The sequence below is a fragment of the Euleptes europaea genome, chromosome 18, assembly GCF_029931775.1.
Source record: "Euleptes europaea isolate rEulEur1 chromosome 18, rEulEur1.hap1, whole genome shotgun sequence".
Lineage (NCBI taxonomy): Eukaryota > Metazoa > Chordata > Lepidosauria > Squamata > Sphaerodactylidae > Euleptes > Euleptes europaea.
Window position 1 is genome coordinate 23,163,727 of NC_079329.1, and position 144,179 is coordinate 23,307,905.

The following is a 144,179-nucleotide window of genomic DNA, read 5'->3' on the forward strand; positions in this document are numbered from 1 at the left end:
GAGGATGGCAGAGGTGGGGCCCCCACTACATGAGGGGAGGAGGGCTGGTGGCAGCTGCCTTCTGTGCAGGGGGAAGTCAGGAGAATGGCGCCTTTTGATTTTGCATTAAAAGTGAGTGATTCGACTGGGGCGATCGCCGAATCGATAGCTCAGTTGCAGGGTTCTCGTTTGCTCGATTGTACCGTTGACCAAGAAGAACTGCAATTCAGTCCAATAAATACTGAATGTGCACCAACTGATGAATGCAGGTAACTGAACAGGCACGAAAACAGCAATTGCAATTGATTTCAAATGATGTACAGACTGCCTGATGATGATCCTGGGGAAGATTTAATCTGAGCAAATAAGTAAGTTACGACTGTGCACCAAAAGCAGTTACCGGGGCCAGCTGCCAGGCTGAATGCCACCTACCGAACAGATGCTAAAACACTTCATGTGCTGCTTATTTCCAACTGTGAACAATTCGCCCTGTCCGATCCTATGGGTACTCGACTCAAGGAAACTGTCCTTGCAATTAAGGCTGTACATATCGGGGTTTACTGACCTGAAAATAAACCCCAAAAGGCCTTTTTGGCGTCTTTTGGGTGTAATTTCGGCTGAGTAATAAAACTGGGAATCCAGCCTAAACTGGATAGCCGATCGCCGAAAATGCTTTCCTATGGAGGATGGGGGTGACCATTTCAGGGACCCATAAAATTGGTCCCCCTTTCCCAAACTTTACCAAACTTTGGGGTTCATGCAAGGAGAGTCCTTTGCAGCTATGCTGAAAATTTGGTAACTCTACCTCGAAAAACACACCCCTGAGCTCCTAAAAAAAAATTCCATATATACTATAATGGACTCGAACTTGGGGGGTGGGGGGAACCCAGAAATAAAGTCAAAATATCAATTTACTGGTATGGGTATTCAGCTTATTTTGGGTTTTCTCCAAAATAATTGGACTCAATAAACCCAGAATCCCCCCCACAGCCCTGCTTGCGAGCAAGCTGTCATGATTTTAGGAAGTATTCCGTGTGGAAATTGAATTGCTGGTGAAAGCCAAGACAGATTGTGAAGATCTGAAAGAGAAGCACTCCAAATGGGGTGAGTGGGCAACAGTGTGCCAACTTAAGTTCATGGTGGGTAAGTGTAGGGTGATGCACACTGGAACAAAAAAAACAGCAACCCTCACTTGAAAGGTATGACGACGGGGTCTGATCTGGCTTAAAGGTAAAGGTCTCCTGTGCAAGCACGGGGTCATTCCTGACCCATGGAGTGAAATCACATCCCGACATTTCCAAGGCAGACTTTGTTTGCGGTGTGGTTTGCCAGTGCCTTCCCCAGTCATCTTCCCTTTACCCCCAGCAAGCTGGGTACTCATTTCACCAACCTTGGAAGGATGGAAGGCTGAGTCAACCTTGAGCCAGCTACCTGAAACCGACTTCCGTTGGGATCAAACTCAGGTCGTGAGCAGAGCTTTTCACTGCAGTACTGCAGCTTAACACTCTGCGCCATGGGACTCATTCTGAACTGGCTTATACTGATATTAAAATAGATCTAGGAATTATAGTGGCAAGGTCAATGAAAATGTCAACTCAGCGTGCACCAACAGTGGAAAAAGGCAAAGTGCATCCTAGAAATTATTAGGAAAGGGATTGTAAATAAAATGGGAAATATGTAACGGCCTTGTAGAGATGAGGAAGAAGAAGAGTTGGTGTTTATATGCCGACTTTCTCTACCACTTAAGGCAGAATCAAACCTGCTTACAATCACCTTCCCTTCCCTTCCCCACAACAGACACCCTGTGAGGTAGGTGAGGCTAAGAGAGTGTGACATGCCCATGGTCACCCAGCTGGCTTCATGTGTAGAAGTGGAGAAACAAATCCAGTTCACCAGATTAGCCTCCGCCGCTCATGTAGAGGGAGCAGTGGGGAATCAAACCCTGTTCTCCAGATCAGAGTCCACCACTCCAAATCACCACTCTTAACCACTACACCATGCTGCCTCTCAAAAGGAATTTTGCAGAGCTGCAAAAAGCACAGAAGAGAGCAACCAAGATGATTAAGGGGCAGGAGCACCTTTTCAGTGTAAAAAAAGTAATGGCTAAGGCAGAAAGTGATAGAGGTTTATAGAATTATGCATGGGGTGAGAAGTGGATAGGAAGAGCTTTTTCTCGTTCTCCCATATTACTAGTGGAATTCACTGCCAGTGGACTCAAAGATGGCCATGAACATAGATGGCTTTAAAAGGGGATTAGACAGATTCATGGAGGAGAGGTCAATGGAAGACCAATGAAGAGGGCAAAGAGGCTGAGGCCTCCCCTGATGCTGCCTCCTAGCACTAGGGTTACCAGCAGAATACTGTTTCACACAGTTGGCCACTGTGTGAAGCAGCATGCTGCTGGACTAGAAGGACCATTGGTCTGATCCAGCAGGCCATACTTATGTTCTTATAGCAGTTTTTATGTTCTTATGTTTACGGTTGCCAGCTCTGGGTTGGGAAATATCTGGAGATTTTTGGGGCTGGAGCCTGAGGAGGGCAGGGTTTGGGGAGGGAGAGACTTCAATGCCATAGAGTCCAATCGCCAAAGCTCCCATTTTCTCCATGTGAATTGATCTCTATCGGCTGGAGATCAGTTGTAATAGCAGGAGATCTCCAGTTAGTACCTGGAGGTTGGCAAGCCTATTTATGCTGTCCATTTGTACTTAATCAATTGTACTTAATGGAGTTCTTTAACTATATTTCATAGGAAGCTAATAGGCATGAAGTACCTATTTCTCAATCTGTGTATCTAATTTGTACTTCTTGGTGGAAACATATCATTCCAATGTACTGATTTGGCTGGTCAGGCTTCACATTTTATGCTTCAGTGTCTGTACTTGAAAGCAGCAGACAGCAGCTTAAAAAAATGTGGAAATTATGTATATCTATGTGTGGCTTAATGCCAAGTATGAATCAAGACATTTGAAGTAGATATAAATATGGATTTCATGGGCAGTTAAGATTTCCAAAATGATCCAACGGGGGTAAAGCCTGTCAAGGTTTTCATATAAGCAGCTGCACTTCATACCATATTGCACTGAGGAGATATGTTTTCAGTGCACATTAAAAAGCATGCTTAATCAACTTTGCATCAGCCTTTAGGAAACAGCAAAAGGCATGAACAACAACTGGGACTCTGTTGTTCGTTTGTTTTTTACTTTCTTGCTCCAACCTCAGTTATTATACCCCCTGTAATGAATCCATTGGCCTGGCCTGTGTTTGCTACCTAATTATTAAGGTTGCCAGGTTCCTCTTCGCCCCTGGTGGGAGGGTTTTGGGGCTGGAGCCTGAGGAGGGAAGGGTTTGGGGAGAAGGGGGACTTCAATGCCATAGAGTCCAATGGCCAAAGCGGCCATTTTTTCCAGGTGAACTGATGTCTATTGGCTGGAGACCAGTTGTAATAGCAGGAAATCTCCAGCTACTACGTGGAGTTTGGCAACCTTACTTGCTGGGGTGCTGTGCAAACACAACTCTGGAAAAGGGCCACATACCCAGCCCTTAGCAAGGTCCTTCCTGTTGACCCTTTTATAGGCTGGGATAATTAGTTGGGATAACTAATTATAGCCAACTTAGAAGGCTTTAAGAGGGGAGTGGGCATGTTCATGGAGGAGAGGGATATTCATGGTTGCTAGTAAAAAAGGATACTAGTCATGATGAATACCTATTCTCTCCAGGATCAGAGGAGCATGCCTATTATATTAGGTGCTGTGGAACACAGGTAGGACAATGCTGCTGCAGTCATCTTGTTTGTGGGCTTCCTAGAGGCACCAGTAAGGAAGGGAAAGGCTCTGGACAAACTAAGAGTAAAACTTGAGCTTGCATGAAGAATCCATGTGCATCTTCTGAGGAAGAAATCTTCAAAACAGGAACAACCAACCGGTAACCTGTAAATAAAAGAAAATACCTTTACACATGGACATGCCTGGAAAAAGTAACAGTAGATATGAACACTTACCTTGAGAAGTAACAGTGATATGGTTCATGGACTTCACTTGTTACATATGGAGACTGTACCCTCTGACCTTGAGATTTTGTATGATGACTGGTCTATTATGTGTGGTATTTGTATTGCATATCTGTGGGAGATTTTGTGTGTATAACATTGAGTTGGTTCATATTTAGCATTACAGTTGAAGTAAGAACACACAGCATACGACTATCATCATTAAATGTGCAACCTTGATATGAAAACCTGGTAAAGATTATAATAGATTGTTTTTGTTATAATACTAGCCCTGGAGGTTGGCAACCATGGAATTTCAGTCTAGAGAAGCCCTTGAGATTGGCAAACACTCTTTGCTCCAGGCCATTCCTGGAGGGTGGCAACAGAGAATTTATCTCCAGGCCAGTCCTGGAGGTTGGGAACTGAGGTTTTTTCCTCCTTAGGTTAGTCCAGGAGGGTAGTAACAACAAAACTTGCAACTTAGATTTTGCAATTTGATTTACACTATAATAGGTTGTTTTTGCTAGAACACTGTCATTTTAACAACCTAGGTTCTTCTTTTTGAGGTGAATACCTGGAGGTTGGCAATCCCAACCCTACTCATTAACTCTTCCTCATGAGAGGAAAGCAGAAAGCTTTTGTTGGAGACGAGTCACAACTTTTACTAAGAATCTGGAAAAACCAGTTGAGCCTTCACCTAACCCAGGAGTCCCCCAATCTTGGGCCCTGTGGGCACTTCTGGAATTTGGAAAAGTTTAAGTGGGTGGCATCACAAAATGGCTGTCATAGGAGGTAGTATTGCAGCAGCAAGTGGCTCAGAAGAATACAGGAGACATCACCTTTCATTTGGAACATCCATTTGGAAATAGCTGCCACCATCACAGGAGGGCCACTTGGCTTGACCTTCTCAACATTATGTGATCGTTCACCAGATTAGAGTCTGCCACTCATGTGGAAGAGTTGGGAATCAAACCCAGTTCTCAAGATGAAAAGGAGGAGAAGGAGAAGAAGAGTCTTTTTTTTATGCCAGTTTTCTCTCCCACTTAAGGAAGAATTAAACTGGCTTACAATCACCTTCCGTTCCCCTCCCCGCAACAGACACCTGGTGAGGTAGATGTTGCTTAGAGAGCTCTGAGAGAACTGTGACTAGCCCAAGGTCACCCACCTGACTTCTTGTGTAAGAGTGGGGAAACCAACCCGGTTCTCCAGATTAGAGTCCACCACTCTTAACCATTACACCATGCTGGCTCTCAGGGTAGAAATAACTTGCATGCCTGTAAAAACAGGTACCCTGACCAACGGGGCACCAGATTGTTTAAAAACTGTAATTTCCTTTTAAGTTGCAGATCACAAGATGGGAACTCTCATCTCAGAAGAGGCATTTCTCCTCTCACAAAGCAAAGAATGCCTCTCTTAAGACTGCCTGCATAATATAAAAGCAAAGGTGTGTTAATCTTCCCTTCAAAATTTTTTAACTGGCATGTCAACAGAGTTTATTAATTCATCAGCCAGGTTCTAAAAGTTTTGAAGCGGGAACCACCTCTAAACTATTTTTAGTCCTAGGAAACGCCTGACTATTTTCCCTCTCGCCAATATAAAAATCACGAATCTCAGATTCAATTTAACCCTGAACCAACTGATCTTTGCTTTTTCATGGTTGGTATTTAGAAATATGTAGCCTTACTGAGCAACAGGCTATGTTTTACGAACATGTTACACATTACTCAGAGGTAGGGTTGCCAGCTCTAGGTTGAGAAATACCTGGAAATGTTGGGGGTGGAGCCTGAGGAGGGCGGGGTTTCAGGAGGGGAGGGACTTCAGTGCCATAAGAGTTCACCTTCTAAAGCACCATTTTCTCCAGGTGAACTGATCTCTGTCGCCTGGAGATCCGTTGTAATAGCGGATGATCGCCAGCCACCACCTGGAGGTTGGCAACCCTACTCAGAGGGAAAGCCATCGAACTTCCCAGAGCCTTCCCCCTCAACTGTTCTCCCTCCTTCCTCCTGAAGTCCTCCTGACACACAACCGCGGAGCGAAGGCGTAGCTCGACCAGGTTAAAGCATCTCCTTTTCATACACAGTGGCCATTTCTGCATGGGGGCTTATTTTTAAGCTTTGAGAATCTGGATGGGGAAAATGTGCATCTAGAGAGTGGCAAATCCAAGGCAAAACCTCCCAAGCATAAATGGCCAGAAACTGCAAGCTTTGGGTTCAAATTCAGGGGCGAAGCCTGAGTCTCGGCTTGCTAGCCGGTCCTGAACTCCAATCCGTTGCCTTTCGGGAACCGGCTTCAGGAGAACCACGATTGTCGCGCAGGTGAGCGGATGCGCTGGCGGGCCCCACCTGCCGGGAAGCGTTGCCCTTTTAAGGCCCCCCAGAGGCTGAGCCGAGAAGTGAGACTAGCCTCTTCCAAGCAAGCCGAGCCTGGCTCCAGACCCCGCGAATATCGGCGGCCAGGACTCCAGATCTCCGCCTTCCCCGGCTTCACAGGCCAGTCTCCATCACCTCCGCGCCGAAGCAGGTGAGTGGTTTGTTGCACCTGCTTCCCTGTGACATGTTTATTCAATTTTGGGGAGGTGGGGGCAATGCAGCTCCGCTCCCTTCCTCCTCCTTTTGCAAACGGGCTTGCAAGTTTCCATGGCGGTAAGATTCTCTGCTCTGATACTCTCGCCTCCTCCCTCCCTTCCTTAGGCTGCCTATTTCAAAGTCTTGGTCAATTTCAACCCTGGCGTGGTCAATATCCCAGGTCATTTTTGCACGGGAGGTTTTGCCTTGGATTTGCCGCTGTCTAGGTGCACATTTTCCCCATCCAAATTATCAAAACTCTGCATGGGGGCTTGTTTTGGGTCATTTATGCCTAGGAGGTTTAGCCTTGGATTTGCCCCTCTCTAGATGTACATTTTTTTCCCATCTGAATTCTCAAAACTCGGCACGGGGGCTTATTTTTTTAGTTTTGAGAATATGGATGGGGAAAATGTGCATCGGGAGAGGGGCAAATCCAAGGCAAAACCTCCCATGCATAAATGGCCTTTTTGAGTTCTGAGAATTCGGATGGGGAAAATGTGCATCTTGGCAGTGGCAAATCCAAGGCGTAACCTCCCATGCATAAATGGGACTTTGACGCCTTCCCTTTCTGCCCAAAGGAAACAGTCCCTGAGCTTGAAGATCTTCCCTTCAGGCAAAGCGCAGCTGTTTGGCTCCCCTCTCTCTGCTGAGCCAGATGGGTCCCTTTAATTCGTTTCTATTCCATTTCGCTGGGAATGGAAACCGTCTCCCATTTTCCCTTCGTTGTTACTACTTCCCTCCTCCTGGAGAGCGTAGCGGGGGCACGCGTGTAGACGCGGTTATCTTCCCACCCCTGGCTGTAAACTCTAAAGGTGTTGCTGATAGCTGTTGAGAGCATTTCATGCCCCACCTCTCAGCCCAGGGCAGGTAAGCATCAAAAACCTGAGCACATCATGGGGCTCGGGGAGAGAGCGGAAAAATATCACTCAAGGTGTCAAAATGTGTTCCAGGTTTTGATTCCTACTTAGCCATCCTCGACCAAAAATACTCTTGTGGAGTTTGCAAGGTGTGTGTGCGTGTATATAGGCACTATAAGAGGTTCAGAAGTCTCTGAATATTTTAAATGATGCTTCCCTTTGCAAGCAATCCTTCCTTAATCCAGGGCAAAATGGATGGTTCTTGCCTCAGGTCACCAAAGTCCTATAGCTCTCCATTTTATTCCACAGCTCCTCAGTAGACAATCCGCACGCCTCCTGCTATGAATAACATGATGTTATTCTGTTGTTCTCAAATCTGAGGAGTGTGGGGGGTGGAATAGCAATTTTCCATGCCTTTGAGGCACTCGTTTAGAAAAAAAATCCATGCAATTCTTAACTAGCGATATTAAATGCCATTGTAAAAGTCAATCACTCTCTCTCTCTCTCTTTCTCTCTCTGCATGTGTGCAGGGCTAAAAGGTCCAATTTGCAAACATTTGTTTTTTCAGCTGCCATATCTGAAATCTGGGGCGTGTTGTGTTTTTTTAATGAGACTGTAATGTTTTTAATATAAACCGCAGCCCTCTGTCGTGCTGAATTTAATCTGAACAGAGTCTCGTTTTTTGAAACTGAGGCTTAGCCTCGGACCAAAGTGAGGCAGAAAATAGAATTACCCCCCTTGCATTCCTTGCTGCGTTCTGCATGACCCATGGACACCCCTCCCTTAAAGGGGGCTGGATTTTTTTAAAGGCCACAGTACAAGTACTTGACTTTATTCTAATCGCTGAAGTTCCTCTGACATCCTCAAAATCCATTCTTGAATAGGCACTGTGCCTTGGCCTCTGTTTGTCTGATCAACACAGATACACTTTCATATGCTGTACTTTGAGAAAGTTGATCATAGCAACATCAAGGCTTGCCAGTTCCAAAATATTTATTATTATTCCTGGGTCCTGCTCTGATGATGAGAGGCCACAGCTCAGTGGTAGAATATCTGCTTGGCATGCAGAAGGTCCCAGGTTCAACCCCTGCCCTCTCCATTTAGAAGCATTTGGCAGTCCATGATGTGAAAGACCTCCACCTGAGACCCTGGAGAGCTGCTGCCAGTCAGACAAGACTGACCTTTATAGATTAAGCATCTGATTTACCAACAAAGCTTTTTAAAAAAATGTATATGTTTTTTGAGCATGTCCAGAATGGCTTTTGCTTGCTTCTGAGCAACCTTGGCTGAAATCCCAGAAGACATGAATCTTAGGGTTTCTTCTTTAGATGTGTGCTTATGAAGAACAGTTTGTATAGCATGCAATCTGCCTTGCCATGTGCTACTGTATCATGCTGTTGAAATAAATTTGGAGCAGGAGGGAAATCTGACTGTACTTGCAGATGGAAATTTGTATTCCAAATTCCATTTGTTCCCAAATAGAGGTGTTGGTTGAATTGAAGGCTTTGGGGGAAGCGGGGGAATATGTATTCAGTAAGCTGATGCTTAGCTATTGCCTGAAAATTCCTGAGGAAGATTTATGATTTAAAGAACCACACATGAACACACACATTCCTTTCAAAATGTCAAAAGCAGAATTTGGAAGCGCATGAAATTTCATTCCAGTTGTGTTGGGGCTTATCCTCAGAATGGAGTGGTGTGATGCATTTCTGTAATTCTAAAAAAAACAAAACAATCATGGGAAATACACTTGCCCAAATGCAAAGCTAGATCTCCCCCCCTCCCCCACGGATATGCGATCAAAAAACCCAAGGGGGTCATCTTACATACAGATACAAGTTAAAATCTCTAGGTATGGAGTAGGGGTCAATGGGGGTGGGGGGGAGGTGGTTGTGAATTTCCTGCATTGTGCAGGGGGTTGGGCTAGATGACCCTGGTGGTCCCTTCCATGAGTCTATGAAAGTTATGGCCACATTTTTTGTGTGCAATGGTAAACAAACAGGGTTGCCAACTGCCAGGTAGTAGCAGGAGATCTCTTGCTAATTCAACTGATCTCCAGCCGATAGAGATCAGATCATCTGGAGAAAAATGGCCGCTTTGGCAATTGAACTCTACGGCATTGAAGTCCCTCCCCTCCCCAAACCCGGCTCTCCTTAGGCTCCGCCCCAAAAATCTCCCACCAGTGGCAAAGAGGGACCTGGCAACCCTATAAACAAAGTCTACCTAGTAAACGACGTGATGTGACATCACCCCATGGGTCAGTAATGACCTGGTGCTTGCACAGGGGGAGGGGCTTTACCTTTACCTATAACTTTTTTAGGGGGGTTGCCTTACAGCCAGGGTTGTCCTCCTTTTGAGTAAATGCAGTCAGGAGCTCTGGACATTGCTGTAGAGAGCCAGAAGCACTGAGCTTGGGAATGGCTGGCTGTGGCAGAGTGTTACATAATGAGAAACATTGTGGTGGGGTCTCGGGCTGGCAGCAAAGAACAGCTTAGCAGCCTGCTCTATCCATGGCTGGGCCTTCCCTTGTCAGATAAACTGCTGACTGCAGGATGCAGCAATCACAGCGGCAATTGGGCATGGAAGAGGTGAGCCCCCGGGGCTGCTGGGCGAAGGAAAGGAGGTCGGGTGTTGTCTGCTCGTGTGTGCGTATCTGCTCCAGAAACAAGGATGCTGTTTGGGGATGCGATGGATGCTTTCCTAAAGGCAATCGTAATGCGCACACACTCGGGTGAACGTGCCTGCTCCAGCTCTCCTAGCAGCCTCCCTCTCCCCTAAATGCAGCTAAGAGGCTCATTCAACAGTTCTGTCCAGATGTGCATAGCACGAACAGCTGGCCTGGTTCCTCTCTTAACAGGACTTCTGCCCACTGTCTGCCGGTTTGAAGTCCTCTGCTTAACCACGGGGTCGGCACACACCGGGGTCACAAAGCTTTGGGACAAAATCCAAAGCTGCCAAGCAGGTGGGGATGGTGTGCCCTGCCCCCGAATTCAGATTGCAATTGGTGCTATTGGTAGGGTTGCCAACCTGCAGGTGGTAGCTGGAGAGCTCCCACTATTACAACTGATCTCTAGCCGATAGAGTTTGCCATTGCACACGCACACACAAAAATGGACATAACTTTCAGAGTCATAAAGTTGGGTGGGACCACCAGGGTCATCTAGTCCAACACCCTGCACAATGCAAGAAATTCAGAACTACCTCCCCTCCCACCTCCAGTGCCCAGAGATTTTAACTTGTATGAGTATGTAAGATGACCCCCAGTGACCTCTACTCTGTGCCCAGAGATTTTAACTTGTATGTGTGTGAGAGAGAGAGGTTGGGGGGGGGGGAATCTAGCTTTGCATTTGAGCAAATACTGTATGATAGAGATCAGTTCACCAGGAGAAAATGGCTGCTTTGGAAATTGGACTCTATGGCATTGAAGTCCCTCCCTTCTGCAAACCCCACCCTCCTCAGGCTCTGCCCCCAAAATCTCCAGGTACGTCCCAAACCAGAGCAGGCAACGCTAGCTTGCCCATCCATGGTCTGAGAGCAGCGAGGGAGCCAGGTTTGCCAACGGTACTGCTGTATTCACTAGGGTTGCCAACCTCCAGGTGGTGCCTGGAGATCTCCTGATATTTACAACTGATCTCCAGAAAATTCTCCTGTTCCCCTGGAGAAAATGGCTGGTTTGGAGGATTTATGGCATTGTACCCTGAGGTCCCTCCCCAAACCTTGCGCTCCCCAGGCTCCATGCCCAAAGTCTCCAGGTATTTCCTATCCCAGAGCTGGCAACCCTAGTATTCAGCATGGTGAAATGCTAAATGTGCTGTGATTGCTAGGGTGGCCAACCTCCAGGTACTAGCTGGAGATCTCCTGCTATTACAATTGCTCTCCAGCCAATAGAGATCAGTTCATCTGGAGAAAATGGCCACTTTGGCAATTGGACTCTATGGCGTTGAAGTCCCTCCCCTCCCCAAACCATGCCCTCCTCAGGCTCCACCCCAAAAACCTCCCACCGGTGGCGAAGAGGGACCTGGCAACCCTAAGGATTGCTCCAAAGTGAGTGGGAGGGGCAGCGAAAATGGCAGATGGGGTGCAAAGGAAGTAGTTGCAAAGCAACACTCAGCAGTCAACAAAAATGTAGAGTTGCTATTGAATTATTATTGGGGCGGCTCCGGGCCCCACCTGGAGGTTGGCAACCCTACATGGTGAGAACTATAGCCAGCTGTCCCATGGGCGGCATGGGGAGCTCACCAAGACACATGGGCCCTCTGGGAATTTCCCCATTAACTTTAGTGACCAGTGTGTGTGTTAAGTGCCGTCAAGCCACTTCCGACTCATGGCGACCCTATGAATCAATGTCCTCCAAAACATCCTATCTTTGACAGGCTTCCTTTACTGAGTCCATCCATCTATTGTTGGGTCTTCCTCTTTTCCTGCTGCCCTCCACATTTCCTAGCATGATTGTCCTTTCCAGTGACTCTTGTCTTCTCATAATGTGACCAAAGTACGACAGCCTCCGTTTAGTTATTTGAGCTTCTAGGGTATTTCCCATCCCAGAGCTGGCAACCAATGTCCAGTACACTCTGGGTCTGTCAAACTTCATATCGTTTGACAGACCCAGAGGAAGACATTTAAAATAGTGTAATTTGTATGTAAGCCTTTTAAAAACACCCCCAAAAGTAAGTAATATGGGAGTCTTTGAGCATATGCAATATGCCCTCAAGTAACTTCAGCACACTGTAGATTAGTACTCTGAGTAGGTTTACATGATTCTCTTTTCTGTTTAGAAAGTGAACAGGGAACTGGGATGTGTTCCTTGGTTGTGCATGTTACACAGGTTTATCAATCCTCAGGTTGGTCCCAAAGTTTTCCCAGAATCACAACTGATCTCCACAATACAGAGATCACTTTCCCTGGAACAAATGGCAGTTTCGGAAAGGCAAACGGAGTCCCCTCCCCAGGGGCCACCCTCAGATCTCCAGGAATTTCCCAAACTGGCACTGCAAACCCTATAGTCGGGCAGCAACAGAAATAGGGTTGCCAGGCAGGGTAGGGTTGCCAACTTCCAGGTAGTAGTAAGAGATGTCCCACTATTACAACTGATCTCCAGCCAATAGAGATCAGTTCACCTGGAAAAAATGGCTGCTTTGGCCATTGGACTCTATGGCATTGGAGTCCCTCCTCTCCCCAAACCCCACCCTCCTCAGGCTCTGCCACAACCTCCCCCCAGTGGCGAAGAGGGACCTGGCAACCCTAACTCTATGGCACTGAAATCCCTCCCCAAACCCCGGCCTCCTCAGGCTCCGCTCCAAAAGTTTCCCAACCTGGAGCTGGCAACCCTAAGGCAAAAGGAGTTACAAGTAGTAGGAACCCTTGCCTGGGACATGCTAATGTCATTTCCATGCACACAGCATGTTGGGATGCTGCCGGTGTCCCCCCCCCCCATTTGCTGCCATTTCCCCCCAGATGACCCACTGAGTGACAGCAATAGGGTTGCCAGCTCCGGGTTGGGAAATACCTGGAGATTTGGGGGCGGAGCCTGAGGAGGGCAGGTTTGGAGAAGGGAGGGACTTCAATGCCATAGAGTTCAATGGCCAAAGCGGCTATTTTCTCCAGGGGAACTGATCTCTATCGGCTAAAGATCAGTTGTAATAGCTGGAGATCTTCAGCAATCACCTGGAGGTTGGCAACCCTAGGCAGCAAGGAAGCACCCACTGACAAGCCATTTGGGGCCGTTGCTAGCTATGTGTTCTGCTGTGTGCTGGCCAGCATGGTGTAGTGGTTAAGAGCAGTGGTTTGGAGCGGTGGAGTCTGATCTGGCGAACCGGGTTTGATTCCCACTCCTCCACATGAGCTGTGGAGGCTAATCTGGATTTGTTTCCCCACTCCTACACACGAAGCCAACTGGGTGACCTTGGGCAAGATACAGCTCTGTTAGAGCTCTCAGCCTCACCTACCTCACAGGGTGTCTGTTGTGGGGAGGGGACGGGAAGGCGATTGTAAGCCGGTTTGAGTCTCCCTTAAGTGGTAGAGAAAGTCAGCATATAAAAACCAACTCTTCTTCTATCCCTAATGAATGCACATTTCTCATGGAAGAAAACCTTCCGAAACCTTCCTTCAGCAACCCCTCTCTGCTCTCCATCCCACCGAACCAGACAACCCTCGATACAGTCTTTATCAATGAAGAAGGCGTGCCAAAATGTCCTGCTAGAGGCCTTCTCTATCTCCAGTGTATTATCGATCCTTCCTTTATTGATGGAGCTGTTGCTTGGGGCATGTCTGTTGGTTCTGTGACGGATTATTTCCTTCCGCTGTCAGCAGACCTAGTTGAGGTTTCCCTCATGAGCTTTGGTGAGGGCTGGATTAATAATAGAGCGTATGAAGGGCAACCAATCGGGGCACTTGCCTTGGCTTGTACTTTTATTGCAAGGGCCCCCTGATTTTTAGGAAGTAAGACTTAGAAATGTATGTCTGCTTTGTATTTGCCATGTTTTCAAGGGCTCTGACAATATATAGGGTTGCCAGCCTCCAGGTACTAGCTGGAGATCTGCTATTACAGCTGATCTCCAGCCGATAGAGATCAGTTCACCTGGAGAAAATGGCCGCTTTGGCAATTGGACTCTATGGCATTGAAGTTCCTCTCCTCCCCAACCCCCTCCCCCTCCTCAGGCTCTGCCCCAGAAACCTCCTGCCGGTGGTGAAGAGGGACCTGGCAAACCTACAAATATGATACTTATAAGGCCTGGACTTAGGGTTGCCAATCCGGTGCTGGCAACTGTGGGGAGATGGTGGGGGTCAGGGACATGTAAATCACCATTGTTTAGGGTTGCCACCTCTGGGGTGGGAGATGCCTGGAGATTTTTTGGGGGTGGAGCCTGAGGAGGGCGGGGTTTGGGGAGGGGAGGGACTTCAATGCCATAGACTCCAATTGCCAAAGTGGCCATTTTCTCGAGGGGAGCTGATCTCTATCAGCTGGGGATCAGTTGTAATAGCGGGACATCTTCAGCTAGAGTTGGTTTTTATATGCCTCCCCTCCCCAAACCCCACCCTCCTTAGGCTCCACCCCCAAATCCCCAGTTATTTCCCAACCCAGAGGTGGCTACCCTCACCTTGAATCCGGGTCTCATCTATCCATGTTTGTCTGTCTGTCATATACCTTGCTGCAGGTAATTTACAATAGACTATAATGCAAGATCAAGCTCCTTCCTTGGAAATGTGTGTAAAATTACCCCTCCCCCCTTCGTGTTTGCCAGCACCAATCTTTTTTAGAAATTGAAATTTTGACTTTAAGCATTTCACCAACCTAGCTCTGTATTGCCAAACAAGCAGGGCTGCCTGGCACTTGAAAAACAATCATCCTTCCCTTAAGCTATTTTTTGTGCTTGAATGTGATGTCTTCAGCTTTGGTTTCAGAAAGAAAGAGAGAAAGAAAGAGGGGGGGGGACTGTAACAAAAAGCCAATCCTGCATAGAAAGAATGCTCAGATTAGTTCTAGCACAAAGAGAAACTAAGGCGGATGGCCCCAATGATAAGAGATGGAACAAGAGGCCACAGTGAAAAGAGAGACTCAGCAACTGAGCCTTGAGTGAGGGTTTCTACCCTGGCAGTGCTGATGCCAGGTTTAAGGGGCACAGTCCACCAATCCCAGTTGTGATGGCAGGCTCCTTCTCACACGTGAATGTTGTTTGATTTCCTCTACACTCGATTACCCTGGCAGAAGGGGAAAGGGACCTTTGGCAAGAAGCATCTCCAACATCCTTCTTGCTGCTTGTTCAATTATTGACTTCTTAAAAAAAATTGCATTTGACATTGATGATGCACGATTTGGGTGTGAGATTTATCTCTGCCATATAAAATGGTGCGTTTGCACACTAGGATTGGTACGTTTGTATTTATTTGCGTCATATGTAAGGAAATGGCTTTTCTCCAAGGTTATAGAGGCTTGTAAAAATGTTATGAACCATTTAAATGTATAAGCATCACACAACTGAAGTGTACATTTGTCTTAGATGGACCAATACTGAATAGTGTTAAAGTAGGTGGTAGCCTTGGAATGTTCATACTAGTCCTTAAATTTTACCAGTTTGTTTCAGCTGATGAGTGGACAGTTGAATAGAAGTCATGTGATAGGCACCCCTCCCACCCCCAAAAAACACTGGGTAATGCTACTACCGGCTTCCTGTTTTTAAATGCCCCAATATCTACCTGAAACACTGTGGAAGGTCAAAAATCCACAGTGCCATTAGCACCACATGTATATATTAATTAGTGTTGCCAGCTCCAGGGCTGGGAAATACCTGGAGATTTTGCGGGTGGAGCTGAGGAGGGCAGGGTTTGGGGAGGGACTTCAGTGGGGTATAACGCCATAGAGTCCACCTTCCAAAGCAGCTATTTTCTCCAGGTGAACTGGAGATCAATTATAATAGTGGGAGATCTCCAGCTGCCACCTGGAGGTTGGCAACCCTAATATTAATGGAGAGTACAGTTTGGGAAATGTGACATTTAACCCACAGCAGAAAAACCTTTACCTGATCCTGGAGTCTTTAACTTACTCTGTGTTCAAGACCTGTTTGGAACAGAGTCCACTTTGTCAGATGCTAAAATAGGGAGGGAGCCCCATGGCGGAGAGTAGTGGGCTGCAGTACTGCAGTCAAAGTTCTGTTTACAACCTGAGTTCGATCCCGACGGAAGTCGGTTTCAGGTAGCCGGCTCCAGGTTGACTCAGCCTTCCATCCTTCTGAGCTTGGTAAAATGAGTACCCAGCTTGCTGGAGGTAAAGTGTAGACAACTGGGGAAGGCAATGGCAGACCACCCCATGAACATAGTCTGCCTAGTAAACATCAGGATGTGATGTAACCCCATGGGGCAGTTTGCACAGGGGACTACCTTTACCTAAAATAGGGCAGCATCCATCATGTTGGGGGCAGATGCTTGAAAACAAACGGATACAAAAGGCTTTACGGGGCGAATCAAGAGGAGCCTTCAGACCCAGTGAACAATTCATAGTCTGCTCATTATGAGAACGAGCCTCCTAAACCCTTGAATGTATGTTATCCCTCTTCTGCATGGTTCAGAAATTGACTTTTTCCAGGCTTCCAGCCCCTGCAGTTTGTCACGACGTCCAAATCTGATGAAATGACAAACTCTATAGTTTGCTGTCTTGCCTACAAACCAGGATTCCAAATCAGGATGAAAATCCTGGTCTTTAGGGACTTCAGTGGGGTACAAGCCGGAGAGAACAAACCGGAGTTTTAATCTGTTGGGACATCACAACAAACTGCAGTTGTTTGGGTACGCAGAAAAAAAATCGTATCCGAACTTTGCATAAACCAGACACCAAGGACTGGTTCTAGAAACAAGCCGTTGTTTGTTCTTTTAGAGACATTGGGTTCCTTTCTCCCTACAGAAGCAATGGGAAGAGATTGTGATGTCACTTTAAGAGTCTTTCTCCCCTCCTGCATTTTCCTTTTAAAATTCACGCGGTTGCCTTTTTGTGCTTGCTGTTGTTCAGTTTGATTCATTGTGAGATAAGGGAGGCCAGAGTCTATGACAGCTTGTGCTGTTAACCGAATATTAGTTGGTCTTTAAGGTCCTACAAATACCCAGGCTTTTCTTTTTAAAGAAACAACCACAGGCTAATATTGACACAAACTGCACGTAGGAGAGAAATGCCTAAGCATCACAAAGGGTTTCTGGTGCAAGGGAAATTTCTTTGGACCATCTTTCCTGGGTGGGCTGTTCAATTTCTCCTCTATTCTCAGCATCATCAAGAACTGGAAGCACCGAAGACTGGTCATTTCCAAAGCCAAACGAACATTCCCCACCCATTGAGATGCCTGTTGCTGCGACCAACTCCGAGACAGGTAACCGACAGCTTCTATCTCTACATTCCAGTCCATTTTAGGAGGGGGGGTCCCCAAAAAGAAGCATACATCTGACACACAATAGTTTTTTAAAAAAACCTTCTCCACTCCTTAAGTGCTGAAAAGGGGGTATTCCTGAAATCTGTTCTAAAATTAGGTAGGGGGCAAAGAAAGTGGCCCAAGAGAGCTTTTTCTCCCTCTTTCATAATACTCTGGGGCAACCAATGAAGTGGATGGGCAGGAGATTCTAGGCAGGCAAAAGTCGCACCGTGCAACTTGTGGAACTCCCTGCCACAAGGATGTAGTGATCATGAACAGAGATGGCTTTAAAAGCAAATCAGACAATTTCATTAAGGATAAATTTATAAACGCCTATTTTACAGTGATGGAACTTCATGAACAGAGGCATGGTACCTCTGGTCATAAATTGGTACAGAGGCCTTCCAGGGTAGGGATGCCAACCTTCACATGGGACCTGTGAATTACAGTTCTGAAAAAGCAGATCCTGAATAATGCTGAATTTTTTGGCATTATTTGGCCTCTTTGGCCCTGCCGTCATCTCCAGACTACAGAGATCCGTTCCCTTGGAGAAAAGGGATGCTTTGGAGGGTGGAGTCTATGGTGTTGTACCCCCCTGAGGTCCCTGTCCTCCTCAGGCTCCACCCTCAAATCTCCAGGAGTCCCCCAACCCGGAGCTGGCAACACTGCCCTCCCTCCCCCCGGTGGATAGGGGGGACCTGGCATCCCTATTCCAGAGGCATGTGGTTGGTTGCTGTGTAAAAGAGGTTACTAGACTAAATGGACCATTGGTCTGATCCACCGGGGCTGTTTCTTATGTTCTCAACTTTTCACTGTTTTGCAATGATTCTGCCAAAAAACCCATACATACTCAAATGTTTCCAGGAAACAAACCCATGTTCCACAAAACACATGCATTTGCTGTCTGTTCCTGTAAGCCGCTAATTTGTGTAATCACTGTTTTCCGAGACAGTAGATAGTAATAAAATGATTCTAGATTCCAAACTGCCTGATTGTACCTTCTAAAAACCATGCAGGGAAACTTCTTCCTGCCCACAGCAGGTGGAAATTAATTCCTGCTGCCCTGCGAGGAAGCAAAACAAACCAGACAACTTGCAGACAAAGGTCCATGGAAATCCCCAGCAGTAGTGAAGTGAAGCTGGGCAGGCGCCACTTCCTTTATGTTGTTGTTTCACAGTTCATTGCAATAAAGTGGCTGCGTAACCCTGCCTACAGGTAATATTCTAGAGTCAGAGAAAAATATTTTTCTGGTCTCTTTCAAGGGCCTAACTGGAATGTGGTTCAATGGTACAGCATCTGCTTTGCATGCAGAAGGTCCCAGGTTCAATCCCCAGCATCTCCAGTTATAAGGTTCAGAGTAGGCGTTGTGAAAAATCTCTGCCCGAGACCATGGAGAGCCGCTGCCAGTCAGAGACGATTCTGACTGTAAGAACATAAGAAGAGCTCTGCTGGATCAGACCAGTGGTCCATTTAGTCCAGCTTGTCTCACACAGTGGCCTAAGCAGTTATTGTGGCGGGTCAATGACATGGCATAGAGGTCAAAGCCTTCCCCTGATGTTGCCTCCTGGCATCGGTATTCAGAGGTTTACTGCCGCTGAATGTAGAGATGCCTTTTACTTACCATGGCTAGTAGCCTAATCATCTTGGTTGTCCACTTCTGCAGTGTCCTTTTTGAGATAACAGTGACCAGCATTGCACACAATATTCTAAATGAGGCTGCACCATAGATCTATACAAGGGCATTATAATATTGGGTGTTTTCTTTTCAATCCATTTCCTAGTCATCCCCAACATAGAGTTTGTTGACTGGGTCAACATTTTCATTGAGCTATCTACTGTGACCCCAAGATCTCTTTCCCTCTACTGTGACATTTTCTCATAGATACAACAGGCTGTCAGTTTAAACTCATATAACCAGCTGTAGGTGGAAGTCTCTTGTGGGAACATGTAAAACTTCACCTTGGAATAGTTGGGATTGTTTCCCCAGAAACATATCTGCATACAACCAGCTGTCAATTAATTAAGAATGGGTCAAAGAAACACAAGGTACCAGAGGTTAAACAGCTGTTATCCCTTTTTGACAACTTAGAGCAAATATAATTAAAATCTTTTCCCCTTAATCTCAGTCTTGGCAAGTTCAAACTCCATTAGCATAACTTAAAAGTTAAATTTACCAAAAATGAACTTCATTGGCCCCATTGTTGCCCACTCACCCTATTTATGAGATCTTCCTGGAGTTCTTCATAGTCAGCCTAGATTTTCACCATCCAGAATAATTTTGTGTCATCTGTAAACTTGGCTACTACACTGCTCACCCCTAGGTTCAGATCTTTTCTGAACAAATTAAATGGACCTTGATAGACCAAGGGTTTGACTGACTGTTGCTGAAAAAGATGTAAGTGGGGGGCATAACAGCATTTTGTGGGGTGCAGAATAGCAGCCATTCTGGGAGTGGGGTCCAGATAAGGGATAGTAGCATGTAAGGAAGGTAACCCCCCCTTTTTAAAACCCTGTTTTCATGAGTTCGGTCCCTCACCCGCTTTCAGCTGCTGTTTCCCTTGCAGGCAAAACACACAGGTAACATGTGGGGTGTGAATGTTTCATCCATGGAGCCACTAGCATCTTGGGGTAGGGTTGCCAGGCCCCCTCTGGGGGTGGGGTATCCCCTCCATTGGGCCCCTTCTCCCGCTGTCATTCAGCTGGCCAGAGGGGGGTGTCTTACCAACACCAAATTGAGGGCTTGGCCTCGGCTCAATTGGCGCGTTGACGTCACTTCCGGAAGTGACGTCATCATGGCCCCAACAATGTGGGAGACCCTCTGGTATTTGGGCAAAATCTCGATGGTAGAAGCTGTTTTTACCATAGCGTTTTGCCCAAATACCAGAGCATCTCCAACATCATTTTCAATGGGACGATGTCACTTCTGGAAGCTATGTCAATGCTCCAACGATGCCGAGGCCTCCATTTACGACTGGTAAGACGCCACCATCCCATCCCTTCCCCATTAGTTGCCAAGGAGTACCTGGCGACCCTATCCTGGGGTGATAGTAATTGAAGGATGTCTGAAAAGGCTTGTGTATGAAATCCTATGTATATTTGCTTCCTAGACATTCCCTGGAGTTTCATTTGGCAGCTTTAGTTATGGGGGGGAAAAACACTTCTAACATTTTTAGATTTCCCCCTCTTCAATGTATATGCTCTGACTAGCTTTATTAATGGGTCTCGCCTAAGTGCCTTTTTCTTCATTAAATTCCAAAATACCACTGGGGGGAGGAGCAGCGGGGGTCTCTTTACTGCTCCAAGCTGCAGAACATTGATTTTCCAACTGATTATGGGAGACCTGGGGGCTTGCTTGCAAATCTGTTGGGGGCTCTTCACTGAGAAGAACTCATAAGCTGTTACCAATATCTCGAGGTTTGCTCGCCACTGCTCTGGTTCCCTTGTACTGTTTAGCTATACATGTGTACTGCAGAGCACACTTTCAATTCATGTTGGTTTGATTCAGGCACAACATGAACCCACAGTTTAATTAAGCTCACCATGTTAATGGTGTAGCCAGACTGGTAAAGTAGTGGCTAGAGCATCCCACTCTAAACCCAGAAGTAACAGTAAACTCAGAATCGTGAGTAAACTCAGTATTGTGCCAGGAGCGCGCATGGGCGGAGGGATCACTCTCCCCTTCCTGCTTTCGCCTGCTGACCATCAGCTGGTCAGCAGGCAGCTCGGTTGATTGGCAGGCAATTGTTTAGGCAAGGGATGGTGGTGGATAGCTCTAGGAGTTGCTGCAAGCACTCTAGTAAAACTCTGTGGTTTCTGGCAACTCCTAGAGCTGCCTGCTGTCACTTGCAGATTCCCCCCAGAAATGACAGATTTGGACAATGGGAGCTCAGATTGTAAGCTTTAGTCCAGCATCTTGAGAAACCAACAAAGAGACACACTCCATTTAGCGTCTTGTTGAATGGCTTAATATTTGTTAATAATATGAGAGCCAGTATGGTGTAGTAGTTAAGAGCGGTAGTTAGGAGTGGTGGACTCTAATCTGGAGAACCGGGTTTGATTCTCTACTCGTCCACCTGAGCGGCGGATTCTCATCTGGTGAACCGGGTTGGTTTCCCCACTCGTACACATGAAGCCATGAAGGGTGACCTTTGGCTAGTCACAGCTCTCTTAGAGCTCTCTCAGCCCCACCTACCTCACAGGGTGTCTGTTTTGGGAGCGGAAGGGAAGGTGATTGTAAACCGGTTTGATTCTTCCTTAAGTGGTAGAGAAAGTCAGCAAATAAAAAACAACTCTTCTTCTTAATTCTCCAGGAAACCAGGGGAACTTTGCGGTCTTTCTCATGCCCAATCCCTTAATATTAATAATCTGTCGACAAATGTGCAATGTTGTTGCCTTGCTGGTATTTTTTTTTTACTCAATTATCCCTCAACGTTCCGCCCTGTCCTCTGAAATCTTGCTAAATTCCTGATCGCAGCTACGCCCTGTAGCAATTAATTCTGCTGACGCCTCGCACATAAATTGCGAGTAGATGTGGTAGCTGAGAAGCTAAGTCACAGAACTGATTCATAATTGTTTGATTTATATCTTCCCTGTGGGTTCTTGTCACGCTGCTCCTGTAATTTGTGTATCAAGCGTCTGGCCGATGCACTGGTTTCTTTCCAGAGGAACGTTGTTGCTCCATTACCCAAGTGACACGGGAGGAAGCAACAGGAAAGCAGTTCTGAGGCTGATGGGGGGGGGGGGATGAATTAGAAGGCAAGTTCTGCCAGGAAGCTGCTGGGGGACTAGAACCTGAATTGATTAATGGTTACTTTCAAGTTTGAAATATGTAAGTACAGGGGCTGTGGCTCAGGGGTAGAGCTATCTGCTTGGCATGCAAAAGTTCCCAGATCCAATCCCCGGCAAATCTCCAGTTAAAAGGATCAAGTAGTCGGTGATGTGAAAGACCTCCACCTGCGGAGCAGCTGCCAGTCAGAGCAGACGATTCTGACCTTGATAGACCAAGGGTCTGACTCGGCAGAAGGCAGCTTCCTGTGTTCATTAGCTGAGAGACAAGGTCGCTACGCTTCGGTGTTGGAGCGTCACTTTTGCACGCAGGAGGATCCAGGCTCAATCCCTGGCATCTTCCATTAAAGAGTTCGAACTGGTTCTTGTGAAAGACTTCCACTTGAGACTCCCCAGAGAGCCACTGCCAGCGAGGGGGGGGGGGGAATACTGAATTTAACACACCCGTGCTTTGATGTACATAGGGTTGCCAAGTTCCTTTTCGCCACCGGCGGGAGGTTTTTCGGGCAGAGCCTGAGGAGGCAGGGTTTGGGGAGGGATTTCAATGCCATAGAGTCCAATTGCCAAAGCGGACATTTTCAGCAGGGGAACTGATCTCTATCGGTTTGGATCAGTTGTAATAGCAGGAGATCTCCTGCCACCACCTGGAGGTTGGCAACCCTAGCTGTACAGGGCAGCTTCTTTTTTTTCTGGATGAACATATTACATTGGAAATTGCTGGCTTGTTGAAAAGATGGGTTCAAAGTAGGGTTTACCACCCAGTGGGGTTCTGCAACAGATTATAATGTTGCTGCAAGGAATTTATTTATTTTTTAATTAAAAAAGCTCTAATTCTGTTTTATCCATAGAGAATTGTAAGGTGTTACAAAACTGGAGTCTCTAAAAGAACTCTGATGTTCGGTCACTTGTCAGAGTTAGTGGTGTCATTCCAAAACAATCAATCCATGGTGTTGCTAAATAGATTATCTGCTCATGTTCACCAGAGCTTTAAAGAATTACTGCACGCAATATTATTTTTTTCATAATTTGAATATGCTGGAACAAGCCAGTATGGTGATACACCCCACCTCTTCTTGCTGTGGACCTAATATCACATGGCTTTATAGTTATATAAGGTGAAATAGGGTTGCCAGGTCCCTCTTTGCCAGGTCCCTCTTTGCCAGGTCCCTCTTTGCCACCCTATAGTAGGGTTGCCAACCTCCAGGTACTAGCTGGAGATCTCCTGCTATTACAACTGCTCTCCAGCCAATAGAGACCAGTTCACCTGAAGAAAATGGCCGCTTTGGTAATTGGACTCTATGGCACTGAAGTCCCTCCCCTTTTAGTCCTCCTAAGGCTCCGCCCCAAAAATCTCCCACAGGTGGTGAAGAGGCACCTGGCAACCCTACCCTATAGGCAAATGGGGCCCACAAATTTATTAAGATCAAGAAGCCAAGCCAACCACCGTGACCTCTCCTCACCAGTTCATGTAGAGCTGTCATTCACCACTGACTGATATATTTCATGCTTTTGCTAGTAAGGTGTGCAAATTTCCAGTCACCCTCAGCGCTTTCCCACTGTCAGCCCTGCCCTGTAAGCCTCTGGTTGTTTGTTTGTACAATTAAGTCTCATCTCGGGATCTAGCGCTTATGAAGGAGACCCGTCTTGTAATCCAAGTGCTGCTGCCTAAGCTGGTTAATTGCATACAATGGTGAAAGTGCCAGACCAGGTGTCTGAGATGCAAGCTATGAAGGCAGAAGACATCCTTCCCCTCATAGAGTAATGATACTGTTGCTTGAGTCTAAGCATTGCTGTTTCCCTGGAAATAGGGTTCCCAACTGCCTGCCGCCAACTCACCAGGCTGCCCACTGCCCCTCAGCTCTCTGATGGGTGGAAGTAGGCCAGTTGAGGGGGGGGGGCTCAATCCCCATCACTTCTGGGTTTATCCCGGAAATGCCAGTGACACTCTGCCATTCTTCCCCCAAAACTCCAGGGTTTCCATAGAGTTTTTTTGAGGAATGCTCTTGAGTGTCCCTTACAATACTGCCTCTTCTGGAATGAAGGATGGGTTACGGGAGTAGCTGTCTTGGATCTGAGGTGGTCAGGTGAGGCACAGGGGCAGGGAACCACCATGGAAGGAGATGTACAGATCTCCCACGTCTGCCGCCTGGCTTGGGTTTGAGGAAGCTTCCTAGCAGATGCCTCATCCCTGAAGAGAGAAGGTGTCTCTTCCATACCTGCTGCCCAGCTCAGGTCCTTGCACCCAGTGGGGCACAAGAGGAGCTGCCCTCCCCACCTTTGCTACCTGGCTTGGGTCCAAAGCTGGGCAACAGTGGCTTGCTTGCCCATGGTGGGATGTTAGAGGCACAGGGACACATGCAGTTTTTTTCAGTGCTCCCTCTCAGATAGGGTTGCCAGCTCCGGGTTGGGAAATACCTGGAGATTTCTTGGGGGGGAGCCTGAGGAGGGGAGGGGAGGGACTTCAATGCCATAGAGTCCAATTGCCAAAGTGGCCATTTTATCCAGGTGAGCTGATCTTTATCAACTGGAGATCAGTTGTAATAGCAGGAGATCTCCAGCTAGTATCTGGAAGTTTACCCTACCCTCTGACTTGGCACCCGAATGATTGCTTGGGCATTGGACGTCTCTGGGAACCTGATACAGAAATAAAGCTTTAAAATGAATTGCTTTTTGTCCTATATCAATAACACCGCTACCGTTTTTAATGAGGTCTATAGAAACGTGCTGTCAAAGATAGGACATTTTGGAGGACTTTCATTCAAAGGGTTGCCATGAGTCGGAAGCGACTTGACGTCACTGAACACACACACACATAGAAACGTGCCACAAATGTTCTTGCAGCATATTGCATTTTCACACGTTAAAATCAAACATATCCTAGAGTAGGCCTTTGGACCTAAACGAATCTGTCTTTCCTTCCCCACACAACTGCACTCTTGACCGGGAATCCCCTTGTGTCCCGGAACATAGGAAGCTATCATTTGGGCTTCCTAACAAGCCAGTATTTTACTGCTCTGAGCACCATATCTGCCCATTACTGGGGACTAAAAAGTCAGATTCTGCCGGAGCTGCGTCCACATAATGCCACCAAAGACCAATCTGTCCCTGCCCTAGACTCACCAGGCTGTGTTGCAATCTGCAGATTTCCCCACCGCCTCTTCCTGCCCTGACTCTGACCTCAACGGGGAACGCAGTATTAGATGTTAATCTCTCCAATGCCTTTCTCTCCTTATGGAAGACCCCCTATCCGCTCCTATACGTGACACGTGAACTATGGCATTCATCTTGGGAGGCCAGGGTTATTATGGACAGTGTTGGTACCTCTTTAAAAATCTACAGTGCAATCCCTGCTGGTTTAGTGTAACCTTGGATGCAAATCTCTTCCCCCGTTGCCACAGAAACGGGGATGTAATAGAATAAGCACGGTAGAAGGGGAGGAGTAGAAAAAAAAATCAGTCAGGCATCTTAAAGAGATTAGAACGCTGATGGTTTCCTGGGGGGAAATCCTTCGGCTAGTAGAGCTCGGTTGGGGGTAGGGTTGCCAACCTCCAGGTACTAGCTGGAGATCTCCTGCTATTATAACTGATCTCCAGCCGACAGAGATCAGTTCACCTAGAGAAAATGGCCCCTTTGGCAATTGGACTCTATGGCATTGAAGCCCCTCCCCTCCCCAAACCCCTCCCTCCTCAGGCCCTGCCCCCTAAACCTCCCGCTGTTGGTGAAGAGGGACTTGGCAACCCTAGTTGGGGGGCAAGAGTGGTCGGTAACAAGACCCCTCTGAAACTTCCCAGAACGGGCATTCAGGGACTAACAGTGCCAAGATCCTATCCCGAAACCCCAGCAAGTACCACAACACAAATATCTTTCACACTTCAGGATTATGGGTTGTTGACCTAGAACTGGACATTAATGTTGCCTGATGCTTAAGTCTGGCCTGAGGGTCTACCGATGCTTGTACTATTACAGGATCCACTCCAGGTCCTGCCAAACCATGTGCGCCCTGGGAGTTTTGTGTTCAGGGCTCCCGGCAAGTTTTGAAACGTAATTCTCAGGCACTTGGGGACCCAGGGCCTCGGCCAGCTTAGGAGTTTGTGCTCCATGTGCTACCTACAAGAACATTGTGACCCATTTTGAGGTCACGACCCACAGTTTGAAAAGCACTACCCTTAGGGTTGCCAACCTCCCGGTAGTAGCTGGACATGGCCTGCTATTACAACTGATCTCCAGCTGATATAGATCAGTTCCCCTGGAGAAAATGGCCCCTTTGGCAATTGAACTCTATGGCATTGAAGCCCCTCCCCTCCCCAAACCCCTCCTGCCTCAGGCTCCACCCCAAACCTCCCACCGATGGCAAAAGGGGACCTGGTAACCCTAACTGTCCTACTTTATAACATGTAGGGAAGAGATGTTCACCCATGGTTAGGTATGTGGGGCCAACTATACAATACATGGGTATGTCCCTGGGTTCTGGGAGTTTCATACTTCCAAGACACGTGCAGGCCCAAATCTGAATTGAGGTTGCAGTGAGAGGAGGCTTAAACCTTCCTGAATGTGTTATTTTCACCATAACTATCTATGCCAATAACTATCTATGTATGTATATGTGTTATTTTCCTGACCTGAAATATCTCTGGAGAGCCACTGTTTGCCTAGTCAAGGAAATGTAACTCGTGGCTCATCAGTGTACATTAAGATTCCCTGACAGGGCAATAGCAGCCCCCGGTGCCATTTCGAGTTAGGAAACTGGCATGGAGGGAGGCTTAAGCCTCCAGGTACTAGCTGGAGATCTCCTGCTATTACAACTGATCTCCAGTTGTAATAGCAGGAGATCTGAATTGGGCCCATGCATTCTTGGAAATTATGGAGCTCCCAGGTCTGTCGGCTGGACCTAGAGATGTATAGGGTTACCAGCTCTGGATTGGGAAATACCTGGAGATGGGGGACAGAGCCTGAGGAGGGTGGGGATTGGGTAGGGGATAATGGGGCATAATGCCATGTAGTTCACCCTCCAAAGTCCAGGTGAACTGATTTCTGTCACCTGGAGATCAGTTGTAATAGCGGAGATCTCCAGCTACCACCTGGAGGTTGGCAACCCTAGAGACATGCCTGGGGAAAGGAGATCATGTTTACCCGAAGGAAGACAACCCTGAATGTAACATGATCTGCCTTAAAAATGTCACCAGGAGAAGGGCCTTCACAGTTGTGGCCCCTACAGTGTGGGACTGATTTAGTTTCTGCAGGGCATGCAAGGACGAATTGTTCAGGTTGGCTTTTGGAGTGTAATCCACAAGTTTGGGGTGTTTTATTAGTGGGAGGGTACAAGCTGCATATTTTGAAAGTTTAATATTTTAATGTTAATATTTTATAATTGTTAGCAGCTTATATGTTGTTTTAAACTCACTTATACTATTTTAAGTCGCTGCGAGACCCTTTGGGTGAACGCTGGTGACCTAAAAAAAAAAAAATCTAATAATTAACAATTAAATAAAATATACACAATAGGGTTTTTTAAAATTCTGTATATAACTTTAACTTGAAAATGAATTTAAGACTGCCTCTGCTTTTTCTTGATTGGCACATCACCTGGGATCAAAACTGGTCTTCTTTTCAGGTACGTAGGCCCGAGATGGAATTTTGAAGCAGCAGATCTCTGCAGAAAAGCAATTTACCAGTTGGGGTATTATGTATTTGCTTTTTCCTTATTGGGGTCCCTGGCGCTCCACCAGTTGGTAAAAGAATATGCAAGGCAGCTTTTGAAGAATTAAAAAAGAAACATCTAAAATGACAAAAACAGTAGCATTAAGCATCAAGTAAAAACAGGTAGTGTTAAGGCAATAAAATAAATAGCAGTATCGGAACAGATTCCAACTTGACAAAATGCATAGTCTACACTGTCCTTTTCCCCAGGGCATTTAGGGGTCTGTGCATGTTTCGATGATGAATATGTGGGGAGGGGCAGGCATGACCTTAATCCCTCCTCTCCCGAACAGTGTAGATAATAAAATTCCCCCTTAACTGGAAATGATGTGAAATGTATAGGCACCATTGGCATTCTCATTAGGAGCTCAAGACTCTGGATTCTAGGTGCTGGAATCCAATTTCTAATTGCCTATGCAGCCGGAGGTAGGGGGTGCCTTGAATGTTTCTTGTCCCAGTCTTAGATTTTAATTGTCTCTTCTCACTCATGCATTTAAGTCTGGCAATCATCAATGGTTTCCATGCTTGCAAAACACACGCGAGTCGAGAATCCAGCCCGTGGCATCTAGCCCAGACGCTGATCCTTGGTTGTTGTTCCAGAGCTGAGTCCACATTTGTTCGACAACCCAGTGGCGCACCAACGGCGCCACCTCCCTTAACAAGTCTCACTCTTCCGTTCTCACTTTCTGTCTGCCCGGCATACACCTTTCTGGATCCTTTGTTCCCGATTGGCTGGCGTTTTGCGGAGCCGCTTGGTCTCCTTTTGTGATCATTTAGAGAGACAGAGGGGAAGGGAAAGAGTGCAGGCAGAACGCTGCCTTTCCTCACCCTGGGTTTCCTTACAAAACTGAGCGGTACCCAGAGACGGTTGCCACAGCTGCAGACGGGAAGAGGGCTCCCTCCGCATCTTTTCCAGAAGATGGCTATGAGTGGCAGGCCAGTGGACGACCTGTTCTTGGAAGAGATGTTCCTAGCTTCCCCCCAAGAATCGGAGCTTCGTAGAGATGGTAGGAAATATCCACCCTGAATCATGTAGAAAGATATAATAATAATAACAATAATGATGATGATGTCTTCTTCCGCCTACCCTGTGGTCCCAGCTAGGAATATTTAACCGTGCTGAATCTGTGAAAGCCATGAGATGCTGCTAGCTGTCTCTTCCGGGCTGGGAAAGAACAGCCTGCTTAGCAAAAGAGAAAGGGAAACAAAGGCAGAGAGGGTAGGCTGGACCTAATGTGGTGTCTTTAATGGTATATCTGTAAGTGGGGTCTGTTCATTCACTGCCTTTCCCAGCCCTTGCGGGAGACATTTCTTATAATATGGCTCAGTTTGGGCATAATATGAAGCTGCCTTATACTGAATCAGGCCCTTGATCCATCCAAGTCAGTATTGTCAACTCAGACCAGCAGCGGCTCTCCAGGGTCTCAGGCTGAGGACTTTCACACCACCTGCTTGCCTAGTCCCTTTAACTGGAGATGCCAGGGATTGAACTGGGGATCTTCTGCATGCCAAGCAGAGGCTCTATCGCGAAGCCACAGCCCCTCCCCATAATATGAAATCAAAGTTTGTTTTAATGATGGTGAAACCAGGATTCGGCTTGCGGACAATTGCTCGAATTCTGGGTTTCCTCGACAGTTGCTGGTTTTGTTAACCTTTGTTCTGGCCAGGTGTCTCTGGAGTCCAAGAGTCCATGTGAGGGCGGAGCTGGGGAACAAACCAATATTAGATCAGGGTTTCTATACCCCGCCCTGCATGGCCCAGGCTAGCCTAATCTCATCAGGTCTTGGAAGTCAAGCAGGATTGGCCCTGGTTAGCACTTGGATGGGAGACCACCAAGGCAGTCCAGGATCACTATTCAGAGGAAGCACATAAGAAAGCCCCTGCTGGATCAGACCTAGGGCCATCAAGTCCAGCAGCCTGTTCACACAGTGGCCAACCAGGTGCCTCTGGGAAGCCCACAAACAACACAACTGCAGCAGCACCATCCTGCCTGTGTTCCACAGCACCTAATATAATAGGCCTGCTCCTCTGATACTAGAGAGAATAGGTATGCAGCATGACTAGTACCCATTTTAACCAATAGCCATGAATACCCCATGAATATGTCCACTCCCCTCTTAAAGCCTTCCAAGTTGGCAGCCATCACCACATCCTGGGGCAGGGAGTTCCTCAATTGAACTATGCGTTGTGTGAAAAAATACTTCCTTTTATCTGTTTTAAATCTGTCACCCTCCAGCTTCAACAGATGACCCCGCATTCTAGTATTATAGGAGAGGGAGAAAAACGTCTCTCTGTCCACTCTCTCCAAACCATGCATAATTTTATAGACCTCTGTCATGGCAATGGCAAACTACCTCGGTTCGTCTCTTGCCTTGAAAACCCTACAGGGTTGGCATAAGTCAGCTGCGACTTGACAGCACGTTCCACTACCACCTGTGTTTATACATCACAGATACTACCTGTGGTTAATATGCCAGGTCCAAATTGTGGTTTCAGATCCTGGTCTGCAAGATCCAAATAGCCTTAGTTAATGGAGTGACTTACTTTCATATAATCACACTAACCATAATTTGCAGTATGTCTGAACTGAGCCTGTGAGTCTCTGGGGCCATAATAATTCGCAAGGTGACAGCAAACGCAATGTACATCACTGCCTGCATAACGACAAGGGCGTGTGGAGGAACAGATTCTTTGCAGGGCTGACCTTCCTGCCAGCATCTCTGTGGCAAGCCTGAGGTGCAACGCAGCACTCTTCCACATTCATTCCGCATCAGTTGCTACTTTCTCTTGCCTCAGAAATAGGCAAGCTGGCTAGTTACACAGGCCTCTTCCTCAGAGATCTGTACAATGAAGGGTTTTGTGTAACCTGAAAGCTGTGTACCTATATTTCAGTATATTATTATGCCTCTTCCTGTTGGTTTTGACGGGAATGAAATTGTGCCCTTTTTACATTCCTAGAGCTATTTGGTCCACCTCTTTGAGCGCACATCCTTATTATCTCAGATATTTTTGCCAAAATTGGTAATGGGTGCAGCTTAGGGTTGCCAGTATTATCTTAGATCTTCCACTATTACAACAGATCTCCAGACAATAGTGTTCAATTCATCTGGAGAAAATGGCTGCTTTGGAGGGTGGACTGTATGGCATTGTACCCTGCAGAGGTTCCCTCCCTCCCCAAATCCTGCCCTCCCCGGGCTCCATTTCCAAAATCTCCAGGTATGTCCCAGCCCAGAGATGGCAACCCTACTGCAGCTTCCAGATTAAGGTATGTCTAATTCGTATCTTTGTTACAAATTTGAAACCTGATAGATTTTTGACCCATTTTCCCCTCCCCTTTCCGTGCAGAAACAACCAGCCCTGAGTAATGCATTCGGCATGGTGTAGTGGTTAAGAGCTAGGGTTGCCAGATCCCTCTTCTCCGCCAGTGGGAGGTTTTTCGGGCGGAGCCTGAGGAAGTCAGGGTTTGGGGAGGGGAGGGACTTCCATGCCATAGAGTCCAATTGCCAAAGCGGCCATTTTCTCCAGATGAACTGATCTCTATCGGCTGGAGATCAGTTGTAACAGCAGGAGATCTCCAGCTAGCACCTGGAGGTTGGCAACCCTATTAAGAGCAGTGGTTTGGAGCAGTGGACTCTGATCTGGAGAACCAGATTTGATTCTTCAGTGGTGTGAAAGTTGGCATATAAAAACCAACTCTTCATCTTCATCATCTTCCTCTCTCTCTCTGTCCAACTTGCTGACAATCACTAAAATCAACCGACGCTGCCGCTTTCCAGCCAGCCGTTCTGAGTTGTGCATTACTATTGGACTTGGAAACTGGGTCTAACAACTTTGTTCCTTTTCAGTTCTGGGGAGGAAGATCCTGTATGATAATCAAGAGATGACATTTCATGGTCCAAGTATATTAAAAAAGTGCTTTCTAGGCTTTGAGGAAATAACAAATTGTAAGCTGATCTTTCATAACATGCCTTCCCCCCCAGCTATTTTGGAAGCGGCTTATTTGGTGCTAAGCGTTGAGCCCCTCATTCATTTAATATGTAACCAAGGGTGCCAATTTTCCTCTGTCACATGTGGATTGTAGTCATCAGGGTGCCTCCCAAGGAATCTTGGAAACTGTAATTTTGTGTTAGTGATAGAGGCTGGAGGAGACCGCGGGCTCCCCCCTGCCATCCTACCTTACCCCATCCATACAATGTCACAAGGAATGAAAGGAAACAAAACCCAGTTGATTGCAGAATTGAAATAAGTGGCCTATATTTAGGGCTGCCAAGAGAAGGGGGCTGGTTGGGGCCAAATACTGGAACCCTGATCACAAGGGTTGACAGCTCTGGGTTGAAGAAGTAGAAGAGTTAGTGTTTATATGCCGACTTTCTCTACCACTTAAGGGAGAATCAAACCGGCTTACAATCACCTTCCCTTCCCCCCCACAACAGACACCCCGTGAGGCAGGTAGGGCTGAGAGAGCTCTAAGAGAGATGTGACTAGCCCAAGGTCACCCAGCTGGCTTTATGTGAAGGAGCGGGAAACAAATCAGTTCACCAGATTAGCCTCTGCTGCTCATGTGGAGGAGTGGGGAATCAAACCCGGTTCTCCAGATCAGAGTGCACTGCTCCAAACCACCGCTCTTAACCACTACACCACACTGGGTTGGGAAATACCTGGAGATTTTGGGGGTGGAGCTTGAGGAGGGAAGAGTATAATAATGGGGGAGATCCAGCTATCACCTGGAGGTTGACAACTCTACTGCTCACCATCGGGGCCAGCAGCTCTGGGCAAGACCAGTGATTTGAAGAAGAGTTTTTTTTTTATATCCCACTTTTCTTTACCTTTTTTAAGGAGTCTCAAACCGGCTTACAATCACCTATCCCCCCCCACCCCCCACAACAGACACTGTGACTGCCCAAGATCACCCAGCAGTAGGGTTGCCAGGTCCCTCTTCGCCACTGGGGAGAGTTTTGGGGGCAGAGGCTGAGGAAGGTGGAGTCTGGGGAGGGGAGGAACTTCAATGCCATAGAGTCCAATTGCCAAAGCTGCCATTTTCTCCAGGTGAACTGATCTCTATCGGCTGAAGATCGGTTGTAATAGCAGGAGATCGCCAGCTAGTACCTGTAGGTTGGCAACCCTACCCAGCAGGCTTCATGTGGAGGAGTGGGGAATCAAATCCAGTTTCCCAGATTAGAGTCGGCCGCTCTTAACCACTACACCACGCTAGCTCTCATGTGAAGTTTTTGTGTGAAGTTTTAGTTGAGCTTGAATGATGCACTGGGAAAGTTGAAGAGAATCTTTGTCTTGGTGGGTGGGGGGTGGCTCTCAACAGGCGTGACTGTGTTATGGCAACTGGCTTAACACAGTCACGCCTGTTGAGAGCCACCCCCCACCCACCAAGACAAAGATTCTCTTCAACTTTCCCAGTGCATCATTCAAGCTCAACTTAAAACTTCACACAAAAAAACTGTGACTGTGTTATGGTAACTGGCTTTCTTCCAAAGATTTTTAACTCAATTGATGGCCATTCCCCTAAGATTGGAAACCTGAAAATTCCACTGTTACTTTACGCCGGTGACCCCGCTATTTTATCTTTTACAAGGGTCGGCTTATTAAGACACCTACAACTGTTCACCGATTATTGTAAACATAACAAATTGCAAATTAATTGTGCCAAAACCAAAATTCTAGTTTTCACCAAAAGCTGGCATCTTTCAAAATGGTCCATCGACAATGTACCAATAGAGCAGGTCAAGACTTTTAAATATTTGGGTCTCAGTTTTAACTACAATTTAACTTGGACAAATCACAGAAATAATGTCATCAACTTAGCTAAATATTCAGCGTCACAGATTAAACTATTTTTTTACTTAAAAGGGAACCAATATGTACCTGCAGCTATTCATATTTTTACAGTTAAGATTTTGGCACAACTACTGTATGGAATACCTGTCTGGATAGAAGCATTGAATAAAAATTTGGAAGCTGTACAGACTTCCTTCCTCCGCCAAATACTAGGACTTCCTAGTTGTGTCCCATTCCAATCTATCCATAGTGAAACTGGAATGATGACTTTAGAGACCAAAGCTTGGCTCTCAACTTTTAAATACTGGATTAAGATGCATTTTTCTCCAAATGAAAATAATCTTACTCCCCTTTTATTAAAAGAAGCTGCAGATATAGAGTGGTTCACGCTTATCCCACACAAACTGAAAACCTTGGGATTAGATATAGACAATTTATTGATGCTGGACAGCCAAACCATTTTCTGAGTTATTAAGCAAAGACTACTTGACCATGAAAGACAAACAACCCTGTCTGCAACTCCTTTATCTTGTTCTTCATCCAAATTGGGTCTTTCTGCCAATTTTGGATTCCTACAGGATTACTTCTACTTTCTAAGTGATCCTTCCCTCCGCAGGGCCTTTATGTTAGCTAGACTAAATGCCTTTCCATCGGCGGTTTTATTCGGGAGATTTAATGGTACCCCTTTGGAAAAGAGAATTTGTGGCTGTGGCTTGAATCAGATAGACTCCATTTATCATATTTTATTGGAATGTGAAATGCTAGCAGACCTACGTACTAAATTTTAATGCCATCAATTTTGGATAGGAACTCTTCCCCCCACTCTTTGTTTAGACTTTTACTGAACGGGTATGATCCAGAAACTACAGAAATAGTAGCCATGTTTTTGAAGCAAGCTCTAACGATAAAAATCAAACAAAAAATATAATAGCTGCTATTCCGGTTACTTGTAGACACTCATTTTCTATATATACCTTATATTCACTGTACTCCGGCATACCTCATTTTATTCATATCTATTGCTACAGATTTTGATATTGATGTTTTTATCATTTGCCAAATTCTGGAATACCTTGTATGATTTGTTATGCCAATAAAGGTTTTTGAATTTGAATTTGGTAACTGGCTTGTAGCCCAGACCTGGGAAAACTGTAACTTCTTTCCCCAGCCACTCCATGCTTCCAACTAAATAAAACACAAGTCCCGCAGTCCTTTAAAGGCTAACCAAGTTATACCAGCATGCAGTTTTGTGAATTGGAACTCACTTCATCAGATGTATGTGGCGTTGAAAGTCTTCTTGCAGAGATTTTTTAATAACCGGAGGGAGAGCAGGAGTTGTAGGGGTGTAGCAGATCATTCAGGCAGGAGTCCTGTGTAAGAAACTGGAATGGATATAGTTGTTAAACATACGTTTGTTCTTATTTTGATGGATTTTTTGTCTGCTGTTCCTTGTCACAAATCTATTTCCTCGGTTTGTTTTGGGAAAAGTTGTGAGAGTTGAGTCTGTTGAAATATGGCTTGTCATGTGGATGTGCTTTCAGAGCATGGCTGCAGGTTGCATTCATCTCATCCAAAACAAGCCAAGCTATTGAAAGTTGTGATGCTCCCTGACTGATAAGCAGAGAATGCTGAAGGGAATCATCAGCAAAGATTGGGAAGAAGGAAGTCCCTGGCCACCTTTCGCCATCTGTCTGTCATTTAATCTATGTTTGTCATCTTTCTCCTTTGGCAACTACTCATCCATAGTGGTTGAGAAGGGGAGGAGAATGGAAATAAGTCCCCAAAAGAGAGAAAAGGTAAGCCAAGATAAGCAATGGATTGACTAAGGAAAAGGAACACCTGAAGCTGCCTTGTACTAAATGTGTAGGGTTGCCAGGTCCCTCTCTGCCACCAATGAGAGGTTTTGGGGGCAGAGCCAGAGGAGGACGGGGTTTGGGAGGGGAGGGACTTCAATGTCATAGAGTCCAATTGCCAAAGCACCATTTTCTCCAGGTGAACTGATCTCTATTGGCTGGAGATCAATTGTAATAGCAGGAGATCTCCAGCTAGTACCCAGAGGTTGGTAACCCTATGAATGAGACCTTTGGCCCATCAAGGTAGGGTTTCCAGCTCCAGGTTGGGAAATACCTGGAGATTTGGGGGCGGAGCCTGAGGAGGATGGGGTTTGGAGAGAGGAGAGAGTTCAATGCCATAGAGTCCAGTTGCCAAAGCACTTATGCCCACGTCATGTCGTTTGATCGGGAGGGTTTGTTGGAGGCGATGTGCAACATCGCTTTATTTTTGACCGTTTAGGCAAAGGCAGATGTGAGGGGTGGGATGGCGGCAAGTTTAACTTTCCCAAAGTAAAACTCCTTCCCTGCATTACAATCACAGGTTTTGTTTGTCCCCTTTTTGGCACCATTTTTTAAACCGGCTTTCCTGCAACTGTTATGAAGTGCCCCGCAAATTTTCCTAAATTTCCCCTGGCACTGACGCTGGACCAATTGCTGGCAGGCTACCACCTCAGCCAACCACAATGCTCCTTCGAGCTGGCACGTGAATGCTGCCGTGCATGCGTGGGAATTTGATGGTGGTCATTACTGTGATGGTGGAAGCGCTACCCTCGTTTCTCTTCCAAAAAATACGCTCTAAATCGGGGAGTGCAAGGGGAAAACATACGAATTTTATCTAATACAGCGGAGGAAGGCGTCGCGGTGGGAACAGAAATTTTAAGTCGTGTTGGTTGCTTGTGTACGGGACACTTTTAAATTGCAAGTTAAGTTGCTAGTGCGTTCACGGGCCTGAATCTTGCAACCTTACCCTCCGTCCCCTGCCGGCGGCCGGGGGGGGGGGAGTGGGCAACCCTAGTTCTAAGGCACTTTGCATCCCCACTGGAGAGAAAAGTGGGATATAAACAAATAAATGCAAATGCACACGTCTCCACAATTCTCAGCAGTTAGCGCCTGTCATACACGTCCTGGCTTTGGAAGGGACGACTGTCTAGCCCGGCGGTGCTCTCGTTCCAGAATGATCGGCCCAAGCATCCTCTGAAGACTCCCCGCCTGTCCAGTCGATGGGCTGTATGCAAAGCCCCCCTTTCATCCTGTATTAATGAATGTGTCAGCACGGGACGAGGCAGCTGTCTGCGGCTCTCTGCCGCGGCCACTCCGGGACTACAGATGTTGCTTGTTCTGCCCGCTGCTCTGTGTGCATGCATGGCCGGGCACGGTGCCCACCCTCCGGTGCTCCTTTATCCTCTCAGGAAATGTGGGGGTTTAAAGGGGGGGATGGCAGTTTGAGCCGTTTTATGCCAAAGAAGTAGGGCTGTAAGCTTTTGTTGACTTTCTGCTGGGAGATGATAATCAGCCCAGGGCTTGAGTCGCTAATTAAAATTGTCCTCCAATTAATTGGTGGATCCGAAATGGACGACGGCGCCATGCTGTCGGTTGCACAGATGGGCCTGCTTGCGCTCTCCCCTTTGGGAGGGAGGAGAGCTTCAACATGGCTTTTCTTTCCCATTTGTATTTAAAGCTGAGGGATAGCTTGTCGTTACAGGGTGCAACTTGTGATATAGGCTTACCTACTCAGCTTGCTGGGGGTAAAGGGAAGATGACTGGGGAAGGCACTGGCAAACCACCCTGTAAAAAAAGTCTGCCTAGTAAACGTCAGGATGTGATGTCACCCCATGGGTCAGGAATGACCCGGTGCTTGCACAGGGGACCTTACCTTAGGTTTACATTACATTGAGAGGTACTATGGTTGCTTCTCTCTATCTTACAATGTTGCATTTCCTTTTGAGCAGAAAGCATATTTCTTTGTATCCAGTTTGGATTTTAGCAGACTTTACCTTGAGATTTCACTAAGTGCAGGAAGTTCTGAGGCACACTGGAAAAAAAGCAAACATAGCTCTAGCCTCAAGCCACCCCCTCAACCAGGCTGACTTCATGTAAGTGCTAGAAGCAAAAAGTCACCATTTTGTTTGCCGTGGAGGTCTTTTCCACCCTAATTTCCACTAGCATTGATGGTGTTCTGTTTGTTCTACAATCTGCCAGAAACTGAATCCCAGCAGCCGTTCCTGCTGTACTTAATAGGACTTACTGAGAACTTCTGGGCAAACACACCCACCAAAGGCAGAATCATAACTTTGTTCGAACTACCGCAATTGCACACGAGGCAGCTCTCGATCAGTAAGGTTGCCAGTCTCCAGGTGGTGGCTGGAGATCTCCTGGTATTACAACTGGTCTCCCGGTTACAGGGATCAGGCCCCCTGGAGAAAAACGTCTGCTTTGGAAGGTGGACTCTATACCCCACTGAGGTTCCTTCCCTCCCCACGCCCTACCCTCTTCAGGTTTCACCCCCCAAATCTCCAGGTATTTCTCACCCCGCTGGCAACTCTTTCGATCCGATCACCTCAAAGTTCACATCCCTATTCCTTTCCCCTCCTCTCTTCCTTGGTTGGGGCAGCGTGCACTGGCTCCAACTGGAATATCCGGTCAGGTTCAAGGTGCTGGTTATAACCTTTAAAGCCTTACACTGTCTGGGACTCTTGTATCTACAGGATCGCCTCTCCTGGTATGTTCCCCAGAGAAGCTTACGTTCATGTAATACCAAGTTGCTGTTGATCCCTGGCCCAAGGAGTATCCGGCTGGCCTCGGCCATCGCCAGGGCTTTCTCGGCCCTGCCCCCTGCCTGGTGGAATAGCCTCCCTAGTGAGATCAGGGCCCTGCGGGACCTTCAAGAATTCCTCAGGGCCTGCGAGACGGAGCTATTCCTCCGGGCTTATGGTTGAGGCCAGCGACGGTTCTCGTTATAATTACTGGCCTCCCTAGTCCTTCCCCTCCCCTGCCCCACTGCTGAGTACCACCCCTTCGATACCACCTTAGGGAGTGGTTAGATTCATCTGTTACCTGCAGATTTCTTTCTCTGGAGTTTTGGCGCCATTGAGGGGCATTATTAGGCTCTTTTAAATTGTCTTTTAAACTATTTTTAATGGGTTATGGTTTTATTGTGTTTTAGACTGTGTAAGCCGCACTGAGCGTGACCTCCGGGTTGGGGAGAGCGGGGTAGAAATGTAATAAAACAAATAAATAAAATAAATGACCAGAAGGGAATCGCATTACGTTCATTTTCTCCCGGTGGGGCTTGGATTTCACTGGCAAGAATGGACACCGTAACCGTTCTGCTTTCTGTACAGGTGTAGTCTTCCAGAGCTGGCTTGCTTGCTTGCTTGCTTGCTTGCTTTCCATAATCGTAAGTAGAAGGTGTTTCTTTTTAAAGTTTGATAAACACAATTTGCTCTGAAGGCAGTTGTTGAGCAAAGAAAAAAGAGTGATGTTGAAGTGAGAGTTGGATAACACGTGCTGTCCGATTGGAGACAAGTTCTTCGCACATTCTTTGCCCCCCCCCCGGGCAACAGGGAATTGTTACTCTATTTAATAATTAACAACACTGCCCTTGTTTCTCTACACAGCCATGCAACAAGTCCTGGACAACCTGAGTGACCTCCCCAACATGGGAGCAGGAGACCTGGACCTCATCTTTCTCCGTGGCCTCATGGAGAGTCCAATAGTAAGATCATTGGCTAAGGTACAGTTGACTGGGGTAGCGGGGCCGGAGACACTAGCTGAACAGTACCTACAGATGCAGTTATACCCACTCTCGTCTGATTGCCTCCTGGACCTGAGCCGCCATCACCATGGTCTAGGCCAAACCCTTGTACCTTGCCAGGTCCTCCCCTCCTCCAGCAAGAGATTTTTGGGGAGGGGATCGCACGGCCACGGCCACGAGTGACACGATCCCGTCACTTCCAGTTTACTTCCAGAAGTGCCACAGTGCAATGGGATGATTTACCACTAGGGTTGCCAGCTCCTGGTTGGGAAATACCTGGAGATTTTTGGAGTAGAGCCTGAGGAGGGTGTGGATTGGGGAGGGGAGGGACTTCAATGTCATAGAGTCCAATTGCCAAAACAGCCATTTTCTCCAGGTGAACTGATCTCTATTGGCTGGAGATCAGCTGTAATAGCAGGAGATCCCCAGCTAGTGCCTGGAGGTTGGCAACCCTGTTTACCTCTCAAACACCCATTTGAGTGGCAAATCGTCCTATCGCACTGCGGTGCTGTGAGCTCTAGTCCCATGATAATCCCATAAACAGACATCCACAGACAAGCAGTCCAAAGAGAGTTGATTTATTGGAAAAAACACAGGTTTACGGAAGCGAAGAGTCAAATGGACACTAATGAAAACTACAAGCACAGTACAGGGCATATATGGAAGAGCATAGGGAAATTGGGGTAGATCTGGATGCCATGGCAACCCCCCTCCCAGGAGCTGTCAGGGAGGTAGGATTCTACCGGCATTCCCACAGAGTTCAGTCTAAACACGTTGTTTGCAGGGCTATAGCTGGCCTTGGCTAGCAGCTGGAGAAACCACAACACTCCTTTCTCAGGCCATGCCTGACAGGTGCTTCCAGAAGTAAACTGAAAGTGACGGGATCGTGTCGTTCACGGCTGCGCTCAATCTTTGCTATGAGCTGGCCGACAGATGGCAATTGCCTGCCATTCCAAGCCACCTGGCAGCCCTACCACAGGGGCTGGGCCTGGATCTGGCCATCAGTGGCATCATGGGCCCAGGAGGTGAAGCCAGTGGTCTCTGGGAGCAAGGTGTTCATGGCTGCAGTGTGGCAGCACCATCCTCACTGGGGTGCCGCAAGCAGTCACTTAAGTGGCCTGGCCCGAGAACTGGCCCTTCTCCCACCGCACCTTTCTTAATCTTGCCCTGAATGAATAATAATAAGTTTAATACGGTCCAAGACCAGCAAATAAAAGATATATATAAATATACATATACATACATAAAAAGGATAGCAAGTATATACCTCAATAAAAACTTGTCACTCATAAAAAGCTGTTGAGAGCATGATTTTAAAATATAATACATAATTGGAATCAACATAAATATAAGTCTAAAATCAACTGTTGAGTTCAACCATGCACGCCTAGTCCTCATAGCTTGCCATCCAAATTTGGCCACTTAAAAAGTTAGCTCCATGTCCTTATCTGAGAGCATGTTAGAGAGATGGATTGCTCTGGATCTTCCTGGGAAACCAGCTTATACATAGGAAATGGCTTCTCGTATCTTACTATAAATTTTACAGTCAAACATGACATGTTGGAGGGTCTCTATACTCCCATCAGAAAAGGGGCATAAACGTTCACCATAAGGTAACTTTTTGTGTCTCCCTTCCAAAATAGCTGAATGAATTTTGGGGTCCTCCCTCTCTGTTTTCCCCTTTCACCCAGAAAAAGTTGCTATATCTGCTCTTCCCTTGTACACACACCTGCTTTCTCCATACTTTGACAGCAATTGTCCTACAAAGCATTATCAATGATTTAATTGGCACATCTTCAAGGTCTCAGCTTGAGCAAGGGTTCACCAGAGGCTAGGTGCAGAATATTTTCTCAGTGCCGGGTCCAAGCCATCCAGGTGTCATGGGAAATAACCAAGAAGGAGAATCCTCTGGACCTGGGCTGAGGACCTTTCATAGCACCAAAGAGCTGGAAGATTTCTAATGGCTCATGTGGTCCAAAATCCTGTCCAAAGCGAGACATCTTATGCCTGCTATCCGTGACAGACCATGGCAAGTCTCCAAAGATGGAGATTCCACAAACTCCTTTGCCAGTTGCCTCCTTTGCCTTTGGGAATACATTAATATTTCACCTAAGATTTCCCTGTTTAACACCACTGGTTCTTGCATGGCCCGTGATGTAATTGTCTCTTCCCCCTTTCTGTCCTCTTCCCATAGTCATAATGTCTAGACATGTTTGTCTCTCCCCAACAATTTTTTTTAATAAAGATATATCCTTGTTTCTCCATGAACTGTTGCATATTTGTGGATTAAGTTCCTTGGAATGTCTTTGTTAACCAATCCAATGCATAGGGTTGCCAGGTCCCTCTTCACCACCGGCGGGAGGTTTTTGGAGCAGCCTAAGGAGGGCAGGGTTTGGGGAGGGACTTCAATGCTATAGAGTCCAATTGCCAAAGCGGCCATTTTCTCCAGGTGAACTGATCTCTATTGGCAGGAGATCAGTTGTAATAGCAGTAGATCTCCAGCTAGTACCTGGAGGTTAGCAACCCTACCAATGCACCTCAGTGCTTTTGGTCAACATCCACTTTTTCTGGTTCATTATATGCCTGCTTCTGTAGGCCAAATGAGACCTGACAGCATCCTTATGGCCACCACAAGGATGCCGCCATTTTGACACCGTTTTAAAATGCTGTGAGGAGGGCCCATTCCTGATCAGGCTTGCAGCGCAGTGGGCTGAGGCACTCCTGTCCCCCACCCCACCACCTAGGGTTGCCAGGTCCCTCTTCACCACTGGCGGGAGGTTTTTGAGGGGGAGCCTGAGGAGGGTGGGGTCTGGGGAGGGAAGGGACTTCAAGGCCATAGAGTTCAATTCCCAAAGCGGCCATTTTCTCCAGGGGAACTGATCTCTATCGGCTGGAGATCAGTTGTAGTAGCGGGAGAACTCCAGCTACTACCTGGAGGTTGGCAATCCTAACCCCACCACATGAACAACTTACCAAGTGCCCAAATGGCCCCTCACCCCCATGGCTGTTTTGGCAATTGAACAGGCTGTGAGGGGAGGAAGAGACTAGATCCTTGCATTGGGGCCGCCACGAGGATGCTGTCATCTCTAGTTTGGCCAGCGTGGTGTAGTGGTTAAGAGCGGTGGTTTGGAGCGGTGGACTCTGATCTGGAGAACCGGGTTTGATTCCCCACTCCTCCACATGAGCGGCAGAGGCTAACCTGGTGAACTAGATTGGTTTCCCCGCTCCTGCACATGAAGCCAGCTGGGTGACCTTGGGCAAGTTACAGCTCTGTTAGAGCTCTCTCAGCCTCACCTACCTCACGGGGTGTCTGTTGTGGGGAGGGGAAGGGAAGGTGATTGTAAGCTGGTTTGAGTCTCCCTTAAGTGGTAGAGAAAGTCGGCATATAAAAACCAACTCTTCTTCCTCTTATGAAAGGCTTGATTTTGACCTGAGTTGGGAAAAGCTTCGGCACCTCTTTTTGATTGTCAAGTGCAGCTCTGAGACATGCAGTGTGGTTCTAAAGGTAGGGTTGGAGCGACTGGAAGAGTTCCTGGTGGAGGGGACCTTTCCCCCACCTCCTTTTCTCCACTTCCTTTTCTCCAAGCAGATTGTCATTTGTTCCCCCTTTTCCATGCTGACTCCAGCGGGGAATGCAAAGCCTTTGTTTTGAGAGTCTCTTATTTTTAGCTCCTTCACTTTTGTGTCTGGCTTCCATTGGGACAGCCATCCTGGAGGCACACCCGGAGATTCATCCCTCTTACAGCAAAAAATAAAATTAAAAAGTAACACCCTGGTTGATTTCTGTCTGTGCTCCTTCAAGGGCCAGGGACAGCTGGATCTGTCTGGAGGATAGGGTTACTAGTCAAAATGAATACGAGTCACAATGCATTCCTATTCTCTCCAGTGTCAGAAGAGCATGCAAATTATATTAGGTGCCATGGAACACAGGCAGGATGCTGCTGCATCTATCTTATTTGGGGGCTTCCTAGAGGCACCTGGTTGGCCACTGTGTGAACAGACTGCAGGAATTGATGGGCTTTGGTCTGATCCAGCATGGCTTCTCTTATGTTCTTATGTAATGCTGCTTCCTGGCTTTTGTGTGCATGTCACATTTTCTGTTATGGTGTCCTCAGTGTACCTTTTCCCATCCTCCCCCTTTTCTTTTTGGCATTCTGAAAGAGCAAATGAGTTTCCCTAAACTTTGCAGGTACCTGAAGGTGATGCTGGTTTGGAAATGCATGTAAGCCAAACACACTTGCCTTTTTGCAGGACGCGCTCTCAAGTTCTTAGGGGGAATCCATGGAAATGGCCCAGATCCCTTCTTTACCTGTAGGCCTCCAGCATCTCCTATGATCTGTTTTGGAAGGACAGAAGGGTTTGGGGCTTGGTTTCTTGATCTCCCTCTCTCTCTCATTCGCCTTCCTCCACCTTTCCACCACCCTCCTTGCAGGCTCACGAGCGTCTGGAGGAAACAAAGCTGGAAGCCGTGAGGGACAATAATTTGGAGCTGGTCCAGGAGATACTCAAAGACATCTCGCGCATTGCTCAGCAAGACAACACGGCAGCTGAATTGGCTCACATCCTGCAGGAACCTCACTTCCAGGTAGGAAGCAGCTCCTTCCAAGAGCAGAAGCAGGTGATGAACAGAGAAAGATGCTCCCCTCCATATTTGTTAGGAGTCTGGACACCACATCAGCTGAGAAGTCTTTCACTCATGTATTATTTATTTGGATACCTGTGCTTTTCTCCCCAGTGGGTCCCAAAGTGGCTTCCAGCACCTTTCTCCCTTCCTCCATTTTATCTTCTCAACAACAACCTTATGAGGTAGCTTAAACTAAGGGAGTGATTGAAGAAGAAGAGTTGGTTTTTATATGCCAACTTACTCTGCCACTTAAGGAAGACTCAAACTGGCTTACAATCACCTTCCCTTCCCCTCCCCACAACAGATACCCTGTGAGGTAGGTGGAGCTGAAAGAGCTGTGAGTAACCCAACGTCACCCAGCTGGCTCCCTGTGGAGGAGTGGGGAAACCAACCTGGTTCACCAGATTAGCATCCGCCGCTCATGCAGAGGAGTGGGGAATCAAACCTGGTTCTCCAGATCAGAGTCCACCACTCCAAACCACCGCTCTTAACTACTACACCATGTTGACTGACTGTTTCAATGGTACAGGCTTAGCAAGGAAGGGGATATGGGTTTGAATGTAGATCTCATAGGGAGTGCTAGTGGGAGAATCCCAGGGCAGTAGCCTTGGGTGTCATGTAAGAGATAAAGATCCCCTTCCTCATAGCATTCTGATGAATCTCTTATGAACAGTCGGTTGACAAGGAACATTTGGGGTTGTGCCCTACTTGGCAGTAGGGGTGGGGGAAAGGTTGAAATTTAGCAAAGGCTTTGCTGTCTCACGTCGGAGTACTGAAGGGTCTTCTTCAATAGCTGATGCTCAGAATGGAGTTTATTTAGGATCTATGATGTACCTTTTTGAGTGTAGTGGGAGGGGGAATAGTGTGAACTGGTTTGGTGAATAGTGTGAATGTTTTATGTAGCATCTGCCTAAAGCTCTGTTGGGACTGTTTATGTTGCTGTTCATGCACAGAAGGGATGGCGTTGGCTCGCTTTTGTCATTAGCCTTGTTTCAGGTTAATGCTTATAAGGGAAGGCTTAATTTGTTTAACAAACAGGTTTCTGAGTATGTGCCATCCATTTCCTAGCCCTGAGACTCCTCCCATGGCCTGCTGATCACACAAATGTGGGATTATTTAATATCCACCATATCTTTCAGTGAACAAAGCACTTGGCCACTCAATAGCCTGGTTTAGAGGTAGGGTTGCCAGCTCTGGATTGGGAAATACCTGAAGATTTTGGAGGTGGGGCCTGAGGAGGGTGGGGTTTGGGGAAGGGAGGGACTTCAAACGTAAATAATGCCTTTGAGTCCACTTCCCCAAATGGCTATTTTCTCCCTGTGGACTGATCTCTGTCACCTGGAGATCAGTTATAATAGCGGGAGATCTCCAGCCACCACCTGGAGGTTGGCAACCCTTTTCCCAGGGTGTGGCTTCAAGAGAGATTCCTTTGCAAGATTGCTTGTTTCCTGTGTGCTTGGGCTCCCTGGGGGTGTGCGAATCCTGCGGCGAAGCGATATGAATGCATGCGCATGAATGCTTTCATTAAAGCATTGAGCAATATTCGTCCTGCTATTTCGTGCGCTGCAGCAGCCCGTGCATTTTTGCAGTGGTTAACACAATGTAGTACAAGTGTGTGTGTATGTGTGTGTGTTTGGCTTTTTAAATCAGTGGAGCAAAAGCTATTGCCGAACACAGCAGTGCGTAATAATCGGGGGTGAGATGCTCCAGTTCGAAGCAGCGCTCTTCGGTTTGAGAAAAGGGGATGTTACAAGCACCTCTCTCTTTGCTTTGGCGACGTGCTGGAACATGCTGGAACGTGCGACCAACTTGCCACTCCACGCTGTCAATTAAAAGGGAAATGGGGAGGGGGGCTGGCGCTGTGGCATCAGTCAGAGCCTGCGGCTAGTCAGGACCTTGGGCCAACTCAAGAGAGCAGGGGCTTCCCTGGCCCTGAAAAGGATGGAATTGTCTAGCAGGGAATTTTGTTTATATCAGAATGCTTTTATGCCGCCTCTCTAGGGGACCTGTCTGAGGCAGCGTATGAGTTTGAAACAATAAAACGTCAAACGTTACGACTGACATTCCAGAATTTTTTAAAAAACCCACCCAGAGCATAAAAACAGATAGCGGAGCCGCTTAAAATAGCTGGACTTGGGCTAAAAGCACATTGTAGAATGGGGTTAAAAGCCTTACATAAAAGGCTGGGTGAACATTTTAGCCTCTTGCCTTAATGAGAGCGATGTAGGTGCCAGGCAAGCCTGAAGGGGAAGGGCCATAAGTGAGGTGCCGTGATTGATACTACTGTTTTACCATAGAGTTTTGGGGGAATCCTAGAGGCACGCCCCAATGCAGTGATGTTGATTCCCGGTTCCATTTTGTGGCTGGCTCCATCTCCTGCAGCAGACGTTTTCCAAAAGTGCCTGCAGGCTGAAAAAGGTTGGGGACCCATGGTCTAGAGTTTGATATATACCTGCCATGTGCTGCATGTGCACTCTGGGTCTGGATCTGACCAGGCTCCAGTTAAAATGTACCTTTAGTGGACTTTTATTAAGTCCTTGCCACATTGATTGGTTCTTTCAAATAGGCAGGTCTTGCGGGGACACATTAGGTTGGTTTTTTTTTTTTATATGCCAACTTTCCCTACCTTTTAAGGAGAATCAAACCAGCTTCCAATCACCTTCCCTTCCCCTCCCCACAAGAGGCACTTTGTGAGGTAGGTGAGGCACTTTGTGAGGTAGGTGAGGCTGAGAGAGCTCAAAGAGAACTGTGACTAGCCCAAGGTCACCCAGCAAGCTTCATGTGGCGAAGTGGGGAAACCAACCCAGTTCACCAGATTAGAGTCTCCCACTCATGTGGAGGAGTGGGGAATCAAACCCGGTTCTCCAAATTAGAATCCACCGCGCTTAACCACTACACCACGTTGGCTCTCATTTCCCATGTGGTTATCCAAAGGGGATTTCTAACAGAGGTTAAGATGTCCAGTTCTGTCATACTTTGGTGCACTTAGGGAGGGTAAACTTCAATGTTTTGTTTAGCCTGTCTCTGAACTCAGTTGACCTACTCCCCATTTTACTTTCTTCTCCATGGTCTCCTTTTCTCTTCTCCTCCCTCTGCTGACCTTCTTCTCAGTCCCTCCTGGAGACTCACGATTCCGTCGCCTCCAAGAGTTATGAGACTCCGCCCCCCAGTCCTGTGCTGGACCCTCTGTTCAACAACCAGCCAGTACCACCGGATGCTGTGCGCATGGTGGGGATTCGGAAGACCGCTGGGGAACACCTGGTGAGTAACCTCCTCTGACATTGTATGATTGAACAGGGTTTCGTGTTAAATTTCTGGACCATCTTGAAAGCCGCCTTGTTTGCAATAGTCAACCCTGTACCCTCTTTAGGCTCCTCTACCTCAAATCTCCAGGTATTTCCCAACCCAGAGCTGGCAACACTACCCATGGCACAAGTCAGATCATTCCTCTTTAGAAAGGGGCCCACAACTTGTGGATCAGTCAAAAGTCAAGAAAGGTAGCAGACACTCCTTAAACCTCTGGATCATCTGGAAAGTATATTGCGATCCACTTATCTTGAGCAGTCACATATTTGTTGCAGTCAATAAAAGAACTGCCAAAATTGTATCTGGTCTTCCAGATTTACAATCGCAAAGCCTCTCAGAGAAAGAGACCCCTGCAAACCTGCCAGACAGTTCCCCTAACTGTAGCACATTTAATCTTGCTTCAGAAAAGAAAGTTTGAGGAATCTACAAGAGAGGTTCACTGAAAGCAACCCAGATTCCACATCCTGATATTTTGCAAAACAGCATTCTTCTACAAACCATTGAGAAACCTGGAATAATTCTGAAGAGAACCAGTCTCTCCCCAGAGGCTTCTGTGGACTCCCAGCTGAGCATCTTGTGAGTGGAGGCCAAGCTGATAACTACATGGAAGTAGAAAAGAGCAAGAGTCCAGTAGCACCTTAAAGACTAACAAAATTTCTGGCAGGGTGTGAGCTTTCGTGAGCAACAGATCACCTCTTCAGATACCAGAGTATCTGAAGAAGTGAACTGCGGAAATGGGTAGTCTGATGGGATCCCAGTTTCTCTCTGATGGCCTCTCCCAAGCCCTCTATAATTGGAAGTGTTTCACTTCTTGGTGCATGAGGCATGCACAAGAGGGATGCTCCTAGTAGGCCAACAGGTTAAAAAGAAGCAGCCTGACTCCACACACAAGTAGGGGATGTTCCCCAGCACATACAATTTCCCTTTTGCTTACTGGGTGCTCTCCTTTCCCCCCTTTTGCCTCAGGGTGTGACATTCCGGGTGGAACGGGGCGAGTTGGTCATCGCCCGTATCCTGCACGGCGGCATGATTGACCAGCAGGGGCTTCTGCATGTGGGTGACATCATCAAGGAGGTGAACGGGCAGGAGGTGGGCAGTGACCCGCGGGGGCTCCAGGAGGTGCTGAAGAATGCCAGTGGAAGCGTCGTACTCAAGATCCTGCCAAGTTACCAGGAGCCACATCCCCCACGCCAGGTAGGAGACCCTTCATTTAGCATCGGTTCCCATCCTTGACCTGTGGTCTTGCTAATAAGCCTCTCTCTCCTTGTGGATGGGAGCAAAGAACATCCGTTTGTAGTTGTCAAGAAGGATTTGTTTTTTTCCATTTGATCCTCTGCATTTCATACATCTCTTGTTCCATTCTTTCTGAATTCCTTTGTTTCTTCACCGTTACCTTTTCAGGAAGCTGTGTTCCTGAAATGGTTTTTGTTATCTTCTAAGACTAGGGCTGTCAAGTAATTTAAAAAAAACCCTCCTAATTTGATTTTATTATCTGCATGTTAATTTGCATATTATTGATGTTTCAGTATTGGATGTGTTTCCAGATTTTAATGTGGCTCCTCAAATCAATATAAGCTTTTGTTAACTCAACTGCTCATTTGAATGAATTAACGCTTGTCATCCTAAAGACGTAACCCCTCCCGCCCCCCGCACACTTGCTTAGCTGAAGTCACAATGTTTGATCAGTTTGGTGAACCCGTTAAGGTCTCTTTGAGAACCCTTTCCAGATGCTTCTATCATTTGAGTTTGGTGTACAAATAGCTTCCTGGTTGCATTTGATACCCAAAGAGCTAACTGCCTAAGGGCGGAGGTATCAGTCTGAGAAAGACCTGCAGCCCAATCAGGGATGGATCGCGGAACTCAGTAGGTGGGCAGAGAGGATGGCCAGCAATAGAACAGACTGGAATGAAGTTGGAAGTCCAGAGTCAGCACCTTGGACAGTTCACTGCATGAACTAAAGACTTACAACACGTTAGCCAGCAAGAATCTTGGACAGGACCCGGGTACCCTGCTCCGGTATTATTCTGGAGCATTTGAGGGTTGACAATAGTCCTCTTTGCTGTGTTGGGGGAAATGGCAGGTTGCCCTATAAGAACACAGTACACCCCCAACAGGGCTAATAGTGGTTCCCCTGGGGCCATCTGAGGCTGGGGAAATGGCAGGAGGGAAATCTAAGGTTGTTTATGCATGTTTTTTTTTACCTGAGGTCCGTTGCTCGCTGGACCCACACTTTCCTGTTGGGAGTCTATGCACCAGCAGTCTCCAAGCTCAAATCAGGATATGAATCGCCACCCCTTGAAATGCTGCTTGGTTGGTAATTGGTTGTAAGAGAAGAGTTCCCTCCTCCCAAACCCAATTGCCGCATAAAAGAGCACTTTAGGAACATAAAACAAAAAATGGAGCAACCTCAAAAAAGGGGCGGGGGGAGGAGAAATCCAAGCCCCGGTTTTAAAAAGCCTTTTTCTGCTCAGAAAGAGCTCCGAGGAAGCAGGAAGTATTTGAATCCCCGCCTCTTGACACGCTGCTTTGTAATTGGCTGTGAGCGAAACTAAGCTTGCGAGTCCCGCACTTTGCCTCATGCACGGGGATTTCACCCGGGCAGAGCACAGGGGAGAGGGAAGAATCAGGTTAACAGAGGAACGGGAAGTCCAGGGATTTGTGAGGGCTGGCAGAAAGGTCATGTCTAATGGACGGAAAATCCATGCGTAACTCCAAGGAACAACCGAGACAGACGGGAAGGGGGGGGGCGTGAGTGAAAGTACCCATGCATAAACGACCTAAGCCCTCTCTCTGCATTCGCTGAGGTCCTGATCTGAATTGGGGGGCCATGTGCCTGGGAATCACAGGGTGTGACCCAACCTGGAGACATACCAGTGAAAAATGTAACATGTAGCTGGCTCCAGTCTGTCTGACGGAGACCTGTGGTAAGCTGCCCTGCTCGCTGGCAACCGTACCAGACCACCTCTGATAAAAGGGTTATGTGCTCAGATAAGAATCGAGCCTCCCATCGGAGGACTGCTCTGCACTTAGCAGAGCGGTGAAACATTGTGCGTTATCAAACAAGACCTTATAGTCTGCCCCTGCTGTGACCAAGGGCAAGGAGTCCCATGAATCAGTTACTGCTGTGTTTTTAATTAGGCTGTTCCATGATTAAGGCAATCTTAGTTGATTAACTGTATGTTTGTTGATTCCGTTTGCATGTTAATAAAACAAGCTGGGGAAGTGAGGTTGCCAGCAGTCCTGGAGAAAGATATCCGATCCCTTTAATAGATGTTGTTTACTAGGTGATGTTATTGACCTCCATGTGCTGAAAAGCTTCAGCTGCAAATTTCCACACATTATGCCTCTACTAAAGGGATGGGACATTGCTCTCCAGGCCTGTTAGCAACTCTATCTGATGAAGAGAGCATTTCTTTTCTTTTTTTTAAATGCACGGGTATATTACAGCAAGGAGCCCCTGGTGCAGAGTGGTAAGCTGCAGTACTGCAGTCCAAGCTCTGCTCTCGACCTGAGTTCGATCCTGACGGAAGTTGGTTTCAGGTAGCCGGCTCAAGGTTGACTCAGCCTCCCATCCTTCCGAGGTCTGTCAAATGAGGACCCAGCTTGCTGGGGGTAAAGGGAAGTTGACTGGGGAAGGCACTGGCAAACCACCCCATAAAACAAAGTTTGCCTAGTAAACGTCGGGATGTGACATCACCCCATGGGTCAGGAATGACCTGGTGCTTGCACAGGGGACCTTTACCTTTTTTTATTTTACAGCAAACACCATCTCAGAACAGGCATTTCCTGCTGTTTGTGAGAGAAGAAGGAATGCTTTTTCTCTAAACTTGTGAGAAATTCTTGTGAGTGCTTGCAATGCAAATGATGATTTTTAAAAAATCTATTGCCTGATTAATAAGAGATCCCTATTCCATCTGTTGGCTGAATGTTGCAGCCCTAATTCACATCTTTCTTTAGAGTTTCCACTGTGAACTGTTCCACTTCATCAAACTATTCCTTTTCAAACCCTGAAGATTCTGTCTGAGATTAGTCTGTGATCTCTGAACCACCAGTATTGCTAAGGGCCTCTTGCTGTGAGTTGAATGAGAGCAGTTGCCGCCTGTCTACCTCAGGTTCTTGATGAACCTGAGTTAGGGATGCCAGCTCTGGGTTGGGAAATACCTGGAGATTTTGGGGGTGGAACCTGATGAGGGCGAGGTTTGGGCAGGGGAGGGAGCTCAGCAGGGTATAATGCCATAAAGTCCACCCTCCAAAGCAGCCATTTTTTTCCAAGGGAGTTGATCTTGGTTGCCTGGAGATCAACCATAATAGCAGGAGATCTCCAGGTGCCACCTGGAGGTTGGCAGCCCTAGCCTGAGTAGGGATGAATGGTGGCATGTGAATTCCATTTTTCAGGACTGATTAGGGTTTCCTCTTACCTGCTTATGGTGGAAGTTCTGCCACCAATGCTCCCGTGTCCCCCATACTAGCTCCGTAGAGTGGCGGGGAGGGGACTGAGAGGGAGGAAGTGCCATCAATTGATATTGTGATGTCACTTCTGGATGTTACTTGGAAATGATGTCATGACACTCTGTCAAGGAACTGAAACTCTGTGGTTTAACCCAGAAGTGATTTCATGGCATTGACTGATGTTTCCATGCCCCACACCCAAAAGCTCCCAGGGTGAGGGTAGCCTAGCAACCTTAATTGAGCCTCTTCTCAGCCCCCAAGTAAAGAGGAGAAAGATCTCTTCTGGATGAGTCTGGCTCTTTGACAAAACTCCCTTTCCATTACATACCCAACTCCCTGAAGTTCAAAAATGAGTTAATGCATAGGTGCTTATGGCAAAGGGGCATAAGAATTTAATAAGGAGATATCAACATGATTATGTAGGGCCTATAAATGTTCCCCAAATCAGGGGACAATGCATGCTTATCACAAGGTCCTTTAGGTCTGAGCGAGTCCTAGGGTTGGCAAACTCCATATGGGGCCTGGAGATCTCCTAGAATTACCACTGATATCCAGATGTCAGAGATCAGTTCCCTTGGAGAAAATTCTGCTTTGGAGGATGGATGCTTTGGCATTATAACCCTAGTGGGGTTTCTCCCATCCACAGACCCTGCCTTCCCAAGGTGCCACCCACACATCTCCAGGAATTTACCAACCTAGAGTTGGCAACCCTAGTGAGCCAATAGTGAATTTCTTTTTGCACTCCCATGGGAATAACATGTTTTGAAGAAGAAGAATTGGTTTTTATACCCTGATTTTTTCTACCTTTAAGGAGTCTCAAACTGGCTTGCAATCACCTTCCTATCCTCTCCCCGCAACGGACACCTTGTGAGGTAGGTGAGGCTGAGAGAGTCTGGAGAGAATTTTGAATAGCCCAAGGTCACCCAACAGGCTTCATGTGGAGAAGTGGGGAAACAAACCGGGTTCACCAGATTAGAATCCCCCGCTCTTAACCACTATACCACATTGGCTCTGCCACTGCAAGTCTCTATTGTCCTGGTCTTTTCTTCCTGAAAAATCCCAACAACATCTTCCAGCCCTTCGGAGTACATGACCGGAATTAGAAAAGATTGGCTGGCCCCAAGAACAGCCCATCTGGGTTTCCCAAGAAGATTGTTGTGTAGCTCAGCTGTTAATTAGAAAATGCCTCATCTCCAATTACAGCCCATTGAAGTATGGTTTATTGAGGTTAAGATGAGTTGGCTAGAGGAAATTAGAGTAGCTGGGAAAAAATAGAAACAAAGCAGAGCTTCAGGGTTGCTGTTGGTCAGCAGGTGAAAGATCGAAACCAAATTTGTGATTACCACTGATGCCTGCTACAGACCACCACTCCCCAGTTAGTTTGGGGCTCAGGCCCCCAGGTGCAGCAGTTTGTAAAGTAGTGGACATCAGGGGGAGGGGGCAGGAAAAAAAATTCCATTGTGCCAATGGGAAATTTAGTCTAGATCCAACCCTGTCTTTCTGATGTGGTAACCTATCAGGGGTTCAGTTCCTTCCTTCTGGCTATCTGTCAGCAATGCTGATTCTGTGACCTTAGGCAGATCATGAAAAGGGAGGGCACCTTGGCCATCTTCTAGGCATAGAGTATGGGTCACTGGGAGTGTGGAGGGAGGTAGTTTGGAATTCCCTGCATTGTGTAGGGGGTTGGACTTGATGACCCTAGTAGTCCCTTCCAGCTCTATGATTCTATGATTCTGGCCTAGGTCGTATGCCTAGCACTAGATCCAATGGTGAAAGATTAATTTATCCTTAGATTCCTGCTTTTATTCTTAGAGTAATTCCCACTGTTTAGTTCTCCCATGAAATCTCTAGGCAATAGAGATTTCTACTGAGTTAGACCCATGGTCTATTAAGGTCAGCCTTGTCTACTCTTCTTCTACTACTACTCTGAGCAGAAGCAGTTCTCCAAGGTCTGAGACAGAATTCTTTCACATCACCTACTACCAGATCCTTTTAACTAATGACTTGCATCACGTAGAGCACATACAACAGCACGGAGCCATGCCCCTCCCACTCCATCTATTTTCCGGGTTTTGTTTTAGCAGCTTTCTATCAGATCAAAACGAAGACCCGAGACTGCCAGATTGACCTCTCTTTTGGTGTGCTGTGTGGGGCTCTTGAATTACAGGTGGGCAGGAGAGGGTTTGGTCTCCTGAACTACGGTTTTTAGAAAACCCAAGAGCAACATGGTTTGGCCATGACTCATTAAGGATCCATCTACTTTTTCGTTTCAGTCATTGAAGTACCATTTGAGTAGGAAAGAGGCGAGGTAAGAGGCTGTGGCTCAGTGGTAGAGCATCTGCTTGGCATGCAGAAGGTCCCAGGTTCAATCCCCGGCATCTCCAGTTAAAGGGCCTAGGCAAGTAGGTGATGCGAAAGACCTCTGCCTGAGACCCTGGAGAGATGCTGCCAGACTGAGTAGACAGTACTGACTTTGATGGACCTTGATGGTCTGATTCAGTTGAAGGCAGCTTCATGTGTTCATGTGGCCACTGATCTACCAGGTCTCTTTCATGAATAATTACAATTTGAGGAGTGGAGCCAGGCAGAGATTACTATCCAGCTCCCTCCTTCTAATTCCTTAGCCATGGCATCTTCTACTGCTACAAAGGTTGAAACTGAAGGGATCTGTCTCCTGCTGCTCAGCCTGGTAACGACAGCTTAGTTTTGTTCTGTAATCAACCCCTGGGAACTGGCAGAGAAAGGTCTTTCACTTGTTTCCTGAGATCCTTTAGCTGGGAGATGTCGGGGATGGAATCTGGGTCCTTCAGCATGCAGGACACGGTCTCTACCACTGAGCCGTGCTTTCTCCATAACAATAAGAAGTCATAAATCACCACGTGGGACTAAGTGGAAGAGCTTTAAGGTCAGCAGGTTTGGGCCTTGCTGGATCTTCTGACTTTAAAAATTAAGTGTGGTTGTCAGACTTGGATAGGGTCTTGGATAAATAGTGTTGCTTAGGGTCTGTTCTTCTTTGAGATTTTTTTTTAATGCTTGCTGGGAGCTATGCAGAATGCTGCTAGCTCTGGAAACACTACCAGGGGAAGCTTATGCTGTTGTCTACTGGAGGATGGTCATCTTCTGTGCCATCAACTAAAGGACTGTCCCCTTATGTTCCCACACACCAGTTGTGCTCTGCACTTGATAGTTGTTCCCCTACTTAGGGTAGCTCACCTGGCATCAATTACAGCCTGAGCATTTCCCATTGTAGCTCCCATCCTATAGAATGGGACCACAGAGATGAGGAGGTTGTTGTCTCTACAGCTGTCTAGGAGGTGCTGTTAGACTGCTACCCCATACTGAGTCCATCAAATTCAGCATTGTCTACTTCAGGGTCTCCAGTATGGCTCTTTCCCTATCATCTACTGCCTGATTTTTTTATCTGAAGATGCCAGGGATTGAACCTGGGACTTTCTTAGGGTTGCCAGCTCCAGGTGGGGAAATAGCTGGATAGTTTTGGGGCAGAGCCTGAGGAGGGCAGGGTTTGGGGAGGGGAAGGACTTCAAAGCCTAGAGTCCAATTGCCAAAGTGGCCAATTTCTCCAGGAGAACTGATATCTATTGGCTGGAGATCAGTTGTAATAGCAGGAGATCTCCAGCCACCACCTGGAGGTTGGCAACCCTAGACTTTCTGCAGGCCAAGTAGAAGCTCTGAGCCATGGCCCCACCCCATTGTAAGCTGCCTTGAACTATGGGGAAGTTTCAATGTGGGGTGCCAGTGCTTTAAATAAAATGCTTGCTTTATTGGGTTTTTTTTTAAAATACAAAAATTGCACAGCATAAAATATGGCCCCTATGAGAATTAGTGAGAGCCAGTGTGGTGTAGTGGTTAAGGTGTCAGACTAGGATCTGGAAAACCTAGGTTCAAATTCCCACTCTGTCATGGAAACTTGCTGGGTGACCTTGGGCCAGTCACACATTCTCAGCCTCAACCCTGACAAGTATTTGGATGGGAAACCTCCCAGGAATGCCAGGGGCATGACGGAGAGGCAGGCAATGGCAAACCACCTCCGAAGCTCTCTTGCCTTGAAAACCCTATGGGGTCACCATAAGTAAGCTGTGACTTGACAGCCAAAAAAAGAGAGAATTAGTGTCCCACAAGATGCACAAATTGCCGGAAACAACAGGATGATATGGGAGATGAGCTGAGCATGCGAGCATTTGCAGGAGCAGCCAGTTGTGGGGCGGTATTGATGTGGGTTCAGATTAGTGCCTGGCAATGCTAGCAGCCTGCCAGCCAGAGGAGAGAGAGCACAAGGAAGCATGCAGGATTGTGTAATGAGGTAGCAACAGCTCCCTCCCTGCCGCCCAACGCCTGTCAAGAGGAGGAGGGGAGAGGAAGATGACGTCAACTGGGATGGAGCAGAGGGGTGCTTGTTTTCATTTGGATATAATCCTGCTCCTTTTGTGCCAGCAAAGAGGATTATTTCACACCAGTAAGCATTAAAAAGGGATGGTCGCTGAAGACAGGCTAGGAAAAGGCCTGGGAATGTTTGTGTTTGCATTGGAGGGCTGCTTGGGAGGAGTTTTTGTTACCTGGGAAATTCTGGGCCAAACAGGAAAGCCATTTTGATCCCTTTTGAGGGTCCAGCTTCACATTATGTGCAATTGTGTGTCTCTGTAGCTTATCACAGCTGGTCCTTTTTTTTAAAAAGAAAAAGTGGATTTGGGAGGAAGTGAACCCAAGCAGAAAAGCAACAGGGGGTTAAGCTTTTCCCTGCTTCCAAACTCTTCCTGTTTCTCTTTCCCTGGGTCCACGTATATGGTTATTTCAGCTCTGTGTTACTACTGCTACTGTCCACATGGAGTTCGGAGGCAGCTGAAATTTTTCGGGTTTAGGTTTAATAGACCCAAACATTTTCAAATATTCAGAAAAAGCCGACCCCCACCCTCTGCAATACCAGTACGGGGATTCGGCTTTTTTCGGACGTGTTGAAAATTTCTGGGTCTATTATACCCAAACCCCAAAAATACCAGAAAAAATGGGGCAAACCTCTAAAAGGCACCGCATCACATCCAGGAAAATCCTGGAAGTGACATCATTCTTCTCTAGGAATCATGGGCAATTCTGGGGTAAAACCATAGAGTTTTGGTGATTCCTAGAGTGGACTGTTACCATTTCTAGGATTTCTGTGGAAGTGATATCACACCATTCGCCCAATGGCAATTTTTTTTTAATATAAAGTTGTGCCTCCAAGTGGACCTCCCCTCTAGGGAATTGACAACCCTAGCTAGGGGTGAGCCTTACTTTATGGGCAAATACTTCCAAATCAGAAAGTATGAAATGCAAGTAGGTTTGAACCTTGGCACCTAGTGTTGCCAAATTTGGGTTAGGAAATTCTTAATATTTGGGGATACAGCCTGAGGAGAGTGGGGTTTAGTGAGGGGAAGGAGTTCAGCAGGGTATAATACTATAGAGTTCACCCTCCAAAGCAGCTATTTCCACCCCAGAATAACTGATCTCTGTAATCTGGAAATCAGTTGTAATTCCAGGAGATCTCCTGGAAGTTAGCAACCTCTCTGCTGAAATTAAACACCAGTTGCAGGACTGGGGATTTTGAAAGAATGTGAGCCCAAGGTTCTCTCTACTTTCTTTCCAGACAAGCCCTGAGCCTGTGCATTTTTTACTAACATCTTCCCTTTCTTCTCTCTTCCCTTCCTTCTCTGCCGGTGCTTAGATACGGGGAAGGGGGCGGGAGCAGAATGGTCTCGACAGGCAGGCTTAGACATGACCAGTTTCCCAGGAGACGTCAGCAGTTCCTCTCGATGCAAACAAAAAGGAGTCTATGATGGGAAAGAGAAACAGAGAGAATAGCTCCCTCACTGCCTTCCACCACCAGGATTCATTGTTTGGGGAAGAGATGTCTGAGAAAGGGATACTGTTCCAGGGAGCTTTTGCTTCACCAGCTTAGCGTGATGGCTGAGAGCATGAATGATGACACAGCAAACCTCTGTTCATATCTTGCCTTTCCTGTGAGCCAGGGTTGGTGCAGTGGTTAGAACGCTGGACTGGGATCTTGGTAGGGCTGCCAGGTCCCTCTTTGCCACTGGAGGGAGGTTTTGGGGGCAGATCCTGAGGAGGGCGGGGTTTGGGGAGAGGAGGGATTTCAATGCCATAGAGTCCAATGGCCAAAGCAGCCATTTTCTCCAGGGGAACTGATCTCTGTCGGCTGGAGATCAGTTGTAATAGCAGGAGATCTCCAGCTACTACCTGGAGACTGGCAACCCTACAGCACTGCAATACATGTATCGCAATACAACGATATGTTTTTGTTTTTATTTCTTTGTTTCATTTATACCCCGCCTTTCTTCCCCTGGGAACTCCAAGTGGCTTACATCGTTCTCCCGTCCTCCATTTTATCCGTACAGCAACCCTGTGAGGTCGTTTAGGCTAAGAGTGTGTGACTAGCCCAAGGTCATCCAGGAAGCTTCCATGGCAGAGCAGAGATGCAAACCTGGGTCTCCCACATCCGAGTCCAACACTCTAACCACTACACCACACTGGCTCTCTTGTTCTTGCAGTATCTAATATCTTTTATTAATCTTATCTATGTATTTAATCTATATCTAAGTAAAACACCCACACAAACCCTTTTGGAGATTCCTCAGGGAATTGCATTGTCCCAACATTCTATAAAAGGCAATTGACATTGTACAAAAAGAACCTGTGAATTTCATCTTTTTAGAGTTTTTTTCTGCTTTGAAAAAGATATCTGATTCATAAACATGATTGCCAACCTCCAGGTAGTAGCTGGAGATCTCCCGCTATTGCAACTGATCTCCAGTCGATAGAGATCAGTTCACCTGGAGAAAATGGCCACTTTGGCAATTGGACTCTATGGCATTGAAGTCCCTCCCCTCCCCAGACCTCGCCCTCCTTAGGCTCTACCCCAAAAACCTCCTGCCGGTGGCGGAAGAGGGGCCTGGCAACCCTATTCATAAACCTGCCAGGTTAGGTCTTGTGTAGCCCAAACTCTACTTCGGCAAAGATTGCTGTTTCCAATTTGGGGCTAAAAGCATCCTAGCCGCTGCATTGATCTGCCTTTAGAGATACCATTCCACTTTTGATACCCTTTCTATATTATAACCTATCAGATAGAATAATGGAGTAATGCACAGCTTTAACATCGCAATCCACCCCTACTGTCTAACCCTAGGCAAATGACTTTGCTAAACCCCCCACAAACACCTCTTTGCCAAAAACCCCACTGCGCGCTCGCCAGCATAGGCAGCCACCCCTCACCAGTCCCCCCAGTAAAAAATAATATCATTAATTGACTTTTCATGTGTCTTCTATAAAGTTTGCATCTCCAGTACCTGGTGTTAAATTTTATACTACACAAGGCTCAACCAAGTGGCATTTATGTCATATCCGGCCCTCGTACAAAATGAGTTCGACACCCCTGGCCTAGACAATGTGCTGTTTGTCACTGAACAAAACTAGTCTTTTGTATGTGTTATTGTTGTTTTTTAAAAGCTGTTGTAGTGTTGCCTGGATACATTCTCATTGTAATGTTTGACATGCCAGTTTACTTGCCTTTCATTAACTAATTAGTTAAAAGGTGGTTGCCTGATCGACTATAATGTCCTTTTCATTGAGCGGCAGCCCTCATCCTGAATGCTTTGACAGAAAAGCACTTTCCCGGTTTCAAAGCCAACAGCAAATGTCGAGGGAAAGCGGAGAACCAGACACTTTAAATAGGCAGAGCCGTCATGTTGCTGTCTCCATGTAAACTCAGGTCTTTTATGCATGGCTGTTTCCCTCGCCGTCACCCCTCCAACGACTTTGGATCTTTGCTTTGATTATGCATGCCATTTCCAAGAGGTCACCTCGCTCTCCCCTGTATTTCTCTGCATTTTGCCAGTGTTTTCAAATTCGATATAAAACAGGTCCCTGAAAATGCGGGGCAATGCAGGGGGGGAGTGCAGTGACCTCTGACAGTCGGAAACAATATGCATAATCAAAACAAAGACCCGAAATCATCGGAGGAGCAACAGCAAGGGAAATAGCCATGCATAAAATGCCCCTATAAACCATCCTGTTCTCAAGTCTACTGTACTTGATATCAGGGCAACAGTATATAGCAGCATTCCATGAACACATGAATGAATCAGACCCTTGGCCATCAAAGTCAGTATTGTCAGACCTGCAGCAGCTCTCCAGGGTCTCAGGCGGAGGTCTTTTACATCACCTACTTTAGCTGGAGATGTTGGGGATTGAACCTGGGACCTTCTGCATGCCAAGCAGATGCTCTACCACTGAGCCACAGCCCCTCCCCATAAAGGTGGCTGTGCTGGATCAGACCAGTGGTCCACCTAATCAAGCATCCTCTTTCAATCATGGCCAGGAGACGCCACAGAAAACCCCGCAAACAGTGCCTCTGCCTTCTGACAGCTCTCCAAGATTTGTCAATCAGAGGTACTTCCCCTCTAAACCCAAAGGCCCCATTCAGCTATCGTAGATAGCAGCAGAGGCAGAGCTGTCCTCCATAAACCTGTCTAAACCCCACCTGGATGGCCCAGGCTAAGCCTGATCTTTCCAGATCTCAGAAGCTAAGCAGTGTCGACCCTGGCTGGTATTTGGATGGGAGACTTCCAAGGAATACCAAAGTTGTAACGCGGAGGCAAGCAATGACAAGCCAGCTCTGAACATCTCTTGCCTTGAAAACCCCACAAGTGGGCATCTTCACATCTCTTGGCAATGAGTTCCACTGGTCAACTATTTGTTATGTGAAGCAGCATCTAGTGTATCTGTCTTCAGTCTACCGCCAACCATGTCTTCTGACTACCACCAACCAGTTTCATAGGGTGACTCCCAAGTTTTTGTATTATGGGAAAGTCATTGCAAATTTGAATCTTGGCTGGTTAGCAAGCTCTTCTCTAGGTCTTTACATGCTCTTTCCCCCCTCCCACCAAATCCTCCCATGCTGCTCCTCTTCCCTTAGGTCTTTGTGAAAGCCCACTTCGACTATGACCCGGGCACCGACAATCTCATCCCTTGCAAAGAGGCTGGACTAAAGTTCATCGCTGGAGACCTTCTTCAGATCGTCAACCAGGATGACCCCAACTGGTGGCAGGTACAGCCCTTGGTGGGCATTGTGGTGAAGAACTGAGCCATAAGAAAGGTCAGGAGGAGGCCTCAGCTATAGGCAAGCTTCAGGGAAACCCTTTGACAGCCCATGAATATGTCCGCATGATCATTAATAGTGCAGCCCCTCCCCAACATGGTTCCCGTGAGCATCATTGCACTTGCTGACACCTTTTCTGGTTGCCATCCTCCACGTAGGGCTGTTGAAAAAAAAATTGGGAAAGGGTTTAATTGGCCTTTTTTCCTGGGAAAACCCAAATGCCGAATTCCCCTATACCGGTAAAGGTGGGAATTTGGCTTTAAATTCAGGATTCCTGAAAAATTCAGCCATTTAAACCCATTAAACCCATTTTGTGGTTTCTGCAGCTCGTGGGGGGCATTTTTGCAGGTAGAGGTCCTTTTCAGGATAGCTTGAAGGGACTCTCCTTGCAAGAACCCCCAAGTTTGGTGAAGATTGGGTCATGGGGCCGGAGTTATGGGGTCTGGAAGGGGTCGTCCCCCTTCCTCCATTAAAACCAATACAAACAATTTTGAATGCATTCTTATGGAGAAAGGGAGGCGACCCCTTCCATACCCCATAACTTTGGACCCCCTGACCCAATCTTCACCACACTTGGGGGTTCTTGCAAGACGAGTCTCTTCAATACCCTGAAAATTTGGGACCTCTACCTGCAAAAATGCTCCTGCAAGAGCTGTGGAAAGATGTTCCTGATAAAGCCGAATTTTCTGGAATGGCAAATTCAGCTTTGCCAACCTCCCGGATTTTGCTGATTTGGTAAACCCGAACTAGAAATTTACCGAAATGGCATTTATTCGGTATTTTTTCAGTTTGGTTTTTACCAAATCAACAGACCTACCTCCAGGTACTAGCTGGAGATCTCCTGCTATTATGACTGATCTCCAGCCGATAGAGATCAGTTCCCCTGGAGAAAATGGCTGTTTTGGCAATTGGACTCTGTGGCTTTGAAGTCCCTCCTCAAGCACCGCCCTCCTCAGGCTCCACCCCAAAAACCTCCCACCAGTGGTGAAGAGGGACCTGGCAACTCTATCTGGCATCCACCGAGTGTTTTTTAGGAAGTGGGCAGGGCCAGGTAGGACTTTTGAGCAGCAAGGCTTCTGATTGGCTGTGCAGATTTCTTAAAAGTTGCTTCGGCAGCAGCTGCCACCACATCACAAGGATCTGCACTGGGTAACTGAAGTTAAGCTGCGGTGATGATTTTGTGGCTGGCCCCACCTCCTGCAGCAGCCATGTTGTGACAGCCATTTTGTTGCTGCGGACACCCTGCTGCATCAGAATTCCAAATGTGCCCACAGGCTCCAAAAAGTTGGAGACCCCTGCAGCAGTGACCAGTAAGGTTGCCAGGTCCTTCTTCATCACCGGCGGGCGATTTTGGAGGTGGAGCCTGAGGAGGGCGGGGTTTGGGGAGGGGAGGAACTTCAATGCCATAGAGTCCAATTGCCAAAGCGGCCATTTTCTCCAGGGGAACTGATCTCTATCACCTGGAGATCAGTTGTATTAGCAGGAGATCGCCAGCTAGTACCTGGAGGTTGGCAACCAAGCTAAGCCTGTTCTGAACTCATCTGGAAGAGTCCGTTGAAGACTGGGTGAGTCAAGGGCCAGAGTACAAGGAGGAGCCTGAGGAAACACAGGCCCCTTGGCAAACAATTGCCCATGCTGTTAGCCAGCATCAAGGGGCAATATTGCTGGGTCCAGGATCAAGCTACTGGTGTGTGACAAAGCTAGTGCGGTTGCCACCGGTTTGCGCCAGCTCCATCCTTTGTTTGTCTGAGCCAGAGGCAAAGGAAGTAGCATTAGTAGCGGTACAATGAAGCAGTGTGACTCCGGCAGAGAGTTTTTGTTTCGAATCCAGAGATGTTGCATTGTGCCTGTTCGTGGGATGCTGCCCCTTTAAGGATCAGGCTGCGGAGGACAGAGGGCACTCTGGGAAAGAGAAGAGAAAAACAGACTCTGTTTTAATTAAGTCGCTTGCCGACTGTGATTGGAAGCCTGCTCTGGCTTTCCACAGCTAAGCGGCGTGCTCTTGACAAATACGGAATGGAGTTTTTGCTAAGTCATGCCCTGGTCTGGAGTGCTACAGCAGGAGAATGAGATTCTTAAACTGTTCAGGGCTCACCGAAAGAAATGTCAAGGAAACCAGTGTGACATCTCACCTGCAATGAAATGAGAGCACAGCAGGAGCCGCTGGTGACGGGGAGGGGAGGAAGGTTTCAATATTTTGATGAATTCTCTGCTCTCCCCCCAATTGAAAATTCAAAGAACGTCCCAAACTGAGATCTCTGTGCATTCATTTTGTGAGCAAATGGAGTAGACAGACAGGGGAGAAAGCTGTGGGGAAGGGAAAGAAAACAGGAGTGGCACCTTAAAGACAAACAAAATTTATTCCGCCATAAGCTTCAGCATGCAAGGGATTGACCAGCATCGCTGTGAGGGTCTCTGTCTTTGTGTCTCTGCTTTCCATCACCTGCTGTGTTATCAGTGAACTCGTAAAAGCAGTTCACACCTTCTGGTCTCAGGCGCCAGGCCTGATGGCCCATGTATCTTCCCCCCCCCGCTGTTCTTCCTGCCAGTACTCCCTCAGGCCGATGCGGCCTTGGAAGTGTGATAGCCGCCCAGACTTCCTGGGATCTGTCTGATGTTTTGTATTATGCCAAGCTTGTAACTTCCCATAACAATAAGTGTGAACCCCAGTGCCCCAGTGCCCTGGAGTCAATATATTCTGTAAACCCGTATAGCCCCTCACTTGCAACTTTCTACCTGTGCCTGTCTCATCTCCTGAAGGCTTCAATAAATCGATTGTTTCTGTATCAACGTCTGAGCAACTGATTTGGAGAAGCAAACTCAGAGAGGGGGATCTCTCACATTAAGTTGCAAGTCCTTGCCTCTCGGACTGCAGCTGTACCGTTTTGGACAGAATGTCAGCCGACGAGGACACCACCCCTAACCCCGATGCCCCCAAGGAACCGGACGAGCCGGAGAAGCCGGACCCTAAAGAGGAGGGAGCCAAGCCAAAGAAACCGAAGGGTCGCGCCCCCGACCAAGATCGGGACGGACGTCCCCGGGGGCTCACTTATTGGCTGGACTCTCCCAAGGGCTGGTCGCTCTCGCGGACTGCGGCGAAGGATCGCCGGTTGGCCTTCCCCAGCACGGGACTCGAAGGGGACCCGGCCCGCAAAGAGGCCCTCATGGAGGAAGAACGAAAGCAGTGGCAGGAAGACCGCCGGGCTATGCAGGAACAGATGGAGATCATGCAACGCGTAATGGGTGAGATGGCCACGACCCTAGATGCGCTGAAATTGCAACCTCCAGCCGGTGCTCCCCCAGACGGGGCGCCAGTAGTTCCGCCCGCAACCCCTGCCCCCCCGGCCCGTCGGGACCTGAAAGTCACGTATGACGGGTCGGGAGACCAGTTGACCTTTTTTATGGTCCAAGTAGACATTTTTATGCGGGAACAAGGCCGAACCTTCGTTTCTGAGGAGTCCCGGGTGCAGTACGTGGCTTCCTTACTGCAAGGGGAGGCGGCTGCCTGGATGGTGTTGCAGTATGAACTCCGCTCGCCGGTGCTGCGAACCCTGGACGAGTTCATGGTAGCACTCCGAAACCGTTTTGAGGACCCGACTCTAGGTGAGCGGGCTAAAGCCTCCCTGATGCAACTGCGCCAAGGGACTAAGTCGGTGGCGCAGTATGCAAGTGAGTTCCAGTCACTGGCTAGCCGAATTCTGGACTGGAGTGAGGCTACCTTGGTACAATGTTTCAGGGAGGGTCTCAACCCAGACCTCCAACATTGGGCCTTCATGCAAGGGAACCCCCCGGATGTGGAAGGTTGGGTTCGCCATGCTGCTGACATCGAGAATCGCAAACAACTCCTGAACTTGTCCAAGCAACGGATTGGGCGAGACCCCAGGCCCCGGGGTGACCGTAGCCGGGAACTCCGGCAAGGGGGTGGCGGGGTCCTCTCGGCCGCGGAACGCCGCAAGCGGTTCGAGGCCGGCGTCTGCCTGATCTGCGGGGGAAAGGGTCACTTTGCATCGCAATGCCCCTCTCGCTCAGGCCGTCCGACCCCTCCCCGCCAAACCCAGGCCGAGCCGACGAAACCGGCCGCCGACAGCCAGCCTCGCCGCAGAAGTGGACCACTGAGCCGGCACTCCGGCGCACCCTCCGCTCTCCACGCACGTCCCCAGGATGGGGCATCCGACTCTACGGTCCCATCGGGGTCCCGGATTACAAATACCGTCTTTGATTCGGACGGCTCCCCGGAGGCCACTACCCCGTCCCCCTCTTCCAGCGAGGAGGAAGAGTGGGAACAGCCGGCAAAAAACGCCGTCGGTCTGCTGTAGAGGGGGCTCCGCAGCAGACCGTCCCTATCGTTGTGCAAGGAGCTCCACCGATGGTAAGCGCCCAAGAGGACAATGTATTTGTGCGTGTCCATCTGTCCCTACCCAAAGGGGGTCCCCCGTTAGAGGTCCCCGCGTTGGTCGACTCGGGGTGTACCCGCACCATGATAAATGAGGAAACTGCCAAGAAGTTGGGTGTCCGGCGCAAGCGACTTCCGGGACCCCTCCGTTTTTCCCAAATGGACGGGAGTGACTTTAAACGGGGCCCGGTGACCCACAGAACTGCAGCCGTGATTATGTCCGTGGGGGAACATTGGGAACGGTTGTATTTCACTATCGCCCCTATTGTAACCCCTGTGGTGTTAGGGATGAACTGGTTAAGGGGGCACAATCCCTCCATTGATTGGGTTAAACGGGTGCTTTCCTTCCCCGAAAACCCCTGTGGGTTGCATGACAAGGAACGGGTACTCAGGACTCCAGCCGCCGCACTGGTAGGGTCCCCCGCCCCAGTCTCTCCTCAATTACCCTCTGAGTACTCGCAATTTACTGATGTTTTTGATGTTAGAGAGTGCGACGAACTGCCTCCCCACAGAGAAACGGACTGTGCCATCGAGATTGTAGGGGAAGGCAAACTGTCTAAGGGAAAGGTTTACCCCATGAGCCCTAGTGAAAAGACAGTGTTGCGAGACTATCTGGATGTCAATCTGGCGAGGGGTTTCATACGCCCCTCCAAGGCTCCTTATTCAGCCCCAGCTTTCTTTGTAAAGAAAAAGACGGGAGATTTAAGACTGTGTATTGACTTTCGCAGACTGAACGCAGTCACCCAGTCTAATGCTTACCCCCTCCCTCTTATTCCTGACCTTCTAGCACAATTAAAGGAGGGCCGAATCTTCACCAAACTGGACTTGGTAGAAGCCTACCACCGCATTCGCATCAAAGAAGGAGACGAACCCAAAACGGCCTTTTCCAGTTGTTTTGGGATGTTTGAGTACCTAGTCATGCCGTTCGGACTTTCGGGGGCTCCGAGTGTCTTTATGCAATTAATTAATGAGGTTTTGCATGATTTGCTGTTTCGGGGGGTGGTGGTATTTCTCGATGACATCCTTATTTACTCTGAAACCATGGAAGACCATGTGCGCCTAGTGCGAGAGGTGCTCCAGCGGCTGCGGGAGCACAAACTGTATGCTAAGGTGTCCAAATGTGAATTCCACCAACCCTCCATTACATTTCTGGGGTATGTGATCTCCCACCAAGGGTTGGAAATGGACCCCGCCAAGGTCCAGGCAGTGCGGGACTGGGAACCTCCCACTACCCGCCGCCAACTTCAGCAGTTTTTGGGGTTTGCCAATTTTTACCGGAACTTCGTTCCTAACTTTGCCCAAGTTGCGCTTCCCCTCACTGCCCTGTTGCGTACCAAGGACAAGGGGGCTAGCGCCGCGCTTCCCTCAGCCCGTTTGCAATGGTCCCCCCAGTGCCAGCTAGCTTTTGAACGTTTGAAGCTACTTTTTTCATCCGAACCCGTTTTGGCTCACCCAGATTGCACCAAGCCTTTTGTGGTGCAAGTGGATGCCTCGGATGTAGCCATGGGCGGGGCCCTATTGCAGAGGGATGAGGGGGGACGGTTGAGACCATGCGCCTACTTCTCCAAGAAGTTTTCCCAGTCTGAAATCAACTGGGCCATTTGGGAGAAGGAGGCAGCAGCGGTCAAACATGCCCTTACCATATGGCGACACTTCTTGGAAGGGGCCGAACTGCCATTCGAAGTGTGTACCGATCACAAGAATCTTGAGGCCCTCAAGGGGGCTAGAAAACTCAATGCCAAACAGGTTCGGTGGGCCCAATTTTTCGCTAAGTTCCGGTTCACTCTCAGACATGTCCCTGGCAAAGAAAATGCCCTAGCCGACGCTTTGTCACGACTTCCCCAGTATCGCAACGATTTCGATCGCCCAGTCGACTCCCTGTTCACTCCCGAGCAGCGAGGGGAAGTTCCTAGCTTAGCCGTCACCACCCGGTCCCAAGCCCGACCACCGGAGACCCCCCCTACACTCAAAGGCATCCCGGAAGCCTTCCAACAGCGACTCCGGGACGCCTCCTTGCAGGAGGAGGAGCATCATCTCCTCCCCACTGGTCTGGAACGTACCAACACTTGGTGGGTGCAAGGGGGGAAACTGTACGTCCCCTCCTCTCTTCGCAAGGAAGTATTGGGACTTGTACATGGTGCCAGGCTAGCGGGTCATTTTGGTTTCATAAAAACGCTTCACCTGGTTCGAAGACAATTCTGGTGGCCCGGTATGAGATCTGATGTAGAGTTGTATGTGCGCAGCTGCCCCACCTGCGCCACAGCCAAGAAACGGATGGGAAAACCCCCAGGGCTTCTCAAACCGCTTGAGAGCCCCTCCCGTCCCTGGGAAGTCATCGCCATGGATTTTATCACCGACCTACCTCCGAGTCGGGGAAAAACGGTTCTTTGGGTTATCACAGACCTCTTTTCCAAACAGGTTCACTTCGTTCCATGTGCAGGCCTTCCTTCAGCCCAGGGCTTAGCTAAACTGTTCATCACACACGTCCTCAGGCTACACTCGATCCCGAGGAAGGTCCTCTCCGACCGGGGGGTCCAGTTTGTTGCCAAATTCTGGCGGGCCTTCCTAAAGTTAATGGGAGTGGAAGAGCAGGGCCTTTCTTCCGCCTATCACCCCCAAACGGATGGTCAAACAGAACGAGTAAATGCGGTGGTAGAATGTTATTTGCGTTGCTATGTAAATTTCCACCAGGACGACTGGGTCGACCTGCTGCCATTTGCCGAATATGCGTATAACAATGCGCCTCATTCCTCTACCGGCTTTAGTCCCTTCCAAGTTATATACGGGACGGATTTCGGCCCTTTCGGTTCTGCCCCCGTCTCGCCAGAGCTCCAGTCTACCCCTGACCTTCAGGAGTGGATTCAGGTGGTTAAATCCACCTGGCCATGGTTGCTCAAAAATCTGGAAAGGGCAAAAAGCAAGTACAAGGAACAAGCAGACAAACACCGGTCTCCGGGATGGGAACTCAAGGTGGGGGAGCAAGTCTATCTGTCCACCAAAAACCTCCGCTCTCTTCGCCCCTGCAAAAAACTGAGCGACCGTTATGTGGGACCTTTCCCCATTACCAGAGTAATCAACGAGGTTACTGTGGAACTGGACCTCCCAAAAACTCTGAAAGGAGTCCATCCAGTCTTTCATATAAGCCTCCTCAAACCCTATGTGGCAGCCCCCCAGTTCCACCCCCCTCCCGCACACGAGATTCCTACCGTAGTAGGAGGGGACACCCATTTGGAAATATCCAAGGTTTTAGACTCCAAATGGAAGAAAGGGAAACTGTTTTACTTTGTTCGCTGGAAAAACCTTGGCTCCGCTCATGACGAATGGGTGGCCGCGCCCCACATGGCGGCTCCTCGCTTAGTCCGGGAATTCCACCTTGCTTATCCCGATAAGCCTCGTCCTCTCGGGGACCCCGGGGGGGGGCCTTAAGGGGGGCAGAATGTGAGGGTCTCTGTCTTTGTGTCTCTGCTTTCCATCACCTGCTGTGTTATCAGTGAACTCGTAAAAGCAGTTCACACCTTCTGGTCTCAGGCGCCAGGCCTGATGGCCCATGTATCTTCCCCCCCCCGCTGTTCTTCCTGCCAGTACTCCCTCAGGCCGATGCGGCCTTGGAAGTGTGATAGCCGCCCAGACTTCCTGGGATCTGTCTGATGTTTTGTATTATGCCAAGCTTGTAACTTCCCATAACAATAAGTGTGAACCCCAGTGCCCCAGTGCCCTGGAGTCAATATATTCTGTAAACCCGTATAGCCCCTCACTTGCAACTTTCTACCTGTGCCTGTCTCATCTCCTGAAGGCTTCAATAAATCGATTGTTTCTGTATCAACGTCTGAGCAACTGATTTGGAGAAGCAAACTCAGAGAGGGGGATCTCTCACAATCGCCTGGGTTGGTGGGGCTGAGAGAGTTCAGAGAGAACTGTGACTAGTCCAAGGTCACCCAACTGGCTTCATGAGTAGGGGTGGGGAAACCAACCCTGTTCACCAGATTAGCGACAGTCACTCATAACCACTATACCATGCTGGCAGATATGTTAATTTGGGGTGATGTGCGTCATAAAATGCACGTTGTGCCGGTTTTCTTTTGGTTTCAGCTTTGTTAAGAATGAATGAATGAATGAATGAATGAATGATTACGGTCAAAGACCAGCTCAAAAGTATAAGAATTTTAGCATAAAGGGAATCTTTTCTATCAAAACAAAGGCGGTGGGTTTGTGTGGAGGAAAGCTCTCGTTCATGGCCCCAGGTCTGTGCCCCAGATGCTCACCTCAACCCTTGTTCTCACGTCAATCCTCGTTCTCACAGGCCTGCCACGTGGAAGGCGGAAGCGCAGGGCTCATCCCCAGCCAGCTGCTGGAGGAGAAGCGCAAAGCTTTTGTGAAGCGCGACCTTGAAGTCACACCATCATCAGGTAAAAGGCGCGACCCTCACAATGACAGCATCGCAAGCGAGGGGACCGGCTGGACCAGTCCCACTAACAAACAGCCGCAGAGGCTCGGAGAAGGCTCTCAGGCCCTGTTAGGGTCGCCAGATCTCTCTTCATAACTGGGAGGAGGATTTGGGGGCAGAGTCTTAGGAGGACAGGGTTTGGGAAGGGACTTCAATGCCATAGAGTCCAATGGCCCAATGTTTTTTAGCTTGACAATGTTTTAAGCTTGGTATATGTAACAGCTAAATGTACAAGGCAAATTTCCCTATATGCCTAGATGCCTTTCATTCTGTACATTTGTACTATTTTGTCATTATTATTATTATTATTTCATAATTATAGTGGTTCCTGAAGAAGGCCTAAATAGGCCGAAACAGGGTGACAACCGGACCCTTGTCAAGCAAGGACCGCACCCCAATATATATACAGGGGGAGAACGGAACCTCAAAGTTACGGACATTAAGAGCCACTTACACAAGACGTCAACGTGCGCTATTCTATGTTGTGCTCTATTGTTCAATTCACCGTCAGTGTTAACGGTCCAAAATATCTGTAACTCTGTGACTTATTTTGGGACAACAATGTATGTTCCCAACAACATGATATGAATGTCAATATCATTTTTGTTTATTCTATGGTTGCTATTTATGCACATTAATATACTATAGGCTTTACAAAACTGCTGGTCTATTTCTGCTAATTCCATACAGCAGGCTAACATTTTGTCTACTAAGTACCTGGAGGTTGGCAACTCGAGGCCCTGTGTTACAAGCCACTGTTGCTCAGCCTGTGCAGAAGGTTGAATAGGCCCTTCCCTCTTGCCCCACCCTTGTTAAAGATTTCCCAGGCTCTGATTGGCTCCCAGTCTAGCCTTCTGACTGGCTTAGAGACTTGTATAATTCTTGAGCGAGGCAGATCTCAGGCCTGCAGATGCTTGCCAGTGAGCCCAAGTTGCGTTGCTCTCCCCTCGGCCTCCAGAACAGAAAAACCATGGCGGATCACAGCAAAAATCCATCTAGTTCAGCTTTCAGCAACTGCTTGGTGTTTTACTCCTTCGGCAGCCCACCAGCCACTATACCTCCACTGTTGCTCCCTGCCTGAGACCCCACCCCAGCCTCTTGCCACCATCCCACACTGGGCGAGCATTTACACATGAATCTCTTGCTCACAGCAGCAACTCCATCACTCTTCTCACGTGCCACGTAGGGGTTGCCAATCTTCTGGTACTATCTGGAGATCTCCTGCTATTACAACTGCTCTCCAGCCGATAGAGATCAGTTCACCGGGAAAAAATGGTCCCTTTGGCAATTGGACTCTATGGCATTGAAGTCCCTCCCCTCCCCAAACCCCGCCCTCCTCAGGCTCCACTCAAAAAACCTCCCGCCGGTGGCAAAGAGGGACCTGGGAACCCTAATGGCACAGCATAGTGAGATGCACAGGCCAGGCAGCTTTCAGTTTAAATTTCACGCATATGCACGCAGGTATGTGCAGTGCACACCCATGTGTGTGTGTAATGTCCATGCATGCAAAGTGCCTTGCACCTTGAAACATAAAGGTACATTTAAATACATTAATGGGTTAGAGACCGGTTTTCATGCCTGCTTCTATGGGCATGGAAATGGGGTTGGGTGGGAGAGTTCAAGCTGACTTTTTGCTAGTTAGTGAGCAATGCTACATGTAGGACTTGAAGGGAACAGCACATTCCCAATCTCTAGTGTTCAGAGGCATAGGGCTTTTCCGCATTCTTAGTTTCCTTGCTTCTAAGTTCCTGTTTCTTTTGGGGGGGGGGTCAGTTCCACACTTGTTTTGCTCCCTCTACTGGTCAATTCAGTATCAAACAAATATATATCCAGTGTTAAAACCTGCAGTTTAAATCTCCAGACTTTTACACTGGATATAAACTTGTTTGAGATCAAATTGACCGCTAGAGGGAGCAAAACAAGCACAGAACTGAAGCCCCCCGCCCCGCCCCGAAGAAACAGGAACTTAGAAGCAAGGAAACTGAGAATGTGGGAAAGCCTATTAATGAAACAACAGACATTTCACTTGGCTGTCTTAAAGGTTGCCAGGTGGGTGATTTCGGTGGGCAATTGCCCACCAATCCACCAGGCTACTCCGGAGCAGGGATAGCATGCGTGGCCACGCGCGATGTGATTACATCACTTCTGGGTTTACCCCCAGAAGCGCCACATCACCGTGGCTGCTTTAGCACTCAGACCCCCAAAACACCAGTGTTTGGGGAGGGGTTGAGCGCTAAAGTGGCTGCAGCGGCGCTTCCAAGGGTAAACCTGGAAGTGATGTAATTGCGTTGTGTGTGGTGATATGCACAATTGCCCCAGCCCCAAAAAACCTCCCACTGATGGAGAGGGGGGACCTGGCCACCCTAGCTGTCTTGCTGGTAGCCGTTGTTAGACCTTTCATCCTTGAAGGAGTCTTGCTGGCTCCTAGAATGGGGAAGAGGTGCAATTTGAACCCCCCAGGAAGAGATTATTCCTTTGACTTTGTGTCCCAGGACAATGTATGTCACTTCCCCCCCACCCCAGAACTCAATTGGTCCATAGTCAAGAAGGCAACAGAGGCTAGGGGGATGGTCTATCATCTTGTTCATCCATGCTTGCTTTTCCCCGGTGACCCCCTGTGCACAGGCAAGTTTCCCATTATGGACTGTTTCCTAAGGCCCTCTCCCCAGCTTTCTTAGTGTTTCCTTCTCCTCCCGGCAGGTGCCTTGTGTGGAAGCCTCAGCGGGAAGAAGAAGAAGAGGATGATGTATCTGACCACAAAAAATGCAGGCAAGGGTTCTCGGCGATCCCCCCCCCACCCCCATTGCTGCATTGAGAGATGCTGTGGGCCTAGACTGTGCATCTCAGCAAAACTCTCCCATTCCTTGTCAATGATGCAAGGAGATTTCACCTCCCTCCTGCTGCTTTGCCCATTAAAAGGTAAAGGTCCCCTGTGCAAGCACCGGGTCATTCCTGACTCATGAGGTGACGTCACATCCCGACACTTCCTAGGCAGACTTTGTTTATGGGGTGGTTTGCCAGTGCCTTCCCCAGTCATTTCCCCTTTACCCCCAGCAAGCTGGGTCCTCATTTTACCGACCTTGGAAGGATGGAAAGCTGAGTCAACCTTGAGCCGGCCTCCTGAAACCAACTTCCGTCGGGATCGAACTCAAGTCCTGAGCAGAGCTTTTGACTGCAGTACTGCAGCTTACCACTCTGCGCCACTTTGCCCATTAGGTAAGGTAAAGGACCCCTGTGCAAGCACCAGGTATTTCCTGACCCATGGGGTGATGTCGCATCCCGACGTTTCCAAGGCAAACTTTGTTTGTGGGGTGGTTTGCCAGTGCCTTCCCCAGTCATCTTCCCTTTACCCCCAGCAAGCTGGGTACTCATTTTACCGACCTCAGAAGGATGGAAGGCTGAGTCAACCTTGAGCCGGCTACCTGAAACCGACTTCCGTCGGGATTGAACCTTATGAGCTGACAAAGTATATTTTCATAGGCGAGCAGGGAGCCAGATTCTCTTGACTTTTCAGGTTTGTTCCGGGGACTAGTTTCCCCCCCCCCTCACTAGTTAAGGATCCATAATGACAGCACGAGTCACAAAAAGAACCCTGGTTTCTAAATCTGCACGACAACAGATTTGCCTGGGAGCTCAGTGAGTAGTTTTCTCTATCTGTATCCGAGCCTGAAGAGGGGCTGTGGCTCAGTGGTAGAGCATCTGCTTGGCATGCAGAACGTCCCAGGTTCAATCCCCGGCCTCTCCAGTTAAAGGGAGTAGGCAGGTAGGTGATGTGAAGGACCTCTGCCTGAGACCCTGGAGAGCCGCTGCTGGTCTGAGTAGACAATACTGACTTTGATGGACCAAGGGTCTGATTCAGTAGAAGGCAGCTTCATGTGTTCAGTTTGGGGAGGAGCTGTGGCTCAGTGGTAGAGCATCTGTTTGGCATGCAGAAGGTCCCAGGTTCAATCCCCAGCATCTCCAGCAAAAGGGACTAGGCGAGTAGGTGATGTGAAAGGACCTCTATCTGAGACCCTGGAGAGAGACTAAACATTCCCAGATCCCTCAGCCTAGTAGGGCTAAACCTTTGTGCCAGACTACAATCCCCAGAATTCTTTGGGGGCGGGAACTCTTGCCCTAGTAGGTGATCAGCCCTATTCACCTTTTGGTGTGTTGTGAACAGAGGTCAAGGGAACCAAGATTCACCCTCTGATAAGTGATTGGCACAAACAGGACTGATGGTGTTTATGTTTAAAAGCAGAAATCTGTTCTTTATCTTTCCCCTACCCCGGGAATCTTTCATGTCCTGCCATGTGGCCAGATTTATGCTTAACCATGGTTTCAGGATGACTCATTTTTTATAGAAATCATTCTTTCTGATGACACACATGGCTCTGTGGAGACTCATTCAGAAGAATGATGCTCCATAGTCATAAAACTGAAATGAATCCCACTTCTCCTAATACACATTTGCTTGCGGAAAATCATATCTATTTTTTGTCCCTATTCCCAGCTATCAGTGCTTTTAGATTTAGGAGTTATAGGTAGAGAAAGGAAGAAAAGTATGCAAATACTTTGTCTGGCATGTTGGTACTTTGTTTCCTTAAGAATTCATCTGTAGGGTTTTTCAAAAACAATTTTTAAAAGTACCCTTTGAAAATGAATAAAGAAGCTATTAGACATTTTTATTTCAAATTATGAAAGTAAATTGCATCTTAAAAATTAGGAACATAGAAGAAACATAGAGCTGGAAGGGATCTCAAGGGTCATCTAGGCCAATGCCCTGCACAACGCAGGACATTCTCAACTTCCTCCCCTCGACGCCCCCAATGACCCCTGCTCTGTGCCCAGAGGAAGGCAGAAAACCTCCAGGATCCCTGGGCAAGTCTGGCATGGAAGAAAATTGCTTCCTGACCCCAGAGTGGCACTTGACATTTCCCTGGGCATGTAAGAAAGGGCCACGAGAGCTAAGCACTGACCCCTTCCTTCCTGCTCTCCCTCTCATGATCTGCCTACGTTCACGGAATCAGCATTGCTGACAGATGGCCATCTAGCCTGTACTTTAAAACCTCCAAAGAAGGTGAGCCCACCATCTCCCAAGGAAGCCTGATCCACTGAGGAACCACTCTAACTGACAGGAAGAACTTCCTAATGTTTAGCTGAAAACTTGTTTGATTTAATTTCAGCCCACTGATTCTGGTCTGACCTTCTGGGGCCACAGAAAACAATTAGCATAGGCTTTCATGAACACATAGAAAGTTCTGCCAGGGCTGAGTTCACACAGGCACGCTTGGGGTTGGATCCAAAACTCTATATTACTGCCCCCCATCTCAGGTGGCTTTTGTCCATGCTGGTCCTGTGGTCTCCAGCATAGCCTTTTTTGGATGGTCAGAGGGGACCACCTCCTCCCTTTTCTATAAGTGGAAAAGCTGGCTGGATCCTGTTCTTTGGCTGGATCCTATCTAATGAATCCTGCAAGGAAAGATTCATGGAAATGGGTAGGTTTAGCCTGGAGAAAGGAAGGCTAAAGGGTAATGTGATCACGCTCTTCACATACCCGAAGGGCTGTTCCATGCAAGAGGGGAACATGGTTCTCTGCTGCTCTACTGGGTACCAGGCTAGATCCAGTGGGCTTATGTTACAGGATGGTAGACTTCAGTTAGACATTAGGAGATACATTCTTGATGGTAACAGCAATTCAGCAATGAAACCATAGGGGTCAGTGGGCTGTCCCTAACTAGAGGCTTTCAAGCAGAGGCTGGACAGCTAGCAATCAGGAATGCTGTAGCACTGGGTTTTCTGCATGGACTAGGCAGCAGGACTTAGGGCTTTTCCACATTCTCATTTTCCTCGCTTCTAAGTTCCTGTTTCTTCGGGCGGGGTGGGGGGGAGGTCAGTTCAGCATATGTTTTCCTGCCTCTAGTGGTTGGTTTGATATAAAACACATTTCTATGTAGCATAAAAACCTGCACTTTAAATCTGCAGGGAGATATGCTGGATTTAAACCTGTTTCATATCTAATTGACCACTAGAGGGAGCAAAACATGTGCAAAACTGTGAAGGGGGACCCCCTGAAGAAAAAGGAATTTAGAAGCGAGGAAAATGAGATTGCAGGAAAGACCTTATATGACTTAAGAAGGAGAAAGTCATTGTAAGCTGGTTTGATTCTTCCTCAAGTGGTAGAGAAAGTTGGCATAAAAAAAAACAAGTACTCTTACTTGGTTTTTAATGCCAACTTTCTCTACCACTTGAGGAAGAATCAAACCAGCTTACATTCACTTTCTCCTCCTCACAACAGACACCCTGTGAGGTAGGATTTACAAGGCTCCTTTTAATTTGAGGACTCAATAACCAACATTCCTCTGCCTTCCAGTGAACTGCGATTTCTGTACCTTCTACTGCAGAGTTTGACCGCCATGAACTCTTGATCTACGAAGAGGTGGCACGCATGCCTCCGTTCCGCAGGAAAACGTTGGTGCTCATTGGCGCCCAGGGGGTTGGCCGACGCAGTCTTAAGAACAAGCTGATCATGTCTGACCCGTCTCAGTATGGAACCACCATCCCATGTAAGTCTTGGCCCCCCTGCAGTGGTGTGGGGAAGTCCATCTTAGCCTTGAAATGGATCACCGTCAGGTTTATGCCACATAGTTTACCGTTGTATTATTTCAATCCTATCCCCTTTAGGGGGAGAGGGGGTTCAAAGCAGGCTCCATCCTCTGAGAAACAAGCAATGATGGGTTGACTTTTCAACTCCATCACACTGAACTAGCAAACATACATTTCAGAGGAGCGAAGACATGTTGGTCCAAAGCCAAATGCAAAAGCCATGTAATGTATTCCAACCACACTCACACAGAACTGTTCTCTCTTTTGACCTTTTGAGGGGTTCAGTGCATGAGCGTGTGGCATTTTTAAACAACTGGTTGGTTCATCAGTTCTGGGGGATTGAGGGTCTGTTGATGGAACCTGTTCTAGTATAATAACCACTTTGAGCCACTGGTGTCACAATCTGAGGCTGCCACACCATGGCGGGTAGAACAAAGCCCTGCATGCACTGAGGTTTAGTGTTGTACCACTTGTGATTTCCAACATCCTTCTGCACATGCCAACACTGCATGATGGCCTCCGATCAGTGCAAAGGAGCAACTACTCTGCCTGAGCTGGCTGTGTAAACAGTTGGTAGAAAGTCTCTTCAGTGTTAGCAGAGAGCCACAAACCTATCTGACCTAGCATTGCCGTTGGTAGGGGATAGATAATCTCCAGATTCATGCCTCTCTCTTTGTTTAAAAAAAGATTTTTATTTCATATCAATAAAAATAGAAACAGAAAATAGAAAAATTCAGAAAAATGAAAAATAGTCTAATACATTGGAAAAAAAGGTTCTGGGTGGACATACATTTGATTTGATAAAAATTACAATATTTTTTCTATCTTATAAACTATGTTATGCCAACTTTCTAGCATCTTAATAATAAATCCTCTTAGTTTTTTACTTGCTCGTTAATTCTCTATATCAGTGGTTCCCAAAGTGGGCAGTACCACCCCCTGGGAGGCGGCGGAATTACCTAGGGGGGCACTAAGAGCCAAGAGGGCAGCAGGGGGCGCTAGAGGGCAGCAGGGGGGGCTTCAACTGTGTTGTTCACTAATTTACAATAGATCAAGCTATGGCACCAGGCTGGCAAATTTGGTGGAAACTTACCAGGATTTTTTTCCAGACTTTGAAGAGCTGGTACCACTGGATCAAGTTAATCAGTTTTGTTGAATAAATTTCAACTAAAATTTTTTAATTTGATTTTGAATTTTTATTGTTATTATCTTCTTTAGTGAGTCATGTAAACCCCTATTTTGAATAGTGCTTTTCATAGGATAGGGTAGGGGGCGCTGGGATTGAGTTTGTGGAACCAAGAGGGCGGTGGCCCGAAAGGTTTGGGAACCATTGCTCTATATTGTTAGTATTTTAACAGTAACACAATAATAGTTGCTTTTACTCCATATTCTACTACTTTTAACATTAGCGCTAATTGATTTTTAAATTAGTATCTAATGCTTACGACTCTCGAATAAAATTATATCCAACCATATGCAATGATACAGCATCGTATGAAACATATAAATAATAAAGCTGCCAATTATTTTGAAACTCTTCACACCAGATTCACGCCTCTTGTTTAATTCACTGGCTTTGTTGCAGATACTTCCCGAAGGCCCAAGGAGCACGAGCAGACAGGGCAGGTGTATTGCTTTGTGACGAGGAATGAGATGGAGGTGGACATCAAAGGAGGTCGCTACCTGGAACACGGCGAGTACGAGGGGAACCTCTACGGGACCAAGATTGACTCCATCCATGAAGTCATCGAGTCAGGCAAGATGTGCATTCTGGATGTCAACCCACAAGTAAGTCACTCTTTCTCCCCCATTTGAAGATTTGAGATGGAGGGTAAAGTAATGGAGCATAAGAACATAAAAAAACATAAGAAAAGCCCTGCTGGATCAGACTAAGGCCTATCAAGTCCAGCAGGCTGTTCACACAGTGACCAACCAGGTGCCTCTAGGAAGCCCACAAACAAGATGACTGCAGTAGCATTGTCCTGCCTGTGTTCCAAAGCACCTAATAGAACAGGCATGCTCCTCTGATCCTGGAGAGAATAGGAATGCATCATGACTACTCATTTTTACTTGTGGCCATGAATAGCCCTCTCCTCCATGAACATGTCCACTCCCCTTTTAAAGCCTTCCAAGTAGACACAGGAACACAGGAGAAGGTTCCTGTGATCTTATTCACCAGGAGGACATGCCCTTGCTGTGCAGCTAAGCCCTCTGCATGATCTATTTGGACTTCATCATCATTATAATTTCTATGTCCAGAATTAGAGACTACTATTAGGGTTGCCAACACCCCACCCCAGCTGCTCAAGAGCGGGGATCACACGAGCAGCCGCGATCACATCATTTCTGGGTTTACCTAGGGTTGCCAACTTCCAGGTATTAGCTGGAGATCTCCTTCTATTACAACTGATCTCCCACTGATAGAGATCAGATCACCTGGAGAAAATGGCCGCTTTGGCAACTGGACTGCATGTCATTGAAGTCCCTCCCCTTTCCAAACCCCGCCCTCCTCAGGCTCCACACCATAAACCTCCCGCTGGTGGAGAAGAGGGACCTGGCAACACTAGTGTACTCCTGGAAGTGCCGCATCGCAGCTAGTACCTGGAAGCTAGAAAAAACTAAGCACTGGCACTAAATAGACAAGCTGTGGAAAAGAATAGTACTAGGCTCTTCAAAGTTCAACAAACAACATGTATTAGATATGGTGACAATGTGAAAAAGTGCTAAACATACATCAAATAGTACACTGGTAACAAACTAACGAACAAGGCAGAAACCCGCAACAAAGTAGCTCTTCTTCTAAGCTGATGAAGCTGCCTCCGTGGCTGTGAAAACGCAAAGTACATCCAGATGGCGTTCCCACTCTCTCCCGTGTCTGAGTGACGCATTTAGAAATCTGTAATAAGTTTATAACAAAAATATGAGAGTCCTATGTGACCAACGATAACTTTTGTTCTGTAACATCTTGATAGTAGCTTAGAAGAAGAGCTACTTTGTTGTGGGTTTCTGCCTTGTTTGTTTGTTAGTTTGTTACCAGTGTACTATTTGATGTATGTTTAGCACTTTTTCACATTGTCACCATATCTAATACATTTTGTTTGTTGAACTTTGAAGAGCCTAGTACTATTCTTTTCCACAGTACCTGGAAGCTGACAACTCTAGTTGGAAATTGGATGCCTGTCTGCATGGACCATTGGTTTGATCCAGTATGGCTACTTATTATTTCACTGGAAAAGAAAATGTTGCAGTTCAATAGTTGGATATTTTTACTAACTTAAAAAAAAAAGTTTCCACACTTGGCCTCGAAAAGCAGCCGCCACCCTCTTCCATCCCCCCCCCCCCAGTTTTGCCAGCTCTGGATTTCAAAATACCTGGAGATTTTTGGGGTGGAGCCTGAGGAGGGTGGGGTTTGGGGAGGGACTTCAATGGGGTATAATGCCACAGAGTCCACCTTCCAAAGTGGCCATTTTCTCCAGGGAAACTGATTGGAGATCAGTTGTAATATCGGGAGATCTCCAGCTACCACCTGGAGATTGGCAACCCTACCCCCCACACATACTTTTTGCATTATCTTGAACAGTCTATTCCCTACATCATATTAGAACATCATACATCATAGAACGTCATATTCCCTATTACTATGTATGGGTGTGAAAGCTGGACAGTGAAGAAAGCTGATAGGAAGAAAACAGATTCCTTTGAAATGTGTTGGAGGAGAGTGTTATGGATACCGTGGACTGCCAAAAAAACAAATCAGTGGGTTATAGATCAAATCAAGCCTGAACTGACCCTAGAAGCTAAAATGACTAAACTGAGGCTATCTTATTTTGGTCACATCATGAGACGACAAGAGTCACTGGAAAAGACAGTCATGCTAGGAAAAGTTGAGGGCAGCAGGAAAAGAGGAAGACCCAACAAGAGATGGATGGACTCAATAAAGGAAGCCAAAGCCTTCAATTTGCAAGATCTGAGCAAGGCTGTCAAAGATAGGACATTTTGGAGGACTTTCATTCATAGGGTCGCCATGAGTCAGAAGCGACTTGACGGCACTTAACACACACACACACAGAACTGTCTAGAGGTAAAGCAGTGAACTACCATTGAGTCTTTTACCAGTAGGGCTGCCAACCTCCAGGTACTAGCTGGAGATCTCCTGCTATTGCAACTGATCTCCAGCTGATAGAGATCAGCTCCCCTGGAGAAAATGGCTGCTTTGGCAATTGGCCTCTATGGCATTGAAGTCCCTCCCCTCCCCAAACTCTGCCTTCCTCAGGCTCTACCCCAAAAATCTTCCGTCGGTGGCGAAGAGGGATCTGGCAACCCTATTCACCAGTAATTAATTCCAGGCCAGTGAAAGGTGAACTGGAAAGCGGTAGAAACACATTCGATGCTCAACCAGAAAACTTCCACTGTGAATGCACCCCATGTTGCATGCCGCTTCTGGCACATGGGCGGCATGATGTCATACCGACGACAGTTCCTTTTTCTTCCCTCTTCCTGCCCTGTCTGACAGGGTGTTAATTCAGAAAGCACAGTCTGCACCATGGTTTAAATTATTTAAAAGCGACCTTAGAGCCTGGTATCTAACTTTCTAACTGATTTCAAATTATAACCTTAGAGCTGCGTTTTCTGCTCTAAGCTTTGAAACTATGCCAACAGCCTTTTTAGTTGGGCGGTGCAAACAAATCCCCAAGGATCAATGCTTGTGTATCAGCAATACCCATGTGCAGGAGGATTTCCCCCATTATTTATTTCATTGTCCACTCTATTCACGGCCCAGGATTAAGTTTCTTGATGGGCTACTAGGGGGTACAGACATCCACTCAGAAAAGGAGAAAATCATAGTCTTGCTGTCTGACTCCAACGAGTATATTTCTCATAGAACATCTTTGTTTGCTCTGGCAGCAAGAAAAATAAGAGCTAAGGTAGTTAGCTCTAGAGCAGAATCCCACAAATGATGTTGTTTTTGGTAGTTCATATCAATGATAATTCTACTAGATTTTATTTTCTTATACATGTCTTTTTTTTAACATTGTGCTACTCTGTGGATGATGTTTTGTGAAGGCCTATGGCCACATACAAATAAATTCTACTACCACTACACTAAATTCTACTACCACTACACTATTCTTTCCTCTTCCATTCTTGAATGCTTGGACAGGCCGTGAAGGTTTTGAGGACTGCTGAGTTCGTCCCCTATGTGGTGTTCATCGAAGCGCCAGATTTCGACACGCTACGGGCCATGAACAAGGCAGCTCTGGAGAGTGGCGTGGCTACCAAGCAACTGATGGTGAGGTCCTTCATTTGCCAGCAAGACACTGGGAGGATCTGTGCACAGACCCCTCTCGGCAGCATTTTTGGGCTAGGCTTTGTTGGGGATTAGATAGCGAGCTTCGTTACATGTCAGACAGACAAGGGTTAATATTGATTGTATAGAATGCTGACCAGTTCTATAAGGTGATGTAATCTCCAATGTGTTAGTTAGCTATTGGTCAGTGTTAGCTTCATTGAATACATGCTTGTTGTCACGTACACAAGTAATCTGCATTTTACTGCTTTCCTTTTTCCTTTGTGTAGAAGAGAAAGCAGTACCCCAGTTACCTTTTGAATCTCATCCAGAGAAGATGGGATTTTTCTATCTTTTTGAAATGCCATATGTTTAAGCTTAGTAACTGCCAGAACCTTTCTGGCATGTTTAGGGAACATAGCTATGTAGAGAGAATTTGTTGTTTCAACCTCCCGTGAACCTTTTCCCTAATTTTAGCAAGTAAAGATTGTTTTTACCAAGACAAAGGGATTTTGTCTATTCTTGAGTGCTTGCGAATTAATTGACTTTTGCTAAGCCATAATCAAACGATCCTAAACCTCTGATTAAAGACTCTTTCCATAAGTGGAAGGTCAAAGAATTCAACAGGCTTGATGCTAAATGGCCGCGTGACGCGGCCACTGTTGGTTTGAGCCATCCCAAGGTAAAGCACAGAGCTGCCCATTTAAATCCCATTTAAGATCACAATTGCTTCATAAAGGGCTCGTCGGCATTAGCCGTGACCCAGGGACTTCTGGCTCACACAGAAGTCTTGTAATGTATTTCCAATGTTTAAATTTAAATGGTGAAATAGCCATGTTATACGCAATATATAAGGCCATTGCTTTACAGCATACCTTTTACATGTATTTCTGGATGTGTCTCTATAATAATTGTAAATGTATGTATGACCACAGAAGAAGGCCACATAGTCCAAAACACGTCTGGTTATTTATTGGTCATTTACATGGTTTTTTATCATCAACTATGTGAGATCACCGTGGCACAGAGTGGTAAGCTGCAGTACTGCAGTCCAAGCTCTGCTCATGACCGGAGTCCGATCCCGACGGAAGTTGGTTTCAGGTAGCCGGCTCAAGGTTGACTCAGCCTTCCATCCTTCTGAGGTCGGTAAAATGAGTACCCAGCTTGCTGGGGGTAAAGTGTAGACGACTGGGGAAGGCACTGGCAAACCACCCCGTAAACAAAGCCTGCCTAGTAAACGTCGGGATGTGATGTCACCCCAAGGGTCAGGAATGACCCAGTGCTTGCACAGGGGACCTTTACCTTTATGTTGGAAAATTAGCAACTATTTTTATATATTCTTTTAATTTATCAGCCTGCATATCAGGCCCAGTGTTTTTACTTCTCTGCACACCACAGAATAAATAATAACCTTATTTTGTTATAACTTTCAGCTCAACTCTTAGGTTCTCTGTCTAGTTTAGGTTGAGTTTTTCTTCTTGTTCTTCCCTTTTCATTGGTCCTTTTGGCAACCCCTCCAGGACGCCGACCTGAAACGGACGGTGGACGAGAGCTGCCGGATCCAGCGAGGCTACGGGCATTACTTCGACCTCTGCTTGGTCAACGACAACATGGAACGGACATTCCAGCAGCTGCAGCAGGCCCTGGAGAAGCTGCACAGTGAACCGCAGTGGGTTCCCGTCAGCTGGGTGTACTAGAGGGGAGTTCCTGCTCCTTCCCTTCCGGCCCCAGCCTCCGGCGGCCTTGGCTTTCCCCACCTCCCTCTTTGGCCAAGGAATCCGGACTTTTCACCTTCTCCCCATCAAATCTCCAACTTGGCAACCTGTTCCTTTTCCAACACGGGGCTCCCAGAAGTCCAGCTAATCCCGCTGGGGCAGAGTTGGCTTTATTAGATTTTTTGTTTCTTTTTCAAGGACGGTGCTTCCTCAGTCCATTCCAGACAACCTCCGGCTCACCGAGAACTGTTTTCTACTACTGCCACAGATAGGTAGACGTCCTCTCTTTTCCCCGCATCACAAACGATGGGAGGTCCTTTCATGAAGAATCGAGTGAGCAGGGCTACCAAATACCCACAATGCCTTGCAACATCTCATCGGGATGATTTTTGGTCGCTGACTGGGTCTGAAGTCTGATGGGGCGGGAAGATGGCATCTCTCTGGCCACAGCTAACTCACTGCCAAAAAAACTCTGCTGGATTGGTGGACCCGCTCTTGATATTGCCAAAAGAACTGCCAGGCTGTGTTTCTTTTCCGCTAAAAAATTGAAAGGAAAACAAAAAAGGCTTGCCTCCTCATACGCTTGGTTTGTGCAATATAGGGTTGCCAGCCTCCAGGCACTAGCTGGAGGTCTCCTGCTGTTACAACTGATCTCCAGCCGATAGAGGTCAGTTCACCTGGAGAAAATGGCGGCTTTGACAATTGGACTGTATGGCATTGAAGTCCCCCTCTCCCCAAACTCCACCCTTCTCAGGCTTCGCCCCAAAAGCCTCCCGCTGGTGGCGAAGAGGGACCTGGCAACCCTAGTGCAATACCACTGCTCAATTAGGGGGGTATTAAAGGAAACTGTGGATACGTCCTTACAAAGCTTGCAAGCCCTTGCGAATGAAGACGGGACAGGATGGCCTTATGATAGGAGCTTTGGTCTGGACTCTAATGCCGATGAATGCAAGTCCCTGGCTATGATCCTAGGTCACCGCCGCACTTTGACCGCAAATAGCTCCCTTGGCCTCAGTTTTCCAGTCACTAAAATGGGTCTAACTTTTTACATTTATTTACACCACATGGGGGAGATTTGCAAAGGGGAATCCCTTGTAAAGCCTGTAGCAGAGGAAGCCCTTGCTTAGGACTGGAAACATGGGCAGGTTTGCGGCTTTGGAAAGGTTCTGCTGGGTAGCCCGGTGGGCAGGCTGGCAAGGAAAGAAACTGGGGTGATGTTTAATTCTCCCATTCCAATATCTTGTGAATATGCCCTGCCTGTTACTGGGAGCTGCCCCTTTTTGTTCATGTGATCTCTGCGCTAGTATTCCCTGATTACTTGTCTCATATTTTTCCTGCTGGATCACACTGCCTCCAAATGGATCCCATTGGGTTGATGGGTAGAGCGAGGCTTTCAGTCCCTAAATTTTGGCTTTCCCTGCAGTGTTTCCAGATTCCAGAGTTCTGCTTTCTCCTGCCAGGACCAAGGATCACTACCTCACAAACTACGGCAGCTCTTAATGGCGGCAGGAGCCGCTGCAGGACAAGGGCAGATCCCCGGACTCTAATTTTCACTGCAGGATTTTTTTAAAAGGAGGGTCTGCTTTGAGGGGTCTCCCACCAATCCATTTCCCATTGGTTTACTTTTTTTTTTTACGCCAAATCCTATTTTTATTTGTAGAGGCTAATCAGCGTAATGGTGGCTTTGGGGGGGGGGGAGAACATTAGGTTGGGAATGTTTCCTGTGCCAGGCAGAATGATACGGGACAAGGGCCACGTGATCTTTTTTTTTTTTTTTTAGATCTGTGATCATTTTTAGATCGGCACTTTCTTCCCCCAGAATGTTGTAACCAGATCATTCAGTTGCTGCAGAGGTCTGAATAGCAATAACGTCACCTGCTGGTAGTCAGCAAACAAGCATGTGGCACCCCTTCAGTGCTGTTCTAATAACTCTAAAATGCACTTTGTACAAAACGGGTGGTGGTGGGGGGGAGAGAATATTGTTCAATGAGCTATGAGCACTCACTGCTGGGAAAGGGTTGTGTTTTTTTAAAGAAAGTGTTTGTATTTTCCTGGGATTATGTGCGGGGCGGGGGGCACTGAAGCCTCCCACCCATTGGAAGGAACATTCCACTATTGCAGTTCGGGGATATGTCATTGGACACTACACCACAAAACCTCCAGAGTTACTACTGTCATAGGTTTTCCCATGATGTTTGCCAACCTCCAGGTGGGGCCTGGATATCTCCCAGAATTACAACTGATTTCCAGGTTCATGGCCCGTAGCTCCACCCCAAAGCTGCAGGAATTTCCCAACCCAGAGCTGATAACCCTAACCTGGGAGGGGAAGAAATCTGCTCTTTATTTTCTGAACTGCGGATTCATTGTTGCCTGATAGTCAACGAGAGCTTGCAGTCCCCCTTTAAGAGAACCCACCTTCTTTTGTCGTTTGTATGGGGCAAGCAGGGAGTCCATAGGGAGGGCATTTGTTCCCTTGCCCTGCCCTTTCCAACGTTGACTTGCATCACTGAATTCCCTTTTGGGGATCCTCAAATATTCCGTGTTATCAGGACCTCGATTATCCCTACATTTCAGAGCTGCTTCTGTTTTGAAACAAAGGGCAAAAATGCATGGTCGCTTTAGCCTCCTTTATTCCCTGTTTCAGCCAGGATTCAGCCAGGATCAAATGCATGCGTTTTCGCCGAACTTGCGTTTGATCCTGGCTGAAACAGGGAATAAAGGAGACTAAAGTGACCATGCATTTTTGCCCAAAGTCTTTTATTTTTTATTTTCTTCTGCCCATTGCAGAATACCTTTGGGTAGCAGATGGTGGACGCTCTCGTTTTGCTGGGATGCTCTTTTCTCAAGCAATGCAGAAACCCTTCTGAAACACAGAACGCAAGGATGGATCCTTAGATTCATTTCCCTTGCCATTGTCTGTTGACTCTGGCCTTATGCCTCTCAGTTTCTACCACCAATACAGTTGCTCGTGCAAGGGGTTATTTCCGGCGGCGCATGTGGAAATGCCCCATGGATGGATGACTAGAGCGATCCTGTACCTTCCTTAGTTGCATAGAAAAGGGGATTTGGACAAGTGAAGTTTTCCCATTCCCCATACCACCCATATTGAAGAATTGCATTTGCCATAGTCCCCTCTTCTGCACTTCCCTTAAAAGCACAGGGATCCCTCTGTGTGCATCCGTATACATAGCAGCATGTAAGGAATTTTTTTTCAATCAATGAAACCTTTATTGGCATACACAGTACCTGCAGGGAACATAATCATACAATTTTATTCAACAGAGCTCGTCTGTTCCCGTTTACTGTGTCTTTTGCGGATCCACATTGCATATTGCAAAAACTTGGCTACATGGTCAATTGTGGCCACATCCTGAGTAGTCATAAGGAAGGCTACCTTGCGCTCAACTGGGTGTCATTCCCTACCAGGGAACAATGGGTTGATGAACTTAAGGCGGATACTCTGATAAAAGGAGGCAGTGCAAAAGAACATGTGCGACCGATTCTGTGTGATTCATTCCACAGGGGCATAACCTTGCAGAGAGTGGTATTGATTGAAATCTCCCCTGTAATATTGATGAGGGTAGCACATTTAATCTTGCAAACATATATGCCCTCCTTTGTTTTGGTCCGTTAAATGAGAAAAATAGGCCGCCACTGAATGATGTAAGGCACTTAAGGGGAAATAGTACAACTCAGACTTGGCATGAATACGGTTCGGACGAGCCAAAATTCCTTATCGGTATTTGTCATCATAGTAAAATCTTTCTCTCCAAATAGAAAGGAAATTATTTGATCTTGGACCTATTCCCCTCTCCTCAACTCTCTTTTCAGTAACCACTCCCCTTTCTGTCCCTTGCGACCAGTGGCTTCCGAATCCTTTCCAAGTACCCTTTATATCCCGCAAAATGATGTGTGCATGAATGTTGACTTTGTACAGATAGCTAACCTAGAGGAGAGATTTACGTACCTTTCTTTAAGAAAAGGAGTATGCTGTATATTTAAAGAAGAAACAAAAAGTCTATATAGATGGCGGTTGGTTTTAGGTGTAAAAAGATATTATGAACTGTAGTACTCCGCTGGAAATGTCCAGAAGGAAAGCGGGCAGATGTTGTAGCAAAACCAATGTTTAAAGTTGAAATCGGAGGCGGGGGAGTTAGGACAGCCAGCACGGTGTAGTGGTTAAGAGCTGTGGACTCTGATCTGGAGAACTGGGTTTGATTCCCCACTCCTCCACATGAAGCCAGCTGGGTGACCTTGGGCTAGTCACACACTCTCAGCCCCACCTACATTACAGGGTGTTTGTTGTGGGGAGGGGAGGGGAGGGGAAGGTGATTGTAAGCCAGTTTGATCCTTCCTTAAGTGGTAGAGAACGTTGGGATATAAAAACCAACTCTTATTCTTCTTTTAAAGCAGTGGTTTGGATCCACCAGAACGTTTCCATGGATAGAAGAATTTTGACCCACATAGGGTTTCTCCTCTGCAGCCCAAAATGGCTAGGGGTAATGGCCAGATGGGAAGCCAGAAAGTCCCTCTCCACAGTTGGGAGTCCTTCACTCCCAGGAAATACTCTGGTGGATCCAAGCTAGTTATTCCGTTGTTTAAACGCATTGAGTCTAGGAGAGAAGCCTCCTTCCCATAGGAAAATCCCATTTACTATTCATCTGAGGTCCCATTGACACAATCATCTATGTGATGGCTGTTTGAAGTCCCAGTTGCATGCAGGACAGTCACCGCATGACATGGACCTGCCCATTATTCCGGGCCCTGTAGTATAACTCATCCAAAAAGTGTGGTTTATGGTAGCCTGCTGAAGTTGGTAGATCTGCACCATGAGTGGCTGCATCCAAAGGGCTCACCACAGGAACAGCCGGTGGCCACCAACTACACAGGCAATGATTTGCCTGAATTCAGCCAACATAGGGAAGGGGCTTTGGCTCAGTGGTAGAGCATCTGCTTGGCATGCAGAAGGTCCCAGGTTCAATCCTCGGCATCTCCAGTTAAAGGAACCGGGCAAGTAGATGATGCGAAAGACCTCTGCCTGAGACCCTGGAGAGCCACTGCTGGTCAGAGTAGACAATACGGACTTTGATGGACCAAGAGTCTGATTCAGTATAAGGCAGCTTCATATGTCATATGTGCATACAAGCATGTAGATTCTTATTGAAAGCTTCCGCCTACCTTGAGGTGGGCTTCTGAATACTGGTGTGCGTTTTGTGTTGGGCCCAATCGACCTTTCTGCTGGTGAAAACAGGAGGAGGGGTAGCCCCTTTGACCATAAAAAATGCTATGCTGGGGATCGTGGGACTTGCAGGGACAAAAGCCAAATGGCACAGGGGCTATAGTAAAGAAGAAAACTGGGTGCGGTTGAATGGAAAAAAGCTGGCTAGTTCCAAGCCTTTATCATTCTGCGTTTGGGACAGTTTGTACGGTGGTTTATTCTGGGTTGACTCACATTGACTAAATTAGTGGTCTGGAGTGTCTTGTAGGTTGCCAAGCTCCAGGTGGCAACTGGAGATCTCCCACTATTACAATTGATCTCCAGATGACCAAGATCAGTCCTCCTGGAGGAAATGGCTGCTTTTGAGGGTGGACTTTATGGCAGTGTACCCTGCTGAGGTCCCTCCTCTTCCCAAACCCTGCCTTTCCCAGGCTCCACCCCCAAAATCTCCAGGTATTTTCCAACCCAGGGCTGGTGGCATCCCTAGTTGAAGGCCTGGCAACCCTAGTGGGGATTCAGAAGACAATTCTCCTAACATTTACTTTCCCTGCAAAAGACCTAAAGTGTGAATTCTCCCAGTTGGATTCTTTGGAAAACCATTTCAGGTTATGTAACCTGGATTTAGGGATTATATTGGGGGTGGGAGAACTACAGGGTGTTTCTTTCCATGTCCTGCCTCCCCCCCCCCCCCCACCGCCGGACCATGAGTTCAGATTGGTATGCTAGGAATATCTCTTAAGATGCCTCTGAAAATGAACTGGATGAGGTTTTGCTTTCACCCACTTCTGCATGTGCTAATCTACTAACAGCGTCAATTTATGTTGTCTCAGATCCGAAGATGCAGTTGGTTGTTATCGGCTTGGGGATTTTACGTTTGGATATGCCTGGTGTCTAAATGCTGACCGTGAAACGAATCACGAAGTCTTTCTATCACCCGAGCTTCTTCTCGTCTGTCTTTTTGGTCGTTATGACTTCCATTTCCTTTTCCCTGCCATGGGGCTGCCGTTGACTGCCATTTTGCCCAGTCAGCCATCTTTGTGGTTCTGATCTATCCATCGTCTTCTGTACATACGTCTGGTTCTGCAACCGCTCTATGATTTCTTCATCTCTGGGCCACATTTCATACAATCTTTTCATGCTCACTGGATCGCCTTCCAGCTTGAGTTCTCACGTATCAAAAAGGTTGTGTGGGAACTGACCAAAGTGGCCATAGACAAGTGCAGCTGGCCTTCATCCCCGTGGCAAGATCCGCACAAGTCACCTTCCTGAAAAAAACCAGAGTGGGTGGAATTGCTCTCCTTTGTCTCTATAGAGGTTCTCTTCATAAAAGGAGAAATTAATTTCCTCTGTTATACATTCATGCATATTTCCCCACATATCTCTGTCTGTTAGGGTTGCCAACCTCCAGGTGCTAGCTGGAGATCTACTGCTATTACAACTGATCTCCAGCCACTAGAGATCAGTTCCCCTGGAGAAAATGGCCACTTTGGCCATTGGACTCTATGGCATAGAAGTCCCTTTCCTCCCCAAACCCCGCCCTCCTCAGGCTCCACCCCAAAAACCTCCCATTGGTGGCGAAGAGGGACCTGGCAACCCTAATGTCTGTGGGGTCCCCAACCATTTTGAGCCTGCGGGCACATTTAGAATTCTGACACGGCATGGTGGGCACAGCCACAAAACTATTGCCACAGCTTAACTTCAGTACCACAGTGTAGGTCTTTGAGCTGTGGTGGCAGCTCTGTGGTCAAGCGAGAATTTGAACCTGCGTCTTGAGTACTCTGACCAGTACCCCATAATGCCGCATAGTTTGCTGTTAATCATAAATTCCTCTTCCATTCTACTTTGGTTCATTCTATATGTACGTCTCCCAGTGTATGTCTCTTTCTTCACTTTGTCTTTTCACCTTCTCCATGCTGGGAATTGCTCTTTGGCCCTGCCTTGCTGCTCTGAAATAACAAAGACAGCTGAGGCCTTGGCTGTTCCTTGGTATTTCCAGTCTCTTTCCTGGCAGCCCCTACAAAATGGAAGCAGGAAGAGCTTGTTGGCAGGTTAGTTAGTACTGCATATCTGGAAGGGCTTGGCCAAACTGCATTCTGTGTTCCAGACGTTTTGTTCTTTAAGGTCTCCATTTTCGATCTTGATTTAGATATTTAGATTCTACTTTTCTTCCCCAGTGAGGAATCCAAAACAGTTAACCATTATTGTTCTCCCCTCCTCTGTGTTATCCTCATAACAACCCTGCGAGGTAGGTTAGGCTGAGAGGGTGAGACTTGCTCAAAATCACCTAGGGTTGCCAACCATCAGGTAACTAGCTGGAGATCTCCTGCCATTACAACTGACCTCCAGCCGACAGAGATCAGTTCACCTGGAGAAAATGGCCACTTAGGCAATTGGGCTCTATGGCATTGAAGTCCCTCCCCTCCCCAAGCCCCGCCCTCCTCAGGCTCTGCCCCCAAAAGCTCTCACTGGTGGCGAAGAGGGACCTTGGAACCCTACCCAATGAGCTTCTACAGCAGAGTGGGGACCTGAACTCAAATTCTCTCAGATTCTCATCTGACATTTCAGCCATTACACCATGCTGGTGCTCAAATCTTGCTGTCTTTGCCATCTGCTTTCTTTTATTTTTCTAAGTGAATGTTCCTCTCTGTTTTATTGGGGAGAGGAGCCACACGTAATTCTTGTTTCCACTATTATCTCAATGACGACGAGGGCTATAAATGGACTTTTTTTCTTGAGCGACAGTTTTGCCATTTTAGGCATAAAGAAAAAAGACACCCTTGAAGTGCGGGACGAAATGACAAGAGGTGTCAGTTCTGAGGAACATTCCTGCTTGATGGACTTGATCGCATTTTTGTCTCCGGATATATCCCTCATTGGTTCCAGTTGAATACCCTTAGCGTTTTTAAACTCATAATTTTCAACTGTGTGTGTCTGTGTGAACACACACACTGTGCAGACTGGAATTAAATAAAGGTAAAGGGTCCCTTGTGCAAGCACCGGGTCATTCCTGACCCATGGGGTGACATCACATCCCAACGTTTCCTAGGCAGACTTTGTTTATGGGGTGGTTTGCCATTGCCTTCCCCAGTCATCTTCTCTTTACCCCCAGCAATCTGGGTACTCATTTTACCGACCTCAGAAGGATGGAAGGCTTGAGCCGGCTACCTGAAACCAACTTCCGTTGGGATTGAACTCAGGTCGTGAGCAGAGCTTGGACTGCAGTACTGCAGCTTACCACTCAGCGCCATGGGGCTCTAGACGGGAATTACTCCTTCCTTTTTTTCCTCTGTCTAAAGCTATTCCAATGTCTTCTTCCTTGAATCATCTGGGTATTTGTTTGTAAACTGTGTCTTTGTTAAAGAAGAGCAACTAATGTCGATGTTTCTGTGCGTGCTGGAAGTTTTACATTTCGTTTTTGTTTTATTTTTGTTTGGGGTTTTTTGCCGTCAAGTCACAGCTGACTTATGGTGACCCCATAGGGTTTTCAAGGCAAGAAACCTTCGGAGGTGGTTTGCCATTGCCTGCCTCTGCATCACGGCCCTGGTATTCCTTGGAGGTCTCCCATCCAAATACTAGCCAGGGTTAGGGCTGAGAGGGTGACTGGCCCAAGGTCACCCAGCAAGCTTCCTTGACACAAGTGGGGAATTGAACCTGGGTATCCCAGGTCCTAGTCCAACACCTTAACCACTACACCACCCTGGCTCTCATTTTGTTAATGAGGGCCATCTAGAGGTATTTCTTAATGCCTCGGTAGATTCTCTTCTACTCTTTTAGTGACTTCTCTTACCCCGGCTTGCCAAAATGAAGTTTGAGGGGAAGTGTTGCTTAAGATCCCCTACTTTGAACATTTGTTATTATTGACATTTAGGTGATAAAAATGGCAAATTCCAACCAGGCGTATTTGAATTTCCCTATGGTGAACTGACCCTAGAAGCTAAATGACTAAACTGAGGCTATCGTATTTTGGTCACGTCATGAGAAGGCAAGAGTCACTAGAAAAGACAGTCATGCTAGGAAAAGTTGAGGGCAGCAGGAAAAGAGGAAGACCCAACAAGAGATGGATTGACTCAGTAAAGGAAGCCACGGCCCTCAATTTGCAAGACCTGAGCAAGGCTGTCAAAGATAGGACATTTTGGAGGATATTGATTCATAGGGTCGCCATGAGTCGGAAAGCGACTTGACAGCACTTAACACACACATGGTGAACTCAAGAGGGCGCTATATAGATTCAGTATGAATCCAGTGTCTTAGTGGATATTCGCAGCTAGGAAGATATTTAGGTTTGGTTCTGGTCTTTCAGGGAGGTGAGCATCTGATGGGGACAGCCTGCTAGGTGTGTTCCTCTTGCTGTCTGCTGACAGGGTGGCCTTCTTCTGCACCTTCCACCGGGCAATCACAGCTCGCCTGCCTCCTGCTTAATTTTTATCTTTAAGCTCCACCATGTTTCTGTTCCAGTGGCGACCATATTCAAAAAGTATAAAAATCAAGATGGTGGCTGCAGCAGAGGCAGTGAAGTGGGGGGGGCATGGATGCTTATGTGTAGGGTTGCTAACCTCCAGATGGTGGCTGGAGATCTCCCGCTATTACAACTGATCTCCGGACGATAGAGATCAGTTCCCCTGGAGAAAATGGCCGCTTTGGCCATTGGCATTGAAGTCCCTCCCCTCTCCGAACCCCGCCCTCCTCAGGCTCCACCCCCAAAAACCTCCAGGTAATTCCCAACCCAGAGCTGGCAACCCTACTTGTGGGTAAGAAGCACAAGGTCAGAAGGGTTTCGTGGGGGAAAAGGGCTTCAGTTATTTAAAGGAATTCCAGGGAACAGCAGTGGTGTGCTCAAGTATCAAGAGAAAAGTGGCCATTGGGTAATAGCAAGAGGATTAGGTCTGACTGGCCCTGACCAGTGCCGCCGCCACACCCTGAAACCACCAAGCTACAAAATTCCCTCCCACAAATACCTAAATTCCTGAGAGATTTGGAAGTACTGTTGAACGCTAACAATAACTGAATATGTTACCTTTAACTACAGTGTTGAGGATGCTGGTCTCTGGTAGTGGCTGTCCCATCAAGCGGGTGATAATTTGTGAACGCTACCAGACTTTTACATCAATGGGAATACTGAGGTACCAATAGAATAATATGAAAGAAAAAGATAAGAGCTTTTCCCTTGGCCTCCCTTTGTCTCAGTCGGTTTCTACCTCTCCAAGTGTTTTGTCCGGCACGGCGATCACCTGTGTTTCCACTTTTCCTTATGTTTACACTGATTTGTGCATATGTGTATTTTAGCATTAAACCGTTTTATACTCTTAGTAACTCTGTGCTTAGGGAAGTAGCTTCTTTCAGAACCAGATACTGTATACTTCTTTGTGGTACCCGTTACACCCCTGTTGCTACTCCAAACACCAGCCCCCCTTTTGTTACATTTGTGTTAACTTTTGTTAAAATAAAATAAAAAAATCCAAAGCACTATCTTCTGTGTCTTCTCCTTCAGGGTTCTGGAGAGTTTGGAATTCTGAATTTCTTACGTTTGCTGGTGAATCGGAACCCATGGGATTCTATCTCATCCGGAACTGTCCTAAATGCATTTCCACAGCTAGATTTCTCATGCTATCTGCCAGAGGCAGAGGAGAGGCCGCCCCAAGCTTGCCTGGTAATTGCATGCTCAGCCTCTGTTTTGTACCCCATTGGGATTCCCGTGCCTGAGCATCTCCCCCAAGCTGTGATGGGTGGACTCTTCCTAATCCAAATTGTATTTAGCTGCATAAAAGTCGGCATGGTGTAGTGGTTAAGAGCAGTGGACTGTAATCTGGAGAACTTGGTTTGATTCCCCACTCCTCCACATGTGCAGCGGACTCTAATCTGGTGAACCAGGTTGGTTTCCCCACTCCTCCACATGAAACCTGCTGGGTGACCTTGGGCTAGTCACAGTTCTCTCACAACTCTCTCAGTCCCACCAACCTCACCTCTGGTGAACCGGGTTGGTTCCCCCAATCTTCCACGTGAGCAGCGGACTCTAATCTGGTGAACCGGGTTGGTTTCCCTACTCCTATACATGGAGCTTGCTGGGTGACCTTGGGCCAGTCACAGTTCTTTCAGCCCCACCTACTTCACAAGGTGCCTGTTGTGGGGAGAGGAAGGGAAGGTGATTGTAAATTGGTTTGAGGCAAACACTGAGCCGTGTGGCTGCTGCCATTGCTGCTTAACCTACTGGTCTTCTGCCTGTTTTACTTCCATCTTTTCCGTGCCATGAGGAACCCTTTCAGCTGGATGCCCGTGCACCCTCTGAAATCACTCTACACGCACCAGGAGGCTCGCAAAAAAAGTCCTCAAAAAAGGTAAGCGAGCCAGAGCAGATTGGCCATAAACTGGATTGGATCGCAGCTTGATGGGACGCTGCTGTAGGGTCTTCACCAGCTTCTGTTGTGTTCTGTTCCTGGACGAACGAGTCTCTTTGCTAGGCTGTCTTTGTGACTGACCCAGCGGGGCTGCTCTGATTAAGCCGGAAGATGAAAAGGAACTCTCAAAACACATTAAACATTGTCCTTCTGATTCAGGCGAGAGATTCAAGAAATAAGAGCCCGCGCTTATTCAATAAGAGGAATAGAAACAGGCAGGGAAACTGGGGTGAGGCCATTAAGGGTGGCTCCGGGTCACCCTTTGCCCAGCTTGCCAAAGCATCAAAGTCCATCTCTGTACGTAAATAATGCAAATTGGACTTTGATATCTGAGTTATCTTCCCTTGGAGCATGCTATTTCTTAAATTCAAAAGGTATTATGTTTAAGCACATTACACCCCAGAGAAGGAATAGCTGTCCTCCAAAGCTTTATAGAATCTCAGTGAGGCTTGTTCTGAAGAGAGCATTAACCCAACCAAACACATTGGCAGGTGGGACTTCAGTTAGGGTTGCCAACCTCCAGGTACTTCCAAAAACAAACGAAAACACTGATGGCTGAACAACAAAGTCTATTAACACAACTAAATGATATAAAAGTGCAGTCTCTATAACCCAATAGTCAGCATCACAATCAGTGTAAAGATAAGGCATACAACATATACAGATAGATCACATGACAGAATGTGTCTGAGAAGGTACAAGTCCCAAAATAAGAAAATCTACCCAGGAATCCTGGGGTTGCCACAATAATCCGTCCGTCACTGTTCCTGTAGAACGATGCGATTCAATCCAGGTGCACACACAACTACCCAGGAAAGGTGCTCCTTAGTGCTGGAAACCCGATTTTGCCTGTGAGCTGAAAAGTTTGCTTGCAAGGCAATGAGATGTAGAAAAAACTTCCTGAGGAAACCTGATATCTCTTCGCCTGTGAGCTGTAAAGCTTGCTTGCAAGGCAGTGAGATGTAGAAAAAGCTGTTACTTCCTGAGATGGGAACCCGGTGCAACTCCCATTTCACCAGAGCTTTGTCTATTGGTAAATTATCCTTAGTGGCAATAGATGAACGTCTATCATATTGCCAAAAAAGTGCATCACGACAATTCAAACGGAAGGCTAATAGCCATTGGACTCTATGGCATTGAAGTCCCTCCCCTCCTCAAACCCCGCCTTCCTCAACCTCCACCGCAAAAATCCCCAGGTAATTCCCAACCCGGAGCTGGCAACCCTAACTTCAATATCAAGCACAGTTCTCCAGATGGGGAATCAAACCCAGTTCTCCAGATTACAGTCCACCGCTCTTAACCACTCTTAACCACTATACCACACTGGGACAAAATTGGACACCGGAATCACATCCTTTGACCTGGAAGTTCTTCTCCCTACCAGATTTATGTATTTGTAGACTGCCTCTCCAGCACACAGGCCCAAAGCAGTTCACAATTAAGTTCAAAACACTATAGACAGTAATACAGATGGAGAGGGGATTCAAACAGCAACCAGTCCAACTAAGAACAATTCAAACAAACCAGAAGCTGTAAAACAGCAGTGATTTAAAGCAACATCAGTCAATGAAACCTATAATATTACCAAAAGCAGAGAAACTTGAGGAAGTGGAAGAAACAAGTGTACTCTAGGAAAATAAAAGACAGTTGAAATAACACCTTCACCTAGCACTGAAATGAGGTGGCACAGAATGAGGGGTAGACTAGTGGTTTAGGGCGGTGGACTCTAATCTGAAGAACCAGGTTTGATTCCCCACTCCTATAGTAGTTATATTTGTCATAATAATTTGGCTTTCCCCCCTTTTTTAAGGTTTATAAATTTCAGATAGAATATCTTGTAAAGTGCATTTCTGGATGTGTTTTTAATAATCGTATTTTGTAAAATTTGATCACTGAGGAAGGCCCCAAAGGCCAAAACGCAGTGGTCTACTCATAGAATCATAAAGTTGGGACCACCATGGACATCTACTCCAACACCCTGCACAATGCAGGAAATTCACAACTACCTCCCCACACCCCCAGGGACCCCTACATTTACATTTTGTACAACAGTGTTGATTATTTTTGGAACTGCTAATACTGGTGGTTTTATATGTAGCCTATATTCCAGGCCCAGTGTTTTAATCCATTTTATTGAGCACACCTAATAAATATATTACTTTATAAGCATTTTTAGTTTCCAGCTCAACCTTCAGGATAGATGCTCGTTCACATGATACATAACTACAGAAATTACCAATGGAAGAGGTAGTGGTTGTCACCAGCTTAGATGGCTTTATAAAGAATTAGACAGTTCACGGTTATTGGGCTGGAACCTCCATGTGTAGAGGTAGGATATTTCATGACTGGCTTAATCAACAGAGAAAGGCCATCAGCTCCATGACTGGCCCATGAACTTCCTGGAGGCTGTTCTTAGGAAAGAGAATGCTGACTGAGATCAGTCTTGGTCTGATACATCAAGGCTGTGTTCATGTTTTTCTTAATATTCTAGGGTAATAGCAGCAAAAACTGAAGGTCTTTCAGGAATTATCCTTGGGCATTAATCCAGGGTGTTGGGTGATATCCAGAGAGGAACGATCTTCCATGGCAATGTTCTCATAGCAGGGTGGCTGTTCCAAAGGAGCTGGGTAAACATATGCCTTGTCTACAACCTAAAGAAAAAGATACCAAATTGTTCAACGCTACCATTTTCTTTGTAGAGTTCCTCAGCACACACGTTTCCCCTAAGCAATCATTAGAAGCAATCATTTCTAGTGGAGATTTTTGAAATTAGTGACTTTTGCATGACTCTTAACAAGCTTTTTACTCCCTTGTATGCAAGCTATGCAAGAGACACCACGGTTCTTTCCGCATTCTCATTTTCCTCACTTCTAAATTCCTGATTCTTGGGGTGGGGGGGGTGTCAGTTCCCATGTGTTTTGCTCCCTCTAGTTGTCAATTCAATATCACACAGGTTTAAACCCAGCGTATATGCCATTGGATTTAAACTGCAGGATTTTACTCTGCATGAGAACTTGTTTTATACCGAATTGAACTCTAGAGGGAGCCAAACACACGCAGAACTGAAACAGGAACAAAAAACAGGTATTTAGAAGCAAAGAAAATGAGAATGCAGAAAAGGCCCTTCAGGGCCAGTCAATCTCTCGCAGGGCTGTCAATCTCTCTCAGCTAAATTACCTCACAGGGCTGTTGTAATGATAAATATTGTGTCTTGTGTGTGTAAGGTGCCATCAAGTTGCAGCCGACTTATGGCAACCCCATAAGGTTTTCAAGGCAAGAGACGTTCAGAGGTGGCTTGCCATTGCTTGCCTTTGCAGAGCAACCCTGGACTTCCTTGGTGGTTTCCCATCAAAGTACTAACCAGGGTCGACCCTGCTTAGCTTGTGAGATGTGACAAGATCAGGCTAGCCTAGGCCATACTGGTCAGGATTATGCCTTGTAGAAAAGGTAAAATAAAATAACATTTATATTATACATAAATAATAGACACAAGTCCATCAAGAAATGCAGAAAGTTCTAAAAATCAGATTCCCGTTGAACCCAGAGACTATGTTATTAGGAATTGAACCTGATAACTTGGACAGAAAGGCTGGAGAATTATTTGGCTACATGACAACGGCGGCCAGATTGATACTGGCATCATTGTGGAAATAGGAAGATGTGCCAGACGTGGAAAGATGGCAACAGAAAATGGACGAATTTGTGGTGATGGCCAAGCTGACTAGTTTGTTGAAAGAGAAGACAACTGATGATTTTCAACAAAATTGGGAAGGGTATTTTGACTATTTACAACAAAAGGGATAGCTTGTTAGAAATAAAATTAAGATTATATAAAACTTAATTTAAATAGATGGATTTTATTATATGAAAACAACGTAAAAGACTTTTGAGATGTAAGATGAAATAAGCTCCCCGAAGGAGTACAAATTGTATGAATGTAAGTGTGGTTGTATGTTTGTTTGTTTATATATTGAAAAACTTAATAAAATATTTATTTAAAAAAATAGGCTGGCTGCTTTTCCTGATAATGCATTTTTAACATTAGTTCAAATTTTAATGGTTTCCCTATCAACATCTTCCCTTTCAAAGTAGCAAGACACGCTTCTTGGAGCAATCACATTTGCCGAGACATGACCCAGTTTCTCCCCTGCCAAAACTAACCATACAATGGGTTGGATCTAGCTAGCGTGGTGTAGTGGTTAACAGCAGTGGTCAGGAGTGGAGGACTATAATCTGGAGAACTGGGTTTGATTCCCCACTCCTCCACATGAGCTGCAGACCCTAATCTGGTGAACCAGATTGGTTTCCTCACTCATACACATGAATCCAGCTGGGTGATCTTGGGCTAGTCACAGCTGTCTTAGAGCTCTCTCAGCCCCACCTCCCTCACAGGGTGTCTGTTGTGGGGAGGGGAAGGTGATTGTAAGTCGGTTTGATTCTTCCTTAAGTGGTAGAGAAAGCCGGCGTATAAAAACCAACTCTTCTTCTTTTCTCAATCCACCTTGCCCATTTCACTTCCTTACTGCAACCCCCTGCCTCACATGGCTTTTGTCCTTGGAGATCCCATGATTCCCACAACACTGTTGAGTGGAAGCCCCCAAAGATACCACTGCAATACACCAGACAAGCTGGAGCAAGAGCTCCGTGCGGAAAAAAAACCAAGTATGCAATACACAGTTACCTCGCTATAAGGGGGAGGGTCACTGGCTAGCATCATCGGGGGAGCTGTAGGCAAAGTTCGAACAGCAGATGGAGCTGGAATGGGATGGTTCCTTGTTGGTTCTTGTGGTCTGGGCTGATCTGATTTCTTACACACTTTGCAGCATGCGATCCAAATCACGCAAAGGCAGATTAAGCTGCTTATTGTCCCAAAGATGGCTATTACAGGTCTGGAAGGAGACAAAGAATTGGGACTTTAATGAGATCTCCCAGACCTACGAAGCCCCGTCAAGAATCTCCTCGCGTGCTCTTTTCTTTTGACTCTGCCCCTAATACATAATGATCCGCAACAAAAAGTCAGCAACTATGACCAAAATGGTAAATACTACTTCAAATGTAATAACCTATTAGAAAAGACATATAACTACAACATGAATTTTTTTTTACCTGAAAGAATCAATGCCCTCCAAAATGTTCTATCTTTGATAGCCTTGCTCAGATATTGCAAATTGAGGGCAGAGGCTTCCTTTATTGAGTCAATCCATCTCTTGTTGGGTCTGTTTTCCTGCTGCCCTCAACTTTTCCTAGCATGACTGTCTCTTCCAGTGACTCTTGTCTTCTCATAATGTGACCAAAATATGATAGCCTCAGTTTAGTCATTTTAGCTTCTAGGGTCAGTTCAGGCTTGATTTGATCTATAACCCACTGATTTGGGATTTTGGCAGTCCATGGTATCCATAACACTCTCCTCCAACACCACATTTAAAAGGAATCTCCTCCTATCAGCTTTCTTCAATGTCCAGCTTTCACACCCATACACAGTAATAGGGAATACGATGGCATGAATTAACTTGATTTTGGTGGCCAAATGACACATCTTTACACTTAAGAATCTTTTCTAGCTCTTTCATGGCTGCCCTTCCCAATCTCAATCTCCTTCTGATTTCTTGGCTGCAGTCCCCCTTTTGGTTGATGATGGAGCCAAGGAATAGAAAGTCTTCAACAATTTCCGCCTGCAATATCTGTATCAATTTGAACGGTTACAGATATTGCAGGAGGAGCAATCCTTGTATTAGTTGAGCTGTATACTTCAGACTTGCATGTTGCAAGTCTACTATGTTTCCTAGTAGGTTATTACATTTGAATTAGTATTTACCGTTTTGGTCATAGTTGCTGTCTTTTTGTTGTGGATTTCCAAGTTCAGCACGAGATTGTTTTTGCTAATACATAAGGGTCAACTTTCTGCGACACAAAGAGATAGTTTCTGTAGCCTGTATGAATTAGATGTACCGGCTTATTATGCACAACTTGTTTTGATTCCACCGGCCTTGGAAAGAGGCATAAGAGGCAGGATGCTGTGGAACACCCTCATCCCAGTCCCACTTAAACTGTTCTCTGCTTACCACCCTTCACCCCACCCCATCCCCCATCATATGCTCACACTTTCAAGTTCAACCTTGCAGCTTCAAGACACAGGCCTTTTATGCATGGCTGTTTCCCTCTCCGTCTCCCCTCCGATGACTTGTGGAACCCCCTGCCCCAGGATGTGGGGACGGCGGCCAACTTGGAAGGCTTTAAGAGGGAAGTGGACGTGTTCATGGAGGATAAGGGCTATCCATGGCTACTAGTCAAAATGGATACTAGTCATGATGCATACCTATTCTCTCCAGGATCAGTGGAGCATGCCTATTCTGTAAGGTGCTGTGGAACACAGGCAGGATGGTGCTGCGGCAGTCGTCTTGTTTGTGGGCTTCCTAGAGGCCCCAGGTTGGCCACTGTCATGATGTTAGACATGACCAAGACAGCTGGGCTTGATGGGCCTTGGTCTGATCCAGCAGAGATGTTCATATGTTCTTATGACTTCAGGTCTTGGTGTTGATTATGCATGCCACTTCCGACCGTCAGAAGTCACCTCTTTCACCCACATTTTCACATTTGAGAGGAAACAGGTCTCTGAAAACACAGACTAATTGCGGGAAACGCAGGGGGGGGAGCGAGGCGACCTTTGATGGTCGGAAACGGCATGCATAATCAACACAAAGACCCACAGTCATTGGGGGGAGTTGGTTGACGGTGAGGGAATCATAACTTTCCAGTGAAAACGATTGCCAGGTGAATGTACCATGTTTGAACAGTCTGCCCTATAGACAAACCGAGTCTCCAATAGGTTAGTGCTGCTCTTCCTGTCTGCCACCCAACTCAAGAGCAAGCTATCCAGCTTTGTAAGATTCCTTTCATTTCAACCACTTCTAAACATGTTCGTTAGGAAAATGGATCTTGGCTTACGTAAACCACGCTGGCTGTCCATTCCTGGGTACGTCATGTCTTGTATAACAGCAAGTGTCAAGACAGCAGAAACCATCGACACACCTTGGAAAGGGAGAGACACAAATGTCTGAAAGAAGAGACAATTCTATGACTGCAACATAGGTGATAAATAAAACATTTAATAAGGTTGAAGGCAATTTATAAGGGAATTTATAGAGGTATATAAGATATACATATGTTTAAGACATTTGATAGAAGACATGGCACTTGATTTTTTTCTTCTTTTTAAAGTTCAGTTGATGTGAAGGTATAGTGGAGGAAACATATTTTCTCTCTTCTAAGAGAATCATGAAGTGGAGTGATGTTTTGAATGATACAAGATCTAGTAATATTTTTTGTTCATTTTTTAAATTTAAATTACATGGAAGTTCAGAGATTGATGTATATTATATCTTTCCCCCCCTCTTTCCTCCCTCCTTTTCCTTTCTGTACCCCTCTTATATAAAATAAATTTAAAAAGAGACAATACATCACATGTACCACTTGACGGCATTTGTAGACAGAGCTACATAGAAACTGGTGGTGGTTTGCTGTTAACTCCTTTCTCTTCTCCTACCCCATCCATCTTTCTCCCTGCCAAGCCTCTGTGGACCAGATATCCTCACTGATTCATTTCTGCCCTGATTCATGTCTGGAAATTTTGGGGGTGGGGCCTGAGGAGGGCGGGGTTTGGGAAGGGGAGGGACTTCAATGCCATAGAAGCCAATGGCCAAAGCAGCCATTTTCTCCAGGTGAACTGATCTCTGTTGGCTGGAGATCAGTTGTAATAGCACAAGATCTCCAGCCACAAATTTATAAGCTTCTCCTAAAATATGATACTGAAGAAGAACAGGTGAAAATAAATATGATAAAGTGGATGCAAAATTTTGGAGAAATGATCAACATGGAATTATGGGGAAAACTTTGCACTTCCGAATTGAAATATACTGTCTGCCAAGAAGTGAAAGAAAACTGGTATAAAACCTTTTATAGATGGTATTTGACTTCTAATATGCTTTCCCAGATGACAACTCCAGGGAAAAAAGGTGCATGTTGGAAATGTCAAGTGACAGACGGCTCTTATTTTCATGTTTGGTGGACATGTCCAAAATTACAACTATATTGGAAAAGAATTCATCGAGAACTACAGTTGATATTAGACATGAAGTTTACTTTTGACCCCAAATTTTATTTACTCAGTATAGTTCCGCCAAATTTACCTCCGAAATCGCATGACGTTTTTAAATATGCTACAACAGCTGCAAGAACGGTGTTAGCAAGAACCTGGAAACAAACTCACACTCCTGAAATAGATGATTGGAAAGAAAAACTCTTGGAATATGCAAGTATGGCCAAAATGACTTTTGAATTAAATCCTAAATTCAGCGAATCTACTGAGCAATTTGAGGAGAAATGGGCGTCTTTTTATATTTATATAAAATCTAGTTAATTTGAACGAAGTATATAAACTATGTACTATATTCTCTTACTCTAATTAACTGCTAAGCAATATATGAACTTTTAGATATTAGAAACCAGCCTGACACAAGTATAACAAACCAAAGATATTCTGTAACTATGTTTTATTCAGAAATCATTTATAACACTGTATTGTTTTTATAAATTTAGCGTTTACCCCTTCCCTTTTTTCCTGTACCCTCTAATTATATAAATTAAAAAAAAATATTTTAAAAAAGATCTCCAGCCACCACCTGGAGGTTTATGAACTTCAAATTTTATGTGGGTATTAACATTCATGCCCCATTTTTATAGTTATAAACAACCACCAAACAATACAGCATGGAGCAAAACCCAAAATCTGAGTACTACTCTTAAACAAAAAAGGCTTAATACAGCCTGAAATGGTCTGGTAACAGACTCTAATAACAGCACAACTCAAGGTCTGTGGGCAGCCACCCCGTGTGTGAGTTGCATCTCTAGCGCCTGAGGGAAACTTATTGCAGGTTCAATCAGAATGTGGCAACCTCGAAGGGAAGCGCTCCTCTGGGTGCAGAAAGGACCCAGGTGATGATCCAAAATCAAGTTGAGGTAGAATAAATGCAGATAGAGGACATGAGACCAGTCGTATCATGTTTTGGTGAGCTGATGAAATGACTATTCATTTAAAATGACTATTCATGGTCCCAATGCAAGTGGAGAAAGTCAAACAAATCCCATCCCCCTCACTCATCTGCTCCTTCATTCCTTCATTTGCATAGCCATCAGCAATAGTCGTTTGCATAGCTAAGCCGCAGCTGGGATTCTGCAGGCTTCATTCAGTGAATGCTTCGATGCAGGGGCGGAGCAAATACAAAAGGTTGTGTTATAGGGGCTCTTAAGAAATGTGAAGCAGGTATGAGCTGGCTTCACAGTGACATCTGGAATGATGGTTCAGCATGAAGAAATAAAAAAAACATGCGGGGCACTTCAGCCTGGAACATGCTGCTAATTACCAAGCATAAACGGCCACTGTATGAAATGCCAAAATCCACTTGAAAACGATCATTAAAGTGCATTGAAAGTGGATTGAAAGTGCATTATTCAGCATATGTGAAAGTGCCCTATAGGTGGACTGGGCCTGTGGGGGATGTTTCACACAGACGAGTCACCAGATAATGCTGCAGTCGACCAATGACAAGCATAGACTTGGGACCGGTTTGAAATCTGACCAGAACATGCTCGGGCTCTGAGTTTCAAAACCATCTCTTGAAATCGGATTGTTGATGACCGTCATAAAGGACTGTTCACAGGATGTCATTTGCCACCCAAACAAATGCTTTATGTGCCTTATTTTTCTTGCATTTAAATAGTTTTCCTCAGTTTGGAAGCTAATTTGCATGGACATCATGCTATGCACCCCGGATACGAAGGGACTTTGAGGCGCCAGCCTGCCAATCGGCTCTTTCTGCCAGTCCTCAGCAACGTTGAACTTCTGAACCTGAAAACTGATGGACAGCTCGGCTCACAAATCCCTGGAGGATGAGGGTGACCCCTTTGCGGGCCCATAAAATCGAACCCCCTGTCCCAACGTTCACCAAACTTCGGTGTTCGTCTAAGAGGAGAGTCCCTTGCAGCTATGCTGCAAATCTGGGGCTCTACCTCCAAAAATGCCTCCAGAGGCACTTCGAAAAATTGCCATAGACTATAATTGCCCAAATTTTTCAGTAAATCCGGAAATAAGCTGAATACTGATATTTACCAGTATGGGTATTCGGCTTATTCCAGGTTTACTGAAAAAAATCGGGCCCAATAAACCCAAACCTAAAATGTCCCGATTTCCCCCCCCACAACTTTACTCCCTGCCCCTTTTCTCAACTGCTTCCCCTCTGGAACATTAGTCTTTCCTAGGGTTGCCAACCTCCAGGTGGTGGCTGGAAATCTCCCACTATTACAACTGATCTCCAGGTGATAAAGATCAGTTCCCCTGGAGAAAATGGCCACTTTGACAATTGGACTCTATGGCATTGAAGTCCCTCCCCTCTCCAAACCCCACCCTCCTCAGGCTCCACCCCCAAAATCTCCAGGTATTTCCCAGCCTGGAGCTGGCAACCCTAGTCTTTCCACTTTGAGCCATTACTTGTGATGCAACACATTCCTGGGTACCCGGCAAAAACACAAGAACTCACGTGTTGGATCCGCAATCAATAACGATGGGTGAAACCTAGAAAGAGAGATTGAGATTCAGTCTGAATGACTGGAAAGGCAGATCAGAAAGAGGCGAATTCTATTGTTAACATTCCTGATAAATGGGTCCTTTAGGTGGTAAATGAATTTGGAGTGGTAGAGTGATGGGATGTTAGTTTAGAAACGTCCCACCAATAACCAATCTGTGGAAGAGCTGGATTTAAGGAGAAAGCTTAAGGGATGTTCTTCTATGAGTTATGCAGAATAAGCAAACTTTTCTGAGACCGCATGTGAGGTAGAACCCTGTAACGGTAGAGTGGGCTGCAACAAAAGCCATTTTTTTAATACTGTCTCCATGCGGAAAAGCTCCCTGGACATAAAGAGCTATAACATCAAGCAGGAAGGTTTTATCCCTCCTCACAAGCGCAATAGGCAGTACATATTTGAAATTCTCCAAAATCGAAACTGGTCACCGGAAGTTAATTAAGTCTAAAGAATTCAAAGTATAAACACTCCATCCAAAATCCAGATTTCAAGTCACGTTATAAATTCAAAGTTTCTCAGTCCTAGATTGGCATGACATATTTTGAATATCTGCAAATAGTAATTTCAGTTTTAATTGTAATTACCCCAGGCTCTTTTGAACTAGTCATAAAGAGAGAGAAATGCCTCATCCTTCTCTTTGGGCCATAGCTGATCTGCATTACAAAATGTCTCACAATTACTTTGGAAGAACATTTCTTCACTAGTTTCCCTGTGGTTTGAAGCTGATGGCTCTTTTTCCTGTCCCTGGAGGGAATTTGAAAGAAAAATAATTCTTCCACCTTAACGTACACAGAAGAAGAGTTGGTTTTTATACCCAGCTTTTCTCTACTGAAAGGAGTCTCAAAGCAGCTTGCAAAAAAGCACTTTCCATTCCACTCCCACAACTGGCACCTTGTGAGGAAGTTCAGGAGGGGCTGAGAGAATGGTGACTGGCCCAAGATCACCCAGCTGGCTTCATGTGGAGGAGCGGGGAATTACCCGGTCCCCCAGATTAGAGTCAGTCCACCACTCTTAACCACTATACCATGCTGGCTTTCTTAATGTTTCTTATGCACCGGAGGTTTTGCCTTGGATTTGCGGCTCAATAGATGCCCATTTTCCCCATCCGAATTCTCAAAACTCTGCATGAAGGCTTACTTTTGAGTTTTGAGAATTCGGAAGGGGAAAATGGGCATCTATTGAGCGGCAAATCCAAGGCAAAACCTCCCGTGCATAAATGGCCTAACTGGATCCTCCCAATCCTGACTCTTGCCCAGACCAGACCCCCGCCATTTATTTAGGTCTCTTACCTCCCGGTACAAAGCAGAGATGTAAGCCAAAAGAGCTTCTGCATGGATTAACCATAACGCTGCCATCCTTCTTTTCCAGGAGTTCAGGAGCCTCGGCTACATTTGACTTCACTTCCTGGGAGAAAGGCTTTATCTCGTTCGCCACCCTCTGGACTTTGCCCTGTGAGAGATTAGGGGTGGGAAATTTTGCCCAGCCCTACACTTCTTCCAGAGACGTCACTACCAGGAAGAGGAAGCCTTTTCATGTAGGAGGTACGGCCAGGTGATGGTGCGGACAGCATGGAATTAGTAGGAAGGACTAACTCATTGGTTTTATAACCTGCCAGGCACTTGGTCTTGGTGAGGGGAGGGGGGGTCCACTCTGCTATTCACTGTTCTATTCTGCTATGTTTGCTTTTTTAAACTATCCCTTTCAACCTTTTCACCACAGCAGAAACATTTACATTTATGCCACACAGCTATGAGATGTGAAACTGCCTTATTCTGAGCCAGACCTTGGCCCATCGAGATCAGCATCATCTACTCTGACTGGCAGCACCTCTCCGGGGTCTCGGGCAAAGGTCTTTGACACCTCCCATTACCTGGTCTTTTGAACGGGAGACGTCGGGGATTGAACCGGGGACTTTCTGCATGCCATAGCTCCTCTCCCTGGTAATGGTGAATCTTTAATGGTATCCTCCGTATCTCCGTAGGCTTGGGGTGGCTGCTCTGATCTCAGCCTCTACCTGATTAGTGCCACTCCCTGATAGGAGCAACGCATGAATGCTTCATGTGGGGGAAGGAACCTTTGAATGCATTTTCTACCTATGGCCAGTCTAAAGTTATGGATAGTTACAGAGGGGAGACAAGTTGGTCTTCAGCAGAACAACTAAATTGAAATCATTGTAGCACCTTAATATCCCTCTAAAGACCAGACAAACTGTTGGGTTATGAGGGCTTCGTTATGCTCAAATCCTTGTTTTGACCTGGATTTTGGCAGCACGAAGTCCTTCACTCCAAGACAAACATTGTCTGCATGCTTTGCTTGTGAGCATCCTGCCAGACCCTTCCTGGAAAGAGAATAATGTTTCACTGTAGAGAGCCCCAAAATTTATGGCATCTCATCATTCGATATATATTCTTGCACCAGCAGTATACCTTTATTTGTTAGAAATAAACAGCCACAGGAGGGCATTTACACAGGCTAGGTGCTCAGCCTTACCATCTGCAATGCTAGAGGGGAAATTTAAGAAGACTCCCAGGGCAAAGAGACCTTGCCCCTGTAAGTCTGGGGATATGGAAACTACCAACACGTCCTTTTCAGTCGTAACTTCTATACGACAGTTTGGACCAAGATCATTGTACCACTGATGAGAAGAAGGAGTTGGTTTATTATATGCCGACTTTCTCTACGTTTTAAGGAGAATCAAACTGGCTTACAATCACCTTCCCTTCCCCTCCCCACAATAGACACCCTGTGAGGTAGATGGGGCTGAGAGAGCTGTGACTAGCCCAAGGTCACCCAGCTGGCTTCATGTGTAGGATTAGGGAATCCAACCCGGTTCACCAGATTAGCCTCCACAGCTCGTGTGGAGGAGCGGGGAATCAAACCCTGATCTCTAGATTAGAGTCCACCTCTCCGAACCACCGCTCTTAACCACTACACCACACTGGCTCTCCAAGAAAATGAGTGTTGGTAGAGAAGGAGGATGGACTAATAAGCGTCTGATTGAAGATAATCCTCTGATTACAGCTCAGGAGGCAAAATACCACACAGCTGCAGTGAAGATATGACGACTGAAATGTGCAAGTTGGCTGTTTTAGATTAAGAATGTAAATTCAACGTTTGTATACTATTTGTGTTTTATCTGGCTTAAAGCCGCAGACAAATATGATGATGAAGATGATGATGATGATGATCATCATCATCATCATCATCATGATGTTTCATAGTAACCGCCACATGTACCAATGCCTCTTTCAGAAGTTCTCCTTGGAGGTTGGGACAGGAAAGGCCTTCTACAGAGCAAACCTACGGCTTCTGTACAACATCAAGAAAAAGATACCAAAGGATTCTTCGCTCCCATTTTCTACAGGAAATAGTTCTGTACATTTTTGTTTTTATTTTTGCCCTGTCTTAACTTCTAGGAATTTTCAAGGAAAGAGATTTGCGTACTAGCTAGACACAAGGATCTTGTCATCAGATCTCTGGGCAAGAGTTTGGCTCCTTTGCAAGCGAGCGAAGCAGGAGAGGCCTGGTGTGGTTTCACGGGATAGGACTGGAAAGATACGAGTTCAAATCTCTCTCCACCAAGAAGCTCATCGAGTGACTTTGGACCAATCCTTCTGCCTCAGCCTGAACAATTTCATTTGGAGATTGAGAGCCAATAAGTAATGATTATAATACATATTACAATAAGTAATGATTATAATACATACAATCCCTGTGGCGCAGAGTGTTAAGCTGCAGTACTGCAGTCCAAGCTCTGCTCACAACCTGAGTTCGATCCCAATGGAAGTTGGTTTCAGGTAGCCGGCTCAAGGTTGACTCAGCCTTCCATCCTTCCGAGGTTGGTAAAATGAGTACCCAGCTTGCTGGGGGTAAAGGGAAGACGACTGGGGAAGGCACTGGCAAACCACCCCATGAATAAAGTCTGCCTAGGAAACATCGGGATGTGACGCCACCCCATGGGTCAGGAATGACCCGGTGCTTGCACAGGGGACCTTTGTGTGTGTGTAGCCATGAAGTTGTAGCCGACTGGACCTTTACCTTTTTATAATACATATTTCAGGGTGTTTGTGCATTTTGATATTTGTATATTATTTACATGGCTCCACATTTTAACGAGGTACATCCCTACGTTTGTGCTGCTGATAGTGGATCTTTGACAGAAGAGTGTTTCTCCTACATGAAGAGACTGGAAACCTCCAGTAGGAATGAAGCAGAGGTAGGATACTTGAACTTAAAAAAAATGGATTTTAAAGTGAGCAGGGCTAGTCTACAATAATAAGTATGGTTGAAAGAAGGGCAGATAGGACAGCTTGTATCCTGACTTTTCCTGACTTCTTTTACGCTATAACCTAAATTTTATGGACCTCTATCAATACAGGAGAGGAGCCACAACCTCTTCTGTTAGAGTTGCCAACCTCAAGGTACTATTTACAAGTAAGATTGGATTGCAATAATAGTTATGTTATCATTGGTTTGTTATAAATAGCCATAGTGATTGCTTTATTCTTGACTAACCTCAAGGTACTAGCTGGAGATCTCCTGCTATTACAACTGATCTCCAGCTGATAGAGATCAGTTGACCTGGAGAAAATGGCAGCTTTGGCAAATTGGACTCGATGGCATTGAGTTCCCTCCCCTCCCCAAACCCTCCCCTCCTCAGGCTCTGCCTTAAAAACCTTCTTCCAGTGGTAAAGAGGGACCTGGCAACCCCTTCTGTATGATCGCAAGTGCATAATCTCTTCTTACCTTTCTGTGGGGTGAAGGGTACCTGGATATCGGCCAGGGATCCTGGAGGGGTTGGTTGTTGTTGTTGTTGTTTTGCCTTCTTCATGGCATGGAGTAGGGGCCAGTGGGGGTATGGGGGGACGTAGTATCATTTACATACATACATAAGCACTGCCAAGTCACAACCAACTTATGGCAACCACGGGCAAGTAAGAAGCAGAAGTGGTTGATCATTGCCTTCCTCTGTAGAGTCTTCCTTGGTGATCCCTAGGGCTTCCAGGTCCCTCTTCACCACCATTGGGAGGTTTTTAGGGTTGAGCCTGAGGAGGGCAGGGTTTGGGGAGGGGAGGGACTTCAATGCCATACAGTCCAATTGCAAAAGCGACCACTTCCTCCAGGTGAACTGATCTCTGTTGGCTGAAGATCAGTTGTAAAAGCAGGAGATCTCCAGACAGTACCTGGAGGTTGGCAACCCTAGTTGTCCCCTATCCAAGTACTGACCCTGCTTAGCTTGCAAGATCTTATGAGATCTAGCTATACCATGCCGCCTTCCCTCCCCCTTTTAGTTAACAGATAAATAATTCTAAGTAACTCATTCTGATGAAGGAGTTCCACGGCACAAAGGGCTAAATTGTTTGGGCTTGTTCGTTTAATGAAAATAATGATAAAGGGGATTTCATGGAAGTTAATATTAAGAACAGTTTAGAGAGTTGGGTGTACTGATAAATTTTTCCTCCTTCCATGATAACTCTAGAAGTTGTTGATGTTTAAACCTTATAGACATTTTTGTCATTTAGACTCTTGTGTGAGCAAATTACCATTCTGACAGACCTATGATTGGTGTTATTAGTTTACATCTAGCCACACAGGATATAAGGCATATATGGTGTCTTTATTTTAAAAAAAATATATTCTTAAAAATTTTGTTAAAAATTCAGCTGTAGTAATTATATTTGTCATATTAATTTGGCTCTTCTCCCTCCCCTCTTTTTAAGGTTTATAAATTTATGATATCATACCTTGTAAAGTGCATTCTTGGATGTGTTTTTAATACTCATGTTTTGTGTAATTTGACCACTGAGGAAGGCTCAAAAGGCCAAAACATGTGTGGTCTACTGGTCATTTTTACATTTTGTACATCATCAACAGTGTTGATTATTTTTGGAACTGTTTATACTGGTGGTTTTATGTGTAGACTATATTCCAGGCCCAGTGTTTCAATCCATTTTATTTTGTACACCTAATAAATATATTACTTTATAAGCATTTTTAGTTTCCAGCTCAACTTCCAGGATAGATGCTCCTTCACATGATACATAACTATATAGAAATTACCAGTGGAAGAGGTAGTGGTTGTCACCAGTTTAGATGGCTTTATAAAGAATTAGACCATTCACAGGAGATTGGGCTGGAACCTTCATGTGTAGAGGTAGGATATCTCATGACTGGTTTAATCAACGGAGAAAGGCCATCAGCTCCATGACTGGCCCATGAACTTCCTGGAGGCTGTTCTTAGGAAAGAGAATGCTGACTGAGATCAGTCTTGGTCTGATACGTCAAGGCTGTGTTCATGTTTTTCTTCATGTTGTAGGGTAACAGCAGCAAAAATTGAAGGTCTTTCAGGAATTATCCTTGGGCATTAATCCAGGATGTTGGGTGATATCCAGAGAGGAACGATCTTCCATGGCAATGTTCTCATAGCAGGGTGGCTGTTCCACAGGAGCTGGGTAAACGTATGACTTGCCTACAACCTAGAGAAAAGGATACCAAATTGTTCAACGCTACCATTTTCTTTATAGAGTTCCTCAGCACACACGTTTCCCCTAAGCAATCATTAGAAGTTTCTAGTGGAGATTTTTGAAATTAGTGACTCTTACATGACTCTTATCAAGCGTTTTACTCCCTTGCGTGCAAGCTATGCAAGAGACACCACGGTTCTTTCCGCATTCTTCTTTTCCTCACTTCTAAATTCCTGATTCTTGGGGCGGGGGTCAGTTCCCATATCTTTTGCTCCATCTAGTGGTCTATTCAATATCACGCAGGTTTAAACCCAGCGTATATCCCATTGGATTTAAACTGCAGGATTTTACTCTGCATGAGAACTTGTTTACCAAATTGAACTCTAGAGGGAGCAAAACACACGCAGAACTAAAACAGGAACAAAAAACAGGAACTTAGAAGCAAGGAAAATGAGAATGCAGAAAAGGCCCTTCAGGGCCAGTCAATCTCTTGCAGCTACATTACCTCACAGGGCTGTCATAATGATAAATTCTGTGCCTTGTGCATGTAAGGTGCCATCAAGTTGCAACTGACTTATGGCAACCCCGCAAGGTTTTCAAGGCAAGAGATGAGCAGAGGTGGTTAGCCATTGCTTGCTTTTGCAGAGCATCCCTGGACTTCCTTGGTGGTTTCCCATCCAAGTACTAACCAGGGCCTATGCCTTGTAGAAAAGGCAAAATAAAATCACATTTACATAATACATAAATAATAGGCTGGCTGCTTTTCCTGATACTGCATTTTTAACATTAGTTCAAATTTAAATGGTTTTCCTATCAACATCTTCCCTTTCAAAGTAACAAGGCTACGCTTCTTGGAGCAATCACATTTGCCGAGACATGACCCAATTTCTTCCCTGCCAAAACTAACCATACAATGGGTTGGATCTAGCTAGTGTGGTGTAGTGGTTAACAGCAGTGGTCAGGAGTGGAGGACTATAATCTGGAGAACTGGGTTTGATTCCCCACTCCTCCACATGAGCTGCGGACCCTAATCTGGTGAACCAGATTGGTTTCCTCACTCATACACATGAATCCAGCTGGGTGACCTTGGGCTAGTCACAGCTCTCTTAGAGCTCTCTCAGCCCGACCTCCCTCACAGGGTGTCTGTTGTGGGGAGGGGAAGGTGATTGTAAGTCGGTTTGATTCTTCCTTAAGTGGTAGAGAAAGCCAGCATATAAAAACCAACTCTTCTTCTTTTCTCAATCATCTTGCCCATTTCACTTCCTTACTGCAACCCCCTGCCTCACATGGCTTTTGTCCTCGGAGATCCCATGATTCCCACTACACTGTTGAGTGGAAGCCCCCAAAGATACCACTGCAATACACCAGACAAGCGGGAGCAAGAGCTCCGTGCGGAAAAAAACCCAAGTATGCAATACACAGTTACCTCGCTATAGGGTGGAGGGTCACTGGCCAGCATCATCGGGGAAGCTATAGGCAATGTTGGAACAGCAGATGGAGCTGGAATGGGATGGTTCCTTGTTGGTTCTTGTGGTCTGGGCTGGTCTGAGTTCTTACACGCTGTGCAGCATGTGATACAAATCACGTAAAGGCAGACGAAGCTGGCTAATGTCCCAAAAATGGCTATTACAAATCTGGGAGGAGACAAAGAATGGAGACTTTCACATGATCTCCCAGATCTCCGAAGCCCCATCAAGAATCTCCTCGCATGCTTTTTTCTGCTGACTCTGCTGCTAATACATAATCATCCACAACAAAAAAGACAGCAACTATGACCAAAATGGTAAATAGTAATTCAAATGCAATAACCTACTAGAACACACATATGATTACAACATGCAAGTCTGAAGTATAAAGCTCTACTAATACATAGATTGCGCCACCTGCAATATCTGTAACAGTTCAAATTGATACAGATATTGCAGGCGGAGCAATCCCTGTATTAGTAGAGTTGTATACTTCAGACTTGCATGTTGTAATCCTATGTGTTTTCTAGTAGGTTATTGCATTTGAATTAGTATTTACCATTTTGGTCATAGTTGCTGTCATTTTTGTTGTGGATTTCCAAGTTCAGCACGAGGTTGTTTTTGCTAATACATAAGGGTCAACATTCTGCGCCACAAAGAGATAGTTTCTGTAGCCTGTATGAATTAGATGTACCGGCTTATTATGCACAACTTGTTTTGATTCCACCGGCCTCGGGAAGAGGCATAAGAGGCAGGATGCTGTGGAACACTCTCATCCCAGTCCCACTTAAACTGTTCTCTGCTTACCACCCTCTGCCCCGCCCCCCATCATTTGCTCATCTTTTCAAGTTCAACCCCGTAGCTTCAAGACACAGGCCTTTTATGCATGGCTGTTTCCCTCTCTGTCACCCCTCCGATGACTTGTGGAACTCCCTGCCCCAGGATGTGGTGATGGTGGCCAACTTGGAAGGCTTTAAGAGAGGAGTGGACGTGTTCATGGAGGAGAGGGCTATCCATGGATACTAGTCATGATGCATACCTATTCTCTCCAGGATCAGAGGAGCAGGCCTATTCTGTTAGGTGCTGTGGAAGACAGGCAGGATAATGCTGCGGCAGTCGTCTTGTTGATGGGCTTCCTAGAGGCACCTGGTTGGCCACTGTGTGAACGGACTGCTGGACTTGATGGGCCTTGGTCTGATCCAGCAGGGCTGTTCTTATGTTCTTATGACTTTGAGTCTTTGCGTTGATTATGCATGCTGTTTCCAACTGTCAGAGGTCACCTTGCTCTCCCCCTGTGTATCGCCCACATTTTGATATTTGAGATAAAACAGGTTTATTTGAGATAAAACATGGGCAAAATATGGAGAAATGCAGGGGGAGAGTGAGGCGGTCAGAAACGGTCAGAAATGGCATGCATAATCAACACAAAAACCCGCAGTGGTCAGAGGGGTGACGGTGAGGGGAAAAAAGAACTTTCCAGTGAAAACGATTGCCAGGTGAACGTACCATGCTTGAACAATCTGCCCTATGGAAAACTGAGTCTCCAATAGGTTCATGCTGCTCTTCCTGTCTGCCACCCAATTCGAAAGCAAGCTATCCAGCTTTGTAAGATTCCTTTCATTTCAACCACTTCTAAACATGTTCGTTAGGAAAATGGATCTCAGCTTACATAAACCACGGCAGCTTTTCATCCTTGGGTACGTCATGGTTTGTATAACAGCAAATGTCAAGACAGCAGAAACCATCGACACACCTTGGAAAGGTAGAGACACAAATGTTTGAAAGAAGAGACAATACATCACATGTACCACTTGATGGCATTTGTAGACAGAGTATATAGAAACTGGTGGTGGTTTGCTGTTGACTCCTTTCTCTTCTCCTACCTCATCCATCTTTCTCCTTGCCAAACCTCTGTGGACCAAATATCCAAATATCCTCACTGATTCATTTCTGCACTGATTCATGTCTGAAGATTTTGGGGGTGGGGCCTGAGGAGGGCAGGGTTCGGGGAGGGACTTCTATGCCATAGAGTCCAATGGCCAAAGCGGCCATTTTCTCCAGGGGAACTGATCTCCATCGGCTGGAGATCAGTTGTAATAGCAGAAGGTCTCCAGCCACCACCTGGAGGTTGTCAACCCTACAGACAGGTGGAGTCAGTCAACCCATTCTTAACAGCCAGCATGGTGTAGTGGTTAAGAGCAGTGGACTCTAAGCTACTGGGTTCAATTCCTGTTCTTCCACTTGAAGCCTGATGGGTGACCTTGGGCCAGTCACAGTTCTTTCTGAACTCTCTCAGCCCATGCGGAGGCAAGCAATGGCAAACCACCCCTGAACATGTCCCTTGCCTTGAAAACCCTATGGGATCGCCGTAAATCATCTGTGACTTGACAGCACACACACACACACAACCCATTTTCTTAGAGGAATTTCACAATTGGAGGCTTTGAGGGGTCCACCACACAGATCCAAAGCAGCCTGGTTCATCAGTCCCAAATTTGTCTTGTCGTTGCTGGTTGTCAGAAGTGGGCCTTGGATGAAAAAGACGTCATGAAGCTGCCAACCAATATGGAAGCAGGTGCTTTCACACATGCTGAATAATACACTTTCAATCCATTTTCAATGCACTTGCAGCTGGATTTTACTAGCCATTTATGGAGAGTCGATTCTGCTCCTTGCTCAATGCTGATTTTTTAAATCCGACCTTTAAAATGACTATTCATGGTCCCGATGTAAGAGGAGAAAGTAAAACAAATTCCACACACCCCCATTCGCCTGCTCCTTCGTTCCTTCTTTTGTATATCAATCAATAATTTATTTGCAGTCATAGACCAGCTAATAAGACAAATGTGCATAGTTAAATAGCATAGGATAAAAACAAATACAAAATAGATTTGCTATTAAAATGGTTAAATAGTTAAAAATGGTTAAAAATGGCAAGATTATCAAGGTCCATAACTAATTATTATCTGAGGAAATGCTAAATGTGGGTAAAATTAGAATGTTTGATAATATCCTCCCCATGACGCAGAGTGGTAAGCTGCAGTACTGCAGTCAAAAGCTCTGCTCACGATCTGAGTTCGATCCCAAAGGAAGTTGGTTCCAGGCTCAAGGTTGACTCAGCCTTCCATCCTTCCATCCGAGGTCGGTAAAATGAGTACCCAGCTTGTTGGGGGTAAAGGGAAGATGACTGGGGAAGGCACTGGCAAACCCCCCATAAACAAAGTCTGCCTAGAAAACATCGGAATGTGACGTCACCCCATGGGTCAGGAATGACCCGGTGCTTGCACAGGGGACTTTTACCTTTAAAACTAGAAGGAAAAATAAACAAACATGTATTCAAACTGCAAGATCAAGCAGTATTCATTCTCTATTTCCTTAGCTATTGTAGGTTCTTAAGCACACTCTGCCTGATTTTAATTGCTAGCCAATTAAACCTGGCCAATTAAACCAATTAAATTTTGCTAGCCAAAGCAAACCTGGCCATGCTTGCAGACATGTTATCCATTGTATCCGATAGGAGGAGCTATAAACGTCGCTTTCTTAAAGGTCTAGGGCGGTCCACTAATAATGGGATCAATGTGCTTGTACAAATGTGATCATAAAGATTACACTCAAATAGCACGTGTTCAGTGATTTCAAGAGCTAAGCTGCAGCTGGGATTCTGCATGCTTCCTTCAGTGAATGCTTCGATGCGGGGGTGGAGCAAATAACAAAAGGTTGCGTTAAAGGGGCTCTTAAGAAATGTGAAGCAGGTATGTGCCAGCTTCCCGGTGACGTCTAGAATAACGGTTCAGCGTGAAGAAATAAAAAAAAAAATATGCGGGGCACTTCAGCCTGGAACATGCTGCTAATTACCAAGAATAAAAGGCCACTGTGTGAAATGGCAAAACCCACTTGAAAACGATCATTAAAGTGGATTGAAAGTGCATTATTCAGCATGTGTGAAAGTGCCCTATGTGTGGACTGGGCCTGTGGGGGGTGTTTTACACAGATGAGACATCATATAATGCTGCAGTCGACCAATGACAAGAATAGACTTGGGACCGGTTTGAAATCTGACCAGAACATGCTCGGGCTCTGAGTTTCAAAACCATCTCTTGAAATCGGATTGTTGATGACCCTCATAAAGGACTGTTCACAGGATGTCATTTGCCTCCAAAACAAATGCTTTATGTGCCTTATTTTTCTTGCATTTAAATAGTTTTCCTCAGTTTGGAAGCTAATGTGCTTGGACATCATGCTATGCACCCCAGATACGAAGGGACTTTGAGGCGCCAGCCTGCCAATCGGCTCTTTCCGCCAGTCCTCAGCAATGTTGAACTTCAGAACCTGAAAACCGATGGACAGCTCAGCTCACAAATCCCTGGAGGATGAGGGTGACCCCTTTGCCGGCCCATAAAATCGAACCCCCTGTGCCAACGTTCACCAAACTTCAGTGTCCATCTAAGGAGAGTCCCTTTAAGCTACCCTGCTAATTTGGGGGCTCTACCTCCAAAAATGCCCCCACAGGAGGTTTGAAAAATCCCCATAGTCTATAATGGGCCTGAATTTTTCAATAAACCTGGAAATAAGCCGAATACTAATATTTACCAGTATTTACTAATATTTGGCTTATTCCAGGTTTACTGAAAAAAATCGGGGCCAATAAACACAAACCCGAAATTTACTGAATTTTTTTTAATACAACTCTACTCCCTACCCCTTTTCTCAACTGCTTCCCCTTTGGAACATTAGTCTTTCCTAGGACGTCAATAGGATTCTTAACTGTCAAGAGAGACAGTTTATCTTTCTCTTTATCTTTCTCTTCAAAACCTTGGCCCCCAGCGGCCTCAACACGGACTTCGACTTGTCCTGTTTCTTGTAGCTACTCTGCCACTTTAACATTTGCGGTTGCATCAGCCCACAGCTGAAAGTATTTCAGCTAGCAGTCAAACTTACTCTTTCACTCCGAAGAAATTTTTGGCAAACCTACAGGTGCTTTCAAAAGTTTCCTTTGCACTCAGAATTCTTTGCTCCTCTGGTAAGATTCTTCTACGTTATTTCCTTGTAACCATATCCTTAGTATGAGATTTATAATGCCTGGGTTTTGTCATATTTTAGAAATGCTTTGATCTCAGTGAAGTCCTGTTGTTGCGGTCTCTGCTACATTGAAGCAGTAGGTAAGCGAATCGTGTCAGTTTCATGCCGTCTATGTGAAACTTAAACCATTGGTGACTATTATGTATCCTCGTATCTCGGGTTTCATTTTCAAGTTTGTAATTTATTGTTATTAACCTTAGATGTGCACTGCACTTGAATGGAATTCACCAATTTAAAGTGGTCCCTTTAAATTTCATTGGGTCAGCAAGCTGATGAAGATATTCGAAACGCGTCCTTGCTACCTTGCCACGGATTTGACCACGAACTTTTGCCTTTGATTTACATTGACCACGAACTCTTGCATTTGATTTTCATTATTACAGTGTACTAATCTTTCTTCACGATCATATGGGATTCCACAATGTGGGATTATACCTTGTTTATGTAATGATATAAGCACTAGTGGCTGTATTGAATGTTTAGCATATATTGCTCCTTATGTGTGTTTTTATTTTTATTTTTTGGCTCTTAAGCCCTGCGAGGCAGATGGTGTGAAGTAAACACTTGTCCATACAGATATTTTAGGTTTTGGTTATATATTAATAATCACTTGAACTCATAAGTACTGGTATTGTTTCTTTATTTCATACTGATTATTTTGATACTTTCAGAGCCAGGAGCTGCCACCTCTCAACAGTTTCTACTAAATTCAGCGCAGGTTTATATATTTCTCTAACCTCCAGGTGGTGGCTGGAAATCTCTCACTATTACAACTGATCTCCAGGCGATAAAGATCAGTTCCCCTGGAGAAAATGGCCACTTTGACAATTGGCCTCTATGGCATTGAAGTCCCTCCCCTCTCCAAACCCCACCCTCCTCAGGCTCCACCCCCAACATCTCCAGGTATTTCCCAACCTGGAGCTGGCAACCCTAGTCTTTCCACTTTGAGACATTACTTGTGATGCAACATCATAGCTCTGAGGGAGCCTATCATTCCTGGGTACCCGGCAAAAACAGAAGAACTTACCTGTAGGATCCGCAATCAGTAACGAACGGTGAAACCTAGAAAGAGATAGATTCAGTCAGAATGACTGGAAAGGCAGATCAGAGAGAGGCGAATTTTATTGTTAACATTCCTGATAAATGGGTCCTTTAGGTGGTAAATGAATTTGGAGTGGTAGAGTGATGGGATGTTAGTTTAGAAACGTCCCACCAATAACCATTCTGTGGAAGAGCTGGATTTAAGGAGGAAGCTTAAGGGATGTTCTTCTATGAGTTATGCAGAATAAGCAAACTTTTCTGAGACAGCATGTGAGGTAGAACCCTGTAATGGTAGAGTGGGCTGCAACAAAAGCCATTTTTTTTAATGCTGTCTCCATGCGGAAAAGCTCCCTGGACATAAAAAGCTATAACATCAAGCAGGAAAGTTTTATCCCTCCTCACAAGCTCAATAGGCAGTATATATTTGAAACTCGCCAAAATCGAAACTGGTCACCTGACATTAATTAAGTCTAAAGAGTTAATTAGAGTCCACCACTCTTAACCACTATACCATGCTGGCTTTCTTAATGTTTCTTATGCACGGGAGGTTTTGCCTTGGATTTGCTGCTCAATAGATGCCCATTTTCGCCATCTGAATTCTCAAAACTCTGCATTAGGGCTTACTTTTGAGTTTTGAGAATTTGGATGGGAAAAATGGGCATCTATTGAGCGGCAAATCCAAGGCAAAACCTCCCGTGCATAAATGGCCATGCATAAATGGATCCTCCTAATCCTGACTCTTGCTCAGACCAGCCCCCCACCATTTATTTAGGACTCTCACCTCCCGGTACGTAGCGAAGATGTAAACCAAAAGCACTTCTGCGTGGATTAACCATAACGCTGCCATCCTTCTTTTCCAGGAGTTCAGCAGCCTCGGCTACATTTGACTTTGCTTCCTCGGAGAAAGGCTTTATCTCGTTCGCCACCCTCTGGACTTTGCCCAATGAGAGATAAGGGGTGGGAAATTTTGCCCAGCCCCACACTTCTTCCAGAGACGTCACTACCAGGAAGAGGAAGCCTTTTCATGTAGGAGGTACGGCCAGGTGATGGTGCGGACAGCATGGAATTAGTAGGAAGGACTAACTCATTGGTTTTATAACCTGCCAGGCATTTGGTCTTGGTGAGGGGAGGGGGGGTCCACTCTGCTATTCACTGTTCTATTCTGCTATGTTTGCTTTTTTAAACTATCCCTTTCAACCTTTTCACCACAGCAGAAACATTTATGTTTATGCTGGACAGCTATGAGATGCGAAGCTGCCTTATTCTGAGTCAGACATTGGCCCATTGAGATCAGTGAAGATACGACACCTTAAATGTATATGTGTGTGTGTGTGTGTGTGTGTGTGTGTGTGTGTGTGTGTGTGAAGTGCCGTCAAGTCACAGCCAACATGGTGATCCCTTTTGGGGGTTTCATGGCAAGAGACTAACAGAGGTGGTTTGCCAGTGCCTTCCTCTGCACAGCAACCCTGGTATTCCTTGGTGGTCTCCCATCCAAATACTAACCAGGGCTGACCCTGCTTAGCTTCTGAGATCTGACGAGATCAGGCTAGCCTTAAATACATGATACAAAAATGAACGATACAAAAATGACGCTTCAAATCAATTGGGAAAACCCTCGGAGGTTATACAGAAGATTTAAGGCTGAAGAAGCCTTACGGTGAAACGTAAGACCGAGTACCTAGGAAACACGTTCCTTTGTCTTTATCATTGTATGATTACTCCGGCTAGTCAAGCCTGGTCTGTCTGAATGGCACAGTTGCTTTTGAAATATACTGGACTGTGCATCATCTAGGAGCCAGTGGCATTCTTCACCAGCTGAATCCTTTCAAGTTATATGGTGACAACAGAGGAGTTTTCTCATTTTGTCACTGGGGACGGCGTTCCTTTAAAATGGCCAGCATTGGTTTAGAAATTGTTTCAGACTTCAAAAGGGGTGCTATTGAAATTACACTTTGTTTTTGGTGTCTGTCTTGTTCATTTTTGTATCGTTCATTTTTGTATGGCGTATTTAGTTAGAGTGAGGTTGTAGCTTGCATTGGATTGTATTATACTGTATGTTCACCTTGTGAGTTAAAATTTGGGCTAAGTGCTGTTATTTTTTGTGAGCTACTCTCATTACAGCATAGGGTTTGTTTCGGAAACTACCTGGAGGTTGGCAACCTACGTAAGGCGCTGGCCTTACAGTCTTAAGGTTCAGCTATTGGAGATAAAAATAATGCTCGAGCAAATTCTGTTTATTGAAAAGATATGTATCTCACACCCTTCAGAATCTGTCTGAGATGGCTCAAATTCCCTTGCTCAGATTTGCTTATAGATTTCAGATTTTTATTCCTTTTTATTTTTAGTTTTGGACTCAGCTGGAGTAGGGTGTGTGTGTGTGTGTGTGTGTTAAAGGTAAGGTGTACAAATAGTGGGTTTGTGGTGTGTAGAACTGCATACGCAAATCAGGGCCCTCTGCAGTTTTTGGAACACAAGTTCGTCTTCTTTCACCGCCTCCCCATTTTTTTGTGGATTGTCTCTTTTATTTTATTTTAAGTGTTATGTTCATTTGCACAAAGATACATATGTTTGCCGTATTTTTTTTTAAAGAAAGCATAACCACAACAGTGGGTTTTAAATCTGAATTATGCAGGAACAGCACATTTATATCGTGAACTAGTGCATCAGTGTTAATTTAAAAGGATTCTGTTCACCTATTTGGCAGCAAAGGCTCAGGCCCAGAGTCTGTTTACCAGGAGTGCCTCTGAGCACATGAGGAGGGCCTTTCCTCACCCACAACCTTAATGCAATGCAGACTCACCAAAGGGTCTCCAGATCATAGATCATGACTAGGGTTTTCAGCTCCGGGTTGGGAAATGCCTGGAGATTCTGGAAGTGCAGCCCGAGGAGGGTGGGGTTTGGAGAGGGGAGGGACTTCAATGTCATAGAGTCCAATTGCCAAAGCAGACAATTTCTCCAGGGGAACTGATCTCTGTCGCCTGGAGATCAGTTGTAATTGCAGGAGATCTCCAGCCACCACCTGGAGGTTGGTACAAAGATATACACTTCTGTGTACTCAGTAGTTGAACCGAAATTCGCAATTTTCTGTGTGAATTTTGGTTCAGCCACCTGGAGGTTGGCAACCTTAATCATGACATCTACGGAGGCCTTGAGTCCCGACACTTCTCTTTCCTCCAGGCTATCACTGCTGCAGTTGGCACCTCTCCAAATGAAGTGATTGGATTAAACTCCACTGTAAACTGTATGAGCCCAGGAGAAAAAAGGAACGTCAACATTGACAAGTGCTGTTTCTGGTTTCAGCCACAAGGTGTCAGTGTAAGCTTTGCTACAGGTAGCTGTATGGGCTTTTCCAGATGAAGTGAAGGGGCTTTGAGACTCACCTGTGTTTCAACCTTTCTGCATGGCTCCCTCCAACACTTTCCAATGGCTAGAGCAGACTACCCCCTAGAGGTCCAATATTCTTTCATGTATTAATATAGTTTATGGTGGAGCTGTGGCTCAGTGGTGGAAAAGCCCATGGGCGTAGCATGCAGAAGGTTCACTCTCCAGTTAAGAAGATGAGGTAGCAGGTGATGTAAAAGATCTCTGAAATCCTAGACAGCTGTTCCACAAGTCAGTGTAGACTCTACTGATGTTGATAGGCCAACAATTTCACCCAGGATAAGGCAGCTTCATCAGATCATTAGTTTAAGGTCGGGCCCATGGTTCAGTGGTAGAGTATCTGCTCGGCATGCCAAAGATCCCTGGTTCAATCCCTGGCATCTCCAGTTAAAAGGCTCCAAAAGCTGGTGATGTGAAAGATCTCAGCTTGAGACCATGGACAGCCACTGCCAGTCAGAGTAGACAAGACCCAAGATCTGGCTCTGTATAAGACTGCTGCATACATGTGTTAGTTTAAAACCCGGGGTTCTGCTTTACATGCTTTTCTATGGAGGAGGGGGCGACCCCTTCAAGGGCAAATAAAATTGGACCCCATGTCCAAAACTTTATCAAACTTTGGGGTTCGCGCTAGGAGAGTCCCTTGCAGCTATGCTGTGAATTTGGTGATTTTACCCCCCCGAGCTCATAAAAAAAATTCCCACAGGGAAAAGCCATTTGACCTTATACACTGCTTGATGTATCCACATCCTTAAGAGCCCAGCATACAATAGAAGGTGAGACAGTGAAGCCAGGTTTTAACATATAAGAAGTTAAAAAATTTACAGGGCGCTTCTAAAAGGGCTTTTAGATATTTCTTACGGACCATTATGATAGGATTGTATTGTTAGGATGTGTGATAAGTTATAATTTTATACTGACCACTGAAGAAGGCCTTTCCAGGCCGAAACGCATCTGGTCCTTTTTGGATCTCATATTGGTCAATGAAAGATTGTACATCACAGTTGTTCATTGGTTCTTGTAGGTTATCCGGGCTGTGTAACCGTGGTCTTGGAATTTTCTTTCCTGACGTTTCACCAGCAACTGTGGCAGGCATCTTCAGAGTAGTAACACTGAAGGACAGATTGTCAGATTGCACAGAGAAGCCATTGAAATTCATAAACATCAGCACAACTTTAACAGAAAAGAAGAGAGTTTAAGAATGAATAAGGCTTGGCTTCCTGTCCTAAAAACCTCCAGACTAACAAAGACTATAGTCAACAATAGCCATGGAGATTAGCTTTGGACTTCACACATTAACAGATCACTTCAGGATACAATGGTTCCATATTAACATACCACACCCTCATTAGCACATTATCTTGATACTTACAGGACAATGATTAGCACATTACTTTTGCAGGACAATGACTCAGCTCAAACCCAACCCCTTTCTGACTATATCTTCCTACACACTTGACACTGAGAAACACTGTCCTTCAGTGTTACTACTCTGAAGATGCCTGCCACAGTTGCTGGCGAAACGTCAGGAAAGAAAATTCCAAGACCACGGTTACACAGCCCGGATAACCTACAAGAACCAATGAACTCTGACCGTGAAAGCCTTCGACAGTTGTTCATGTTTGTATATATTGAATGTGTTAGTTTTGGTCTTTATTAGGAGTTTTATGCTTTTAATCTATATGTGCACCTTATTAAAATTTATATATTTGTTGTAATTTTAGCATTTTTCAGCTCAACCTCTTTGGTTTGAAATTAAAAAAAATGGCTTCTACCATAGAGTTTTGCACAAATGCAAGAGTGCCGCCACGGTCGTCGGCGACACAATGATGGCACTTACAGCACATGGGCTGAGCCCGGCTTGCAGTTCTGCGCCCACCACCACCTCCAAGCCCCACATGGAACTCAGAGGCAGCAGCAGGGGAGGGCTGCAGTTGCCTGTCCAGCTAGCAGGAAAGTAAGGGAGGGGGAGGGGAGGGTATTCCCTCCCCAGGTGTTTTTTTTTTAATGGTGGTGGGACTGAAGCGGCCTGAATCATGCCAAAAGAATTCAGCATGATTTGGGATCTACTTTTCAGCTCCCTTGAAATTGCTGCCATTTGCGGGGCCGGGGTGGGGGAGAGAGAGAAAAACCCAAAATTCCGATAAGGTACTTTCCAGGGGTTTTTTTGGTTCGGCTTTGCCAAACACACCCCTTAAGTGATTTTTTTCCCCTCTCCTTCCAGGCAATCGTGAAAAGATCCCCCCCAAAAGCCACTTTTTGGGGCCTTTTCGGGATCAGGATATGCCAGCTACCATTTGAATTGGTTTTTGTTTTTTTGGCTTGACTTTACTAAATGCACATCCCTAGCCTGGAGATGAGCTGTAATCCCGGGGGTCTCCCCAGGTCCCACCTGGAGGCTGGCATCCCTAGTTATTCCCTTCTAAGTCCACTGAAGTCAATGGGACAAGAATAAGATTGCCAGCTCTGGGTTGGGAAATATCTGGAAATCTGTTGGGGGGTTGAGCCTGAGGATGGTAGAGTTTAGGGATGAGAGGGACTTCGATGAAGTACAATGCCAGAGAGTCTACCTTCCAAAGTGCCCATTTTCTCCAGGTGAACTGATTCCTGTTGCCTGGAGATCATTTGTAATAGCAGGAGATTCTAGCAGGGGAGCTCAGCTATCGTATACCCTTGGCCGAAGAACAGTACACTCCTTCTATCTGGGATGGTCCTCCTCTTCCACCGAGCGTGCAGCTTTGGGAGGGATGCACATGGAGCGGGGAGGGAGGGGACACCCGCCTAGCCAGCCAGATCAGCCGAATCAACCCTGGAGATCCATCTGGTGACAGATGTTGCAGCCAGATCGCCCTCACAGTAATGTATTTATGTTAAGCTATGGAGATACTTTTGATTTGATACCTACCCTTTTAAATCCTTTTTAAGATTGTAGTTGTACACTATGTTCTGGCAAAAGCTGTAAATAATAAATAAATAATAGCAGGAGCTCTCCAGACAACACCTGGAGGTTGGCAACCCTAGCCTAGAAGGACGTAACCCTGCTTAGGTCTGCTGGAGGTGGTGGCTGGAGATCTCCTGCTATTACAACTGATCCCTAGCCGATAGAGATCAGTTTGCCTGGAGAAAATGGCCGCTCTATTGGACTCTATGGCATTGAAGTCCCTCCCCTCTCCAAACCCTGACCTCCTCAGGCTTCGATCCCAAAATCTCCAGGTATTTCCCAACCCGAAGCTGGCAACCCTAATTCTAGGGACGTTGCTCAGATCCTTTGATTAAATTTCAAAGGAAGAAAGACACTACAAAAAGAAACAGGCAGATTCATGGTGTTTCCAAGCGAAGCCAAATCTCTCTCTTTTACATAGTTTCTTTTACAGCTACACATTTTTTTCTGTTTCCCGCCCCATTCTTAGGATTTTTTTTCCCATGGTGCAAAGCTCGGTCTGGCCTGACTTGCCCCTCCAGCCTCCCTGGAATGTTACGTGGAACCCGGCAGACGGCAGGATCTCCTCCATCCCAGTTTGAAGGAAGGAGTCGCCGCTGCCACGTAAACCAGTGGCTGGAAGAAGCAGCTGATGGGTTTCCCAGGCAAATCCCTCGCGGCGGCTGGAATCGTTTTTCTCCACCCAGTGTGGGTGCTGGCAAATTTGCTTTCCAAGGGGAGGCCTTGGAAAAGAGGGCTTGGCGGGGGGGGGGGTGCTCCTGACTCCCCACCTTCTCTTGGTGGACAGCAGCAAGCCCTTTGCAAACAGAAAGGCTCCGCATTGCACGCCCTTTCGAGAAATCGAAAGGAATAATCAGGAAGCTGGTTTTCCAGGCCTGTGCCAGGGATTATTTTGTTGGGGGGGGGGGGGGTAGTGCAAGCTGGTTTGGAAGCCAGACTTTCTGCCCTAGAAACCTTCCCTCCAAACTAACGATTTGGAGGAGGAGGAGGAGGAAGAGGAGGAGGAGGAGGAAGAAGAAGGAAGAAGAAGAAGAAGAGTTGGTTTTTATATGTTGACTTTCTCTACCACTTAAGGGAGACTCAAACCAGCTTCAATCACCTTCCCTTCCCCTCCCTACCACAGACACCCTGTGAGGTAGCCTGGTGGAGGCCCTGGTGATCTGTGGCTCAAGTCAAGTCCTGTCTTGAACTCATGGTTGCCAACTTCAACTCATGGTTGAATTAGGGTTGCCAGAGCTAGGATTGCCACCGGCGGGAGGTTTTTGGGGCGGAGCCTGAGGAGGGCGGGGTTTGGGAGGGGTGGGACTTCAATGCCATAGAGTCCAATCTGGTGAACTGAGTTGGATTCCCCACTCCTTCACACAAATCCTGCTGGGTGACCTAGGGCCAGTCACAGTTGTCTCCGAATTCTCTCAGCCCCACCTACCTCACAAGGTGTCTGTTGTGGGGAGGGGGAGGGAAGGTGATTGTAAGCCAGTTCGAGACTCCTTAACAGTAGAGAAAAGTAGGGTATAAAAACCAACTCTTCTTCTTCTTCTCCCTCCTCTCCACAGCTGACTTCTTTACATCTGAGTGTGCGTCCACACTATCTCATGGAGCTTATCTCCAATAGCATTTAGAAAGTAGGCCTAAGCTGAAACATACACACATACACGCATCTTCACCACCCTGGATGGCAAAGAACTGAATTTCATTGGGGAGAGGGAGGGGATTGGTTTACAGATGGGCACAAAATGTCCAATTATATAGCCAATGGGGGCATGTAGTAATGTAAGCAACAGGGGCCGCCACATGCCCTGCTGATGTTGACCATCCTTTCTTTTCCTTCCTTGATGAGGACAGGAAGCGGCGTTTTCACTCTAATTCAGCTTGAAAACAATGCCCTATAGTCATTCATTCACTTTTGTGTGTGGGTAAAGTGCCATCAAGTCGCAGCTGACTTCTGATGACGACCTAGGGTTTTCAAGGCAAGAGAAGTTCAGAGGTGGTTTGCCATTGCCTGCCTCTGTGTAGCAATCCTTGGTGGTCTCCCATCCAAGTACTAGCCAGGGCAGACCTGCTTAGCTAGCCTGGGCCATCCTGGTCAGGGCAATTGGACTCTATGGCATCCCCAAACCCTGCCCTCCTCAGTATCCCCCCCAAAAAAAACCTCCCACCGGTGGCGAAGAGGGACCTGGCAACCCTAGTTATAAAAAACCAACTCTTCTTCTTCCCTTCTAGGGGATCTGGTCTCTGTAGTCTGGAGAGCCCTTGTCATTCCTGGAGCACTCCAGGCCCCACCTGGAGGTTATATAGCTAAAGAAGAATCAGCACGCAGCTCTATATGCAAAAGTATTAAACAGTGTATTCCAATATAGTGAAGACAATACTGAAGTGCAAACAGAAACTTAATTACAAATGATACACAAATTATATACACAATATAAGTAACCTTTCAAATGAGTCAAAACAGACTTCTAAAGGTTACACCATGTAAGAATCTTCAATAATGTCCAATAAGACTAAATTGCATCTTGGCGCTTATTTTCAAAACGAGGGGAAAGAATCCTAGTCTCTTGGAAGAATAGATGTATTGAATGATGGGAAACGTCTTCCGGAATTTCTGAACGTTTTTCGCAAAATTTCGCTTCTTCAGCCTGATGATAAATCAATACAAGCTTCTATTTACAGAATGTTGTTCGACAATATCATATACAAACTATGAAAATCATATTTATATAACACAAAGCGCCATAGCTTACTTGCAGGCATGTAATTGACAATAGCAGTACAATAATACCTGTATTGGTTCTTGTAGGTTATCCGGGCTGTGTAACCGTGGTCTTGGTATTTTCTTTCCTGACGTTTCGCCAGCAGCTGTGGCAGGCATCTTCAGAGGAGTAACACTGAAGGACAGTGTCTCTCAGTGTCCAGTGTGTAGGAAGAGTAATATATAGTCAGAAAGGGGTTGGATTTGAGCTGAATCATTGTCCTGCAAAAAGTAACAAAGGTAATGTGCTAACCATTGTCCTGTAAGTATCAAGATAATGTGCTGATGAGGGTGTGGTATGTTAATATGGAACCATTGTATCCTGAAGTGATCTGTTAATGTGTGAAATCCAAAACTAATCTGCATGGCTATTGTTGACTGTAGTCTTTGTTAGTCTGGAAGTCCAGACTAACAAAGACTACAGTCAACAATAGCCATGCTATTGTTACTTATTGCTATTGTTACCATTCTATTGTTACTTTTTGCAGGACAATGTTTCAGCTCAAATCCAACCCCTTTCTGACTATATATTACTCTTCCTACACACTTGACACTGAGAGACACTGTCCTTCAGTGTTACTCCTCTGAAGATGCCTGCCACAGCTGCTGGCGAAACGTCAGGAAAGAAAATACCAAGACCACTGTTACACAGCCCGGATAACCTTCAAGAACCAATGAACTCTGACCGTGAAAGCCTTCGACAATACCTGTATTACTGGAATTCATAGGCGCTATGCATTGGGCTGCTTCTTTTCTTTCCAAAGTTCTCTTAGTAACTATTCCTACATGGTTCAATACCAATACTTTTTAATTAGTTAGCTCAGAAGTATTCTGGTTTTTTGGAACTACGAGCTTTAGGTGGTAAGTAAAAGGAAGGTCCTAACAGATACCTAGACTAACAGTGGGTCCTATCTGATGCCTAAAAAGGTCCTAGCTGGTAAATGGTTCAAATATAACATGACAAATCTAATTCGGTATTCAAATTGTGGGGTGTTAGCGTGTTCAATAGGTGTATAAATTTACATTCTTGTCTTAACAGGGTTTGTTGAATATTGGAAGCATTAAAAGATGGTTTTTATAGACCCAGATAACAAAAAAATCATAGGTCATTTCCGTTATGTTTCCTCTCAAGAAAGTGGGATACGAGCGGGGCGTTGAGAAGTTTATTGCGAATTCGAGAGCGATGCTCCCCAATTCGGAGTCTTACTGGTCTCGTAGTGCTGCCCACATATAATTTCGAACACGCACATGTAATAATGTAAATAACATTGCTAGACCCACAATTAGAAAAGTGTTGTAACGTAAACTTGAATGAGGAAGTGGCAGAACTGAATTCCTTAACGGGCAGGCTTAAGGAACAAACGCTACATGTTCCGCATCGATGATGACCTACCACTGCAGGGTTAGGAACAGGTGGAAGGATATCAGAGTGAACTAATAAATCCCTAAAGGAACAAGATCTTCTTAAGCCAAAAACAGGAGTCTAAGAACATCCTGGTAGACTGGAGATGATATGCCAGTGTTTCCTAATAATATTTTGTATGGCATTGGAGTGTTGACTAAAGGCTAATGAACAAAAGATTTTTGTTAGTATTCGGTTTTTTTTTAAGTTGTAACAAGCTGCCGCAATCTGTTAAATCCGCTCTGATTTAGATTCAGAAATTCCGGAAGACGTTTCCCATCATTCAATACATCTATTCTTCCAAGAGACTAGGATTCTTTTCCCTCACTTTGAAAATAAGCGCCAAGACGCAATTTAGTCTTATTGGACATTATTGAAGATTCTTACATGGTGTAACCTTTAGAAGTCTGTTTTGACTCATTTGAAAGGTTACTTATATTGTGTATATAATTTGTGTATCGTTTGTAATTAAGTTTCTGTTTGCACTTCACTATTGTCTTCACTATATTGGAATACACTGTTTGATACTTTTGCATATAGAGCTGCGTGCCAATTCTTCTCTAGCTATATATACTGTACAGTACAGGTGATTTATTGTGCTTGCCCACCTGGAGGTGGGCAACCCTGAGTCAGTCAGCCTAGCCTATCTCACAGGGTTGTCGTGGTGAGGATAAAATAGAGAAGGGGGAAGCTGTAAGCTACTTCTGGTCCCCACTGGGGTCCAAATAGGGCCTAAATAAATAAATATAAGTGAATAAGTGCACTCCGGTTTGTTCAATGGGGCATGATTGTGTAAAATAAACATACTTCGGACTGCAGCCATAAAACGGGGCTTTGAACTTGGCTTCTGATACCACTCACTGGAACCCAGAAAGTCTTTCTCGTCAGGTGAAAGGTCACAAGTTTAAAGGCACTCTCTTCTCCACTCCTCCTTCATGGATTCTAGGTAAACCAGACTTATGTCTCTCTGACTTTTCTTACCTGCAATTCTTTGTGCAGCTGCCGCTGTGGCTTGGTGAATTCTTTCAGGCACTCGGCAACAGAAATAAAAGTTCAAACTTGTTCCACCAAAGCTCAGCTGACAGCAGAGTTCTTGGTAATGAATGTTATCTGAAGAAAAATAAAGGCAAGGGGAGCAAAACCCACCAATTTGGTTCCATGAAGGGGACTTCTGATGCCGGGAAAGATGGGTGGGCACATGAGACAATCCTTAATTATGGGTTGGATCCAACCAGCTTTTCCACTGGTGAAAAAGAGAGGAGGGGTCTCCTGCGATTACCAAAAAGATCTCACTGGGGATTATGAGACTTGCATGGAGAAAAGTCATGGAGGAAGTAATAAGGAGAAGAAGTGAGTGATGCAGACTGAAAAAGCCGGCTGAATCCAACCCTATGGTACAGGTCTCTGAAAGGAGGGACTGGTAACTAGGGTTGCCATGTCCCTCTTCGCCACTGGGAGGTTTTTGGGGTGGAGTCTGAGGAGGGTGGGGTTTGGGCAGGGGAGGGTCTTCAATGCCATAGAATCCAATTCCCAAAGCGGCCATTTACTCCAGGGGAACTGATCTCTACCGGCTGGAGATCAGTTGTAATAACAGGAGATCTCCAGCTAGGACCTGGAGATTGGCAACCTCCAGGTAACAGATACTAAAGAGAAATTATTTGGAGCACAACAGTAATCACAAATGAGAGCCAGTGTGGTATAGTAGTTAAGAGTGGCAGACTCTAATCTGGAGAACCGGGTTCGATTCCCCACTCCTCCACATGAAGCATGCTGGGTGACCTTGGGCCAGTCACAGTTCTTGCAGGACTCTCTCGGTCAACACAGAGGAAGGCAATGGCAAACCACCCCCAAATGTCTCTTGCCTTGAAAACTCTACGGGGTCACCGTAAGTCGGCTGCGACTTGACGACACTTTCCACCACCACCAATCACAAATGATTATGGATGTTGAAAACGGTATGTTCGCCTGCCGAAAACGTTCATCACAAAGCCCTTTGGGGAGGAACTGTGGCTCAGTAGTAGAGCATCTGCTTGGCATGCTGAAGGTCCCAGGTTCAATCCCTGGCATCTCCTGTTAAAGGGGCTAGGCAAGTAGGTGATGTGAAAGACCTCTGCCTGAGACCCTGGAGAGCCACTGCTGGTCTGAGTAGACAATACTGACTTTGATGGACCGAGGGTCTGATTCAGTATAAGGCAGCTTCATGTGTGTTCTCATGGCCCCTCTAATGCAGAATGCCATTCACTTCTGCAACAACAGGCACATATTTGGGATCAGAAGGTATGCTTTCCAAACATGCTTGGGAAGCAAGCGTGGCTATTCACAAACTACTTTTAATTTTGCCGTCACAAAAGCAAAAGCCTTTCAGCTGAGCTACATTCTGGCCACCGTGAAAGAAGCGTTATCGTTCTTTTGTGAAGACGGGAGATGGGTTTAATTGAACCACGCAGGGCAGATTCCAGCCTGCAAGGTGTTTCATTATTCTTAATAACTATGTAGAGCCAGAGTCCTAATGGTTACCCTTACCACAGCTTAATCCAGCTAATTACGTAGAGGTAAGTGGTGGTTGAAAAACCGCTCTCTTCCTAAAATGCAGGATGGGAAGTGCTTATTTACGGCAGCCTGGAATGGAGCTACACCCACTGGGGTTATTGAGAGAAGAAGCACATCACATGAATACATGAAGCTGCCTTATACTGAATCAGACCCTCGGTCCATCTGAGTCAGTATTGTCTGCTCAGACTGGCAGAGGCTCTCCAGGGTTTCAGGAGGAAGTCTTTCACTGCCAGATATTTTAACTAGAGATGTCGGGATTGAACCTGGGAAATTCTGTATGCCAAGCAGCTGCTCTATCACTGACCCACAGTCCACCCCCCCACACACACACCCAAAATGAATAAGGCTTTAAAATTCAGGAGCATGCTCTATTAATAATGAAAATATATTTGGCTAGACTTTGCCATTATATCCCATTTAACATTCATTTAGTACAAGATGGCTGACAAGCCTTGGGCGAAAACGCATGGTCACTTTATCCTCCTTTAATCCTTGTTTTAGCCAGGATCGAACGCACATTAGGCGAAACGCATGCGTTCAAACCTGGCTGAATCCTGGCTGAAACAGGGATTAAAGGAGGATAAAGCGACCATGCGTTTTCAGTCTTTTTCTTCAAGTAGAAAAGTTGGTTTTTATACCCTGCTTTTTCCTCTACCTTTAAGAAGATTCAAAGCATCTTACAATCGCCTTCCCTTCCCCTCCCCACAACAGACACCTTGTGAGGTAGGTGGGGCTGAGAGAGTTCTGAGAGAACTGTGACTAGCCCCAAGGTCACCCAGCTGGCTTCATGTGTAGGAGTGGGGAATCAAACCGGTTCTCCAGATTAGAATCCACCTCTGTTAACCACTACGCCACGCTGGCACTCAGATTGTGTTTGGAGTCCCTACAACCTTTTACCTGAGCCCTTCCAATACATAGCAACTGCGTAGGAGAAATCACAGCTTTCTCGCCTCTGCTTCAGGGAGTCGTCAGTGTCTTTGCCACAGCAGCCATTGCCCCTTATCCCGACTCTCATCTCAGATCTATTTGCATACTCAGAAACCAACACACCTCAAATAAGCCAAATGTGGCACACCTAGAAGTAAAAGAGCACGAGCTATGGTGTGGACTCGAGGAGGCTAGCAGCAACTCGACCAGTGCATTAGGGATGCCAACCTCCAGGTGGTGGCTGGAGATCTCCTGCTATTACAACTGATCTCCAGGTGACAGAGATCAGTTCACCTGGAGAGAAATGGCCGCTTTGGCAATTGGACTCTATGGCATTGAAGTCCCTCCCCTCCACAAACCCTGCCCTCCTCAGGCTCTGCCCCCAAAACCTCCTGCCGGTTGTGAAGAGGGACCTGGCAACCCCAGCCTTAATACACAGCCCTCTCATCTGCTTAATATACATTCCTCCTTGCCCCCCGCCTGAGATGTAAAATAATAGGAAATAATTTCAGGCAACTTACTTGGGGGGAAACAACAACTCATCTAACTGATGGCTGGCTCCTCCTGCCTCATCACACGCCCACACACAGACACACAGGCCTTTTGTGTAGGGACATTTCCCGGAGGTCACCCCACCGACTGCTTCGGGGCTTCCTTTGGATTATGCATGTGTTTGGCGACTGTCGCCTCGCTCTCCCCCCTCGTTTTGCTCACATTTTCAAGATTCCGGCTAAAGCAGCATCTGGAAAATGAGGGCAAAACGCGGGGGGGGGGGGTAAGGCGACCTCAGAGGGTCGCGAAAAACCCCAAAGCAGTCGGTGGGGTGACGGCAGGGAAATGTCCCTGCATAAAAGGCCGCACATTGCAGATCTTTCTCTTTCTTCCCTACACTGTTCTCCCTCCCTACAGTGTCCACCTCATCTGGTCTGCAGCTGCCGAGGCGCTGGCGCTCGTCCCCTTCTTGCGGTTACCTTCCTCTCTCTTTTTTTGTAAAAAAAAAGAAGTTTGATGCATGTTGAGCCGGGCTCTGTTCCTGCTGATGTGGCAGTGAGAGATATTCGAGCCCAGAAATAATCCCGTTCTCCCTCCCTCCCTCGCACGATCACGCTCCATTCGAAAAAAGGCTCCTTCCGATCCTGCTCTACCTTCCCGGTGTTGCTCTTGCCCTCCTGATGATCTTGTTAACACCTGCTTGAGCGCCCCCCCCCCACACACACACACATGCACGCTTGTTGCATGTAAACATCTCAGTCCGTCGTCGCTCTGGTTGTTCATGCACAAAGACTGCTGCAAAGGAGGTGGCTCTCTGCCTAGAAATTTGCAACCACCTCCATTCCAGGTTTCCTTCCCCCCCAGGATTTCATCCCCATTTTTCTCATCTCCTGTTCATGGTAGCCCCAAAACGCCTCCTAACATATCCAGTTTTGCTGCCAGAAGGGTCAGCTTATTTCACAATGTCTTCTAATAACTCTCCTTCCTCTTGCGAATAGCTGGCACCGGATTAAGGATGTGCGGATATGTCCCTTTCTGTTGTTGTTGTGAATCTTTTCGTTTCAACCATTATTTTGGACGTTTCCAGTTTGTTTCTTTAAGGCCTTTTACTGCCCTTCTTATACTATTTATGCTAAAGCATTCATACACAGGGTTTCCTTTTTCCTTTCCTTTATCCCTTAGAAGTTCCTTGATCCATTGATCGTGAGCAGCGTAAATCTAATGCTTGACCGGATATAAGGACTGAAATAAATCTTGCCTCTGACAATGTAGCCTTGGGATCCCTGTCACTTAATAAAAAAGGCATTATGTCAGACACAGAGGCATTAGATTTATATGTTAAAAGGGGAGAGATATAACGTGATCGAAGTTCCTCATAAAGGCGGCATTCCAAAAGGGCATGAGCTAATGAATCGATAGAGCCGGAAGAGCAAGGACAGGTCCTGTCTGGGTATGGTATATTCAAAATTCTGCCCTGCATAACCATAGAGGGGTTGGCATTCAGTCTAGCTAAACAGAAGGCTCTAGAAAGATGAGGAGTTGTCAAATAATAAGTATAAGCAGGCAAACCACATGGTGGTGGTATTCTGAAGAATTGGGATGAACAAATGGGGTGAGCACGAAAAGTAGTGCTGTTATAAATATAGGGTTTCCGGCTCTTGGTTGGGAAATACCTGGAGATTTTTGGGGCTGAGCCTAAGGAGGGTGGGGATTGGGGAGGGGAGGGACTTCAATGCCATAGAGTACAGTTGCCAAAGCGGCCATTTTCTCCAGGTGAACTGATCGCTATCAGCTGGAGATCAGTTGTAATAGTGGAATATCTTCACAATTGGCCACTTCACAAATTACTCATGCTTCCATCCCCGAGATCTCATGGAATGGCCAAAGCGCATGGAGATATGCGTGTAAGGAGGTGGAGAAAAGGGGAAACAGCTCTATTGAGCACTCTCAGGATCCTCCCTACAAAAGCCTCTTGTGTGTGTGTGTGTGTGTTAAGTGCCGTCAAGTCGCTTCCAACTCATGGGGACCCTATGAATCAATGTCCTCCAAAAAGCCTCTTAGGGTAAGGAATAATAACTGCATAACATTTAGTGTAGGAGCCCCGTGGCACAGTGTGTTAAGCTGAAGTATTGCAGTCAAAAGCTCTGCTCCTGACTCGAGATCGATCCCGACAGAAGTTGGTTTCAGGTAGCTGGCTTAAGGTTGACTCAGCCTTCCATCCTTCCGAGGTTGGTAAATTAGTACCCAGCTTGCTGGGGGTAAAGGGAAGATGACTAGGGAAAGCCCCTGGCAAACCACCCCGTAAACAAAGCCTAGTAAACGTCGGGATGTGATGTCACCCCATGGGTCAGGAATGACCCGGTGCTTGCACAGGGGACCTTTACCTTTACAGAGGCTATAATGAGGAGAACTGGGCCACACTAAGTAGGGGTGCCAGTTTCCATGTGGGACCTTTAGATCTCCCAGAATTACAACTGTTTTTCTGGAGAAAATGGCCGTATTGGAGTCTATGGCATTATACCCTGCTGAGGTCTCTCCCCCAAATCCTGTCCTCACTAGGCTCCACCCCTATATTTCCAGGAGTTCTCCAACCTGAAGCTGGCAACCCTACTCGCCCCCCCCCCCCGGTTGCCAGGGGGGACCTGGCAACCCTAATACTGAGTGAGAAAGCTCGCTGGATCCATCCCACTATCGGGATGGGAAAGCTCGCACTATCCATCCCACAGGGACACTGTCTGTTTTGTTAGGGACAATATGGAAATGGGTGCTTTCACACATGCTGAATAATGCACTTTCAATCCACTTTCAATGCACTTGCAGCTGGATTTTACTGGCCATTTATGCAGGGTCGATCTGCTTCTCGCACAATGCTGATTTTTTTAAATCCCCCCTTTAACATGACTATTCATGGTCCCGATGCAAGAGGAGAAAGTCAAACAAATTCCACCCCCAACCCAACAGCACTCGCCTGCTCCTTCGTTCCTTCGTTTGCATAGCCATTAGCAATAGTCGTTTGCGTAGCTAAGCTGCTGTTGTGTGATTCTGCATGCTTCATTCAGTGAACGCTTCGATGCGGGGGCGGAGCAAATACAAAAGGTCGCGTTAAGGGGGCTCTTAAGAAATGCGAAGCAGGTATGCACCAGCTTTGCAGTGACGTCTGGAATGATGGTTCAGCATGAAGAAATAAAAAAAAATGCGGGGCACTTCAGCCTGGAACGCGCCGCTAATTACCAAGCATAAACAACCTATGCCTTTTATTGACACATGTTGGATTTTCTTAATTAATATCCTTGCTATCCAAAAACTCATACCACCCTCAGCAGAGACTGTACTGCAAAACCTTGCCTACAACCTCAAATGTATAGAGGCTTATTTTCCCAGTGTTGTGGGAAAGACACTCTGCACATGCTCAACTGAACCATTTTTATTATTATGTATTGTAGAAGTCACTACCACTGATCAAGAACCTCGAACAGGTGAGGGTTAGGGTTGCCAGCCCTAGCTGCCACCACGGTAGACTAAATCAGGAGGAAAAGACAAAGGATCTGGTGAGCCAATGCACGATGTCACTTCTGATCTAGGATTCACCTAAAACTCATTGGTTAACCATAGACATTTAGGTGAATCCAAGAGCATTGTGCCGACGCAATGATGGCATTTCCTGGTTTCACACCAGAAGTGACATCACATATTGGCATGACACTGACTCCCCCCCCCCCATTTTTCCCCCCAGGAATGGGGCTCCAGGCCAGAAGGCTATAGAGGGAGATCTGCTCTCCCTAGGAGGGTTGGCTATGGTTTTCCAGTAGCTCAAAGACACTCTGTTTTGTTTATTTCGTTATAATCATCCACATCTGAGACTTGGTTGTGGACATAGGTTCTGAACCTGATCCCCGGCTGAGACTAATCCCCAGTTCAAATGCAAACCATTGCTGAAAGCAATTTCACATAAACTGAAGGTTTTGGATCACTGCTTTTCCTCCCTTAGACAGAAGAGACGTCAAAAGCCACTCGACTCCCTACTGAAGCCATCAAGAACAGCTTTGCAGCCTGCCTCCATCACACCCCATGCCAGAAATCCCCCTTTTGTTCCCCTTATATGGACTTCTTATTGGCTATGCTTCTCGCTATTGGTGAGGGGAAACGGGTTTGGGGAGGGGTGGCCTTTTTCGTCCAATGCCAAAACAGGAGGCAGAAACCAAGCAACCACCTTTGAGTCAGGGAAAGCGATTGGGGGAAGTGGGGAAAAAATCTTAACCAATCGGGGATGCTTTGGGTGTAACTAGAACGACGTGGAGATGAACAGTGGGGCCCAGGACCACAAGGGCTGGTCCAGGAACAGTAAGGCAAGAGGCACCGCTCGGGATATTGTTGGCCGGCCTTTGCATCACAGCTTTTCCAGATGTGTGCATGACTCATTCTGCAAGTCTTTGTTGTGCGTTTCTTGAATCCTTAAGGGGGAAGTTTTAATCTAGGATGATGGCTCTCAAAGACAGACAAGACTCTTTGCCTTCTGCCGATCCAGTCTCCTTGCTTTCCCAGTCATTCTGCCGGATGAATCCAATCCAGGCCCTCTTCCATGCCTCATGTTTCCGCTTGTTACATAACCGTTTAGCCACGTTAGCTTTTGTGTGTGTTCTGCATCAATATCGTTCCATCATGGCCTCAGTTCGGAGGGCGGGGTTTGGGGAGGGGCTTCAACACGGTATAATGCCATAAAGTCCACCTTCCAAAGCAGCTATTTTCGCCAGCATGAACTGATCTCTGTCTAGGGTTGCCAGCCTCTAGGTACTAGCTGGAGATCTCCTGCTATTACAACTGATCTCCAGCAGATAGAGATCAGTTCCCCTGGAGAAAACGGCCGCTTTGGCAATTGGACTCTGTGGCATTGAAGTCCCTCCCCTCCCCAAACCCCGCCCTCCTCGGGCTCCGCCCCAAAAACCTCCCGACAGTGGCAAAGAGGGACCTGGCAACCCAATCTCTGTTGCCTAGAGCAGGACTGGAACTACATTTTTGTAAAGGGGGGCAAAAGTACAAATTGACACCCCCATATGTTATATACATATTTTTTCTTTATATAATCTGCCGTTGCTGCTGTCCCCCCTGCATGTTGCCTGGGGAAGGTGCCCCCCTTGGCCCCCCCTAGATCCGGCCTTGGCCTGAAGTTCAGTTGTAATAGCGGGAGGTCTCTAGCCACCGTCTGAAGGTTGGCAACCTTAGCCTGGTCCCTGCTGCTTGGTGATTCCCCAGCTTTGGAGAGCAAGCCAGATAAACAGCTGTGAATTGGCTGTGGTCAAGAAGCACCCATTTCCTGCTTGTGGTTACAGAGGTGCCAGTTTAAAGAGAAGTCGCGTATACTTGAAGCCAGTTAAAATAATCAGGTAATGGAGAAATGAGAGCCAAGCTATGAGCAAAATAAATCAGGCAAATAGCTGGATCATACATTGACAAATGCAGAGGGGGAATCAGATATTTTATATTGTTTTATATTGTATGTATTGGTTGTTGGAAGCTGCCCTGAGCCCATCTTTGCCGTGTGGGGTACAAATCAAATCAAATAAATAAGCTAAATAAATATAGGATAGGGTAAGGCTGGTAGGAGCTCCGTGGCACAGAGTGGTAAGCTCCAGTACTGCAGTCAAAAGCTCTGCTTACGACCTGAGTTCAATCCCAACGGAAGTTGGTTTCAGGTAGCCGGCTCAAGGTTGACTCAGCCTTCCATCCTTCCAAGGTCAGTAAAATGAATACCTAGCTTGCTGCGGGTAAGGGGAAGATGACTGGGGAAGGCACTGGCAAACCACCCCATAAAACAAAGTCTGCCTAGTAAACGTTGGGATGTGACATCACCCCATGGGTCAGGAATGACCCAGTGCTTGCACAGGAAACCTTTACATTTTTAAGGTTAGTAGAGTTGCCCACTCCAGCTGGGGAAGCTCCCGGAAATTTTGGAGGTGGAGCCTGGGAGGGTGGGGTTTAGGAAGGGGAGGGAGCTCAGCAGAGTATAATACCATAGCACAGTGTTTTCCAACCCAAAGGTGGGTGGCAAAGCCTCTGTAAGTGGGTCACAGGCCAGCCCTCCCTAATGGCCACCCGGCGCTCTTTCCATCGCTCACTTTTGTATCTTGAAAACCAAGATCTGACCCTGGAAACAGTGGCCATTTGTGCAGGGCTGTTGCCCCGCGGTCACCCCACTGACTGCTTCAGGGCTTCCTTTCGATTATGCATGCTTTTCCCGACCTTCAAAGGTCACCTCTATCTCCTTGCACATTTCCGCGTGTTTTGCCTGTGTTTTCCAGATGCTGTTTTAGCCAAAATCCAGAAAATATGGACAAAATGTGTGGGGAGTGTGAGGCAACCTCTGACAGTTGGGAAAGGCATGCTGTCATTAGAAACAAAATGACCTCTTCACATGCTCAAGAGGGCCAAGACAGCTCACAAGCATCTGTGGCACTGTGACTTTGGGCACCGTAATTTAAGAAAGATGTAGACATGCTGGAACGTGTCCAGAGGAGGGCAACAAAGATGGTGAGGGGTCTAGAGACCAAGTCCTATGAGGAAAGATTGAAGGAGCTGGGTATGTTTAGCCTGAAGAGAAGACTGAGAGGTGATATGATAACCATCTTCAAGTATTTGAAGGGCTGTCATATAGAGGAGGGTGCCGAGTTGTTTTCTGTTGCCCCAGAAGGTCGGACCAGAACCAACGGGTTGAAATTAAATAAAAATGTTTCCATCTAGACATGAGGAAGAATCTTCTAAAAGTTGGAGCAGTTCCTCAGTGGAACAGGCTTCCTCGAGAGGTGGTAAGCTCTCCTTCCCTGGAGGTTTTTAAGAAGAGGTTAGATGGCCATTCTATCACCTTAAGCAGATGATGAGAGGGAGGGCATCTTGGCCATCTTCTGGGCATGGAGTAGGGGTCACTGGGGGTATGGGGAGGTAATTGTGAATTTCCTGCATTGTGCAGGGGGTTGGACTGATGACCCTGGTGGTCCCTTCCAACGCTATGATTCTATGACTGGGTTACGAATTAGAAATACCCTGCTCTGAATCCTGCCTCAGCCATGAACTTTGGTGGCCTTAGGGAAGCCAGCATGGTGTAGTGGTTAAGAGCAGTGGACTCAAATCTGGAGAACCGGGTGTGATTCCCCACTCCTCCACAAGAGCGGCAGACTCTAATCTGGAGAACCGGGTTTGATTCCCCACTCCTCCCCATGAAGCAAAGTCACCCAGTTTAGGCTAGTCACAGTTCTCTCCGAACTTTCTCAGCCCCACCTACCTCACAAGGTGTCTGTTGTGGGGAGGGGAAGGGCAGGTGATTGTAAGCCGCTTTGAGACTCCTTACAGGTACAGAAAAGTGGGGTATAAAAAACAACTCTTCTTCTTCTTCCCGTTGTACAACAGCAGTATAATAGTAGTGACCCAACCTTACAGGGTTTTGGCATGATTTTATTTGAAACCAGTATAGGTGCTGAAATAATGAGCTTCCAATAACCCTTCACTTTTCAAGAGATGGGCTGTCATGATCTGCAGAGCACTGGGGTCATATAAACCTATGAAGTTGCCTTATACCGAGTTGGGCCACTGTTTCATCCCATCCGGCACTGTCTACTTTGATTGGCAGCCGCCTTCCAGAGTTCCAAACAGAGGAAGCTGTTTCCTATCCCTTGTTGGGAAGTGGCCAAGGATTCAAAACGGCACCTGTTGTATGCAAAAGTATGTGGGCCCCCTCTGAGCTGTGGCCCCGCCCTTAAAAGTTGGGCATGCGGGGCCCTGACCTGGATAGCCCAGTCTAGCCTGATCTTGTCAGATCTTACAAGCTAAGTAGGGTCTGTCCTGGCAAGTATTTGGGAGACCTCTAAGGAATACTGGAATCGTGACGCGGAGGCGAGCAATGGCAAGCCATTTCCAAATATCTCTTGCCTTGAAACCCTACTAAGGGGTCGGCATTGTGTAGTGGTTAAGAGCGGTGGTTTAGAGTGGTGGACTCTGATCTGGAGAACCGGGTTCGATTCCCCACTCCTCCACATGAGCAGCGGATGCTGATCTGGTGAACCGGGTTGGTTTCCCCACTCCTCCACATGAAGCCAGCTGGGTGACCTTGGGCAGGCTAGTCACAGTTCTCTTACAGCTCTCTCAGCCCCCTACCTCACAGGGTGTCTGTTGTGGGGAGGGGAAGGTTTAGTTCTGCCTTAACTGGTAGAGAAAGTCAGCATATAAAAACCAACTCTTCTTCATAAATCACATGTGACTTGACGGCAAAAAAAAAAAAAAAGCAGGATGTACATTCAAGAGCCTACTAATTTATTTTAGATACTTTCATTCTCCCTAGATGGGATTCAAAGAAGCTTTCCCCCCTCCTCCATTTTACCTTCACAACAACCTTGTGAGGTAGGTTAGGCTGAGAACTGGCTCAAGGTCAGCCAGCAAGCTTCCATGGCACTTCGGTGTATTTTCACCCCATTCTTAAATCGCCTCCGAGCTTCTCACCTGCCATCCTGGTCCCAAACCAAAGGAGAAGCTTTCGGACAGCCTGACCAAATGTAAATCCACTTTACCGCCGCCCCCCAAAGGCAAAACCACTTTACCACCCCAGCAGGCTGCAAGAGCTGCTTCGAAACCTCCTAGGGGAACACCCTGGCTTTAACCTTTCCATGGCATTTAACAACCTCGCTGGTTTTCACGCTCGAAGCTTTGCAAAGGTTTTTTCGAAAGGTGTGGGCCTTCTCCCAGACAGAAGCCGGTCCTTTCACCAGGACCAATCCACTGCTACAGCCTCATCAGATCCCAGGTCCTTGGAGAGCCATCCCCTCCCCTGTCCCCTTTGTAGGTTCGGCTGGCTGGGATCACCTCAGATTCCATCATCGAGCCCTTCTGCGGTTTTCCTGAAAACTGCCACATCCCAACCTTTGGAGTTTGCAAAATAAAACTGTATGTTTGGTATGCTGGAGTGGGGTGGGAGGACCTCTGGAGATAGCTTTTACAGTTAACCCTGTAGGTGTCAGGAACAGGGTGTGTGTGGAGGGTTGTGGGGGGGCAGCAACGAGGGCTGTCTCTCGTTTTTCCCTCCGAGCTCGCACACTTCCACATGGTGCCACATTTCTGCTCCGTTTGCTTTGGCAAAAGCGGGGAGATGACGTCAGACCTGTGTATGTGGGCCGGGGATCAGGAACGGAGCCCCTGTCTTGGCTGAGTCACTGCGGCTCATGATTCAGTAGGGCCAGAAGATGGAGCTTCAGGCGAGAAGAAATTGGGGGGGGGTAGGGAAGGGAATGTGGAAAGAGACAGGAGGAGGGGAAGAACGAACTGCCCGGAAAATGGAATGCCTGGGTGGGAGAGATGAATGCCTCTCCTCCCATCTCTCCCGTCCAGGCGTTGCGTTGCCTTGGAAAAAGAGATGCTCTGATTCAATGGGTGTGCAATCCAAGTTTCTGCATAAGGGTCTGCTATATGCAGCCCTGACCTGAATGGCCCAGGCTAGCCTGATCTCATTATATCTCAGAAGCTAAGCAGGGTCAGCCCTGGTTAGTATTTGGATGGGAGACCACCAAGGAATATCAGGGTTGCTATGCAGAGGAAGGCACTGGCAAACCACCTCTGTTAGTCTCTTGCCTTGAACACCCCCAAAAGGGGTCGCTATAAGTCGGCTGCGACTTGACGGCACTTTACACACACACACACACACATGCAGCCAGCATGGTGTACTGGTTAAGAGCGGTGCTTTGGAGTGGTGGACTCTAATCGGGAGAACCTGGTTTGATTCCCCACTTCTATACATGAGCAGCGGATGCTAATCTGGGTTGGTTTCCCCACTCCTACACATGAAGCCAGCTGGGTGACCTTGGGCTGGTCACAGTTCTCTTAGAGCTCTCTCAGCACCACCTACCTCACAGGGTGCCTGTTGTGGGGAGGGGAAGGGAAGGTGATTGTAAGCCGGTTTGATTCTTCCTTAAGTGGTAGAGAAAGTCAGCATATAAAAACCATTTCTTCTTCCTTCCTTCCTTCCTTCCTTCCTTCTTCTTCTTCTTGTGGCAGAGAAGCCTGTTCTTTGGAGGGTAGGGTACAGAAAGTAGATCACATCCAACAACACCCATAACCAGGGCCGGTGCCAGTCTTTTTTGTACCCTTGGCAAGGCTAACTACTTGTGCCCCCCCCCATTGCTAACCAATTTTGAAAAGCAGATGTCTTGTAGAAAAAATAAAAGCACAAAATGTTTTATAAGATGTTATAATTAATTCTGTTCCATAGCACTGTTGTGGTACTACTTATCTTAAAATAAAAAATATAAATTGTCAGTTGCATTTTTTCAAGAAACTAATTTGTTTAAAAACTGTGCGCCTCAGGC

At 46.5% G+C, this 144,179-nt stretch overlaps 1 protein-coding gene across 2 annotated transcripts; it reads left to right on the forward strand.

Moving 5' to 3' along the window:
- The first annotated feature begins 17,139 nt into the window (after positions 1-17,139).
- MPP2 (MAGUK p55 scaffold protein 2) lies at positions 17,140-83,084 on the forward strand. 2 transcript variants are annotated; one of them, XM_056863199.1, is made up of 12 exons: positions 17,140-17,236; positions 38,997-39,112; positions 43,566-43,718; positions 46,869-47,018; positions 48,030-48,257; positions 60,496-60,627; positions 69,372-69,477; positions 72,216-72,284; positions 75,899-76,060; positions 77,686-77,888; positions 81,262-81,390; positions 82,908-83,084. In XM_056863199.1, exons 1-12 carry the CDS (start codon positions 17,206-17,208, stop codon positions 83,082-83,084), a joined length of 1,656 nt encoding a protein of 551 aa, XP_056719177.1. In that variant the 5' UTR covers positions 17,140-17,205. The 2 variants fall into 2 exon arrangements, with proteins under 2 accessions (XP_056719177.1, XP_056719178.1); XM_056863200.1 differs by having other exon boundaries at positions 38,997-39,094.
- The last annotated feature ends 61,095 nt before the right edge of the window (positions 83,085-144,179 follow it).

Bases quoted from the DNA above. Each gene is read 5' to 3' on its own strand.
- MPP2 (XM_056863199.1), top strand. From the start codon at position 17,206: ATGCCTGTTGCTGCGACCAACTCCGAGACAG. The intron at 39,113-43,565 runs GTACAGTTGACT...CCCTCCTTGCAG, and splicing joins TAGTAAGATCATTGGCTAAG to GCTCACGAGCGTCTGGAGGA. The intron at 77,889-81,261 runs GTAAGTCACTCT...ATGCTTGGACAG, and splicing joins TTCTGGATGTCAACCCACAA to GCCGTGAAGGTTTTGAGGAC.